The sequence below is a fragment of the Esox lucius genome, chromosome 15, assembly GCF_011004845.1.
Source record: "Esox lucius isolate fEsoLuc1 chromosome 15, fEsoLuc1.pri, whole genome shotgun sequence".
Lineage (NCBI taxonomy): Eukaryota > Metazoa > Chordata > Actinopteri > Esociformes > Esocidae > Esox > Esox lucius.
In genome coordinates this window covers 2,529,390-2,673,568 of record NC_047583.1, presented here as the reverse complement: position 1 = coordinate 2,673,568, position 144,179 = coordinate 2,529,390, and the positions used below count along the sequence as shown (strand labels likewise).

The 144,179-nt window shown below is 42.4% G+C and overlaps 5 protein-coding genes and 3 long non-coding RNA genes across 29 annotated transcripts; 3 read left to right on the top strand and 5 right to left on the bottom strand.

Moving 5' to 3' along the window:
* Nucleotides 1–7,288: 7,288 nt before the first annotated feature.
* Nucleotides 7,289–11,710, bottom strand: LOC114840928. Its single transcript, XR_003782925.2, has 3 exons — nt 10,410–11,710; nt 7,632–7,735; nt 7,289–7,473 (listed from the first exon to the last, which is right to left on the bottom strand). It is a non-coding gene; the product is annotated as an uncharacterized LOC114840928 (long non-coding RNA).
* An 11,354-nt stretch (nt 11,711–23,064) lies between these two features.
* LOC114840927 lies at nt 23,065–31,484 on the top strand. Of its 4 annotated transcripts, none has more exons than XM_029125390.2 (6): nt 23,066–23,440; nt 28,823–29,077; nt 29,544–29,834; nt 29,970–30,194; nt 30,748–30,775; nt 30,923–31,484. In XM_029125390.2, the coding sequence occupies exons 1-6, from the start codon at nt 23,377–23,379 to the stop codon at nt 31,011–31,013; spliced, it is 954 nt and encodes a 317-aa protein (XP_028981223.2). In that variant the 5' UTR covers nt 23,066–23,376; the 3' UTR covers nt 31,014–31,484. The 4 variants fall into 4 exon arrangements, with proteins under 4 accessions (XP_028981227.2, XP_028981223.2, XP_028981224.2 ...); XM_029125391.2 differs by having other exon boundaries at nt 29,970–30,101; nt 30,923–31,483; XM_029125392.2 differs by having other exon boundaries at nt 23,375–23,440; nt 28,834–29,077; nt 30,923–31,483.
* Nucleotides 31,485–31,605: 121 nt separating this feature from the next.
* Nucleotides 31,606–52,318, bottom strand: ptafr (platelet-activating factor receptor). Of its 7 annotated transcripts, none has more exons than XM_034297374.1 (3): nt 52,306–52,315; nt 49,247–49,284; nt 31,606–32,966 (listed from the first exon to the last, which is right to left on the bottom strand). In XM_034297374.1, exon 3 carries the CDS (start codon nt 32,947–32,949, stop codon nt 31,873–31,875), a length of 1,077 nt encoding a protein of 358 aa, XP_034153265.1. In that variant the 5' UTR covers nt 32,950–32,966; nt 49,247–49,284; nt 52,306–52,315; the 3' UTR covers nt 31,606–31,872. The 7 variants fall into 7 exon arrangements, with proteins under 7 accessions (XP_034153265.1, XP_034153264.1, XP_034153266.1 ...); XM_034297373.1 differs by lacking the exon at nt 52,306–52,315 and adding an exon at nt 49,454–49,471 and having other exon boundaries at nt 49,218–49,284; XM_034297375.1 differs by lacking the exon at nt 52,306–52,315 and adding an exon at nt 49,454–49,466.
* Nucleotides 52,319–67,355: 15,037 nt separating this feature from the next.
* LOC114840965 lies at nt 67,356–73,488 on the bottom strand. The gene is made up of 3 exons (XR_003782955.2): nt 73,312–73,488; nt 68,451–68,558; nt 67,356–67,888 (listed from the first exon to the last, which is right to left on the bottom strand). It is a non-coding gene; the product is annotated as an uncharacterized LOC114840965 (long non-coding RNA).
* A 2,289-nt stretch (nt 73,489–75,777) lies between these two features.
* On the bottom strand, nt 75,778–116,449 carry LOC105010010 (platelet-activating factor receptor). Of its 6 annotated transcripts, none has more exons than XM_034297368.1 (3): nt 116,425–116,449; nt 105,915–107,008; nt 75,778–76,095 (listed from the first exon to the last, which is right to left on the bottom strand). In XM_034297368.1, coding segments are annotated over exons 1-3 (1,101 nt in total). In that variant the 5' UTR covers nt 116,426–116,449; the 3' UTR covers nt 75,778–76,089. The 6 variants fall into 6 exon arrangements, with proteins under 6 accessions (XP_034153259.1, XP_034153260.1, XP_034153261.1 ...); XM_034297369.1 differs by lacking the exons at nt 75,778–76,095; nt 116,425–116,449 and adding exons at nt 115,877–115,943; nt 116,112–116,146 and having other exon boundaries at nt 105,234–107,008; XM_034297370.1 differs by lacking the exons at nt 75,778–76,095; nt 116,425–116,449 and adding exons at nt 115,691–115,876; nt 116,112–116,136 and having other exon boundaries at nt 105,234–107,008.
* LOC114840956 (platelet-activating factor receptor-like) lies at nt 76,103–100,139 on the bottom strand. Of its 6 annotated transcripts, none has more exons than XM_029125587.2 (3): nt 83,199–83,225; nt 82,964–83,030; nt 76,103–77,208 (listed from the first exon to the last, which is right to left on the bottom strand). In XM_029125587.2, exon 3 carries the CDS (start codon nt 77,189–77,191, stop codon nt 76,115–76,117), a length of 1,077 nt encoding a protein of 358 aa, XP_028981420.2. In that variant the 5' UTR covers nt 77,192–77,208; nt 82,964–83,030; nt 83,199–83,225; the 3' UTR covers nt 76,103–76,114. The 6 variants fall into 6 exon arrangements, with proteins under 6 accessions (XP_028981420.2, XP_034153269.1, XP_028981421.2 ...); XM_034297378.1 differs by having other exon boundaries at nt 82,993–83,030; nt 83,199–83,215; XM_029125588.2 differs by lacking the exons at nt 82,964–83,030; nt 83,199–83,225 and adding an exon at nt 99,244–100,139.
* Nucleotides 95,989–105,083, top strand: LOC105010011. 3 transcript variants are annotated; one of them, XM_034297381.1, is made up of 6 exons: nt 95,989–96,223; nt 102,483–102,737; nt 103,184–103,474; nt 103,610–103,741; nt 104,366–104,393; nt 104,541–105,083. In XM_034297381.1, the coding sequence occupies exons 1-6, from the start codon at nt 96,160–96,162 to the stop codon at nt 104,629–104,631; spliced, it is 861 nt and encodes a 286-aa protein (XP_034153272.1). In that variant the 5' UTR covers nt 95,989–96,159; the 3' UTR covers nt 104,632–105,083. The 3 variants fall into 3 exon arrangements, with proteins under 3 accessions (XP_034153272.1, XP_012993054.3, XP_012993056.3); XM_013137600.4 differs by having other exon boundaries at nt 95,990–96,223; nt 103,610–103,834; XM_013137602.4 differs by lacking the exon at nt 102,483–102,737 and having other exon boundaries at nt 95,990–96,223; nt 103,610–103,834.
* Nucleotides 116,450–122,211: 5,762 nt separating the features above from the next.
* On the top strand, nt 122,212–123,432 carry LOC109616667. Its single transcript, XR_002197905.3, has 3 exons — nt 122,212–122,650; nt 122,950–123,013; nt 123,160–123,432. It is a non-coding gene; the product is annotated as an uncharacterized LOC109616667 (long non-coding RNA).
* The last annotated feature ends 20,747 nt before the right edge of the window (nt 123,433–144,179 follow it).

Here is a 144,179-nt window from a genome sequence, read left to right as displayed (position 1 = left end):
CTAATCCCTAAACCCTGATTGGACGTTTCACACAAAACCAAACCTTTTAAGACAGAACATTTTGTTTCCTCAAGTGGGGACATCCCCACATGGTACATTTCTCATGTTTTACTTTTCTTTCTGCGGACTAGGACAGTATCTGTACAGAAAACCGGGTGGTCAGAAAAGTAGTAAGATTAGTTTACAACAAATAACCTATTTTCATTTCTGAAAGTCCGGACACCTGATTTAACAGTGAAACGTTTCAGGTCTGCCTGACTCAGTTGCCATTTGCCTTCCTTGTAATATAATGCACAACAACATGTTCAGATACAGTCCACGAATCTCATTAAAGATCACTGATCTTCCTCTTCCATCTACTCTTATTATAATTCTTCCTCTCTCTGATGTCGTCCAAATGTTCCAAAATACAGGTGAACTCACCTGTGGGGCCTTTGGTCCATGCAACATCCTGACTGCTTATGGAATAATGATTCTTGTTAACATTTACAGCTTGACAACTTATGTTATTGAATGCGCAGTTTTTCACATGTTTAAAGATGTGTTTTACAAAGAGCGTTTGAGTGTACAGTTTTGCTGAGAAGTGTGAATGGCACATGTTGATTTCAGTGAAAATACCAACCTGGTCTCAGAATGATGACGTAGACTATTTTACGTACATTTTAGGCAGGGGATTTTGTAAGATATATTACGTGCAGTAAAATCACTTTAGAGTCGGAATGAAGAAAAAAAAGCAGCAACTATGGTTCAAACTGGCGGCCTTCCGCATCCTAGACAGGGGCACTACCCACTGCTCCAGTGAGGAACCTGTAACCAGTCTTGGCGAGTGGTATTGTCACAACATAAATATGTTTGAAGCGATTTTTCTTTGTAATCCTAACCCAAACCATAACCCTAACCTTAACCCCAGTGCTGTGATACCTAACCTTAACCCAAACCCTAACCTGAACCCCAAAGCTGTGAGATGTAACCCTAACCAAACCTTAACCTAACCTTTTTTGTTTCTTAACTGTAGCCCAAACCCCCAGTGCTCTGAGATCTAACCTTAACCCTAACCCCAGTGCTGTGAGGCCTAACGTTAACGTAATATTAACGATAAAATGCTTTCATAACATATTCTAGCGACTTTGCTGTTGCTGCCTTTCATCCAAATGTCGCTGGTTTGAAACACAGGTCAAACATTTCGTTAAATAATTGTCTTTCATAGCATTTGTAAATATCTGGTGTTTGTGTCTTATTTTACGTTTTAATAGCGCTCATAACATTTGAAACGTTGTAATAGCGTTCGTAAGATATGTTACATTTTAATAATTTCGTTATGTATAATACGTTTTGGTGGCACATTGTAATGTAACCTAACGCAACGTCACATATCATATGAAATCGGGTGCCATGGATTTTCGTAAAATAGTCTACGTAGGTTCCTGAGCCCAGGTTGCAACATACAGGTTAACAGTGCTTATGTTTTGGGGTAGATGGTCTGTCTTCAGGAATTCAGCAAACTGGTTTTGTATATGTTGTTCACAATTATATTGTGTGAAACTACAGCACGAGGGGCCTCTAGTGAAGCGAATATATGCAAATAGAATGATTTGCATTCCATTGATCTTGACTAGCATATGAGGTGGTGACAACGCTTAAGGTAAAATTGCCATGTTAGACACACTTGTCATGACGACACGCAGAGCAACGGGAGAACGTTTGTCTCTTTCGCAAATGCAACCTGGTAGATGTGGAAGGCTTGATTTGAACACGTGCCCCCCCCCCACTTGTTTTGTGTCACCTAGCTGCTAACTGTTGATCTGTGTGCTTTCAGAGAGCGGCCCATGTCATATCTTGGTTTAATATTAGGGGATTTTCTTTCTCAATTATTAATGACGGTTTAATGAAACAACCAACAACGACACTTCAGTCTGAATGAAGGAAAAATGTAACACATGCAGAAGGATCAGGCAATAACTGTGTGTGACCTTCTTGTGTTGAATTATATATTCATCATCAATGACTTTCTCCCGCCAGTCTGATTTACTTCCTGTTCCTGTCCACTCTGTTCTGAAGGGTTCAGAGGGGGTCCCCTTAAACCACCCACTCCTCTCTCTCTCTTTTTTTCCCTCTCACACTCTCTCTCTCCTGCAGCCCTACCCCACTCTCTCCCCTCTATTCTTTCTCTCTTACTTCATCTGTCCCTCAAACTCTGTTCCTCACACCCACCACCCACGCCACTGGCCAATGAGGGACTGATTGTCAAGGACTCCCAGGCTCTACTGGGTGCTCTTTCCATATCGGGAGAAGCCTAATTAAGATGCATCTGCTCCCGGTACCGTTCCCGCTTGGACGCAGACACAAACAAAGACACGTACAACACTGTAGCATTCAGTGGACGTTGATCTTCAGATACCTACATGAACCTGTTCTTGCCTTCCTCTGAACGCCTGCAGTCGCCCCGGCCCAGCTGGCCCAGGTGATGTTCCTCGCTCTGCCCATCCGGTGTCATCTGCTGGTGGGTAAATGAGGTGTGTGTAGGCGCCAGGAACACTGGAACTCATTTCGGGATGAGGATTTAAGTGGCGGGGAGTATTTTAAAACAGTTCTTCAACGGGAATCAATGCTAGTGTCTTCTTGAAATGTTGGCGATCTAACGGCACGAGAGCTCTTCCAAAACAATTTCCAATGAAATAACCAACTGTACACACAAATTTGCAAACAAGCTACATGAACTGGTGTTTTTGGTGATTGGCCCTCAGGGTAACATGTACCCCAGTCTGTTTGCATCCAGCTGTTCTGGTCACAAAATTGGATATCTTCACAGGTTTAACAACAGCTATGTAGCAACAGCTATGTATCAGGAAGTGGGGAACCTCAGAACTTTAGGCAGTGGCTGAGATGGTCAAATTCTCTAAAGTGTTATGTATTTCTAGAGCGAGAGCAATCAACTCTTATCCCAGGAGTTTACTGTTTTTCTGTTCTACCTGATCATTAATAGCACCCACCTGGTGTCCAGAGTAAACGGGAACAGTAAAAAAAAAAAGTGGAATTTTGTTTGAGATGCAAGCTTAAATATGCATGTTCATAGTTCATAATGAAGTAAGAGATTGGAACGCCAAGGTCCAGAGTTGGGGACAATTCCATTTAAATTTCATTTCCAGTCAATTCAGGGAATAAACCAAATTCCAGTTCCTCTACGAAAAGTATTAAGAAGAACTGGAATTTCTAAGTACTTCCTGAACTCGGTGGAATTAAAATGGAAGTGACCCCAAGCCTTGTAGCGGGAGCACGGCGTCAGCAGACTCACGTCGCAAAAGGAATAAATTGAGTTATATTCTATTCTAAGCGTATTGAAAGTGCGCGCGAGAGAGACAGAACGCGTGTTAGTATTTTCTGATGCTAGTAATGAGGAGTTGTGCAGGCACGGCACATCCAGAGAATACCGGGCCATGAAATGAAAGCATAATTACACCAGAGAGCTTCTTTTTTGTCTCTTCATTTTCTCTCCACTCCGCTCCGCTGTGCTCCATCACATTCAGGTCTTTGAATACCAGGTCTGGCTACGCGAGACTAATCCCTCTAAGCTGGCACCGCCTAGCTACACACGGAGTGATGAAGACTAATCACGGAGACACGTACCGACAAGCACGCGCGTTCGCACACGCTCCTAGATAGACAGCATGCATGGAGTACAGTCCCTGACAAAGATGATCACGTAAGGTGCATACACTAAACAATGCCCCCGCTGAGTTGCTACTGCATGAGTGAGAGGGACTGCGCGGATAACGTGCGCCATTTTGTTTTTATACTAATACCATTTCTCAGAGAAGGATGTTTTCTAAATATAACTGGGATGATTGGCATCCTGAGAGGACGATGACATTGCAGAGCGTTTTTCTAACATCTTCTGGGTGAACACGTTGAGATGGCGCTTAGAGCATTTCGTCATACAGACTTTTTTCAGACTCACACTCTGTCAGTGCTTTTGGATTACCATCTTAAATGTAACCCTTGTGATTTCAATTGGGTTCAGGTGCAAAGACAAAGACATTGTGATAATTTAAACTTTGTGCTCTGGGTCCCTGTTCAGCCTGTAATTTTCGTGGAACACATAAAGCTGCACACCTGAATATAATATACATAAAGCTGCACACCTGAATATAATATACAATTAGGTGTCTCAAGGCCACCATTCTTCTAAAAATCTTCCTCATTGGGTGTTTTGTTGATGGTGGTGGAGGCTGCTGCCTAACACTTTGGTCCAAACTCCCATGGGACCTCAACTGGGTTGCAAATTACCCACATCCTCTTCATACCCATCAGACCATTCAGGGACCCCATGTGCCTTGTGGATGGGAGCCCAATAAGAACCCTCTTTCAAAGTCTCTTAGGTCCTTTCCTCTCGCCTTCTTTATAGAAAATCGAGGTCAAGTGGGGCTGCTCGGCCTTTTCTTCCATGCCACAGGGCATGATGGGATGTTAATTGTTTAATTGTATTATGCAGTTCACCTGTATGGAAGCATCTGTATTAGTTATGTTCCTCCATTCATTTATTCAGGTTTTTCCTTTAATTTGGCGTCTGTTTCTGTAGCTTGCTACTACAACACATCTCTAGCATGCTACTACAACATACTTCTATCATGCTACTACAACATATCTCTAGTATGCTACTACAACACATATCTAGTATGCTACTACAACATATCTCTAGTATGCTACTACAACATATTTCTATCATGCTACTACAACATATCTCTAGTATGCTACTACAACATATCTCTAGCATTCTGCTACAGGTGTTTTGCAGGGCCACAGATCTATACAAGCTGACAATGAGGAAAAGTGAACAAAAGTAACCTACATCAAGACCTGGTTAAAAGATACCTTTCTACAGCATGAATGAGCGTTAAGCAAGGCGGAGGACTTTGTTAAATCAACCTTAAGTGTTATACAAAGGACACAAAGAAATAAAAAAAAAGAGGTCAGAGGCACGGAGAAGAGATATGACAAAGACACTTGGTTGGGTTTGAGGCGCTTCATCATTGTCTGCTGCGTTTAATGAGCAGGAATTAAACACTGACAGCAGATAATAACATGAAAAAACTGACACCTGAAAGCTGTGATTTTACACCTCCACACAATTTTGCTAGGGGACCCTATCCTACATACACAATCACAAATAAACGTGTGCACACACACACACATAGGTGGACAAAACACTAACATGCACACACACACACAACCACAGTAATCCTCTGTGTGATGTTCCTCTCACACTGTCAGAATTCAGCGAGTCACTCACTTTTTTCTTTCCACCAGCTGATTCCAGTTAAATGGTACGGTAAAATAGTGTTGCGATGCAGTGGCATGATCACAAGGAAAGGAAATCAAAGCACATTAAGAAAACACTGTATCGGGAGGTTAATATTTCATTTTCTGCCTAATTTATTGTGCATCAGGCTGAGAGACAGAAGCAAAGAGAGAGAGGGAGAGAGAGAGAGAGAGGGAAAGAGGGAGAGAGGATGAGGAGATAGAAAACCAGAAAGGGAAATCGAGCAAGAGAGACAGTGAAAGAGATAAAGATCAAAAAGGAGAAATGGAAAGAGATGGAGAGGGATATGGCTCAAAATGTTGTTCTGCATCGCCTCTTCCATGTTCCAGGAAATTTCATTTGCTGTCTGTATGGGTGGGTGGGGGGGGGCTGTGTGTTCAGACCATTTGGCCTCTCATCTAGTCTTCCTCTAAGAGGGACAGTCAAAGGGATTGGGAACCGTCAGTGTTGTCTGGTCTGTTGATCTTGTCGACAATCATTTGATTTGATTTGATTATTTGATTTGCAAGGCTGATTTGATCAGGCGAGAGGTTCAGGGGAACAACTGCTGATCGTTGATCGGTTTTGTAAAGCATGTTGAATCCGATTAAACGGACGAATGGACCGCGAGTAAAACCTCAGACTACAAAACACTTAGTGAATCTCATACCTGCCTCCATTTTCTTTTCAGTCTTTGACACATTCTTGAAACATTTCATAGCATCTTTCCCCCTGCACCCCTCAAATGTTTCATTGTGTTGTGCCCCATTTGAAGCTTCTGTAACAGTGACAGAACCAGGACTCTTTGTAAATGTGAGGAGAGGGAGGGAGGGAGGAGGGGGAGGAGGTGGAGGGGGAGGAAGTGAGAAAGGAAGAGGGAGGGAAAGAGAGAGAGAGAGAGGAAGGGATAGAGGTAGGAAGACAGGGAGGTAAGTGACAGGAGAGACAAGGAGGGAGGTGAGAGACAGGAGACAGGGAAGCAGAGGGAGGGGGGAGACAGGAGAGACAAGGAGGGAGGTGAGAGACAGGGAGGGTGCTGAGAGACAGGAGAGACATGGAGGGAGGTGAGCGCCAGAAAAAACAGGGAGGGAGGTGAGAAACAGGGAGGGAGAGGGAGGTGAGAGACAGGAGAGACAGGGAGGGAGGTGAGACAGGAGAGACATGGAGGGAGGTGAGACAGGAGAGACATGGAGGGAGGTAAGACAGGAGAGACAGGGAGGGAGGTGAGAGACAGGGAAGTTGCTGGGTTAATCTGCCATGTGTATAAATCTCTAGCTGGTCTGTTCTTGACACACAGCACCCTCTAGAGGATAATCCTGGTATGTGTGTGTGTCCCCCATGTGTGTGTATGTTTGTGTGCGTGTGTGTGTGTGGAGCTAAGCGGTCTGGTAATCTGGATTAAATCCCTCAGAGACAGCATTAAACACCGCCAGCTGAGTATCAGTGAGAGTATGGTGTGTGTGTGTGTGTGTGTCTGTGTTTGTGTGTCTGTGTATTTCTTTGAGTGCACATACTTCCCCTGCGGACCTGTGTGTATGCAGGAGTGTGTGTGCCTGCGTTGACTTTAAAGTGTGTGTCAGTGTGAGTGACAACAGAGGGGCGGGGCAGCTTCGCTGGCAGCTGTGTCGCTGGGTGGGCCGTGGCCACGCCAGGGGTATTATAGGTTTGATTGGATTGCGGCTGGGGATTTGTGTATTTAAACTGAGATTACCAATGCGATCCTGCGTTTGAAAGGCAAATACACAGTAGGGAGGAGGAAAGCAAGTTCTGTCACTGCCCTGACCCCGCAACGTCAGTGATAGCATTAGCCCCCATCCATCTACTGGCGCTCGGGCTGCAGAGCTGGCGTCGCTTTAGCGCTCAGTCTGCCCCATTAAAAACCTCACCGGTCTAATCTGCCAGACCTTCGACTGAAAGCTTTAAAACATGTCAGTCTCAATAGCAGCAAGTACGTTGCTTCTGCTGCAGTATTAACAAGGGGGGGGGGGGGGGGGCACGAAACACAATGACATTGGATCAGAGAGAAGTGGGAGGATGGGGACCATGTGGACCCCCATGGAGGTGGACGGATTTGCGGTCATCTTCAGGCGGGTTGCTGGAGAAGGAATCAAAGGGCGGTTCCGTCCCGCTGGCAGAGGCTGTTCTGTTCGGCAGCAGACTGTGGTTCCGGAAGGAACCTAGGAGTAAAAACGTACACTGTGATGCTGTTGCCTTCAATATCCGTAATATTTCAAAAGACGTTGTGATAGAAATGTGTCTTTAACATTGTGTAGTTTGGAAACGCGAAGAGGCGTGAACCTGAGCTTCATCGTATTCCCAATGTCAATGCACACACCTAGCCACTGCTTCAACGTATTCCTGTGGGTTTTGGATGTATATGTGCTCTTCTCCTGTTCACTTCTTGGCAGTTGGATAAACTGTGAATTGGACACTAAGAAACTGGAAGGGAAAAAAATTAAATCTGTACTTTTACCAGACACTAGTCACATTGGATTTATCAAGACAGCCCAGTTTTCAGCTCTGAAAAACATGTGATGTCCTGGTGGAGAGAGATCAAATTAGCATAGCTCAAAACTCCCTCCTCCCCTGGCCTGTACCTTCACAAAACTCCCTCCTCCCCTGGCCTGTAACCCCACAACACTCCCTCCTCCCCTGGCCTGTTAACCCTCAACCATCCCTCCTCCCCTGGCCTGTTAACCCTCAACCATCCCTCCTCCCCTGGCCTGTTAACCCTCAACCATCCCTCCTCCCCTGGCCTGTTAACCCTCAACCATCCCTCCTCCCCTGGCCTGTTAACCCCTTTAACCATCCCTCCTCCCCTGGCCTGTAACCCCACAAAACTCCCTCCTCCCCTGGCCTGTAACCCCTCAACACTCCCTCCTCCCCTGGCCTGTAACCCCTCAACACTCCCTCCTCCCCTGGCCTGTAACCCGTGGGCTGTCCCCATCCTCATGTCCTCCATCCTGGACCCAGACCATTCCTGTCCGCCCTGCCTCTCCATAGGCAGCAACTGGTCCCTGCAGGTTCAGCCACTGATTAGCCATCAGGGGGGCCATACTGACCGGAGGCAGACAGACGCCATGCTGCCGAGCTGCTCGGCGTACGCATCCAGAGCAGCTTCTCGGCCGGGCTAGGGAGGCTACAGCAGCAGCTGCAGGTGTATAAGGATGGAGGAAGTCGCTTCGATTCACTGGAACACAGCACATCGCCTCTGAACAGCCAAAACAGTGTCCTTGATTCACTGGAATACAGCACATCGCCTCTGAACAGCCAAAACAGTGTCCTCCATTCACTGGAACACAGCACATCGCCTCTGAACAGCCAAAACAGTTCCTCGATTCACTGGAATACAGCACATCGCCTCTGAACAGCCAAAACAGTGTCCTCCATTCACTGGAATACAGCACATTGCCTCTGAACAGCCAAAACAGTGTCCTCCATTCACTGGAATACAGCACATCGCCTCTGAACAGCCAAAACAGTTCCTCGATTCACTGGAATACAGCACATCGCCTCTGAACAGCCAAAACAGTGTCCTCCATTCACTGGAATACAGCACATCGCCTCTGAACAGCCAAACGTGTCCTCCATTCACTGGAATACAGCACATCGCCTCTGAACAGACAAAAGTGTCCTTGATTCACTGGAATACAGCACATCGCCTCTGAACGGCCAAAACAGTGTCCTCCATTCACTGGAATACAGCACATCGCCTCTGAACAGCCAAAACAGTGTCCTCCATTCACTGGAATACAGCACATCGCCTCTGAACAGCCAAAACAGTTCCTCGATTCACTGGAATACAGCACATCGTCTCTGAACAGCCAAAACAGTGTCCTCCATTCACTGGAATACAGCACATCGCCTCTGAACAGCCAAACGTGTCCTCCATTCACTGGAATACAGCACATCGCCTCTGAACAGCCAAAACAGTGTCCTCCATTCACTGGAATACAGCACATCGCCTCTGAACAGCCAAAACAGTTCCTCGATTCACTGGAATACAGCACATCGTCTCTGAACAGCCAAAACAGTGTCCTCCATTCACTGGAATACAGCACATCGCCTCTGAACGGCCAAAACAGTGTCCTCGATTCACTGGAATACAGCACATCGCCTCTGAACGGCCAAAACAGTGTCCTTTGGAAATGTCATCCACAATGTGTAGATACACCTTAGAATATGTAGCGCTGACACCGCTCTACCCCCACCCCCTCTCACTCATTCTCCCACCTCATTTCTTCCCCTGTAGTCTCTCCCTGATTGGCTCCCCCTCCCTGGTCATCCAGTCATCTGCCTTGTCGTACTGACAGACATCAGTTCCGTGGGTTTGGACCAAACTGAGCGTGGAATCTGCACATCCCCCTACACCACTCATCTTTCCTCCCCCTATCGCATAACTGCTCTCACTCAACCCCACTTGCCTTTGCCTTTCTCTTGGACATAGACAAACACACACACACGCACACACACAAACACACGCACACACACAAACACACCCACAAACACACACCCATAAACACACACAGTCTCTCTCGCTTTCCCTGACATGGGGGAGGGCATTTGATCGATCCCATTTCAGCGGTACTGAAAAGAGGACGGCTCTTATCTGCTCAGGGCTGCAGATTACCTCCCCTGGCTTTCCGCTCAAACACATTTCCCTCCAAATCCTTCCTTTCACAGCCCACTCCTTACACACCGACACACACTGAGCCCAGACCCCTTCACTCTCTTTTCCCCCTCTTTTGCACCCACTTACAACAAAGGCCGTCAGCATTTTGGAGGTGACTCACCAAGGAGGTGCTCTGTCACAGAGGTGACTCACCAAGGAGGTGCTCTGTGACGGAGGTGACTCACCAAGGAGGTGCTCTGTGACAGAGGTGACTCACCAGGGAGGTGCTCTGTGACAGAGGTGACTCACCAAGGAGGTGCTCTGTGACAGAGGTGACTCACCAGGGAGGTGCTCTGTGACAGAGGTGACTCACCAGGGAGGTGCTCTGTGACAGAGGTGACTCACCAGGGAGGTGCTCTGTGACAGAGGTGACTCACCAGGGAGGTGCTCTGTGACGGAGGTGACTCACCAAGGAGGTGCTCTGTGACGGAGGTGACTCACCAGGGAGGTGCTCTGTGACGGAGGTGACTGTCAGTCCCGTCCTGGACCTCCATACCGTCACACAGAGAAAACGTCGGAGCTGGCATGGTTCTGATGAAGATCAGTTCGGACTGAAACGCCGTCAACCAATAAACGCGCGCGTCAGATCGCGGGAGCGTATGTCTGTTCTGCTCAGCAGAGAGGACAGGCCGATGAGCGCGAGAGAAAGACGGAGAGACGCCCAGAAGGTGCCAGCATGTCAGCGGGGGAGGCTGTGCCTCCCCCCGGGCCCGGGTCTAGTAGTGGAGGAGTAAAAATAGACCCTGGTGACTGGCTGTCAGCTGTGTCATAGTGGCAGCCTGAGAGAGGGCAATAGAACTGGGTTGGTGACTAAATGTTGCATGACAGCTGGTCCAGGGATGGAGACAGAAAAGAGAGGCCGTCACCTCCAAGGCAGCCAGCAATGTCGATCAAAAATAGGAAATAAGAATCTTAACAATGCGTGTTTTCTTGTTTTGCTAGTCTCTTTGTTTGCGGGTGGATCAGGGTTTTTTGTGTGCATTCGTATGGCTTCTGGATTTGTCATCCGAAACAGAGAGATCACTCACTGAAGCCGGAGTTTCTCTGGATTAGTGAACCAAAACTTATTCAGAGAATAATTATTGAAGCTACAGTGCTTGTGTACATAGGAATGTGTGGATTTGTGTTCTTGTGTGTTTAATATGCTCCAATATTCAACTTCAAATAAAAAACATACCCTCTAAATATTATCTTGCTTCCCATTAACCCCTGAACTGGAACTGACAATGTTCACTGCCAAGATGTTTCCTAACACGCTGTAGTCTGACCTCTGGGTTAGGGTTGTAGTCTGACCTCTGGGTTAGGGTTGTAGTCTGACCTCTGGGTTAGGGTTGTAGTCTGACCTCTGGGTTAGGGTTGTAGTCTGACCTCTGGGTTAGGGTTGTAGTCTGACCTCTGGGTTAGGGTTGTAGTCTGACCTCTGGGTTAGGGTTGTAGTCTGACCTCTGGGTTAGGGTTGTAGTCTGACCTCTGGGTTAGGGTTGTAGTCTGACCTCTGGGTTAGGGTTGTAGTCTGACCTCTGGGTTAGGGTTGTAGTCTGACCTCTGGGTTAGGGTTGTAGTCTGACCTCTGGGTTAGGGTTGACCTGTTCCAGCCACTTTTACCTCTAATTAACAAGTCTCTCTTTAGCCTAAAGCCAAAACTTCTACTGGACTAAAAACCCTTTCTGGGTCAGACCTTTGTCAGCTTGTCATGGTACGGTGAGCAGCAGCGCCACCGTTCCATACACCTTTAGTTCCCAACTCACATGAATGCATCCTGGACTTGTTGTGTCACATGTCTTCAATCATCATGCACACCAGGTCCCTATATACTCAACAGTATGTGTTTAAATGTTTCCCTTCTGCTCCCCACAGTATGGATCATTGTTGTTGTGTTTGGATGGCTTGTGTGTTGCCGTTTTATGCAAGTACCGTATATTGTTGCTTGCTTTCGTTTTGCTGCTGAAGTCAGCCTTTTCTTTCGTTGTTTTGTGCTCCGTGTTACTTCTGTTTAATTTAAAAGATCTACACCGACTACCTCTGCCTGCAACCTGGTTCCTTGCTCCCGCAACTCTGCACCATTCATTACACAGCTTGACAAACCCAAGTCTTCACAATGGAGAGAGAGATGGAGTGGAGTAAAGAGAGGGACAGAGAGAAACAGGAAGAATATTAGCAAAACACACAGTCCAAGAAAGAGATTAAAAGAGAGAGAAAGAGAGTAAGGGAAGAGAAAAGACCAGCCATTACCACGACGATGACATCTGGAGGATACATGAGTTATTTATGAGCATATTTGAGTCATTTTCAGGGTTAGAGATGCGACCATGTGTCACTAATCGCTGAGGGGAAAGTGGTGAATGACTTACAGTGATGTCCCCCCTTCTCTCTCCATCCCCTTTCTACTTGTCCAAAACTGAAAAACAGAGCCATATGTGTAGGCTAAGACAAATGACTTACTCTTTGATTTTCCTCCCGAAGCACTGAAGCACATAGCTGGACAGTTGGCGTTGGCAGCAGACACTGTCACGACAAGATGGCCGCTGGTTTCAAATGGTCCGGTGTAACGGAACTTCCTGGTCCGGTGGTATCTGATTCCATCTTACCGGCTGGACCTACTGGTGCCCAAAAAGAACAGCAGACCCACAGAAAGGGGACCAGAACAGTGGCTGATGTGCCATGTTGTTGCTCGGTCCTAAGCGGCCCTGGTTAGTCAGGAACGTGACAGACGAAATCTTCAGCTTGAGGAATCACTCAGGGCTCCTGGCGGGGTCGTCTTCAGGTCAAGTAGGTAGTTTACCTCCCTGTGACCTTCAGCTCGGGAACAGCTTTATTTGTCACTGTGAGTGGTGGCGTCTGGGGGAGGGTCGTGTGTGAGTCCTCCGTGGGGTAACTCTCCTCCCTCTCCCTCAGTTTTGCTTTGAATGTATTTGCACAGAAGGTGCGAAGTTATTATCAGACATGAGCTCACCCACGTGCAACAGAAGTCAAATATCTCCAGGGTGGCGGGGTTATATAAAGAAATCGAATCACTCCAATTTGTTTAATGTGCTGAGGTAATCTTTTTTTCCGGTTTTAAATACGAACATAAAATTTAAATTCAGCGAACAACCCCCACCTTCGGTCGTGGTTAAAACCATTTTATTTCTCTGTGGCTGGCTGTCGTCGACTGCTTGAATGCCGCGATGCGAGTCTGATTGGAGTGATAACGCTCGAGAACTACAGCAGAAGCCCTGAACAACCATTCTCCAGTTGTTGAGGCTATGCTGCTTGTATAAGCTTATGTTTTGGTTGTATGAATCTTTGTCCATCGATAACATTCAGTAATCAATTAATTGTTAATTTTCCTTCTCCCAGCTGACTTCTGGGCAGTCCGTGGTCAGAGAATGCTTGCAACGCCAAACGCCAGCGGGACTGCCAGAGTCGGTATTAATCCCGCTGAAGAATTAATTGCGGCCAGCAGGTCAAAGAAAAAAATAAAATGAAGTTGCTCTCGGTTCAGTGAAAATAGTTTTTCTAAAATAATGAATCTCAGGGTATATGCACATTGACCCGTGTTCTCTGTGCACCTGTCCAGATGTGCATGGAGACAATTTCTTGGTTATTTGTTTGACAACCAGTTGAAATCATTATGCTTGACTGTGTTCATGCCACATTAAAATACAATTTGTTTTTACCATTAACATCATTACCATCAGACCAAAAAAAAGGTATGTATATCGCAGGCAAAGAGAGACAGTGTGTATTCTCATCCTGCATTATGGCCTCTCTATAGTCCACTGCCTTCTCCGCTCCTCCATTTGCTCCAGACACACTGTGCAAACACGTAGGGTGTGAGGACTATATACTTAACACCTAACAGCTTGCAATGCGTGTGCGTGCGTGCGTGTGTGTGTGTGGAGGAGGTTGTGTGAAAGGTGACGAGTGAAATGTGACATGAGTGACTGGATAATTACTTGCTGCTAGGGGCACCTGCCACCTCCCCCAACTCTCTCCTCGGCCACCATCGGCACTAACAGGAGGCAGGAGGGGTTAGATGGAGGCAGGAGGAGGTGCAGATTGAGGCAGGAGGAGGTGCAGATGGAGGCAGGAGGGGGTGCAGATTGAGGCAGGAGGAGCAGTGTGCTGAGAACACTCTCTCATGGACAATAACTCCACTGAGGAATGGTTGCAACAGACCAGGACACTCCAATCTGTTCCCACTTTCTGTCTTTTCCACTGTCTTTTTCACTCTCTTTCTCTTTTTAATTCTCTCAATATTGCTTCTAGACTCTTCCCAATGTGACCCTACCCAAGGCCTTTTAACACTTTCTCTCTTATTATCCATTATTGATTGAATTCAATATATAACTTGTTGCAATGATTATTTCTCATCTGTCTGTGTTTTATATATCTGTATTTTTATTATTTCTCAATCAGTTAGTCACCAATGACAATGAGACCCTGGTCTCAAATACCTCTCTCAAATACCTCTCAAACTGGTCTCCGAAAAGTGAAATAAATTAAAATGAATCGTCTTCGTTTGCGTAGTGTTTCAGACAGGCATCCTAATTCCAATCAGAACTAGACTTTCTGTGTGAACACAGCCATGTTTCTCCCACTTCTCTCATTCCAAACACCTGTTTGTCTGCATATATCATCTACATTCAGCTCTCTGTAAATGCTCTCATTCTCCCCCATGCATGCAGACTGTACATGGCTATGGATGATGTGTGGTTTGGACAAAGCCTCCACCAATTGAGTGTTGTGCATCTATTCTGTCCCTCCTCCCCTGGCGATGTTCCTCTCGTCTCAACTCCCCCTTCTGCATGTGACATCAAAGCGTAGTGACGCCAAAAATGATATTTGAAAGGAACATAACATGGTGACCGTGGAGGAGATACGGAAATTCATTAGCAGACACCTAATGACAAGCAAGGAGATCAGCATTACAATGAAGGACAAATGATGGAGGGATGAAGGAGAGTGGAGGAAGAAAACGGTTCATCTTTCCTCCTATTCTCTCTCAACTCCCTCTCTGTCACACTCTTTGTCTTCCTCTCTCTCTCTCTGTCACACTCTTTGTCTTCCTCTCTCTCTCTGTCACACTCTTTGTCTCTATGGCGCTTTATCATTTTAACCTCCTCACCTCCTTCCCTCAGTCCTCCTTCCTCTCTGCCCTTCCTCTGACAAATGAAAAGCAAAATGAATACTGGAGTCGAAGAGAGGGAAGGTCCCTGACAATGAGGCAGTCATTCTCCTGCCTTCTCGACACGTGCATCATCAAGAAAATTACGCTTACAGGACTGAGTCCCAAAATAAGCACACAAAGTATAAAAAAAACCACACAAAAAAAAAGAACACAAATTCATTATATTAGACATTATCCAGAATACAAAGATGAGGAACTTTGGGTATAACTAAGTAACATTTTATGAAAATGTTGCTCAAGTCAGCCGTCTGTAGAGAGAGAGAGAAAAAGATAGAGAGAGAGAGAAAGAGAGAGAGAGAGAGAAAGAGAGAGAGAGAGCAACTAGCGATGGATCGAGTCTAACTTCTCCTGACACTAGAATCCTCGTCCTCCAGTTTTGGGGACCTGTTCACCCTCACACAGCAACACTAGAAGAGAAGAGACTGGGAGGAGAAAATCTCCTGGAGGCCCTCCGTCCCAATGAACCCTGTCCATCCCAACCTCATGCCTCTGTGTGTCGCCGCTACGCCGAAGCCAGCGGAATGGTAGCGCAGCGCGGTAACACCACACCGCGGTGATCTGTGCTGTCCATTCTCACTGTCAGATCTCGTCTGTTGCCCATCACAGACACGCCATCGCCCTCAGTCCAGCATCAAAACAGCCTCCCCCTTCACCCCCTCCGCGCTCCCCCCACAGGATTACCCCCACCCGCTTCGTCCGGAGGCCGTGATGCAGGGCCATCTGTAATCTGAAGGTTATGGTCCTCCGTGCTGCTCGCCGGCTGGAGCTCTGCGGAGGCGCCGTATCACCAGACTCTGACATCTGTTTGGCCGGGCTGCCACGGCACACCAGGCCTCGCTGCCAGCCAGCCCGGGCCGGATGAGGGGGGATGAGCACGCACTCACACGACCAGGGAGAAACGAGCCCAAAACGAGCTCACAGATGTTCACAGGGGAAACGCTCGAACGAGATCACAGTCGCACGTGTCGTGTTGTGAACATGCGCGGTGGCGCGGCAGAGATGAAAGAGGAACACCTAACAGCGATTTCCTGTCCGCGCGTCCGGCTGCACTCCCGTCTGCCTGCACATTTGTACACCTGCACGTTTGTCTGCCTGACTCTGTGCGGCTCTGAATGAAGAGGTGTTTGCATTTGCATGTGTGTGACTGCGTAAGTGGGAATCAACCTGGATTTCACTCAAAGGAACACTCCACCAGGGAATACAAAGGCCCCTGGCGATGCAGACTGGGGGAGGAGACATTAGGAAAACTGAAAGCCCTTTATGGCATCCCCTGTGGTTCTACACAGCCAGAGAAGGAGCAAAAGGAGGCGATGAAGTCAGAGAATGACAGTGCAAAACCCTAATGTATCCACTACTCCCCCGATGATGTCTGCTCCCCCACATAAAAGGGGTCGCTCCCTCTTTTCAAACAGTAAGGGAAAGCTTCAGTCCTCTTCCTCTTCCTCTTTTTGTTGTCGACACTGAAGAGTCTTTCTTGAAGTGGAAGTTTGGAGGGAGGTTAGGGGAGGAAGATGGATCCTGGCAGTCCGTCCCCACTTCTGTCGCCTCCCACGGCCCGACAGAGAAGCAGAAGGTAGCCACTTGTCATCGCTCACGATGCCTGACGCGTGACGCCGGAGAGAGGAAATGGAATCCATCAAAGAGTGACACAGAAAGTGTTTTGTTCCTGTTTTAGACTCCCAATAGAAGTATTTAAAGGGGCAATCTGGCATTCAAAGCATTTGAACAAAGCTCATATGGCCTTTAGCAGATAGATTCTTCAAAAATCACTGGCTACTCAGTGGCAATTTAGTTACACGTTTAAAGAACCAACCCAGGATTGCTCCTTAAAGTTCTGTCTCTTACCCAGAAAATCACCATACACCATATTACCTATAATAACTGAATAACCATTGTATTGACGATCAACATTTACAAAAGTGAATGTGTGAGAACTGAACAGCCAGATAGAACAGCAACTGACCTCCAGGTTCTGCGTCTACAGACATAACAGTTACTGACCTAAAGGTTCTGCATCTACAGACAGATAGAACAGCCACTGATGTCCAGGTACTACATCTAGAGACGGATAGAACAGCAACTGACCTCCAGGTACTGCATCTACAGACAGATAGAACAGCAACTGACCTCCAGGTACTGCATCTACAGACAGATAGAACAGCAACTGACCTCTAGGTTCTGCATCTACAGACAGATAGAACAGCCACTGATGTCCAGGTACTGCATCTACAGACAGACAGAACAGCAACTGACCTCCAGGTACTGCATCTACATACAAACTGGCCACAGACGGTGGTGTTTGGATACACACAGAGATGATTATTTATTCATTCTATGGAGATGAAGTCAGTCACCTCAAGTTACTTTACAGAATTGTACTCGTCCCTGACCTGGGAAAGAGACACTAGTGTTAAACAACTGACCCTGACCTGGGAAAGAGACGCTAGTGTTAAACAACTGACCCTGACCTGGGAAAGAGACGCTAGTGTTAAACAACTGACCCTGACCTGGGAAAGAGACGCTAGTGTTAAACAACTGACCCTGACCTGGGAAAGAGACGCTAGTGTTAAACAACTGACCCTGACCTAGGAAAAAGACGCTAGTGTTAAACAACTGACCCTGACCTGGGAAAGAGACGCTAGTGTTAAACAACTGACCCTGACCTGGGAAATGTTTTCTTTGTCACCCAGTGTGCCCCCATCCCCACAGACACACACACACACACACCCTCTTTGTTAACCTTTGCAGCGTCTCCCTGGATGTGAATAAACTCATTTGACAGGTAGGAATCGTTCTCCATCAATCTCTGAAAGGGAGAATGGCTAAACACATGGGGATTGGGTGCCCCCCTGTGGCCAAATCCACACACTGAAATCTGGAGTGAAGGTGGGCAACCGAACCCCTGCGCTACAAACGAAGGGGGCGGGGTTATGTTGGAGGGAAGAGATCATCATGTTGTCAGTCCCTCCTACTACTTTTATCTCTAATAGAACTTGAGAATAACAATCTTAATCATAAAAAAATTCACAACTAAATAAAGAAAGGACGTGTGTTTTGGTGATGGGTTAAGGTTAGGATTAGGGTTAAGGTTAGGATTAGGATGAAGTTATATATGTTTAGAGTTAGGGCTAGGTTATGAGGATATCTTTCAAGGATAAAGCACTAGTAAAGCTCTTAGTAAGACTGCAGGAACAAAATAATAATCATAATAAAGGAGAAGAGGAGAATCTGCGGAATCAGAAATCCCATCCCAAAATAAATGTCAGGATGAGATTTTCATCAAAGGGAAAAGGCAAAATCAGTGGAAACAGAACCAAATTCCCAAAGTAAATAGCTAAGCAGAGAAGTCCAGGTAAATAAATGGGTGATACAATCACTGAAGACCCCATTGGACAAACCAACATGTATTTAAATATGCTAATTATGTGCATAAGTAAAGTGCTTTTCAAGTGCTATTTAAAGTGCAAGTTGATGTGCTGGAACAGGATTCTGAAAATAAATCACCCAGAATATTTTCCTATAAACATGCATCAATCACAAGGATCCCAAACCAACCACAGCTCCCTGGCAAAACTATTCTACATTTAAAGCTGGATTAGGTAACATTCTGAAAATAATTCAAATCTGAGATTTAGCACCTTGAATTATTCCCTCTACATCCTTTTTCCCTCCAGCCTGAGTGATTGACAGCTGGGTTTCTCTTTCCTAATCACATGAAAGCGCATGTAGGCGACCTGATGAAATTTTTTAGACACAGCAAACCGAAAATGTATCAACATAGAACCAGCTAAATGCAATGGCAACAACATGAGTAAGAAACATTGGCTATCTAGTATTATATGTGTTTCTTTAGATTTTATGTAAATTGGGTTAAGTTAGACTAGCCAGTTTCATAACTGCATATCACATTATACATATTATTTTTACATGCCAGCTAGATACAGAATGTGTATAATACTGTTAAAAATCAATTCATCCTTTTCAATTCCCTAACGAATTCCCTAGCTGCATCCACTGGGAGCACAACTTTATGTTAAACAACCTGTGTAAAAATGCTCAAAATCTTTTGCCTGTCCAGAAAGAAAGCGCTAACACCATATTGAACTTTTTAGAGGTTTTTACTCCTAAAAGGAAGGTTAAGGAACACTGGGACTTAAGGAGACACCGCTTCATCTACCATGAGGAAAATGGATTTTCAGTTTAGATGAGAGGTTCAAGAATTTTAATAAGAATAACTTGCTAAGTCGCCAGAAGGATAGTGACTAGTAAAATGTGTGTTTGTTTATAATTCAGTGATTCGTTGCAGAAGGAGCGGAGACATTACTATCAGCATTATGCACATCTGAATTAGAGAAACAATTTCCAGTAAACTGTTTTCAGCATATGAAAAAAAGGTTTATTTCTCACCATTCCAAGCCGTGATAAGAACTGTGTATTACAAACAATGTCAACAGAACTATTTAGAGTCTACAGAGGGACCGAATTTGTAGAGGCTGGTTGTGGTGCCCATGGTGACCACCAGGACTTTGGCGGCTAGCTGGTCAGGAGGAAAAAGGCAGTACAACAAGGTTTTTCTATTACAGTTTTTTACAGTTGCTAGGACACATTTCCCATTCAAAACTCTTCACACAGTTCTCCAAACCAACTTTCAGCTCAGCACAGCAGTTCATTTCACTTTCCAAATGCACTAAAACTACCAAATCACTTCATACATCTCAAATCAACTAATTCTTCCAGAACACTAGCAAAGGTTGACAGACAACAAACACACTTTGTCACCCACAAAACAATGACCTAAAAAACACTAACAACAGGTAGCATTTTACAATGTTTTCTTGTGTAAAACAAGGACACATTATTTATAATTCACTGCAATATATGTTACTGGAATGAATCAGACATGATGCAGAAAGCCACAATATGTTTTATGTCTTATATACATTTGTATTATTATTATTTTTTTGTATTTGAGTAATTCCAAAATACAAGAATTTGTATACACACCATCCACTGATACAGATACAATAGTAATGCTAATCTACTCGGTCTTCTCCATTTGGCCACAGGATCTCATCCACATCACATCTTATGTCATCTAGGGCAATACACCTAGGAAAGAATCTTCTGGCATGCCTGATCCATCCCTGACATACTTCTGCTGATATGTCCAGGCATCCAGCATTCATTGCGTCCAGGTGGGATATTTGATCATGTGGATGGTGGTCATAAACCTTCCACCTCTTTGAGGAAAATAATTCCTCTATGGGATTGAGGAATGGAGAGTAAGATGGGAGGAAAAGTGACACCATTCTGGGATGGGCTGCAAACCACTCTGTGACTGCACGGGAGTGGTGAAATGCCACATTGTCCCATACAATTATAAATGTTGGCTGATTTCTTCTCTCCATCCCTTTCCTCACCTAGCACAACCCTTCCATAGAGGTCATGCAGGAACGCAAGGAGACGTTCAGTGTTGTATGGCCCAATTACAGTTTTTTACAATCGCTATGACAGTTTTTTCAATACATTTAACAAGTTTGCTAAACTCTTAACGCACCAACACACCTAAAACACACAATTGGCAAAACGGTTATTTTCATGCTCAAAATCACACATTGTAAACTAAACTCCAAAACTAATTTACAAAATACAATAATACACTAACACAATACACTATGTCTAACAAAACACTGCAAACATGTTTCAAAATCAAATAATTATTCAAAACACTAACACATGTTCTCTTCCAACAGGAACATTTAGTCAATCATAACACAATGACAAAAAAAACACTGTCATCAGCTGAAATTACAGAAACTGCATTATTTTAGATTGTGTTTGCACTGCAGTTTCTTTTGATGCCTCTCTACATTTTTGTTTTGTTGGGTTTAGTAAATGCATGCATTTTGTTTCTTTTGCTGCAGAAATTCAATACAAAAAATGAATGACCATCTTAGAGTAGCTTTATAGAATGTACAGTTTATGAAAAAAAAAAAAAGACAGAGACAGAATTGCTGCAGTAAAGACTTTATTTGTTAAAGGACATTGCTGCAAGATATACAAACAGAAAAAGCACTGGAAAAATAATAACAAAAACAAAGTAATCTTCTAATCTGCCCGGTCTTCTGCATTTGGCCACATGTTCTCATCCTCTACACTCCTCTCCCTTGTCCTTGCCCCACTCCTCTCCCTTGTCCTTGCCCCACTCCTCTCCCTTGTCCTTGTCCCACTCCTCTCCCTTGTCCTTGTCCTTGTCCCACTCCTCTCCCTTGTCCTTGTCCTTGTCCCACTCCTCTCCCTTGTCCTTGTCCTTGTCCCACTCCTCTCCCTTGTCCTTGTCCCACTCCTCTCCCTTGTCCTTGTCCCACTCCTCTCCCTTGTCCTTGTCCTTGTCCTTGTCCCACTCCTCTCCCTTGTCCTTGTCCTTGTCCCACTCCTCTCCCTTGTTCTTGTCCCACTCCTCTCCCTTGTCCTGGTACTCGTATTCCTCTCCGTCGTGCAGGCATTTTTTTCTTTCTTTCTTTCTTTCTTTCTTTCTTTGTGTTGCTCCAAATTGTTCCTTTTCCACACAATATCAGCCCAAAGAGTACTCTTTTAGAACATATGATCATGCGATTGAAAGAACCTCAACACTTGAGTGTGCTTCCTAGATGGGAATCAGCTGTGATTTATATATTTGCATAACTTCAATAAGCTGTTTCTCATTAGCAATGGAATAAGATACAGGGAATATATTTGTGTTTCAATTCACAATATAAACAGCTGTTTACCTTGACTTTAGCCTGTAAGGTTAGGTTTAGAACATGGTGTTATCTGTTCTGACATACAGTGTGAAAGCATTTGTAAATTTGACTGTAAAATTACATTGTTTTGGTCTTGGTTGAGCTTGTGTGTAAAAGTGGTTCAAGCATTTTAAATTTGTGTTTACTGTATGCATTTTGTGTCAAAGCAACAAGAAATGTGTTAATTGTATAGCCTACAAAGATGGATGTTGTGCTAGCCGTGTTAAGAGTTTAGGAAACTTGTTAAATGTATTGAAAAAACTGTCATAGCGATTGTAAAAAACTGTAAGATGAGATGAAATAGCAGCAACATCGATTCGTTTTCCCGGCTGGGTCGGGTGACGGGTGTAACCATTCTTTAGATTTTTATATATTAATTGCCTCCAAATAGGGTGGCAACCTGGTCTGGCAAGGCCTTTTTCATAGGTGGCAGCTGCCACCACTTGCCACCCCTTGGAGCCACGCTTGGTGCATAGAGACTGTTCAACAACTCCTTCAAGCAATTTCTGAACAATTTCTGAATATTAGATATTTGTCGTTAAATGCCTTTAAGGGGATGTGGTCATTAGTATCACCGTTTAGGAACAAGGAGCAGTTATGGACCCATCATGACCAGGACAGCTTGCTCTCATACACTCAACCCTCTTGGTTTACATTTTGATACATTTATCAGTAACTTTTCTCATTCTTCATTAAACAGGTAATTTGGGGAAATATTACAGGGAGGGGGGTTGCTGAAAGAGCATTGAGCTGGATTCAAAGGTTAGTTTCCAAACACTGCAATGTTCTGACCATGAACGCAGAGTGAAGAGTGGTCGACAGACAGACCAGTAACAGGGGTTGTGTCAAACTGCCGTTCCAGCCACAACATCACCTATCATAGCCTGCAGAAAGTTTTGGTTCCAGATGGCACGCTATTCCCAATACGGTGCCCCTAACCCCATTTCTGACCAGGTCCCTATGGTCCTTTTGTCTAAAGTAGTGCACTATGGAGAATAGGGAACCATTTTGGATGTGACTTGGATGTAACCTCCTGCCCAGAATGGGGAAGATAAAAAAAATGTCAATAAGTGTTGCAATGTTATTTTGTTAGATACGTTCTAAATATCATGGTGGAACTATGGTGAGTCACAATATTTTGCGAGGGGAATGAAATGCTGACTTTTGTGGTGAAATCAAGGTCCTTGAGAAATGGAAATGAGTTGAGCTTCCAAGTGAGATATTAAGTGAGAAACCTACATTGAACTAGCTACATGTGAGCAATGGGATGGTGTCAAATCAAGGTAATTGGACGTCTAAACCTGAAGACTAAACCATCAAAGATAATTTGTTTACAGATGAACTATCAGAGGGAAGTTGATGGTTCCCATTTTTGTGGTTTTGCTTCCTCCACCATGACTTTTTAAACTGACTAAATGACATTCGTCGCGTGTCATCGCAGAACGGTAGAACCATGAGCAGACAAACAGTGAACATACAATTTTGTTTTCTACTGGTCTGTTTGTTCCTTAAAACAGGTAAGAGCTCTCATGTTTAACTGTAGGTTAGTCATTTTTAAATACATATTGTTATATGGTTAATATATCTGTATTATTTGTAGTTATTATAAAATGTTGTTTTATTCAAATCCAGGAACCCGAAAAAGCCTTTGTGTCTCCAAATGATCTGTATTTGTGATACTTTTGTATAGTTTGGACATGATCCACTAAAATGCTAATCTCAATCCCTTGACTGGTCAGATGCGTGTCACAAATATTTGATCATTAGGGTGTCAGGAAAATTAAACCAATGCATGGATTGTTGTCATTTGTTTTTCATTACCCTTTTACTGAGAAAGTTACATACACTGCTAAGGTAGCACCTAAATCACACATCGGGTCTCGATGAACGATGCTCAGTGTGAAGCTGCGCTCATCTGTGAAGAGAACAGGGCGCCAATGGCGGACCTGCAAATTCTGGTGTTCTCTGACGAATGCCAATTGAGCTGAATGGTGCTGGGCTGTAAGCACTGGTCCCACTAGAGGACATCAGGCCCTCATGCCACCCTCATGGAGTCTGTTTCTGACAGTTTGATCAGAAACATGCACACTAGTACACAAAACTAGAGAGGAATCAGTCATGAAGGATTAGATTCAACTTTGTCATTGAACATTTCAAGTACAATACAACAAAAGGCAGCGGATCAGGAGAGAGCGATTGTCTGATGTCACCACCTGCAACACCTTTCCCTTTCTGGGGGTTGTCTTGCTGTTGCCTCTCCAGTGCACCTGTTGTCATTTTAATTTGCACCAAAACAGGTGATATTGATTCACAGTCCTCACTTATGCTTCCTGACTGGACAGATTGATATCCCTGAAGTTTAATTGACTTGGTGTTATATACTGTGATGGTTATGTGTTCCCTTAATATTTTTGAGTGATGTATTTACCAGCAGAACACTTTATCTGTTGTCAAAAACCGTTGTGTCACACTTGCTCTAAGAGAACAACAGTTTGGAGAACATATAAAATAACATTTGAAAAGCGTTCACTCACTCCTCCATTTTACCGTAATTCATAATGCTTCATCTCCATAATTCACTGAACCTGGCTACTTTTGCCAAGCACAATTTTAAGGAAGAAGCCAGATATACACAAAGAAAAGTTTAAATTCCGGTGGCTGCATATCAGTTTTAATATGTGTGGTTGGTGCAGCTAGTGTTACATGAAAAATATGTTTATTCCGCGAGTTAGCTGACTAGCTATTCATTATTTGTGGGTTGCTCTATTAACCAGCTGGCTGGCAATTATTTCTCAGTTATCTAGAACATTACATTAGCGAGGCAGTTAGACAAGCCGAAATGAACACCAAATGCAGTCAGGGTTGTCAGATTTTAGTGACAGTATACTTCCCTATCACCAACGGAGTCCACATAAAACCAGCCATACGGCTATTTCTTTCTATACAACCTTATCTGTAAATCAACCTGACCAAGCCCATTTTGCTGGTTACCGTAGTAGAGGCTACCTTTGCTACTAGCAACTGTGATCTCTGGGTCATGAAACTTTGGTAATCTAGCTGAAATTAACTCTAGCTAACTACCCCCCATGTTACATATGAATGAGGTAGATAATTAGCTAATCTATCAACTATTGTTTGTTTTTAACCGGCAACCATGTTGGGTGTGGTTAGACTGATGTGATAGTTGCAAAATACGTATTAGCTTGCTAGCAGTGAATTGCAAGTTTCACTAAAGAAAAATCTGGTTCCCTAAAAGGAAAAGACTGGAGAGAGAAAAAAGTAGATGGGTAGGTGGTCTGTGATTGGTGGAAATTAACTTAAGCTTAGTCCACAGTGAAAATGGCTACTTTTGCTCTGCTATGATTTTTCACTTACGAAATACAGAACTTGTCCACGTTGTGAACGTCAAAAATCCGAAAGCGCACAAAGAATTATCCGCCCGTGCATTTTTGCCCCACAGCAGGAAACGTATCGCAATAAATGCTCTTATTATGAATCTGAAAATGAAATATGCTTACTGTTCGAGTTGAAATTAAATATTTGGTTACAGATTTGCGAGTTTTTAAAATGTGTTCAAACTTCATTGTACAAGCTTGTCCAATATCTAAATGTACAAACTTGTGTCTACAAACGTGCAAGTACGTATCTAATTGTACAAGTTTGCAAAATGTAATTACAGATTTAAGCACCAGAGTTCTGATCACGGCCCTCAATATAAGTAGCGGCGCCCCCAGACATTTTCCATTGGGGTGACACACCAAAAAACCAAAAGCCATAACAACATTTCAGGAATTCTATTACACTGTTGTAGTATATAGGCTAGTTGAAAACAATAACAGTATGAGAGTTAAGGAATTGCATACTGATATACTTTTCAAGATATTTATTTTATAAAGTTAATTATTTTACAGTTAAAGTTACTAATTATCTGATGTGCATAGAATCATATGGGACAGTTAACATTTTGAGTTTCACAAAAATCCTTTATTTTAATTTGTTATGTATCTGTATGTACATGTGTTAGGCAATTTATTATCATAATCAATAATGTATATATTTTTTATAATTGTTCATGTGAAATGAATATATACATAGCCAGGCTGGACAGATTGCCAAACATAAGATGAGACAAAGTAAGGCCAGCCTATGCATTTTGTTATTTTCTTTCACATGAACTATTATGAAAAATATACATTATTGATTTAAAGCTATCTAGTTGTGTGTTTCCTTAGACATATTTATCTTTCATGTAAATTGGGTAATGTTAGACAAACCAGTAACATAACTGTAGCTTAGTCAAAACTAGCTTAGTGATTCTGGATGCTGCAACTGGCTAGAGTTAACACGATATCAAGCTAAACAACCGGAATAATAATGCACAAATCTTTTTGTCTGTAGAAAGAAAGTGCTAACTCCACGTCCAACTTCTTGTTTTTCATTGGGTAACTAGCCAAGCTAGCGTTAGCTTAGCAGCACTGGGAGCTACCCAGTACAAAGCTAAACAATCTGAATATACTGTAATAATGTGAATAAATCAATTTACCTGTCCGTAAGAAAAAGTTAATAATCAGAGTCGAACTCCATCCATTTCATGTCATTAGTTCTTCCACCTTGGTAATGTTGCTTATCGCAGGCATGTTCACAAACGGAGCCAAGTCCCGCCTCGCCAAATGTGATTGCCACAAGATTGGCTGGAACAGGTTTGGGTGCGTTGTCGCTACCCGCCACAAATCCTACATAATGCACTTTTAAATTAATAGTACCTAATGTAAAATATCAGATAAAAGTACATTATGCATACTCAGAAGCATATTATGCATATGCGACCCGAGAGGAGGGGCCAGTGGGGGGGCCAGCGATAGTATCAGGGTGGTCGTGGGCCCCCCTGGCCGCCCCTTGGCAGCGCCAGTGAATATAAGATCACAAATTTTGTGAAGCAAGTGTGGAGGTTTGACATATGAAGAGGTGTGTGTGAGCGATATGTCATGGAACATGAACAACCCACAGCATTTGCAAATCATCTGATTATCAGTGTGCACAGTTCTGACTAAGCCAATCACCATACAAATGTACGTTCCTCCCTGTGGACTTCACCTGATCTGTCGTCTGCATGGCTGCTTGTTCTAAGGTTGTTCTCTTACTCCCCACAGTTCTCAAACAATTGGCCAAGAAAAACTGACAAGATGGACATTACTGTCCAGAATAGAAATGGGGAGAAACATTTGAGAAAATATAGAGAGAAGAGAATATTTTTTTGAGAAATTGAATGTAGTGATGGCCAAACCAGGCTTCATTAGCAGTATTATAGCAGCAGGATATTATGCTGGCAGCACTCACATTTTTTTTATCACAATAAAAGCCGTCATTGAAATGTATACGGTAATTTAGTTAACAATCTATTTAGTAAAAAAGAACAAACACAAACAATATTGGTAAGAACATAAAGATAAAATGTACAGACTAGATTGTTGACTATATTGCCTCATATTTCAATGATGGCTTTTATTTAGAAAACAAAAATGTGAGTTAGCGCTGCTAGGATAATATCCTGCTGCTAGAAGAACGGTAGTGAAGCCTCATATGGCCAACACTAATTGAAAGACAGAAAAATAGAAAATAGTCAGACAGAGATTTGTGATAGTGTGTGTGTCTGTGTGCGTGCGTGTGTGTGCATGTGTGTGACAAAGCAAAGCAATGAGAGACAGAAACAGTTAGCACAGAGAAAATTCATGACAAAAATAGACAGATGGCAAGGAGAGAGCAAGGAAGAGAGATAAGGAGGTGAGAGAAAGATGAGAAAAAGACAGAAGAAATGGAAAAGAAATTAAGAAACTGAGAGAAAGACACGGAACAGAGAAAAGTGCTGGAATAGTTACTCGGAAAAGGGGGAAAGGAGAGACATGGTAATAAAGATGGACAGGACAGAAGGAGGTGGTATGAGGTTGTGCAGTCAACACAAGGTTGCAAGCAGTGAGGTTTCTGGATTAACTAAACTGGTGGAATAAATTCTGTGTGGAGGGCCAATGAGAGGCTTCCCCCTGACTGGATAGAGGCTCCCCCTCCCCTGACTGAACAGAGGCTCCCCCTCCCCTGACTGAACAGAGGCTCCCCCTCCCCTGACTGGATAGAGGCTCCCCCTCCCCTGACTGGATAGAGGCTCCCCCTCCCCTGTCTGGATAGAGGCTCCCCCTCCCCTGACTGAACAGAGGCTCCTCCTCCCCTGACTGAACAGAGGCTCCCCCTCCCCTGTCTGGATAGAGGCTCCTCCTCCCCTGACTGGTTTCTGACTTGTAACACATAGCACCGTCAAAGTTTGGGGTCAAATCTAAGATGTTGTCCCTGCATGAGTCCAACATCAACAGTCTATTTTGGAAAACGGGATGCACACAGGATCGGGCACACAATGAAATAATATGCAACTCATTTAAAACGCTAAGAAATTAAATTCCCTGCCCTAGATAAGAAAGCATAACCCTTCCCTATTTTCCTCCAGGTATCAATTACCTCAATTGCGACCCGTCCTTGAATGACAAATAGGTAAATGTATAAGCCTGGTAAACTGAGCTTAACTGTGGCAGCCAAGTAAAAGCTAGCTAGCTAACTGTAGTGTTCTGATGGCAGGCTGGGGCTGTATGCACATTGTGTTTTCTCCAGTTTTTCTGTTGACGTCAGAGTGGGTCCTACCAGTAGATCTGGTTGTCATGAAGGAAAATGGTAAAGCACTTTAATATTTTACACCTAAAGGAGGGCAGAGCAAGGCATTTCTGATTCTTAGCCTTTTTGTTAAATCGGAATCCCTTGATATCATGGCGTTAAGGCTTTACATGTCCACATAATCTGGTTGTGTTCTAATTACAAGCAGATTACTTAATTGACCCGCTGGCCTCTGTTTTTGGCAGCATTTCTCCAGGTCACATGTGAACTGAAGTTCCAGATTGTAAAGCCAGTCTCACTGGTTGGTGAGGAGGTCCAAATGACCTGTGACGGACCATGTTCTTCATTCAACTACACCTGGTGTCATCTGAACGAGACCAAATATACAGGCAGCATTTACATTTTACATGTCACCCTTGAGAACTCTGGAGAATACAAGTGCTCATGTTATATAAATGGAAATGTGTGCTACAGTAAAGCAGTCAATCTGACTGTTGTAGGTATGTGACTATATTTCAGTTTTGTTATAAAGTAACATTCATTATATACGAATTGTGGAAGTCATTGTTAAACATAATGGAATGATTTGTGGTTGCTAGGATAGATCCAAGTGTTTAGAGACACTTATGGCTTTTGTCAAATTCACTTATATTGGTGTTGATGGATATGGTTTGGCAATGCCAAAACACTGTTCATAAGTACGGTTAAATATACTTACACTCTAATTTGGATCAGTTTAAATAGATTGAAAATATAATATATTGAACGGATTATCAATTATCAACAAATATCAGCTGTGACTGATTTAGTTGAATTTAGGTACAACATTGAATACATGTGAATGATGCACTCTCCCAATTTAAATACATTGAAGTGTATTTGAATGTGTTTAATGTAAAAAGTTGGCATTCACACGTTAAGTGTTTCACCACCAAGTGGCCACTACATCTCATCCTCCCTCCCCAGAGAGACTCTCCAAGGTGTGGGTGTCTTCCACAGCCCTGGCCATAGTGGAGGGACAGAGTCTCACCTTGCACTGCGAAGCCGCCTCCCAGCCCTCCTCTGTGGCCTGGACATGGACGCGGCTGAACGAGAGTGGCGGGTGGAGCGCCGTGAGTGCCGAGCAAGAGCTGACCCTGACCAGGGCAGGCCAGAGTGGCCAGTACCAATGCCACGCCTACAGCAATGTCCTGGGCCTCACGCAGAGCCAGAACAGCTCCGTTCACTCAGTCTACATCATCTCCTTCCCCCTGACGGGTGAGATGAAATGGTTTTCACTCCTCACGCCATCGGTCCATGCTGTTGCGCAGAAAAACGCCTCACGACCCCTGTTTTATTGTTTTTCCTGTTGGGAGTGTGGAGCGTCAGTGTGGTGTCCTCCTCTCTCCTCAGGCAGTGTGAATGCAGGAGTGGCCGGCCTGGGCCTGGCTCTCCTTGCCCTGGTTTCTCTGCTCCTGCTGATGATGTGGCGAGGGCGGCAGCTGGCCAATGAGTCTCTGGCCGCAGGGGGCACTCTAGCCAAAGGTGAATCACACCGTCTGGAGAAGTTCATCGACACCTTGTACCAGAACCCCAGGGTGCATTTGGCTTATCCACGGGAGAAAACGGACAAAACCGGTAGGCTTCCTGGTGAAATACTAATGAGAGGTACCTCGGCGAGGCCCAGTACAGGGCGAAATGCAGCTGGTGGCACAAAAACCGAGAAGGGCTGAGAGCCACTGTGGAAGACATGGTGTTGCTCTCGGGAAACAGCGAAGTCTCTCACTCACGCAGGTTCACACTTCCATGACAGCCTCACACAGTAATCAGCCTAGGGGTTTTTTCAGACACCTGCACTCTGCTGTACTGCAGAGTACTGATTAGTGATTTATATTATTCCTCCCAGTTATTTCACCAGGCAACATGCTGTTGTTTACAGCAATGATGTGGTAGCAGTTAGGTTTGACTGCTTTGCTCGTGGACAGAATCCAGCCGAGGATTCAAACTTTTTTAGTTACTTTTTTGAGATGCTTAAAAGCCTGATTTGCTCAGACAACAGCCTATTCGGTTATTTGTCAAGTCTCCGCAAATAATTAAACTATAGATTTACAGTAGGTTTCTGAAAAGGTTTTAGTGTTCATTTAGGTGTTTGAATGTATTTTAATTTAATGATTTTTTTATGTACTTTCAGGACTTGCTGGACCTACAAAAGCACAAAAGTAAGATAATTGATAATAATATGTTTTTTTATGAAATCTTAATTGTTTGATTTTCTCTGAAAGTCTATATAGTTTACTATATCACCACAATTATATACATTGTTTGCTGGTCACTGAAGTCAATCAACTGTCTGCTCTCACCACTAGGGGGAGACAGTGCCAAGGTCAGACTGGAGATACAGGAGAAATCTACATGAACTGTGGCAGAATTACGCAGACTTGTCACCAGCTTACATAATAGGTGAAGATAACTATGCCAGCTTGTCTTGATTGTAGATTAAGGTACTTGCACAATAACTGAAACAGGGTATGCAAAACCTACCGCTAGGGAATACCAGACCAACTTGACAAACCACTGAAATGGAAGAAGGGATAATTATGTTGGGCACTGCCAAACCCTGTGGGGTAGTTTCTCAGACCAATATAAAACATCTAGCACTAAAAACAGTTCCAACTGAGATACTCTGTTGTCAGGCTTTCTTTTCCAGGACGATGTATCGTCTGCGTCTGGGTTGCTGTCTAGGGCCCGAAAAGTTAGTTTGTTTCATATTTGATGAAAAAACACTTGACTAGAAAGATGTGTGGCTTTAAAGATTTTCTTTTACTCACCTTTTCATTTTTGTTTGTCTGTGTTAATGATTTGCAAGAGGGGGGAGATTGGTATTTTCTGTAATATTTTAATAGTAGCTTTAAATAAAATAAAAAATGCAAGAAACAAGAAACAGCCATTAGGAATAAATTATTAATACTTTATAAAAGTGCATCTGCAATATATTTTTTTTAACTAAATCACATTACACTACATATAACGCATTATGGAATTAAGCAGAAAGTTTCACAATGTTTGGAAGGAAGCAATACGGTTTTGCCTCCGGTTTCCGGTTGTTTGCTTGTGTCCAAACAAACCCAAGTCTAACACAGAGGCAGCGAATTCAGCAGGGTGTGCATTGGTAAGTGTGGTTTGTGGTCAAGCTGAATATAACAACCCTAGGATGTGGCGAATCAACAACCGTCAGCAATATCTTTTGCCCTAAACCACCTCCTCCACAATAAGACAATGTTCGCCGGAGCTTTAAGCCTTGAGCGACCGCTGCTCGTTATGAAGCCCCTGGCTCGTTATGAAGCCCCTGGCTCGTCATGGAGATGTGAGTGGCAATAGTGTCAGAGTAGTGTCTGCCCTTTCCCACCCTCTTCAGGTGGTCCTTGATGTACAGACGGAACCTCCTGGTGGCAAAGCAGTACACCACTGGATCCAGGAGGCAGTTGAGCCCCATCAGCATCAGAGTGATCTGGTGGGCGTCATTCAGCCAGCACCGTGTCGTGTCGTTCCAGCCTGTACTGCCCCAGCCCTCCTGGATCTGAAGCACCGCCAGGGTCCAGGGATACTGAACCAGGTGATGGGGCAGGAAGCACACAATGAACACCACCACCACTACGCACAGCATCTGCAGAGCCTGGCGCTTCACCCCTCTGGGCTTGGCAGAAACGGAGCCTAACGCCTGTGAGGGCGATTGGATGAGCAGGGCCCGGGCAATGAGCAGGTTGCAAGCTACGACAATGAAAAAGACCAAGAAGAAGCTGGTGACGATAACCAGGTGCGTGATGGCCAAAAAGCGCTTGCTGTCTTCATTGTCTTCGTGGTAACCTTCGAAGCAACGGCTTACGTTGGCCTGGTCCTTGTTCACGCCCGGCTTCACCAGGTACTCCATGGAAAAGGACAGGGTGAGCACCCAGATAATCGTTGAGATAAGAGCCCCCCGACGCCAACAGTTGGACGAGGCGGCATCCAGTGGGCATGTGACAGCCCAGTAGCGGTTTACACTAATGGCAGTGAGGAAGAGGATGGAGCAGTAGTTGTTGATGTAGAAGAACGTGCCGATGACACGGCACAGGATGTCGCTGTACTTCCAGTCACCTCGGCGAAGGAAGTAGTCAATCCAGAAGGGGAGGGCGCAGACGAAGAGCAGGTCGGCGACGGTCAGATTGGTCATGTAGATGCGTATCTCATTCATGGTCTGCGCTTCACGCAGGCGATGCAGCACAAACAGCACATAGCTGTTGGCCGTCAGTCCAAGAATGAAGACGATACTGTAGAACACTGGGAAGAGGGTGTAGCGGAACTCAGAGTCCAGGAAGGATGTGTTGTCATTGCTCGTGTTCCCTTTGAGGACCATTTTTACGATCGGCTCCACTGGAAAAAAGAAAAGCAGCACATTTTAATTATATTACATTATAAGACTTACATTGCAATGTTTACCCAAGTGTCCTCACCTTTGATTAGTCTTGGGGCTTTTCACTTGAAATACCTAAGGCATGCCTACAGTCATTTCATGTTTAGTGTCACTCCAACCTTCGCGAGTTTCAGTCTAAAATGTTTATTCAAAAAACCCTGTTAACCTCAAACCCTAACTGTAACTTAACCTTTAATTAATAATCTGAAAATCAAATTGATGTTTATAGTTTAGATTTTTGTGGCTGTAGTGTCTGAACCCCCACACACCTGATGCAAACTGTTAACTGATTCAACTATTGAACTAATCACCAAGTCTTTCGGGGTTTCGGGATTAAAACATAACATCTGAAAAGTCTGGAGAGCGAAAGGAGGGCCTTTGGTAATCCCTGTTCTATAGAAACAAAATCCAGACCCACACATCACATCATATTTGACGATTTCCCAACTTCCAATTCCCCACAGACAACATGAAACACATCTAGTATAAAATTCCACAGCAATACACAAACAGGAAGTATTTTGTAATTCTTGGGTCAGCTTCCCTCTGTTCATGACCAAAGACCATATTTCAGTAGTTGCACCAACGTGCTTCTGCTGTGTCTTCAGCATGGGACGCCATGATTATCTGTTATCTCTTCTGGCCAGTATCATACATTTTCATGAACTTATCATTCCCCTAGATAATGAAGAGGTGTTTCAGACATAATGCAAACCAGGAGCAGTATTCTTGAAGCCAATGACAGCATCTTTTGATTGAGTCTGATCTAAAAATTTTGTTTTATAGCAATTACTGGCATAATGCCCTAATAGCAAGGAAATGATGTGCTGTGTGAGTACACATAGAATGGGGTTCAGGTGGATGTGACGACTACGACCTCTGCTGGTTCACCTCCCCCTGCAGCGGGCGGGCCCCGGCGGTCGACGTCACCGGCTTTCTGACACCACCGTCTCATCATGCATTTCACCTGTGTCTCGTTTAGTGCACCTGTTCATCATCACTGTTTCCCCCGGTATATATGTTCCCTCTGCTCCCCCTGTCTTTGTGTGTGATTGTGCTCTGCCACTGTGTTTATGTATGCGTCTATGTAAGACGCTCGTGCTGTATATTTTGTTCCAGTTCTATATAAAAACCTTCATCCGCCGCGCCTTCTCCGGTTCCTCCTTGCTTCCTCAACCTCCGCCGTGACAGAATCACACACCTATCAAGAAAAGCAGCAAGGATATGGAGCCCGAAGGAGCTACAGGCGAGGTCGGTGTTGCGGAGGCGGTCAAGGTGCATTCAACAATGCTGGCCAGCCTAGGCGCCGCGATGGACAATGTTCTGAAAGCGGTGCAGCGCCTAGAGCTGAGCCAGCAGCACCCCGCAACACCGGCCGTCTCTCCGCCGGCCCCAGCCTCGCCACCAGCCATGGGGCCGTTGCATCTCCCTTTGCCTAGGGATTACAACGGGGCGGCGGACCGCTGCCAGGGATTCCTATTGCAACTGGACATCGCGCTCCAGGCGATGCACCCTGCGCCGACCGAGGCACAGAAGATCACCTCGCTCGTCTCCTGCCTTTCCGGAAAAGCCCTGGAGTGGGCCACCGCCGTCTGGAACACCGAGCAGCCCACCCAGGGCAGCTACGCCGAGTTCACCCGCCGCTTCCGAGCCGTGTTTGACCACCCGCACGAAGGAAGAGAGGCGGGTGAACGGCTGTTCCACCTTCGGCAGGGGACGAGGTCGGCGCAGGAGTTCGCACTGGAGTTCCGGACCCTGGCAGCGGGATCGGGGTGGAACGAACGGGCTCTGATCGACCACTACCGCTGTAGCCTTCGCGAGGACGTCCGGAGGGAGCTGGCTTGTCGAGACGTGTCCCTCTCCCTCGATCAGCTGGTTGACATGTCCATCCGTCTCGACAACCTGCTGGCTGCCCGAGGACGTCCCGGAAGAGGCCCGTCCGTTCCACCCTACCAACCATACCAACCCGACACCGCCGTCCCCATGGAATTGGGAGCGGCTGCACTGCCGGGCAGACGTCGGGGAGGACAGGTGCGGAGTGCCTCCAGGAGGCAACGAGGCCGTCTTACTGCACCACACCGCACCTCCCTCCCTGAATCAAGAGGCGACAGGCAGGGCACTTCCGCATCACCCCAGGTAGCACATGCACATTCGCCACTAACCTCTTCCCTCTCTATGTGCACTGTCCCTGTTAGGTTCCCCGGATTTTCGCTGCTTGCCCGGTGTAAGGCGCTGGTAGACTCAGGCGCAGCCGGGAATTTCATGGATAGGTCCTTTGCCCTACGGTCACACATACCCCTCCAGGCCCTCGACACCCCCCTGCCCGTGAGAGCTCTAGACAGCCGGCCGCTAGGGTCAGGGCTGGTCACTAGTTGCACTGTTCCCCTCCTCCTGGTCACCGACAACCGACACAGTGAAACCATTTCATTTCACGTGATCGACTCACCCACGTTCCCCGTCGTTTTAGGTTTCCCCTGGTTGTCCCTACATGACCCTGTCATCTCTTGGTCTAGTCGACGTCTGTCGGGGTGGTCGCGGAAGTGTCAGGGTAGGTGTTTGGGTGTTTCCGTTGGCTCGACCTCGGTGGAGAGTCCAGACAGTGCGCCTGCCGTGCCCATTCCCCCCGAATACAGGGACTTGGCTACGGTTTTCTCCAAGGCCAAGGCTGCTGTGTTGCCACCACACCGGCTGGGGGATTGTGCGATAGACCTCATTGATGGAGCCGCACTCCCGAAGGGTCACGTGTATCCACTGTCCCGCACCGAAACGGAGACTATGAACGCCTACGTTGCGGAAGCGTTGGAACAGGGATACATTAGGCCCTCCAAGTCACAGGTCTCCTCGAGTTTCTTTTTTGTGAAAAAGAAGGACGGTGGTTTGCGCCCGTGCATCGATTACCGGGCGCTGAACAAGATCACCATTCCGTTCCGCTACCCTCTCCCTTTGATCTCTGCGGAGGTGGAGAGGATGCACGGGGCCCGCTTTTTCACTAAATTAGACCTCAGGAGTGCCTATAACCTGGTGCGTATCCGGGAAGGAGACGAGTGGAAAACTGCTTTTAGTACCACGTCTGGCCATTACGAGTATTTAGTGATGCCGTACGGGTTGATGAATGCTCCTTCCGTCTTCCAGTCCTTCGTAAACGACGTATTCCGGGACTTGTTGTGCGAAGGAGTGGTAGTGTATATTGATGACATCCTGATATTCACTGCCACCCGCGCTAAACATGTCTCGTTAGTGCGCAGAGTGCTGGCTCGACTGCTGGAGCATGACCTGTACGTGAAAGCCGAGAAGTGTCTGTTTTTCCAGTCGTCTGTGTCCTTCCTGGGATATCACTTTTCCAGCGCAGGTGTGGCTATGGAGGAGCCTCACATTGATGCCGTGCGTAATTGGCCGACCCCAACCACGGTTAAGGACGTGCAACGTTTCTTAGGCTTCTCTAACTATTACAGGAGGTTTATCCGGGGCTTTAGCCAGGTCGCGGCTCCGATCACCTCCCTTCTGAAGGGGGGGGCGACCCGGTTGCGGTGGACCGTGGACGCGGAGCGGGCGTTTGTGGAACTGAAACACCGTTTCACCACCGCTCCGGTCCTGGCCCATCCCGACCCGTCGCTCCAGTTCATTGTGGAGGTGGACGCGTCCGATTGTGGGCTCGGTGCCATCCTCTCCCAACGGACGGGGTGTCGTAACACGCTCCGTCCCTGTGCCTTCTTCTCCCAGAAGCTCAGTGCGGCGGAGCGGAACTACGACATAGGTGATCGTGAGCTGCTGGCCGTGGTTCGAGCTCTGTCGGCGTGGAGGCACTGGTTAGAGGGGGCTAAACACCCTTTCCTCGTCTGGACTGACCACCGGAACCTGGAGTACATGCGGGCAGCGAGGAGGCTGACCCCTCGCCAGGCAAGGTGGGCTATGTTCTTCACCCGGTTTGTGTTTACTCTCACCTACAGGCCGGGGAGTAAGAACGTCGGGGCTGACGCGCTGTCCCGCCAGCATGACACGGAGGGGAGGCCGGTGGATGATGCTCCCGTGCTCCCGGAGTCATGCATCGTGGCACCGGTGGTATGGGAACTGGACGCGGACATCGCCCGAGCGCAGCGCGACGAGCCCTCTCCGCCCACATGCCCTGAGGGCCGTACGTATGTGCCGGCGTCTGTCCGCGACCGCCTCATCTACTGGGCGCATACATCTCCCTCCTCCGGTCATCCTGGCATCGGGCCAACAGTGCGCGCCCTGGCCGGTAAGTACTGGTGGCCCACTTTAGCCAAGGACGTGAGGGTATACGTCTCTTCCTGCTCGGTGTGCGCCCAGAGTAAGGCACCCCGGCACCTACCTGTGGGCAAGTTGCACCCCTTGCCCATTCCACAACGACCATGGTCCCACCTTTCTGTTGATTTTTTGACTGATCTCCCCCCTTCCCAGGGCCATACCACCATCCTGGTCGTTGTGGATCGGTTCTCGAAGTCCTGCCGCCTCTTGCCTCTGCCCGGCCTTCCTACTGCCCTACAGACCGCGGAGGCCCTGTTTACACACGTCTTCCGGCACTATGGGGTGCCCGAGGACATCGTGTCTGACCGGGGTCCCCAATTCACGTCTAGGGTGTGGAAAGCCTTTATGCAGCACCTGGGGATCTCGGTCAGCCTGACCTCGGGCTACCATCCCCAGTCCAACGGGCAGGTGGAACGGGTAAACCAAGAAGTGGGTAGGTTCCTCCGGTCCTACTGCCAGGACCGGCCGGGGGAGTGGGCAGAGTTTCTGCCGTGGGCAGAATACGCACTGAATTCTCTGCACCACTCCTCCACGGGCGTGACACCGTTCCAGTGCGTCCTGGGCTACCAGCCGGTCCTGGCGCCGTGGACGCCGAGCCAGACCGGTACCCCTGCGGTGGACGACTGGTTCCGGCGGGCAGCGGGCACATGGGAGGCAGTACAATCCCGCCTCCGGCTCGCTGTCCGCCGTCAAAAGACCAATGCAGACCGCCACCGCGGGGAGGCCCCGGTGTATCGGCCGGGCGACCGGGTCTGGCTCTCGTCCAGGGACCTGCCCCTCCGCCTGCCCTGCCGGAAGCTGGCCCCGCGGTTTGTGGGGCCTTTTAAAGTCCTGAGGAGAGTCAACGAGGTAACATATCGGTTACGCCTTCCCCCCGACTACCGTATTAACCCCTCGTTTCATGTGTCTCTCCTCAGGCCGGTGGTGGATGGTCCCCTCCAGGGGTGTGAGGTGCGGGAGGTTCCCCCTCCCCCTCTGGACATCGAGGGGGCCCCGGCGTACTCGGTCCGCTCCATCATCGACTCGAGGCGCCGGGCGGGGGGCCTCCAATACCTCGTGGAGTGGGAGGGGTACGGCCCGGAGGAGCGGAGCTGGGTTCCGGTGAAGGACGTCCTGGCTCCCGTCCTTGTCCGCGAATTCCACCAGCGTCGGCCGGATCGCCCTGCTCCGCGCCCCCCGGGTCGGCCCCGAGGCCGGTGCCGTCGCGCGGCTGGGGCCGCGCGTCAGGGGGGGGGTACTGTGACGACTACGACCTCTGCTGGTTCACCTCCCCCTGCAGCGGGCGGGCCCCGGCGGTCGACGTCACCGGCTTTCTGACACCACCGTCTCATCATGCATTTCACCTGTGTCTCGTTTAGTGCACCTGTTCATCATCACTGTTTCCCCCGGTATATATGTTCCCTCTGCTCCCCCTGTCTTTGTGTGTGATTGTGCTCTGCCACTGTGTTTATGTATGCGTCTATGTAAGACGCTCGTGCTGTATATTTTGTTCCAGTTCTATATAAAAACCTTCATCCGCCGCGCCTTCTCCGGTTCCTCCTTGCTTCCTCAACCTCCGCCGTGACAGTGGAGGCCACCGAACATTAGATTTCCTGAAAGTTTAATACCAGTGTCAGATGTTTTTATTGCTTGCCTATATGCGTTTTTTCACTGTGTCTTTCTATGTCCATAAAGAGAATCAGAAAAAACGTTGTTGAGAAGCAACTAAAAACATTGAATGCCTTCCAGGTCAGGGGTCTGGCCAAAGCACTTAGCTCAGGTGTTGTGCTGTACAATGCAGTGAGAAAAATCTCTGCTAGGTGTGAAAATGTATTCACAAATTATGTTAATGTTGTCACCGGTTCTGTTCGTAATTTTTATGGACAGAATTTCTAGGCGCAGCCAGGGGCCGGAGGGTGTCAGGTTTGGGGACCACACGATTTCGTCTCTGCTCTTTGCGGATGATGTTGTCGTGTTGGCCCCTTCAAGCCAGGACCTTCAGCATGCGCTGGGACGGTTTGCAGCCGAGTGTGAAGCAGTGGGGACGAGAATCAGTACCTCCAAATCCGAGGCCATGGTCCTCAGTCGGAAAAGGGTGGCTTGCCCACTTCAGGTTGGTGGAGAGTGCCTGCCTCAAGTGGAGGAGTTTAAGTATCTAGGGGTCCTGTTCACGAGTGAGGGAAGGATGGAACGGGAGATTGACAGACGGATCGGTGCAGCTTCTGCAGTAATGCGGTCGATGTATCGGTCTGTCGTGGATTTACCGGTCAATCTACGTTCCTACTCTCACCTATGGTCATGAGCTTTGGGTCATGACCGAAAGGACAAGATCCCGGATACAGGCGGCCGAAATGAGCTTTCTCCGCAGGGTGGCTGGGCGATCCCTTAGAGATAGGGTGAGAAGCTCGGTCACCCGGGAGGAGCTCAGAGTAGAGCCGCTGCTCCTCCACATCGAGAGGGGTCAGCTGAGGTGGCTTGGGCATCTGTTTCGGATGCCTCCGGAACGCCTTCCTGGGAAGGTGTTCCGGTCCCGTCCCACCGGGAGGAGACCCCGGGGAAGACCTAGGACACGCTGGAGGGACTATGTCTCCCGGCTGGCCTGGGAACGCCTCGGTGTCCCCCCGGAAGAGCTGGAGGAAGTGTCTGGGGAGAGGGAAGTCTGGGCATCCCTGCTTAGACTGCTGCCCCCACGACCCGGTCTCTATGTAGTCTCTATGTAGGATATAACCATTCATACAGAACCATTTTGACTAAACAATGACAGTAGGGCTATGTCTGAACCAATTCTCCTTGTTTCATTTCAGCCCAATATGGACTAAGGCTGTCAAAGTTATTACTTTACATGTGCGATGAATTTAAAATACTTAAGGCCATCCATATTTTTCTGACAGTGTGAACATTATTTATTTTTTTGAGCCTCAGAGTATTCTACAGTTAGAGGCTGACTTTAGCGAGAGCTGTGAGAATCACACACACTTACTTTTTACTTTATTGGCATTTTTTGTACATTTACATTTTTGTCATTTAGTGGACGCTCTTAGACCAGAGCGACTTACAATAAGTGCATTCCTCTTAGTGTCGTGGAAAAACAAAATGTGACAGTCTTAATAAGTACACTTGCCTTCATCGAAGTCAGTTCCGGAGAAATCAAAGTTAAGTGCTTTTTTTAGGTGATGGGGGTGGGGGGGACACAAGTTAATTAAGATACTCATCAAAGAGATTGATTTTTAGCCTCTTTTGAAAGATTGGCAGGGTCTCTGCTGTCCTGGCTTCAAGGGGAATGTGGTTCCACCAATGACGTCCCAAGACAGAGACGATTCTTGTCTTGGCAGAGCGGGAGTGCACACCCATGAGGTTTGGATGGCCAAAAGACATGAAGTGGCAGATCGGAGTGCACACGTGGGGTTCTAGGGGTTAAGCATAGCCTGCAGGTAGGGTGGTGCAATTCTCTGTGCTGCACCAGAGGCAAGTAACTTGGTCTGGTAGTGGATGCATGCTTCTGCCCAGAAGCCTATGAGGCTTGCGGAGGGGAGGGGTGACATGAGTGAATTTGGGATTTTTTCCAATATATCACTGGAGAGTACAGGCATTCATGTCCCGAATTGTGTTTACTCTGCACTAGTTTAACAACAACAGCCTAAAACATGTTAGTAGGCTGCACATCTGTTAGTACAATGGATGTGAGGAAATGGGAATCTCTCTCCTTGCATCCCGCACCCCAGTCTCACTCCAAATGAGAATGCTATTTGGGTCTCCCCTAACTCTGGCATGAATCCACCAGCTAACACTCTGCTTGTAGCATGGTAAGTTGTCATTATTTAATGTATTTTCTAATCTTAGCTAAGCATTTGTGTTTTCACAAAAGCATATTATAATACATGAGTGGACTTAACAAATGACACCTGTGTTTTATATGAGTAATAGAAAAACAATTATTTGGTTGTGGCAAACTTTCAGGAAATCTAATGTTCGGTGGCCCCCACCTGAACCCCATTCTAACCACATTTCAGCCTGAACATCATAGGACAATACTGTGTATCTATTTAAGTTTAATATTTACGTTCCTTATTCTACTTGCTTAAATATTTAACTAAAACGGCCATGGCAAGCAGCAAGTGTCATATATACCAGTACAGCAGCTAACTAGTTACACACAATGTTGCCATGTGGCATGGGCTTCATTGCAGCTATATATCCAAACGTTACATTAGGTAACGGATATATTTGTACTTTTCAGTTCGTTGTTTAACGAAGGCAGTGGTCTGGTTTGCATGACCAGGAAGTGTCTGGTATGTGTTATTGTGGCTGAACAGACAGCTATTGAAGTTGTTGACTAGCTATTGAATATTTTTGGCCAGCTGTCTAGTAGTTAGCTGCTTGAGGTTAGCTAGCTAAATATTCATTTTTGTAATGTTGCATTTGTAGCTAGCCATTGTGGCAAGGTTACATGGTTAGCTTGTGAATACATATTTTTGCACTTCTAACAAGCTATTTAACAATGCTTCTTGTTTAGTAGCTACTCGGTCAACAAAGCACAGGATGTTGGTGTCAGTCATGGCCATGACACATGCTTTTGTAGAGGTATTTATGGCTTTAATTTTTTCTGTCGTAATTATGTTGACTTGTCGCCTGTGTGAGTTTCAATGTGTCCGTTTCCACTAATGTGAAGAATTGCAGGTCCTACAGACACATCAATTATGTGCATTTTCCATACGGTTACCATGATTGAGGTAGGTTTTCTTATGAATCTTTCAATGTTCAAATGTTCAGACGTCACCATGGAAAAAGAGTGCATAAAGCTTTCAATTGCAATATACCTGTTCATTCTTGGCAAGAAGATTTTGTTAAGATACTAATTCTGGTTAAGCCATGTTATTGCGATGTCAGATGAGTAAGAATGTCGGGTTAATCATGATGTTTAGCTATTTTCTTGACTAAATAACTTTACGAGCAGAGCAGATGGTGCTACCAACCGCAGCTTACAGATATTACATATCTCAGCGTCTCTAAAAACAGCTATTAGAAAAGAGAACTGGATGTATCTATACTGAACCACTACAGACCTGTATCACATCTCCCTTTTATAGCCAAGATCATGGAGAAGCTTGTCTTCAATCAACTCAGCAATTTTGTGAACTCAAGCGGTCTCTTAGACAAATTTCAGTCAGGCTTCCGACCTCACCACAGTACTGAAACGGCCCTGATAAATGTTTCAAATGATATAAGGCTGAATACTGATTCTGATAAAATAACAGTTCTGGTTCTATTAGATCTCAGTGCAGCATTTGACACTGTAGACCATAGAACACTTATAGATAGGCTGGAAAATTGGGTAGGACCCTCTGGGACAGTCCTTGATTGGTTCAGATCTTATCCAGATGGCCGAAGTTACTTTGTCACCATTGGTAATCATGAATCTGATAGAGTGGCTATGACATGCAGAGTTCCCCAGGGATCAGTTCTCGGACCGCTTCTGTTCAATCTCTATATGCTACCTCTGGGCCAAATTCTACAGAACAACAACATTAACTACCACAGCTATACTCAACTATGAATGAGCTTTCGAACCGTATGACAACAGCTCAATTGAATCTGTGTCATTGTATAGAGCACAAAAATACCTGGATGAACCAAAACTGTCTACAATTAAAAAAAGATAAAACAGAGATTATTGTGTTTGGCAACGAAAATAAAAAGAACTAGTATCAGTAAAGAGCTGGATTCACTCAGAGCTGGATAGACTCAGATCTCAGGTTCAACTGTCATATCATCTTAAAGATATAGCCAGAATCAAGGGCTTGGTGTCCCAAAAATACCTAGAGAAGCTCATCCATGCTTTTAACTCTAGTAGGGTTGATTAATGTAATGGCCTCTTAACTGGAGTTCCCGAGCACATCACTCTGGTTCTTAAATCTTTTCACTGGCTTCCAGTCACTTACAGAATAGATTTTAAAGTGGTGCTTTTAGTGTATAAACAAATTAATGGTTTAGGCCCCGAATACATTTCTGATATGTTTGAAGAATATACAGAGCAGGGCTCTTAGATCCATGAGCTCAGGTCAGCTAATAGAGCCCAGAGTCCAAACTAAACATGGTCAAGCGGCATTTAGCAGTTATGCTGCACACAACTGGAATAAACTACCAGAAGATCTTAGACATGACCCAAATGTACCCATTTTTAAATCCAAGTAAAAACACTTCTCTTTTCATGACTGAGCACTTAAACTTAAGGGGACTGTACATTAACATAAATATGGACTTTCTGTAAAATAACAGGGAAGCCCAATGTAATGAAACTGCCAGTAGTTTTAATGTTTTTATACAGAAATTCTGCTTAAAATGGTGAAAACAACACTTTTTACGAAAATGGTTGCACATTATCTGTTAAAATGAATATGGACTTTCTGTTAAATAGCAGGCAAACCCCATGTAAGTGCCACACATTACGTAACCACGACCAACCGTGACGTTATGGATTGGTAATATCATGACATTACCTTCTCACAGCGCTGTGGCAACGTTATCCGAAGTTAAATGCATGACCACATATTTGGTAATCTTCCTTACCTCCTCAGCATGTCACATTACAGGATATACGGACAAGGTAACTACTTAAGTACCTGTTTGGTAATGATCCTACCGTTATCGGAAGGAAATTAATGACCACATAATTGGTCATCTTTCTTACCTACTCAGGATATAGCAGAAACGTAATTACACGATGTACAGACAATGTAACCACTTTCGTACCCGTTTGGTAACAATCTTACGTAACTACAACCAGGAAATATTAACTACTATTTCCGTTGCTACAACGTACTTTGCTTACAATGTCATTACTTGCCACCACATCAAATATTTCAAGGTTCACCTGAAGAGCTTTAGAATTCCCTAATCCCCGCAATTCAGCGCACTTCAAATAATTCTATATAATCTCCCACAACACAGACGGAATGCGAGCACAAACAGCTTGAGCGTCCCGCCATTTCTTGTTCATTATAGTTTGTACTCCTAAATAGTCGTTCGACCTTTATAGTGTCTAAGCAGACTTTTATTTTACTCCAGTTTAAGATCATTCTGATTTATTTTCTCATTTAGTGGTGTCTGTGAGTTTTCACCAGTACTCTTCTGCTACTGTGGTTAGCCAACAATACAAGTTATTGCTATTTAGAAATATTGAAATCATTCATGATACATTTTCCAATTTAGTTTTTTTGTAATTTAGTCGTGTAGCCTAAATTATAGTACACCTAGCTAACTACTGCAGGTAGCGCAAGTTTTCTTTTAAGGTATACCTGGCTAACTAGCTACTGCAGCTAGCCAATGGTACTGTACGACTACGTTAACAAACATCAGCTTAGTTCGACAAGCCGACATCGTTTCTGGAGCACCGTCATCATTTCTGGACAAGCAATCTCAGGTATGCTTATTTAACTTATTTACAAAGCAGACAGATAACTATCTGTCATATAGCTAAAATCCCTTTAGTAGTTCCAATCGAATTACATTATGTCTAGCAAGCCAAAAAACGTTAGCTCAAGCTACAGTACAGTAAAGTAAGTCAACTACTAGCTAGCTTGGCTGGCAAGTTTTTCCCCCAGCCCCACCCCTACTTCCTGCTGCTATGCTAGTAAATGTTTGCTTAAGTTGTTGTTTGTTGGCCACTGGGGAATAAGAAAGATAAACACCTCAGTACATGACCTTGGAATGATGATCTCTGAGAAGGGAGTTGAGTGTTTGTCCAACATAGATGAACATTGAGTCACCGGACAAGTACTTCATGTAAATCATTTTACTATGAGTTCCACAAGTAATAATTCAACAAGACATTTGACAAAATTGTAAAAGTGATATGAATAAATTATGAACGAATTGAATCGAATGGCTAACACTCTGTTTTATACTGGTTTTAAACTAGTTTTCATTGTCCATGTCCAGGTGCAGCAACGGGTCCAACGGCAGAGGAAGGTGCAGATAGAACTGAAGACCACTCAGACTCTTACAACAAGGAAGAGTAAAGCGCCTGTCTTTGCTTGTGTGATTGTATTTTGTCGTTGGATAATATTACATACATACATACATCTTCTTCCGCTTCATCCGGGGCAGAGATGCCAAGACTTCCCTCTCCCCAGACACTTCCTCCAACTCTTCCGGGGGGACACCGAGGCGTTCCCAGGCCCCAGGCCAGCCGGGAGACATAGTCCCTCCAGCGTGTCCTAGGTCTTCCCCGGGGTCTCCTCCCGGTGGGACGGGACCGGAACACCTTCCCAGGAAGGCTCCGGAGGCATCCGAAACAGATGCCCAAGCCACCTCAGCTGACCCCTCTCGATGTGGAGGAGCAGCGGCTCTACTCTGAGCTCCTCCCGGGTGACCGAGCTTCTCACCCTATCTCTAAGGGATCACCCAGCCACCCTGCGGAGAAAGCTCATTTTGGCCGCCTGTATCCGGGATCTTGTCCTTTCGGTCATGACCCAAAGCTCATGACCATAGGTGAGAGTAGGAACGTAGATTGACCGGTAAATGCGGTAAATTTCTTCACCACGACAGACCGATACATCGACCGCATTACTGTAGAAGCTGCACCGATCCGTCTGTCAATCTCCTGTTCCATCCTTCCCTCACTCGTGAACAAGACCCCTAGATACTTAAACTCCTCCACTTGAGGCAGGCCCTCTCTACCAACCTGAAGTGGGCAAGCCACCCTTTTCCGACTGAGGACCATGGCCTCGGATTTGGAGGTACTGATTCTCATCCCCACCGCTTCACACTCGGCTGCAAACCGTCCCAGTGCATGCTGAAGGTCCTGGTTTGAAGGGGCCAACACGACAACATCATCCGCAAAGAGCAGAGACGAAACCCTGGCATAGACTTTTGTGTGGTCTCCAAACTCTCCAGAACCCTGGCATAGACTTTCCTGGGGAGGCTGAGAAGTGTGATCCCCCTATAGTTGGAACACACCCTCCGGTCCCCCTTCTTAAAAAGAGGGACCACCACCCAGGTCTGCCATCCCAAAGGCACTGTCCCCGACCGCCATGCGATGTTGCACAGGCGTGTCAACCAAGACAGCCCCACAACATCCAGAGACTTGAGGTACTCAGGGCGGATCTCATCCACCCCCGGTGCGGTGCCACCAAGGAGTTTCTTGACCACCTCAGTGACGTCAGCCCGGGTGATGGACGAGTCCACCTCTGAGCCCTCATCCTCTGAGTCCTATCAAGCCAACCAGGCCTGATAGGACTCCTTCAGCTTGACGGCATCCCTTACTTCCGGTGTCCACCACCGGGTTCGGGGATTGCCGCCTCGACAGGCACCGGAGACCTTACGGCCACAGCTCCGAGCGGCCGCTTCGACAATGGCGGTGGAGGACATGGTCCACTCGGACTCAATATCTCCAACCTCCCTCAGGATCCAGTCGAAGCTCTGCCAGAGGTGGGAGTTAAAGATCTCTCTGACAGGAGACTCGGCCAGACGTTCCCAGCAGACCCTTACAGTACGCTTGGGCCTGCCGAGTCTGTCCAGCTTCCTCCCCCGCCATCGCATTGGATAATATTGTTTATTTCAATTCATAGTTCATGTTTTCTTATCTGCATGATTTCACAATTATTCACCAACTGAGAACAAAATAACCAAATGAAGAGTAAAGCATTCCTATTGGTTTGTGTTCCTATGTTTTCATTATTTGTAAAATGGCCAGTTTGATAATATTTCTAAATTTGATAATTTGATAGCTGGAACAAAAATGTCAATGATTGAAAAAGGATAGAACTCAACTAGTGGAAAAAACAACTGTTTATCATGGCTATTGCCATTCAAGACCTACAATTTCATTGGAGTTAAAGATGAGATTTGCTACTTTATCCTTCCTGATGGTTATGAAGTCCCACACAGTTCTGATTTCTGTGCTGTTCTTTTTTGAATTATCTAAATGTTCTTGTTTGTAAATGTATATAATTTTTTGCTACATACACCTTTTTTGCTACATATGGGGCTCTTGTATATTACAGGATATGTCATGTACTTTGCTAGGAGAATATGTCTGGACTGATGGTCTAACTGTTAGACTCTAACAGCAGTGCCATTATTATATGTGGGAAGGGGTGGATTAATAAATGTGTAATTATACTTAATACCTCACTGTAAAACTAAACATCAGTGTAGATCCCTGTTTAAATGTGTTGTGCACATTTAAGAGTTCATGGAACAGTTGGAGCAGGTAAACACAAGGTTGGAGAAAACTGTCAAGGTGTTGACTGGACAGAAATGAACTTAGCTGTAGACAGTAGACATAATGGAGTTCAAAAAGTACTTTAAAAAAGAAAAGTCATAAAGGTGTAGTATTAAAATAAAACGAACTAACAATGATAATGTGGTACAAGAAAACGAATGTGGAGACATCATTTTTGTAAGTGAAGATTCATTTTGGAATCTGAAAAGACATCTCTCGAAAACACGAAAGTGTGCTTTGTGAACACGCTGGGAAGACAGCAAAAGGTTAGCTAATTGAATACTTAACTTGTAACAAAGTTTAAATATAGTGTAATATTCAAACAAATTCGTTTAGTTATTCAAGTAGGCCTAACGGTTCGTTTTATTTAATTTGTGTCGTCCGTGAATTTGTATTTAATAGAACGAGAGGAGGAGCAGCAGAAACAAAAAAAAAAACGATTGAGGAATTCAAAAGTTTCTTCACTGTGCGCAAAGGCCCAACAATAACAAAGGAGAGAAAAAGAGAGCTGGAAGTAGCATTTTTTTAAAGGTTGTGGTCTGAGCTAAAAGTGAAATCTACATGTACATTTTTTTCCTTTTTTGGTGCGAGCGGGGGGCGATTTGAGTGGAGCGCGAAGCAAATGCGTTGAGCGCTGAGCGATAATGAGCGGAGTGGCCTGATGTGGCTTTGAGCGGGGGAGCGGAGGGGTGAACAGTTCCGTGAGCGATGAGCTGAGATTCTCACCGCTCCACTCCGCTCATGTGCTCTGGATGGGACCCATCTTTATTACAGCGGACTGATAAAGATCTAATTGCGTGGTTGCTGAATGTTCTGTGCGAAAAACATGATTTTGGTTAGTGCAACACCATTATAGGCTACGTGGAATAGGCTGCTTAATAGGCATTAAAGAAATCATCATTCTAACACGTCGTCAAGCGGTGGTCAAGCGTTCCAGTTCAAATGTGTCGTTACACAATTGCCAGTCAGATGCGAATATTTGAATTCGAAAACATTGGAGAAGTATTTTTGAAATGGAAATCCGAAATTGGTCATGTTTTTTTTTTACTTTTAAATTATCACAGCCATGAATCAGACTACAGAACGACTGAAAATATAATTTAAACTGATCAGAACTGAGGATAAACAGGCTATATTTAATCTCACTGTTTACAGTTTAATTTGAAACATACCCTACTGTATAACTAACATTGTTGAAATATATGTTCGACCTCAATGGTGGTTAAACCTGGCATTGTTCCATCTATATCTATTTTTGGCCAAGAAACATAATGACTGTGTCCGCATTTGTTGATGTTAATATCCCCGATTGTCCATATTTGGCTTTTCACTTCGCTGGTTGCTGAAATTTTCTGACTGAATGTAAGATATTGCACGAACAAAATCTTACATTGAAGTTGCTAGATACAAAAAGCAAACATGGGAAAATAAGGCATTCTGATAAGAGCGAATAAATACATCTGAATGCATGCTCTTCAATCGGAGCCAAACTCAATGTGTCAGAATTAAGAGTATCTCGAAATCAACGAATAACTACACCCCCACAGTCATTCAATAGCTATCATATCACTCACATTCAGTTAAAAATGACAACCAGAATTGGTTTCGTGTTCCTTCACACTACCAAGTGTGATAATCTGCCAATCCTGGACTATGGGACATCTTAAATTTTGCTGTTCCTCAGTGCTGTCCGCTTTTGCTACCAACGTGTGTAGTTAGCTGAGGTAGAATACATCTTTACCTGAAAGGGACGTGTAAATATGTTGGTACCTGAGAATCTGGCGTCGTGTGGAAGGATCCAGTTATGACTAGTAAGAAATGCAAAAATATAATACTATTTTAAATATCAAGTAGAACAGTGCCAAAGCAACAATAGCCTGTGTAGCCAATATATATTTTTATTTTTCTATTGAAAAAGACAAAAAAGCACAATATATTGTATATTTCCTATAGAGATACTATACAAAATGGGCTTACTTGCAAACGCGTCTCCTCCCTCGCAAAATTCTGACTTCTTGACACTGTCACACAGTAAGATAACCTAAAACACCCCACACGCCACGCCCCATTACGTCCCAAGTTTGAAGTGTTTACGACCACTACATACTTACGGTTTCTTTTTGACACGGCTAGACAATTGGTATGACAATTAGGTTAATTATGAAATACATTAGGCTATTGTTGTAATATTTAATATATCAAGAACACTAATTGCATTGTAATTACAAACACATTTTGAATGAGTAGCGTAGGCTATGTGCGTGCACGAGTGCATGTGTGCAGTACAAACTTTCTCAGAGCCGGTGTTGTGGCGAAAATCTCCCCTACTTCGCGTGAACGTGCACTCTCTCGATTCTCATTGAAGTGAAGAGCAGTGAAGAGGTCTGCTCTTCACTCCGATATGAACAGTTTAGTCTACATTTCACTGATCTTCGTAGCAGAAAGCTTTTTTTTGTTTTAAATATGTACATCAAGGCAGCAATCGATGACCACGTTATGCTGCGTTTCATTAGATTTTTCAAGGCAGGTTGATCGCGTGGGAAGGCACTGTCTGAGGTTTTCGTTTTGTTTATTTGTTTCAAGTGTATTAATATAAACAAATATTTGGTCAAATAGGTCATATCTGCCATTTCTTATTCCCCTAGTGTTTTCTAAAGTGTAAGGATAATAATTCAGCCATAGTTGTAAAAGCACTTTGTGACATCTGCTGATGTAAAAAGGCTTTATAAATACATTTGATTGATGGTTGGTTGAGTTCTGAAATGTTTATCGGGTCCCTGCTACTGTGAAAATAGCAATGCCGACTGTTTTGAGTATGGCAAGCCGTTTTAACATTTATTCGCTATACTTGACTATCCGGAATTAACATAACAGATATCAACACCGTAATTTTGACTAGTCGTAATTACATTGTGACAAGTTAGAATTTTGATTCAAGATATCTGTAACTTCACTTTGACTAGTCAAAACTACCGTTAAATATGTCTGTAATTCAGTTTTGACTAGTCAAAAGTGAATTAGATATCAGCAATGATTTTAAATAGTTAAAATCTCTCGAAAACACGAAAGTGTGCTTCGTGAACACGCTGGGAAGACAGCAAAAGGTTAGCAAATGTAATACTTAACTTCTAACAAAGTTTAAATTAAATATAGTGTAATATTCAAACAAATTCGTTTAGTCATTCAAGTAGGCCTAACGGTTCGTTTTATTTAATTTGTGTCGTCCGTGAATTTGTATTTAATAGAGCGAGAGGAGGAGCAGCAGAAACAAATGAAAACGGTTGAGGAAATCAAAAGTTTCTTCACTGTGCGCAAAGGCCCAATAATAACAAAGGAGAGAAAAGGAGAGCTGGAAGTAGCATTTTTTTAAAGGTTGTGGTCTGAGCTAAAAGTGAAATCTACATGTACATTTTTTTCCTTTTTTGGTGCGAGCGGGGGGCGATTTGAGTGGAGCGCGAAGCAAATGCGTTGAGCGCTGAGCGATAATGAGCGGAGTGGCCTGATGTGGCTTTGAGCGGGGGAGCGGAGGGGTGAACAGTTCCGTGAGCGATGAGCTGAGATTCTCACCGCTCCACTCCGCTCATGTGCTCTGGATGGGACCCATCTTTATTAGAGCGGACTGATACAGATCTAATTGCGTGGTTGCTGAATGTTCTGTGCGAAAAACATGATTTTGGTTAGTGCAACACCATTATAGGCTACGTGGAATAGGCTGCTTAATAGGCATTAAATAAATCATCATTCTAACACGTCGTCAAGCGGTGGTCAAGCGTTCTTTTCTGCCTCCAGTTCAAATGTGTCCTTACACACTTGCCAGTCAGATGCGAATATTTGAATTCGAAAACATTGGAGAAGTATTTTTGAAATGGAAATCTGTAATTGATCATGTTTTTTTTTTACTTTTAAATTATCACAGCCATGAATCAGACTACAGAACGACTGAAAATATAATTTAAACTGATCAGAACTGAGGATAAACAGGCTATATTTAATCTCACTGTTTACAGTTTAATTTGAAACATACCCTACTGTATAGCTAACATTGTTGAAATATATGCTCGACCTCAATGGTGGTTAAACCTGGCATTGTTCCATCTATATCTATTTTTGGCCAAGAAACATAATGACTGTGTCCGCATTTGTTGATGTTAATATCCCTGATTGTCCATATTTGGCTTTTCACTTCGCTGGTTGCTGAAATGTTCTGACTGAATGTAAGATATTGCACGAACAAAATCTTACATTGAAGTTGCTAGATACAAAAAGCAAACATGGGAAAATAAGGCATTCTGATAAGAGCGAATAAATACATCTGAATGCATGCTCTTCAATCGGAGCCAAACTCAATGTGTCAGAATTAAGAGTATCTCGAAATCAACGAATAACTACACCCCCACAGTCATTCAATAGCTATCATATCACTCACATTCAGTTAAAAATGACAACCAGAATTGGTTTCGTGTTCCTTCACACTACCAAGTGTGATAATCTGCCAATCCTGGACTATGGGACATCTTAAATTTTGCTGTTCCTCAGTGCTGTCCGCTTTTGCTACCAACGTGTGTAGTTAGCTGAGGTAGAATACATCTTTACCTGAAAGGGACGTGTAAATATGTTGGTACCTGAGAATCTGGCGTCGTGTGGAAGGATCCAGTTATGACTAGTAAGAAATGCAAAAATATAATACTATTTTAAATATCAAGTAGAACAGTGCCAAAGCAACAATAGCCTGTGTAGCCAATATATATTTTTATTTTTCTATTGAAAAAGACAAAAAAGCACAATATATTGTATATTTCCTATAGAGATACTATACAAAATGGGCTTACTTGCAAACGCGTCTCCTCCCTCGCAAAATTCTGACTTCTTGACACTGTCACACAGTAAGATAACCTAAAACACCCCACACGCCACGCCCCATTACGTCCCAAGTTTGAAGTGTTTACGACCACTACATACTTACGGTTTCTTTTTGACACGGCTAGACAATTGGTATGACAATTAGGTTAATTATGAAATACATTAGGCTATTGTTGTAATATTTAATATATCAAGAACACTAATTGCATTGTAATTACAAACACATTTTGAATGAGTAGCGTAGGCTATGTGCGTGCACGAGTGCATGTGTGCAGTACAAACTTTCTCAGAGCCGGTGTTGTGGCGAAAATCTCCCCTACTTCGCGTGAACGTGCACTCTCTCGATTCTCATTGAAGTGAAGAGCAGTGAAGAGGTCTGCTCTTCACTCCGATATGAACAGTTTAGCCTACATTTCACTGATCTTCGTAGCAGATCATATTGGCTCAGCAACGCATTTCAGTGTAGCAGGAATGGCGGTTTCAGTTGTGGATAGAATAGTTAAACAATTTCATGATATAGAACGAGCTTATCATCTGGGATTTTGTGGCCAACAATATATATATATATATATATATATATATATATATTTTTTTTTTTTTTTTTTAATAATCGACTTTTGAAAGAAAGTAAATCTTCTGTATTTCTTGCTAAAAGCGACTGTCCTGCACTGCCGGCAGCCTTAAAAATTCAGTCAAAAATTAGAACTTCGGCTTCATGCAGGTCTGACATGGCGGTTAATGCTTGCCATATGGTGGAATAGTAACATGTGTATGAATACAAGCAAGCCACTCACTCCAGCTCCTGACTCCTACATGTATCCTACAGATATCAAGGCGGTTGTAGAGATTTGGGGGCCCTAGGCAGAGACTGGTTGAGGCCCTTAAATAATGTATTTCTTTATCTTCTGATCCATACCGACAACAATTTGAACACACTTTCTTTCTTTATGGTTGATTGGAAATTTCACTTCCTAAGATACTTGCATTGCTGCCCCTTTCTGATGAGAGTAAATCAACAAGTTGAAAAAGTATTTAATTAAGGATATATGCTGCCATATCAACAACAACTACAGTAAGTCATGTTGTTCAACTACAGTGAAGCGCCTAGTCATGTTGTTCAAGTGTAATGTTTCAAAATGTTGATCAATGCATTCATTTACCTTGCTCAATTGTAGATTTTTCTCCCTCTTTAATGTCTTTGTTCTGGTTGCGCTTATTTCTTTCTTTCTCTCTCTCTCTCTCCCTCATTAATGTCCTGGTTCTGGTTCTGTTGCTTTCTCTTTCCCCTTTACAGTTTTTTACAATCGCTATGACAGTTTTTTCAATACATTTAACAAGTTTCCTAAACTCTTAACGCACCAACACACCTAAAACACACAATTGGCAAAACGGTTAATTTCATGCTCAAAATCACACATTGTAAACTAAACTCCAAAACTAATTTACAAAATACAATAATACACTAACGCAATACACTATGTCTAACAAAACACTGCAAACATGTTTCAAAATCAAATAATTATTCAAAACACTAACACATGTTCTCTTCCAACAGGAACATTTAGTCAATCATAACACAATGACAAAAAAAACACTATCATCAGCTGAAATTACAGAAACTGCATTATTTCATGTATCAGGTCTGCCCTTATACAATAGACAGTATATTGTATTGATCATAGATTGTGTTTTGCACTGCAGTTTCTTTTGATGCCTCTCTACATTTTTGTTTTGTTGGGTTTAGTAAATGCATGCATTTTGTTTCTTTTGCTGCAGAAATTCAATACAAAAAATGAATGACCATCTTAGAGTAGCTTTATAGAATGTACAGTTTATGGAAAAAAAAAGACAGAGACAGAATTGCTGCAGTAAAGACTTTATTTGTTAAAGGACATTGCTGCAAGATATACAAACAGAAAAAGCACTGGAATAATACAGTTTTTTTCAATCGCTAACAAGCGCTTGCCCATACTTTAGATAATTTTTCTAAACTCTTAACACAGACTCACACCTACAAAACACAATTGGCCAAATTGTTCATTTTCTTCTCAAAAACACATTTTGTTAAATATATACTAACTCTTAATTTCAAAACAGAACATGTTTTTCTCTACACACACTAACTTTACCAAAACACTGGAAATCTGACTCAAAATGAAATAATTCTGTCAAAGAGTAACATTTGTTTTCACTTCACAAGGTACATGCAGTCAAACGAAGTACACCAGGTTTCAAAATTCTGGCTATTGTTAAAATTATAAAAACTGCATAGATTTTTATGTTTCAGGTAACATGCAATCCACCGTTTACACTAAATTTATTGGTTTGGAACTGTATGTGCACATGTACAGTAATGTTCACATTCAAACGCATTCCAGTAAAAAGCAAATCAGTTATTTCTTACAGTAACTGTTTACCAAAGAAGGTACAGTAGAACAGACAAGGTTTATTTTATTTTCAAGGTTTATTTACAAAATATCCATGAAACACAAGAGCATTCTGACCAAAAAAACCCAGCAAAAAGCCCAAATAAAAAGGGGGGGAACTAAAAATGGCACAAAATTAATGTATCTAATCCCTGCGATCTTCAGGGTTAGGCCACATGTTTTCGTCAACATCACATCTGATATCATCTAAGGCGATGCACCTGGGATAAAACCGCTTGGTATGTCGGATCCACCCTTGGCAATCTTGAACTGTGATATCCCTGCATCCAGCATCCATGGCTTCAAGTAGGGACATCTGGTCATGTGGCTGATGGTCATAAACCTTCCACCTCCATGCAGAAAAGAACTCCTCTATGGGGTTGAGGAAAGGTGAATAGGGTGGAAGGAAGAGACTCACCAGTACTGGGTGGACTTCAAACCATGCTGTTATTGCTTGTGAATGATGGAAAGCAACATTGTCCCAGGTAATTACAAAGGTCCTCATGTTTTCACCCTCCTGACCCTGCTCTGGTACCAGGCGCTGGTGGAGATCATTAAGAAATGCAAGGAGGCGCTCAGTATTATAAGGTCCAACCTGGCATCTGTGAAGGAGTAATCCTGTATTTGCCATTGCTGCACACATAGTAATGTTTGCCCCTCTCTGTCCTGGCACATCAACTGTGGCCCTTTTTCCAATTATATTTCGTCCACGTCGACGCCTTTTGGACAGATTGAATCCTGCTTCATCGATGTAAATGAATTCATGAGGGGCCTGGTTGGCTTCCAATTCCATAACTCTCTGAAACAAAGTTTAAGTCATGTCATTACTGTGTCTACCATACTGTACTGTAACCTATTACTGTGTAGGTAACCTACTTGCAAAGTGCAAAGGTTATATAACTGGACATTGAATTGAATATACACTATACCTGGACATATTGTCGTCGTAGCTCCTTGACTCTCTCACTGTTCCTTTCAAAGGGAACAGTGTTGAGCTGCTTCATCCGCACTCAGTGTTTGGACAATGTCCGCGTAATGGTTGTGAGGCTGATGCTTTCTATATTGGCAAATATCTCATGGTCCTCCACAATTCTAGTTTTGATTTCATGCAGTTTAATTGCATTATTTGCAACAACCATTTCTACAATGGCAAGCTCTTGATCATTATTGAGGAGCTTTCCTCTTCCCCCAGAGGGTGGAAGACGTTGCATTCTGTAGAGAAAAATAAAAATATCAACATATGCATTACTGTATGACCTTATTGACATGTCAAATGAGAATAGAAACAAACCATGTAAAATGCAATACTTACCTGTTGGAAGATGAATAATGGAGGCAACCGTTGACCGACTCAAATTGGGTTGGACTCTTTCACCAGCCTCTCTTAGTGAGAGACCGTGGTTGATTACATGGTCAATGATAGTGGCACGAATTTCATCACTGACTACTGTTCTTGCAGCCCTTGGAATGCCACCACCACGCATTCTTACACCTCTACCTTGCCCTCTCCTTGGGCCTGCACCTGCACCTCTCACTGCTCCTCTCACTGCTCCTCTCACTGCACCTCTTACTGCTCCTCTCACTGCACCTCTTACTGCTCCTCTCACTGCACCTCCACCTCTCACTGCACCTCTTACTGCTCCTCTCACTGCACCTCTTACTGCTCCTCTCACTGCACCTCTTACTGCACCTCCACCTCTCACTGCACCTCCTTCTGCATCTCTCACTGGACCTGGTCTTCTCCCTGGGCCCCTTGCTCTTCCTCTTCCTCATCCAGACATTACAATGTTTGTCTTTTTCTGTTACTGTTTTCAAAAACATCACTCCTTAAAGTCCTCCTTTTATAGTAATAGAAAAAATAAGCCCCTGCCACTGACTCTAAGCCAGACTGGAATCAGCTGTGGTTGGCCCAATTCACCAAACATAAATCAGCTGTGTCAATTATTCAATTGTTTGTTTATTATCAGCTGAGATATATTTTGATATATTTTGTTTTTGAACTGATATCATTTCAGAAGCAGAGGTTTTTATACTGTATTTAAGGTTTGGAATATTGTTTTTGCTATTGTGGGATGTTGTGTGTTAACATTTGTAAATACTACAAAAACAATCCATAATTTTGTTGGGAGGTATAGCTTGTCTGTCAAGAAAATGTAAGCATTGTGGAAATGTGTTCACTGACTGCATATTGTGTGAAAACGACATTAAATGTGTGAATGGTATGGCCACAAAAGACCGATGCTGTGCTAATTGTGTTTAGAGTTTTGAAAATGTGACTACTGTTTGGACAAACGCTTGTTAGCGACTGAAAAAAACTGTAATAACAAAAACAAAGTAATCTTCTAATCTGCCCGGTCTTCTGCATTTGGCCACATGTTCTCATCCTCTACCTTGCCCCACTCCTCTCCCTTGTCCTTGCCCCACTCCTCTCCCTTGTCCTTGCCTCACTCCTCTCCCTTGTCCTTGCCCCACTCCTCTCCCTTGTCCTTGCCCCACTCCTCTCCCTTGTCCTTGTCCTTGCCCCACTCCTCTCCCTTGTCCTTGCCCCAGTCCTCTCCCTTGTCCTTGTCCCACTCCTCTCCCTTGTCCTTGTCCCACTCCTCTCCCTTGTCCTTGTCCTTGTCCCACTCCTCTCCCTTGTCCTGGTACTCGTGTTTCAATTCACAATATACACAGCTGTTTACCTTGACTTTAGCCTGTAAGGTTAGGTTTAGAACATGGTGTTATCTGTTCTGACATACAGTGTGAAAGCATTTGTAAATTTGACTGTAAAATTACATTGTCTTGGTCTTGGTTGAGCTTGTGTGTAAAAGAAGTTCAAGCATTTTAAATTTGTGTTAACTGTATGCATTTTGTGTCAAAGCAACAAGAAATGTGTTAATTGTATAGCCTACAAAGATGGATGTTGTGCTAGCTGTGTTAAGAGTTTAGGAAACTTGTTAAATGTATTGAAAAAACTGTCATAGCGATTGTAAAAAACTGTAATGTCCTGATTCTGTTCATTTTCTCTTTCCCCCTTTAATGTCCTGGTTTTGTTTTTCTCTTTCCCTCTTCAATGTCTTTTTTCTGGTTGTTTATTTTTCTGTCTCCCTATTTAATGTCTTGTATCTGGTGGTGTCTGTGTGTGAGATGGTCCATAGTGCTTTCTTCATAACCTGTCAATGTCGAATCATGTTCAGGTATAGCTGCAGCCGCTAAGCTATTCTCATTGCCACTTGCCATGGCTGAACAAAGAATGTAAAAATCTAATGTTAGCTAGAGACCTGATATTAAAGCAATTGTTAAAATCAGGTCTAACAACAGACCGTCAAAGGTTTACCCATATGCGAAATAAGGTAACACAGAGTCTGAGACAGGCCAAAGCAAACTTTTTTTATAAAAATAATAGAGAATGCAAATGGCAATGGAAAATTAGTATGGCAAAACCTAAATAAACTGCTTGGTCGAAATCTAAATCTAAAACAATAAAGAAATGGAGGTTCAAATTAATGACTCGATTATTAAAGATCCATTTTCCATAGTCACCAATTTTAACAGTTTCTTTATAAATTCTGTGAAAAAGATTACGCAGCATTTTGATCCATCTCTGTGTTCTGACAATGTCTCTGATCCACATCAGCCTGTATTCAAAATCATTGAAATCTCTGACTATGAAGTAACAAATATTATTGTTGGCATGAAAAATTCAAAAACTCTTGATGCATTTGGCCTTAATAAACATTTTTATAAAGAGTACAAGGATCATCTAATACGTCCAATAACTCATCTTCTTAATATGTCTTTTAACCATTCTATAGTCCCTGTAGATTGGAAAGTGGCTGCAGTGACACCAATAATAAAATCAGGTGTTACAACAGACATGTCTAATTATCGACCTATCAGCATACTTCCAAAAATAGCAGAGAAGTGGGTAGTCAGACAGTTGACGGCTCATCTGGAAAATGTCCAACCTTCACTACATCCATTACAGTTTGGTTTTCGGACCCATCACTCCACCGATAGTGCCCTGTGTGTGTTAACAGAAAACATAAAAGGTTTGCTTGACAAGAGTCCTTGTGTCGGGGCTGTCTTCTTAGATTTGAAGAAAGCCTTTGACTCTGTTAACCATCAGATTTTAATATCCAGGTTGACTCAATTTAACATCTCTGATCAAGCACTTTTATGGTTTAAATCCAACCTGTCCCACAGGAAACAGTACGTGGTAGTAGATGGTGTCAAATCTCCCTGTTTAGATTCTGGACTTGGTGTCCCACAGGGGTCTGTCCTTGGTCCGGTTCTGTTCTCTCTTTTTATCAATAACCTACCAAATTCATGCCCAAATGTCTTCTCGCAGATGTATGCGGATGACGCAGTAATTTACACTCAAGCAAAAACCATCCAACAAGCAGCTGCTGATCTCACAGCGGCCCTATCCTATGTGCAGGACTGGCACAAAAATTCATGCCTCATGTTGAACACCAGAAAAACTGTGTGCATGTACTTCTCAAAACGTCGAAGTAAGCAGATCAAATGTCTTCTTGAATGGAGAGGAACTTCACCCGGTCTCAGAATTTAAATACCTTGGGGTAGTCCTTGATTCAACACTCTACTTCAAAAGTCATGTAAAAAAAGTAGCAAAGGTTGTCAAATTTAATCTTCAAAATTTTGGGCACATTCGAAATAATTTAACTATAGGTGCTGCTAAAACATATTTTTATTCAATGATTATTTCTCATTTTGATTACTGTTTGACTACCTGGTCTCTTGCCTGCCCCACAACACTTAAAACCATAGAAAGTCTATATAAAAAGGCATTAAAAACATTAGATAAAAAACCGCTATCCCACCACCACTGTCAAGTTTTAAAAAAACATAGACTATTGGATTTTCAAAATATGATTCATTTAAAAATGGCCTGTCTGATATACAAGGTCCTTCACTCCCTCGCTCCACCACCTCTGAAGGACTTTATTAAATCTAAAGAAAATTCTTTGAGGATCACGCGAGCCTCTACCAGAGGAGACTTGATAATACCTCACAGGCGCACCACCTTCGGTCAGACGGTCCTGTCTGTCCGGGGTGGGAACCTGTGGAATAGTCTTCCTCTAACACTAAGAGAATGTACCACATATAGCTTGTTTAAAGTCCAGTTGAATAAATGGCTATGGGAAAATCAAAGTTGCACACATTGGTATGTATGTTTTATCCTTTTTTAAATTATTTTATTTTGTAATGTGTATATGGATTAGTGTTTGTGAGGTTGAATGTAGTTTTGTGTGAATATTGTATATAGGATTTAGCAAATTTAGGGTTAGGGTTAGGGTTAGGGTAGATGTAAGATGTAAATTTTATTTTGCAATGTTTTTGTGAGCTGTGTGATTTTAGCCCGTGGGACTACGGATGGAAATTAGCCCTTGGCTATAATCCGGCATTTTTACATGCATGTACTCCATGTCTTGTTCATTAACATGCACTGTCCCAATCAAATAAAACTAAAAATAAAACTCACGCGTGAGTTTCAAACAAGCGTTCCGCACAAGCCCTGAAAAGTGAAGCCAAAACGTCTCGATCGCCCCCTGGTGAGTGGTCCCAGTATAGGTCATAAACCCCGCCCTCCCCATGTTATTCAATGGGACGCGAGACCAACTAAACAATTAAATTACCCTTCAAATATATTTTTTCCGAAGCTGGTTTCTGTCATTTACTGTAGTTTGTATCACGCTAATGTAAATTCAAGAGTTTGTTTTTAAAATAAGTTTGTTTTTAGTTAGTTATTTAATGCTCTAAAAACGGTGGTGTGACGTTGTGATTCACAGCTGTGATTGACAGCTATCTGAGCCGAGGAGCCACTGAATCTTCGGAGGACTGAGGAGATTGGAACTTTACATTTAATCTCTAAATTTCTATAATTGATATAATTTCACACGGACATAATGGGTTGTTCTGCAGTACATTGTGCTAACTGATCTGGCATTTCCAATCGATCTTTCAATTTTTTTCGGTAAGTTAAATTTATAAGCTATTTAATTAGTAAATAAATGTAATGGGCTAGCTAACGTTAGCTAAAAGACAACAAGCCTCGTTAATAGCCATGTTAATAGCTAGCAGGTGATCGTTAGCTAGAAGTTACCAATTATTTTTGTATTAGGCCTATTCTAAATTAAGGTTAAACATGATGTAAGTTAGGCTATAACATATCATCTAGGTTTAACAAGCAAAGGTTGTACTGTACTTTGACTTGCGATTAATTACGGTATGCGCATTCTGCGAGGGTGAGTGAGGGCGGGGCACAGGGGTGGGGCTGTTGATTTCGCGGCTTTACGGCTTTACTTCCTTCTCGCTACTGCGCATAACTACTGCGCAGAACTGGTCCCAAGATCGCTATCTACGCAGACGCAAGTCCAAGATGTCAGCGCCGTATCAGGACACTGGTGGCTTCATTTTTCACCAATGGAAAAGAGCGAAAGGGCGTCGTCCATTATTTTTACAGTCTATGGTTTCAAATATGCCTTAACGGCCCCCCAGCGTGAGTTTGTTTGCGCGTGAGTTCAGCACTCACTCAGAGTTCCAGAATTTGATTAAACGTCACAATACATTTAATCTGCAGCTTCTCAAAATCACCATGCTGCTTACTAGTTATGCATCACATTTTTTATTTCAATTATATTAACAAACCTCTACCAGTAGTAACTGTTAAAAATGTATATTGAATAATTATGAACCAATCTTAAAAATGCTGTCCATTTTCTAAATATCGCGGGGAGAAAGATACTGAAACGCTTCAATTGTTGTATCAATAAAACATACGCAATCTATCAGGCAATAGGTGGTGTGTACATTTATTTACGTAATTATTCAGAAGCTCTCAAAAAATTATGAATTCCAATTCTTGCATTTAATAATGGACAAATGCGATCCGTGAAAAAGTAGATTTTTGAAGATTATGTTGAGCTTTTTTCTCAACAAAAGTAGTACTGTAATAGTTTCAGTTTGCGCCATCGGTTCGCTACTAGTTCTGCCAATTGAGCTATTGTGCATGAACCCTACCGAAACAAATTGACTGGATTAGCAACATGCATTGAGTGGCGTTCAGACGGTTGACATGAACAGTCACTTTGCCATGTAAGGAACACTACATACTGTACATTGCATTGCAAGCTTCTCTCTTTGACTCGAATTCAAAGAGCTGCAAAAGCTGGTTTATGTGTAATTGTAGCTAGCTAACAAACTTCAGCTAACCGCTAGCTAACAAAGTGTGACCTGTAATGCAGTGCAGCGAAAATGAATATCATAGTTTTCCCAGGATGGCAAATCTGTCCGAAAGACTGGCAAATGTAAATGACCGTCAGGTCTTAGAGTTGCTCACCTTTCTTTATCTTTGGTAGATAAAAAGCATAACAGCACCCTCAAAGGGTAACCTAACTTCTAGAAAGTTTTTACACAATGATTTTGACCGGTTGTCAGCTCTTTTAGTAAATGGTTAGATGCTCTATAGTAGTCGCTAATATCATTCATTTTTGCGTATTATGTTTATTGTAGAAAATATAACTGCTAGTGTTGACTGCCTGTTGGTACATAAGTAACCCTTTTTTAATGCTTGCTACCTGGTTAATATCATAGTGTGGTCTTGAAACAATTACAATCAGAAAAGAAATGTATAAACGCTGTTTGAGCTAAATGTGAGTAAATAACAGCGCGGTCTGACCAGCCATTGTTGCATTACTTTTACCTAGGTGTGCTAATGGTGCGTTCTAAACAATACGTTCTAATCACACCGGTGTGATCGTACACTTCAAAGGGTTTAGTACTAGCCGCAGCCGCTAAACTAATACTACTAATGCTAACATTGTTGGTCACATTTGGGAGGGTGGCAATAAACGTTTTGTTTTCATCCTTCTTCCGTCTTTTTGCTGCCCCGCTAACATGTAATCGTTTCATAATTTCCCAATCTTCCTATCTGTCTCTCTTACTGTAGGCTAACTGATTAAGCTACCTAACGTAGTTCGTGCTGCTGGGCTGAGAAAGTATATGGGACAAACCATTTGAGTAAGATTGGGGGGTTCAGATTCGTCTCGCACATGAATAATGTAATGGAAGGTGGGATATAATTTGTTTACATGTTTGGGAGAAACATAAATATGAAAAATAACATACTGTACTATATTTAATATTTTTGTACGTTTTATTTAGAATTTTCTCCGGGGCCCCAAGCGTTCTGGGGCCCTAGGCGGCTGCCTACTTTGCCTAATGGTAGTGCCGCCTCTGTCCACAACGTAATTTTGCCAAACTAAAACCCCAATTCAAGATATCTGTAACTACATTTTGACTAGGCAGAATGGAAGTTAAAGATATCTCCAATTTGAGATATCTCCAATAAAAATTAATTAGAAGATATCTATAACTTGATAATAGATATCTACAATTACATTATGACTGGCTGTAATTCCAGTTCAAGATCTCTATAACTGATTTATAACTATAACTTAAAACATTATTTAAGATATTGCAAAAGAACGATCTTGATATCATAAATTGAGGGGGATTTAATATATCTTGAACTGGAATCGTGACTAGTCAGTATTAAATTATTGATATCTGGAACTGTAATTACAACTAGTCATAATTCAGTTGAAGATATCAACAATAGAAATTGCGGATATCTGCAACTGATTTAAAGATATCTGTAATGAGAAACCTAATAGACATGAAGGGCAATAGTCTTTTAAAAATGACTAGTCAAAACTGAATTACAGATACCTCCAACTGTCGTTTTGACTAGTCAGAATGACGTTATAGATATCTGGAATTGGAATTTTGACTAGGCAAATTTATGTTGCAGATATCCATGAGGAATGTCCAGTCTGCCGAATAAATGTTAAAACACCTTGCCATAAGTACAAGATAGGACCCAGTATCTCTATTCCTGTGTTGATTAGAAATAGAAGGAATCGTGAGCATGCAATCTATAAAGTAAACCTATTCTGCAAATCTTATTGATGATTTTGCTGAAACACATCCACATAGATAATAGTACAGATAATAATGCCAAATAACTTTTTGCACTACTGGAAGCTTTTGATCTCACTCAACAAATTCACTATGACATTATAAACAAAGACTTGGTAGCTTCAACAATGTGTTATGCAGGGCCAGACAGCAACATTTATCGGGAATGATTAACAAGAATATCAACAATACCCACACTCTATTTGTCATGGCCGACAAGCTTACAAACCCAATAAAGCAGATACCATCAGAACTCATGTCCACTGTCAAATGTAATGAATTTGCGTGTTTCTTTAGTGATTTTATGTATTATTTAAGTTACTAACATAATAAATATATGAACGTGAAGACGCTGGATCAGTGACAGCAGCAGAGCCTAGTACAGCTGAATGAAGTCGAGGGAGATTAACGATGTGGCGTCAAGGTAAAGATTGGGGGAAAATTACTTGACAATGCTGAAACAAATACAGCTGTTTCGATTTTTATGCAAGTCTACATTAAAAAGAACATAGCATAACAAAAATAGACAACAATAATATTGACTGATTAATTATTAGGCTGTTTGGTGGTTTCATATTTCTTTTTAAATAACATGTTAATAGTTCTAGGTTATGCTAAGAATATATATATTGCGTGAATAATTTGTTGATATTAGGGAAGACATTGTAGCGTGCATTAGCTGCACAAGTGAACAAGTGAACATGGACAACAGAGAAGATTTAACACTATAAAAGTTTTCAAGCTGTGTAGCCACATTATATAAAGTATTTCACAGAGAGGTGGTAGAGTGGGGTACCAACAGTGACTGAACCAGTTAACATGACAGGCTAAGATGTAGCACACCATAGTCACATTTTATCAAATAAAACAAAATTCCACAACAACAAAATGGTGGCTTGTGAAAATGTTGAGGGACTAGTAACTTTGGAAAACCTCTAGCCTCAGTGGCTGGTGACGGTTTATTTGTCAAGCGCTGGTTAGAAGCCAAAATGCCAAGATAGTGACAGGCGGATTTGAAAACCCTGGAGCGGATCGCAGAAGCAGGAACGTACTAGGTTTAAAGTTTGGTGCAGCAAGATTAGTGCATGAACCTGGATTTAATCCAGTTTGAAAATTAAACAATGTTGGTGCAACCCGGCCTTGGAGTTGTGGTTTTAGGTGTTCCGCTTGTTGCTGTGTATAATTTTTTATGTATTTTTTAAAATACCATTTTGTTCCATCAACTATGTGCTCCTATTAAACTTTGCTAGGAGCACAGCTGAAATATTTTGGAGGTGGGGCACCTCCCATACCACCAGTGGCACTGCCCCTAGTGCTACATCTGATGATGATACAGAAGGTGAGTTTTCAACAATCCCAGATCAATATGTTTATATGGATAAACGTGCATTTTGTGAGCTCAAACAACTTTTGTTTTGACAGACAGTTGCATTGCCTTTGACATAGTTAGGGTGGATCATGCCAGAGATGGAGTACAGGCGGGGAGCTCTTATTATAGACGGGGAGCGTCTGCATCCAGTGATCCTACTGATCCTTCTGTGTCTGTTTTAACCTCAGCTGATGTGACAGGTACTTTATTAGCACAGCAGCCTTTGTATTTGCTCAGTTCACGGTAGAATATCCTGAGATTAATATTTCTAATTCTAAACCTTATTTCCTTATTGGTCCTTCTACTTCTGTGGTCATTGGGATCAATGTCATATCTACTCCCTTAGCGACCTCCAGCCTAGACGATGGATCAGCAGCTCCTCCAGTTGACCCAGCTGAGTGGTCATCTATCTTCTCCGACTCAGACAGGACTGATCTGGTAAGCAGAGGTCCGCTGCCAATAAAGGAAAATTTCACATTTCCTAAAAAAACTGATGGTCGAAGCTTCCGCTACCACTACACCTACAGACAATTGATTAATGGGTAAAAAATCTAGTGGACCTGGCTCATTTATTCAAAAGTAAATGATGCAGTCTACTGCTTCTGCTGCAAATTATTCTCCAAGAAGTCCACAAAACTTGTCATAGTGGGACAAAGGGATTGGGTTAATATAGGTGCACTATTAAACCCGCATGAAAATAGCCTTGATCGTTGCATCAACATGGTGAAATGGAAGTATTTTGCACTTCGTCTTTCAAATGGGGAAGCAGAAATTAATCGCTGGAGATAAGTTCTCACGCGCTTGATCAGTATTATTCAGTCCTTGACAGAAAGGAATCTGGCACTCAGGGGATCTGCTGATACATTACATCAGGACAACAATGGGAACTTTCTAAAAGAAGTGGAACTAATGGCTAAATTTGATTTTGTTTTGAGAGATCACGTGAGACAAATTGACCGTGGAGCACAGCATATCACATACTTGAGGAAAACTATTCAAAATGAGCTGATAAGCTGTATCAGTGATAAAATACTGGAACAAATGGTGGCAGAAATCAAAGATTCTAAATAGTATGCCATCGTTTGGGATTGCACCCCTGATGTCCGTTATGGTGTGCCCTGTAAGTCTTAGTAAAACACCAGAGATAAAGGAACACTTCTTGGGATTTCGGTAACACTTTAGAATACTGTATCTTACTTAATGCATAGTTCATAAGGAATTATTGCAGAACTAATAAGTATTTATCTATGAACACTTCAGTAACTACTATTAACTACTAAGGAACATGTGTTAACTAATCAGTATATAATATCGAGTTTTTTATTGTGTTAAGTAACAATTAACTAATCAATAACTACTGAATGTAGTCATGCCTCCCAAATAACTACTAATAAGTATTTACTAATTAAGGTTCAAGAAAAATAACTATGAAGTAACTACTACCCAGCATGCCCCCCCACACCCCGTATGGTCCACTGCTTCATGAGTGAGGTCTTTAAGAAGAAATAAACTTCAGAATGGAACCCCAAGTGCCTTGCCATTATTAACTAACTTACCTCAGGTAGGTTTACTATACAGTAGGCCTATGTGTGTCTGTATTAGGGTAAATTATATCAAAATAGGCAATGACTGAGGGGAAGTGAAAATACAGGGTACCCATGAATATTTAACAAAGAATTACTACATAGTTATGAAAGGAACTACTAAGAAATTACTGAGGGAAAGTGAAAATATAGGGAACCTATTAGTAATTAATAAAGTGTTCCATAACTCTGAGGGAATTACCTAGAACTTAGAACAGTATTCTAAAGTGAAAATATAGGGAACCCATTAGGAATTAATAAAGAATTACTACATAACTCTGAGGGAATTACCTAGAACTTAGAACAGTATTCTAAAGTGAAAATATAGGGATCCCATTAGTAATTAATGAAGAATTACTACATAACTCTGAGGGAATTACCTAGAACTTGGAACAGTATTCTAAAGTGAAAATATAGGGAACCCATTAGTAATTAATACAGAATTACTACATAACTCTGAGGGAATTACCTAGAACTTGGAACAGTATTCTAAAGTGAAAATATAGGGAACCCATTAGTAATTAATACAGAATTACTACATAACTCTGAGGGAATTACCTAGAACGTGGAACAGTATTCTAAAGTGAAAAGGGAACGGATCCATTAATGAGTGATTGTTTTTGTGTTTCAGTAAAGTTATGACTCAAGTGGCTGTTTAAAAAAATGTATTAGCTTTATGTCCTCAAATTACTTTACTGAACAATGTTTGAATAACATTATCCAATGTAATGTCTTAAATGCAGTAATACTTTCTAATATCCTTCATCAAACGCCCCAGAGGACCATATCTGTGCTCCATCCCCATCCAATGAGTCCATTCAATACAGGCCAGGTGTTCCTTCAAGAGCTTCTCGGTCTTGTTGCCTCTCAATCTCCAGATCTGACTTTTGTATGTAGACCATGCCCTTTCAAGATGTTGTGTGTGTCCTCCATGATTTGGGTTAACAAAGAACCTGCTGTGATTCACAGAGTAGTGAGAGTAGCCCATCCCTGTCAAAGCCCTGTAGTGTCTCCACTCATCACTTAACATTGTGGATCCTGGGCGAACATGTCTTCTGATAATGAGATGATTTCTTGAACGGCGTTCTACGAGTCGCAAAATCGGTCGTCGTCTTTGAGCTTTAATGGCCAGCATGCCGAACACCCACTTTTTCCTTTTCCATCTTCCACCTACTCTCCCACGTCCATACTAGAAATACAAAAATACTGTTAATAACTGCTTTTTTTGCTGATTGGCTGCATAAGCGTTGTCCTTTAAAATAATAATAATAATAATAAAAAATTCTACACTTTCAACTTTCATCCAAACCACAGTAAAATAATAACATGTTGTTTTACAAAGAAATAAAGAAGTGTGAAGTCTGCACACTGAAAATTACTGCTCCAAAAGAATTGATTAAAAGCAACGTTTCGACCCTCAGGTCTACATCAGAGTGCTGCGACAAAAGCAAATATAACAGTGATGCTGACGCTGTCTACACTGGATGTGACAACAAATTCCCGACAATATTAACTGGTAAGACTGCAACAGCAAATTTGAGAATATGCTAAATAAATTCTATAAATGAAAAAAAATACTAAAGAGACTTTCTCTTGCTCAAATACACACTCACACACACACACACACACACACACACACACACACACACACAAAGAGAGAGAGAGAACACACACAAAGAGAGAGAGAGAGATTAACTGGTAATACTGAAACAGCAGATTTTAACTTTTTTTTACAGTCTATTATTACCTACCGGTATATGAACTTCATCCAGTTTTGTAAGGTCACCTTGCTTTTCTCAAAAACTGATCCCGCCCTGCATGTCTTTTTCACTTTACTATGTGTTCGTCTTCTACATTTCCTGAAATCACCATAAACATAATTTAGATGTAATGAAATAACGTACAATATTATAATATATTGTAGCATGTTAAATTGTAGTTGTACTTATATATATATTTTTTTTTTCTACATTTACCATTGGAATCCATCGCCTGTTTGTGTCTTCTGGAATTTCATTTTTTTTTTTACACAGTCTGCATTTCATCCTTGACTTGATGAGTCTATGTTTTTGTAGCCATTCGACTAACTGCTGGTTTGCGCACAAAGTGAAACAACTTTCGTTCCAAGTGCCATTTTTTTGTTGTTCAAAAACCTGCAACCAAGCAAATATATATATAAAAAACCTACGTCCGGTTCAGTATGCGCCTTTTTTTCCTTATTTGGAGCAGTGCCCTCATTGGACAATTGGGTTGTTTGTGATTGTATTATAATAACTTAACATTTCGAAGCTTTACTGTTCTAGGCTTTTGAAATTCAAGGGAAAGTGCATGTGGTCCCAGGACGTTTACGAAATTATCTAAATCTTAAAAAACATACCTAAAAAGGTTATAAAAATGTTGGAAGATGTTAAAATAACTGGGATAAAGCCAGCCATTAATATCATTGCACTTTGGAGTAATGAACTCGACGAAGGGGAGTCACACCAAATGATTGAATTCATTAGCCGAGATGGGAGTTACACGCAAATAGGGTTGGAGAACCGTATGACATACAGTTCCAGCTCGGAAGAAAGCATGGCGATGGAGAAGAGAATTCCGCGGAAAAGGGCACGACCTCAACGTCTGATTGACGAGAATGACGAAGAAGCCGGTAATTGTGTATTTCATCATATGTTTTCTTAAAATTGTACGGTATTGTGTTGTGCCAATGTGTGTGGCCTACCAAAGTGACCGCAGCAGGCACTTTATTGAGCTAGCTAAACCAGTAATCAACATGCGGTTTTGTTAACGTGATTTAATTGTGCCCACTTCAAAATACTGAGAATATAGTAGCTACATCAATAACAGAATTGTTTAGTGTTTTAGAACGCACTGTGTAACCTATTTTACATGTTATTTGGTGTGGCCTAAGTATGGGCTGAATCAGAGCTCTGTCTGGGCTGGATTCAATTCTAATTCACTCCCTGACCGAAGATGGAGCTATGCCACCAGCGCTGGGCAAATTTCTGGTTGATTAACGTTGAGTTTTAATGAGTACAATGAAAACTGTGGTAACTATTTTATAGTTATATTTAGATTACACACATTAGATTATCAGTTTCTACATTTTATGTTTCTACATGCACCTTTGTTCTCTCCCAGTGTTTCTACCAGAGCATGTTATCCAGAGGTATAAAAAGGTCCTGCAGTACATCGATAAGGGAGTCACCAAAACCCTGGCTTACCGCAACTGTGGGATTGACAGAAAAACCATTGTTGACACTGCAGCAATAGCGGAGCTGGAGGCGTGTGACACTGAAGCCTACAAGAACTTGCGTGAAAATGTTCATAGAGGGCAAAAACTGTCACAATTTGCAGAGAAATGCAGGGAAATTTGCAAGACAGAGCCACTTCAAACTTTGATTGAAGATAAAAAGAAAAATGGCCAGCTAATTGACCTCTGTCACAGACAAAAATTACTTTTGTGTGTGTTGGCAAGGTTGAAGTTCAGGCCTTGAGAGTTGACGTTTTATAGTTTTTATAGTCAGTTTTCTTTTTTTTTTGGTCTAACAGGTTTGGACTTAAAACAATGTTTTCTTTTTTTTTTATCTCCTGTTTTATAGTTTTTTTTTTTTTTTGAAAACATGTTTTCATGTACACTTTTTGCAATAAATTTCAATGTTCTAATAATTTGTCATCTTGGATTGTGTATTTAAAGTTGATATCAGATGATTATTATATTGTTCATTAATGGATTCCCTATATTTTCACTTTAGAATACTGTTCCAAGTATATAAACTCTTGGATTTCGTTACAAATGTCTTATATTGTTTGCTTTCCCTAGGATTAAGTTCATACCATAACTAAATGAACTGTTACTAATGTAGGCTAATTAAAAACTGACCGGAGCGAGGACCGAGACACAAAGTAAACATGCCTCTCTGACCGTTACCGGGAGGGGGGGTTAGCTTGGTTAAACTGATCGGCGGATGTGCGGAATGTGTCGGGTGTGTCGGAGCCTGGCTGGCCACTCGGCGCCTTCAGACAAAGCTCAAGGTTACAGGCAAACGGCTTATTAGCTAGCCAAACACCGAGCGGCTCCATTAATCTGCTCTTATAACAAACCGAGCATCTGTGATCCGTGCAGGACTTCACTGTGAGCGGACTGTTTAGGGACCATGTTACCGGCAGGTAACGTTAAAGGTTCGCTGCTACTGTAGCGGAGACCTGCGTGAAGTTGGCTGGTGACGTCATCGTCTATAATTCAATGTCGAATATTTTAAAACCCAAAGCAGCACAAACTAAACTTTTACCGGCACAAACCGGCACAAACCAGCACAAACGATCAAGACTATTTTGGGTGAATTTGGAGAATGTGGGAGGGCTGGTTGACCTCAGATTGACCTGAAAATATTATTGTAATATCTAAAATACCGAAGCAGCACAAACGAAACTTTTTACAGCACAAACCAGCTCAAACGTAGCACAAACAAACGAGACTATTTTGGGTGAATTTGGAGCATGTGGGGGGGCTGGTTGACCTCAGATTGACCTAAAAATATTATGTTAATATCTAAAAAACGGAAGCAGCACAAACTAAACTTTTTACAGCACAAACCAGCACAAACGGAGCACAAACGAACGAGCATAGTTTGACGATGTTTTGCGTTGGTGGGGGGGCCAACTTCACGCAGGTGTAGCGTAGCTGCAGGTAAACCACCAGGGCTCTCAAGTGTCACACATTGAGCGTGACAGTCAACGTAAAAAGCAAACGGGGCTCTGTGTCTGTCAGACGGTCTGACATTTACCCTATCAGCAGAGCAATCACGTAATGCACAGCAGACTATGTTGCAGGTAGATTATTTTTATAGTTTTTTTTAGGTACTTTATTTCTCTCAAAATATCACGACTCCTCCAAATCTCAGAGAACACGGATATATTTTGAATGTGCACAAAGTTTTGAACATGAGCAGAAATCTTGCTCAAAACACATCTGAAATATTACAGTCCAGGGGTGTATTAATTCATTAAAATGAATGAATTTATCATTGAGGTGAATAATTGTCATATGCACATTAAAGGAGGTTACTTCCTCAAAAAAGGTGTCACTCTTGTCCTTAAAACTTAAGAGCCCTGAGTAAACGCTGACCTGAGCTATATGTTTTCAGTGTTAAACACAGCTGCAGGTATTCATGCACAACTGTTGTTGGTGATTTACAGAGGTGGAAGATCGTGTATTGCAGTAAAAGTAGAAAAAACAGTGTTGTAGAGTTACAAATTACTTGTCAGTTACAAGTCCTGCATTCAACATTGTCCTTAAGTAATACAAAAGTATTATCAAAATATACTGTAGGCTACTTAAAGTACCAAAAGTAAAAGTGCTCATTATCAGTTTAATATATCTTATTTTATTGGATTATATTATAATCCAATAAATTGTATTAAATGACTGATACTTTAAATATAACTGTTATATTAACTCGCCTTAAACTTGAGACATTAGTTAATGAGTGACCTGTTGATACCTTGAACCTGTTATGGATGGATAATCTCTAAGGGAAGAGCATGGCTGGTTTTCTTAGTGTGTGATGTCCTGTGGTGTTCAGGTTCAGTTGCATTTTTCAAAAAGTTAAATATGTCTCATCTGGTATCAACTTTAAGTGTTTTTCCAGGGCTTTCAATGAACGCCATCAATACTGAAGCAGTTGTCCGTGTATACTAGTTTGTATATGGAAACGTCACAGTGCTTAGTGTATGGGGTGTTGCTCTGGGACAGGCGAGTATGAGGCTGGGAGGGGAAATCACAGTATACTCACTAAAAATATAGACTACATCACTGGGTGACACACCAAAAAACCAAAAGCCATAACAACATTTCAGGAATTCTATTACACTGTTGTAGTATATAGGCTAGTTGAAAACAATAACAGTATGAGAGTTAAGGAATTGCATACTGATATACTTTTCAAGTTATTTATTTTATAAAGTTAATTATTTTACAGTTAAAGTTACTAATTATCTGATGTGCATAGAATCATATGGGACAGTTAACATTTTGAGTTCCACAAAAATCCTGTTTCAATTTGTTATGTATCTGTATGTACATGTGTTAGGCAATTTATTATCATAATCAATAATGTATATATTTTTTTATAATTGTTCATGTGAAATGAATATATGCATAGCCAGGCTGGACAGATTGCCAGACATAAGATGAGACAAAGTAAGGCCAGCCTATGCATTTTGTTATTTTCTTTCACATGAACTATTATGAAAAATATACATTATTGATTTAAAGCTATCTAGTTGTGTGTTTCCTTAGACATATTTATCTTTCATGTAAATTGGGTAATGTTAGACAAACCAGTAACATAACTGTAGCTAAGTCAAAACTAGCTTAGTGATTCTGGATGCTGCAACTGGCTAGAGTTAACACGATATCAAGCTAAACAACCGGAATAATAATGCACAAATCTTTTTGTCTGTAGAAAGAAAGTGCTAACTCCATGTCCAACTTCTTGTTTTTCATTGGGTAACTAGCCAAGCTAGCGTTAGCTTAGCAGCACTGGGAGCTACCCAGTACAAAGCTAAACAATCTGAATATACTGTAATAATGTGAATAAATCAATTTACCTGTCCGTAAGAAAAAGTTAATAATCAGAGTCGAACTCCATCCATTTTATGTCATTAGTTCTTCCACCTTGGAAATGTTGCTTATCGCAGACATGTTCACAAACGGAGCCAAGTCCCGCCTCGCCAAATGTGATTGGCTAAAGATTGGCTGGAACAGGTTTGGGTGCGTTGTCGCTACCCACCACAAAAATCCTACATAATGCACTTTTAAATTAATAGTACCTAATGTAAAATATCAGATAAAAGTACATTATGCATACTCAGAAGCATATTATGCATATGCGACCCGAGAGGAGGGGCCAGTGGGGGGGCCAGCGATAGTATCAGGGTGGTCGTGGCCCCCCCTGGCCGCCCCTTGGCAGCGCCAGTGAATATAAGATCACAAATTTTGTGAAGCAAGTGTGGAGGTTTGACATATGAAGAGGTGTGTGTGTGTGTGTGTGTGTGTGTGTGTGTGTGTGTGTGTGTGTGTGTGAGAGATATGTCATGGAACATGAACAACCCACAGCATTTGCAAATCATCTGATAATCAGTGTGCACAGTTCTGACTAAGCCAATCACCATACAAATGTACGTTCCTCCCTGTGGACTTCACCTGATCTGTCATCTGCATGGCTGCTTGTTCTAAGGTTGTTCTCTTACTCCCCACAGTTCTCAAACAATTGGCCAAGAAAAACTGACAAGATGGACATTACTGTCCAGAATAGAAATGGGGAGAAACATTTGAGAAAATATAGAGAGAAGAGAATATTTTTTTGAGAAATTGAATGTAGTGATGGCCAAACCAGGCTTCATTAGCGGTATTATAGCAGCAGGATATTATGCTGGCAGCACTCACATTTTTTTTATCACAGTAAAAGCCTTCATTGAAATGTATAAGGTAATTTAGTTAACAATCTATTCAGTAAAAAAGAACAGACACAAACAATATTGGTAAGAACATAAAAATAAAATGTACAGACTAGATTGTTGACTATATTGCCTCATATTTCAATGATGGCTTTTATTTAGAAAACAAAAATCTGAGTTAGCGCTGCTAGGATAATATCCTGCTGCTAGAAGAACGGCAGTGAAGCCTCATATGGCCAACACTAATTGAAAGACAGAAAAATAGAGAATAGTCAGACAGAAAACGGACAAACCTGGTAGGCTTCCTGGTGAAATACTAATGAGAAGTACCTTGGCGAGGCCCAGTACAGGGCGAAATGCAGCTGGTGGCACAAAAACCGAGAAGGGCTGAGAGCCACTGTGGAAGACATGGTGTTGCTCTCGGGAAACAGCGAAGTCTCTCACTCCCGCAGGTTCACGCTTCCATGACAGCCTCACACAGTAATCAGCCTAGGTGTTTTTTCAGACACCTGCACTGTGCTGTACTGCAGAGTACTGATTAGTGTTTTATATTATTCCTCCCAGTTATTTCACCAGGTAACATGCTGTTGTTTACAGCAATGATGTGGTAGCAGTTAGGTTTGACTGCTTTGCTCGTGGACAGAATCCAGTTATTTTTCGAGATGCTTAAAAGCCTGATTTGCTCAGACGACAGCCTATTCGGTTATTTGTCAAGTCTCCGCAAATAATGAAACTATGCTATAGATTTACAGTAGGTTTCTGAAAAGGTTTTAGTGTTCATTTAGGTATTGGGTGTTTGAATGTATTTTAATTTAATGATTTTTCTATGTACTTTCAGGACTTGCTGGACCTACAAAAGCAAGATAATTGATAATAATATGTTTTTTTATGAAATCTTAATTGTTTGATTTTCTCTGAAAGTCTATATAGTTTACTATATCACCACAATTATATACATTGTTTGCTGGTCACTGAAGTCAATCAACTGTCTGCTCTCACCACTAGGGGGAGACAGTGCCAAGGTCAGACTGGAGATACAGGAGAAATCTACATGAACTGTGGCAGAATTACACAGACTTGTCACCAGCTTACATAATAGGTGAAGATAACTATGCCAGCTTGTCTTGATTGTAGATTAAGGTACTTGCACAAGAACTGAAACAGGGTATGCAAAACCTACCGCTAGGGAATACCAGACCAACTTGACAAACCACTGAAATGGAAGAAGGGATAATTATGTTGGGCACTGCCAAACCCTGTGGGGTAGTTTCTCAGACCAATATAAAACATCTAGCACTAAAAACAGTTCCAACTGAGATACTCTGTTGTCAGGCTTTCTTTTCCAGGACGATGTATCGTCTGCGTCTGGGTTGCTGTCTAGGGCCCGAAAAGTTAGTTTGTTTCATATTTGATGAAAAACCACTTGACTAGAAAGATGTGTGGCTTTAAAGATTTTCTTTTACTCACCTTTTCATTTTTGTTTGTCTGTGTTAATGATTTGCAAGAGGGGGGAGATTGGTATTTTCTGTAATATTTTAATAGTAGCTTTAAATAAAATAAAAAATGCAAGAAACAAGAAACAGCCATTAGGAATAAATTATTAATACTTTATAAAAGTGCATCTGCAATATTTTTTTTTAATTAAATCACATTACACTACATATAACGCATTATGGAATTAAGCAGAAAGTTTCACAATGTTTGGAAGGAAGCAATACGGTTTTGCCTCCGGTTTCTGGTTGTTTGCTTGTGTCCAAACAAACCCAAGTCTAACACAGAGGCAGCATATTCAGCAGGGTGTGCATTGCTAAGTGTGGTTTGTGGTCAAGCTGAATATAACATCCCTAGGATGTGGTGAATCAACAACCGTCAGCAATATCTTTTGCCCTAAACCACCTCCTCCACAATAAGACAATGTTCGCCGGAGCTTTAAGCCTTGAGCGACCGCTGCTCGTTATGAAGCCCCTGGCTCGTTATGAAGCCCCTGGCTCGTCATGGAGATGTGAGTGGCAATAGTGTCAGAGAAGTGTCTGCCCTTTCCCACCCTCTTCAGGTGGTCCTTGATGTACAGACGGAACCTCCTGGTGGCAAAGCAGTACACCACTGGATCCAGGAGGCAGTTGAGCCCCATCAGCATCAGAGTGATCTGGTGGGCGTCATTCAGCCAGTGCCGTGTCGTGTAGTTCCAGCCTGTACTGCCCCAGCCCTCCTGGATCTGAAGCACCGCCAGGGTCCAGGGATACTGAACCAGGTGATGGGGCAGGAAGCACACAATGAACACCACCACCACTACGCACAGCATCTGCAGAGCCTGGCGCTCCACCCCTCTGGGCTTGGCAGAAACGGAGCCTAACGCCTGTGAGGGCGATTGGATGAGCAGGGCCCGGGCGATGAGCAGGTTGCAAGCTACGACGATGAAAAAAACCAAGAAGAAGCAGCTGACGATAACCAGGTGTGTGATGGCCACCAGGCGCTTGCTGTCGTCACTGTCTTCGTGGTAACCTTCGAAGCAACGGTTTACGTTGGCCTGGTCCTTGTTCACGGCCGGCTTCACCAGGTACACCACGGAAAAGGACAGGGTGAGCACCCAGATCATCGTTGAGATAAGAGCCCCCCGACGCCAACAGTTGGACGAGGTGGCGTCCAGTGGGCATGTGACAGCCCAGTAGCGGTATACACTAATGGCAGTGAGGAAGAGGACGGAGCAGTAGGTGTTGATGAAGAAGAACGTGCCGCTGACACGGCACAGGATATCGCTGTACTTCCAGTTACCTCGGCGAAGGAAGTAGTCAATCCAGAAGGGGAGGGCGCAGACGAAGAGCAGGTCGGCGACGGTCAGATTGGTCATGTAGATGCGTATCTCATTCATGGTCTGCGCTTCACGCAGGCGATGCAGCACAAACAGCACATAGCTGTTGGCCGTCAGTCCAAGAATGAAGACGATACTGTAGAACACTGGGAAGAGGGTGTAGCGGAACTCAGAGTCCAGGAAGGCTGTGCTGTCATTGCTCGTGTTCCCTTTGAGGACCATTTTTACGATCGGCTCTACTGGAAAAAAGAAAAGCAGCACATTTTAATTATATTACATTATAAGACTTTGCAATGTTTACCCAAGTGTCCTCATCTTTGGATTAGTCTTGGGGCTTTTTATTTGAAATACCTAAGGCATGTCTACTTTCATGCCTACAGTCATTTCATGTTTAGTGTCACTCCAACCTTCGCGAGTTTCAGCCAAAAACACAAGTCTAAAATTTTTATTCTAAAAAACCCTGTTAACCTCAAAGCCTAACCCTAACTATAACTTAACCTTTAATTAATAATCTGAAAATATAATTGATGTTTATAGTTTAGATTTTTGTGGCTGTAGTGTCTGAACCCCCACACACCTGATGCAAACTGTTAACTGATTGAACTATTGAACTAATCATCAAGTCTTTCGGGGTTTCGGGATTAAAACATAACATCTGAAAAGTCTGGAGAGCGAAAGGAGGGCCTTTGGTAATCCCTGTTCTATAGAAACAAAATCCAGACCCACACATCACATCATATTTGACGATTTCCCAACTTCCAATTCCCCACAGACAACAGGAAACACATCTAGTATAAAATTCCACAGCAATACACAAACAGGAAGTATTTTGTAATTCTTGGGTCAGCTTCCCTCTGTTCATGACCAAAGACCATATTTCAGTAGTTGCACCAACGTGCTTCTGCTGTGTCTTCAGCATGGGACGCCATGATTATCTGTTATCTCTTCTGGCCAGGATCATACATTTTCATGAACTTATCATTCCCCTAGATAATTCAGAGGTGTTTCAGACATAATGCAAACCAGGAGCAGTATTCTTGAAGCCAATGACAGCATCTTTTGATTGAGTCTGATCTAAAAATTTTGTTTTGTAGCAATTACTGGCATAATGCCCTAATAGCAAGGAAATGATGTGCTGTGTGAGTACACATAGAATGGGGTTCAGGTGGAGGCCACCGAACATTAGATTTCCTGAAAGTTTAATACCAGTGTCAGATGTTTTTATTGCTTGCCTATATGCGTTTTTTCACTGTGTCTTTCTATGTCCATAAAGAGAATCAGAAAAAACGTTGTTGAGAAGCAACTAAAAACATTGAATGCCTTCCAGGTCAGGGGTCTGGCCAAAGCACTTAGCTCAGGTGTTGTGCTGTACAATGCAGTGAGAAAAATCTCTGCTAGGTGTGAAAATGTATTCACAAATTATGTTAATATTATTTCAATTAAATTGTTGTGACAATTCTAGTCTAAATAGTCTCTATGTAGGATATAACCATTCATATAAAACCATTTTGACTAAACAATGACATGAGAGAAAGTCATTTAATTTGACCAGTAGGGCTATGTCTGAACCAATTCTCCTTGTTTCACTCTTCTGCTACTGTGGTTAGCCTACAGTACAAGTTATTGCTATTTAGAAATATTGAGATCATTCATGATACATTTTCCAATTTAGTTTTTTTGTAATTTAGTCGTGTAGCCAAAATTATAGTACACCTAGCTAACTACTGCAGGTAGCGCAAGTTTTCTTTTAAGGTATACCTGGCTAACTAGCTACTGTAGCTAGCCAACGGTACTGTACGACTACGTTAACAAACATCAGCTTAGTTCGACAAGCCGACATCGTTTCTGGAGCACCGTCATCATTTCTGGACAAGCAATCTCAGGTATGCTTATTTAACTTATTTACAAAGCAGACAGATAACTATCTGTCATATAGCTAAAATCACTTTAGTAGTTCCAATCGAATTACATTATGTCTAGCAAGCCAACAAACGTTAGCTCAAGCTACAGTACAGTAAAGTAAGTCAACTACTAGCTAGCTTGGCTGGCAAGTTTTTCCCCCAGCCCCACCCCTACTTCCTGCTGCTATGCTAGTAAATGTTTGCTTAAGTTGTTGTTTGTTGGCCACTGGGGAATAAGAAAGATAAACACCTCAGTACATGACCTTGGAATGATGATTTCTGAGAAGGGAGTTGAGTGTTTGTCCAAAATAGATGAACATCGAGTCACCTAACAAGTACTTAATGTAAATAATTTTACTATGAGTTCCACAAGTAATGATTCAACAAGACATTTGACAAAATTGTAAAAGTGATATAAATAAATTATGAACGAATTGAATCGAATGGCTGACACTTTGTTCTATACTGGTTTTAAACTAGTTTTCATTGTCCATGTCCAGGTGCAGCAACGGGTCAAACGGCAGAGGAAGGTGCAGATAGAACTGAAGACCACTCAGACTCTTACAACAAGGAAGAGTAAAGCGCCTGTCTTTGCTTGTGTGATTGTATTTTGTCGTTGGACAATATTACATACATACATACATCTTCTTCCGCTTCATCCGGGGCAGAGATGCCCAGACTTCCCTCTCCCCAGACACTTCCTCCAGCTCTTCCGACACTGAGGCGTTCCCAGGCCAGCCGGGAGACATAGTCCCTCCAGCGTGTCCTAGGTCTTCCGGTGGGACGGGACCAGAACACCTTCCCAGGAAGGCTCCGGAGGCATCCGAAACAGATGCCCAAGCCACCTCAGCTGACCCCTCTCGATGTGGAGGAGCAGCGGCTCTACTCTGAGCTCCTCCCGGGTGACCGAGCTTCTCACCCTATCTCTAAGGGATCGCCCAGCCACCCTGCGGAGAAAGCTCATTTCGGCCGCCTGTATCCGGGATCTTGTCCTTTCGGTCATGACCCAAAGCTCATGACCATAGGTGAGAGTAGGAACGTAGATTGACCGGTAAATCGAGAGCTTCGCCTTGCGGCTCAGCTCTTTCTTCACCACGACAGACCAATACATCGACTGCATTACTGCAGAAGCTGCACCAATCCGTCTGTCAATCTCCCGTTCCATCCTTCCCTCACTCGTGAACAAGACCCCTAGATACTTAAACTCCTCCACTTGAGGCAGGCACTCTCCACCAACCTGAAGTGGGCAAGCCACCCTTTTCCGACTGAGGACCATGGCCTCGGATTTGGAGGTACTGATTCTCATCCCCACCGCTTCACACTCGGCTGCAAACTGTCCCAGTGCATGCTGAAGGTCCTGGTTTGAAGGGGCCAACACGACAACATCATCCGCAAAGAGCAGAGACGAAACCCTGGCATAGACTTTCGTGTGGTCCCCAAACTCTCCAGAACCCTGGCACAGACTTTCCCGGGGAGGCTGAGAAGTGTGATCCCCCTATAGTTGGAACACACCCTCCGGTCCCCCTTCTTAAATAGAGGGACCACCACCCAGGTCTGCCATCCCAGAGGCACTGTCCCCGACCGCCACGCGATGTTGCACAGGCGTGTCAACCAAGACAGCCCCACAACATCCAGAGACTTGAGGTACTCAGGGCGGATCTCATCCACCCCCGGTGCCTTGCCACCGAGGAGTTTCTTGACCACCTCAGTGACTTCAGTCCGGGTGATGGACAAGTCCACCTCTGAGCCCTCATCCTCTGAGTCCTATCAAGCCAACCAGGCCTGATAGGACTCCTTCTTCAGCTTGACGGCATCCCATACTTCCGGTGTCCACCACCGGGTTCGGGGATTGCCGCCTCGACAGGCCCCGGAGACCTTACGGCCACAACTCCGAGCGGCCGGTTCAAATTAATTGGAGTTAAAGATGAGATTTGCTACTTTATCCTTCCTGATGGTTATGAAGTCCCACACAGTTCTGATTTCTGTGCTGTTCTTTTTTGAATTATATAAATGTTCTTGTTTGTAAATGTATATAATTTTTTGCTACATACACCTTTTTTGCTACATATGGGGCTCTTGTATATTACAGGATATGTCATGTACTTTGCTAGGAGAATATGTCTGGACTGATGGTCTAACTGTTAGACTCTAACAGCAGTGCCATTATTATATGTGGGAAGGGGTGGATTAATAAATGCATAATTATACTTCATACCTCACTGTAAAACTAAACATCAGTGTAGATCCCTGTTTAAATGTGTTGTGCACATTTAAGAGTTCATGGAACAGTTGGAGCAGGTAAACACAAGGTTGGAGAAAACTGTCAAGGTGTTGACTGGACAGAAATGAACTTAGCTGTAGACAGTAGACATAATGGAGTTCAAAAAGTACTTTAAAAAAGAAAAGTCATAAAGGTGTAGTATTAAAATAAAACGAACTAACAATGATAATGTGGTACAAGAAAACGAATGTGGAGACATCATTTTTGTAAGTGAAGATTCATTTTGGAATCTGAAAAGACATCTCTCGAAAACACGAAAGTGTGCTTCGTGAACACGCTGGGAAGACAGCATAAGGTTAGCAAATGTAATACTTAACTTGTAACAAAGTTTAAATTAAATATAGTGTAATATTCAAACAAATTCGTTTAGTCATTCAAGTAGGCCTAACGGTTCGTTTTATTTAATTTGTGTCGTCCGTTAATTTTTTATTTAATAGAGCGAGAGGAGGAGCAGCAGAAACAAAAAAAAACGGTTGAGGAATTCAAAAGTTTCTTCACTGTGCGCAAAGGCCCAACAATAACAAAGGAGAGAAAAGGAGAGCTGGAAGTAGCATTTTTTTAAAGGTTGTGGTCTGAGCTAAAAGTGAAATCTACATGTACATTTTTTTCCTTTTTTGGTGCGAGCGGGGGGCGATTTGAGTGGAGCGCGGAGGAAATGCGTTGAGCGCTGAGCGATAATGAGCGGAGTGGCCTGATGTGGCTTTGAGCGGGGGAGCGGAGGGGTGAACAGTTCCGTGAGCGATGAGCTGAGATTCTCACCGCTCCACTCCGCTCATGTGCTCTGGATGGGACCCATCTTTATTACATCGGACTGATACAGATCTAATTGCGTGGTTGCTGAATGTTCTGTGCGAAAAACATGATTTTGGTTAGTGCAACACCATTATAGGCTACGTGGAATAGGCTGCTTAATAGGCATTAAAGAAAACATCTTTCTAACACGTCGTCAAGCGGTGGTCAAGCGTTCTTTTCTGCCTCCAGTTCAAATGTGTCCTTACACACTTGCCAGTCAGATGCGAATATTTGAATTCGAAAACATTGGAGAAGTAGTTTTGAAATGGAAATCTGTAATTGATCATGTTTTTTTGTTTTTTTTTTACTTTTAAATTATCACAGCCATGAATCAGACTACAGAACGACTGAAAATATAATTTAAACTGATCAGAACTGAGGATAAACAGGCTATATTTAATCTCACTGTTTACAGTTTAATTTGAAACATACCCTACTGTATAACTAACATTGTTGAAATATATGTTCGACCTCAATGGTGGTTAAACCTGGCATTGTTCCATCTATATCTATTTTTGGCCAAGAAACACGATGACTGTGTCCGCATTTGTTGATGTTAATATCCCCGATTGTCCATATTTGGCCTTTTACTTCGCTTGTTGCTGACATTTTCTGACTGAATGTAAGATATTGCACGAACAAAATCTTACATTGAAGTTGCTAGATACAAAAAGCAAACATGGGAAAATAAGGCATTCTGATAAGAGCGAATAAATACATCTGAATGCATGCTCTTCAATCGGAGCCAAACTCAATGTGTCAGAATTAAGAGTATCTCGAAATCAACGAATAACTACACCCCCAAAGTCATTCAATAGCTATCATATCACTCACCTTCAGTCAAAAATGACAACCAGAATTGGTTTCGTGTTCCTTCACACTACCAAGTGTAGGCCTACCCTTGAAAAATTATAATCTGCCAATCCTGGACTATGGGACATCTTAAATTTTCCTGTTCCTCAGTGCTGTCCGCTTTTGCTACCAACGTGTGTAGTTAGCTGAGGTGGAATACATCTTTACCTGAAAGGGACGTGTAAATATGTTGGTACCTGAGAATCTGGCGTCGTGTGGAAGGATCCAGTTATGACTAGTAAAGAAATGCAAAAATATAATACTATTTTAAATATCAAGTAGAACAGTGCCAAAGCAACAATAGCCTGTGTAGCCTATATATATTTTTATTTTTCTATTGAAAAAGACAAAAAAGCACAATATATTGTATATTTCCTATAGATACTATACAAAATGGGCTTACTTGCAAACGCGTCTCCTCCCTCGCAAAATCCCTGTCACACAGTAAGATAACCTAAAATACCCCACACGCCACGCCCCATTACGTCCCAAGTTTGAAGTGTTTACGACCACTACATACTTACGGTTTCTTTTTGACACGGCTAGACAATTGGTATTACAATTAGGTTAATTATGAAATACATTAGGCTATTGTTGTAATATTTAATATATCAAGAACACTAATTGCATTGTAATTACAAACACATTTTGAATGAGTAGCGTAGGCTATGTGCGTGCACGAGTGCATGTGTGCAGTACAAACTTTCTCAGAGCCGGTGTTGTGGCGAAAATTTCCCCTACTTCGCGTGAACGTGCACTCTCTCGATTCTCATTGAAGTGAAGAGCAGTGAAGAGGTCTGCTCTTCACTCCGATATGAACAGTTTAGCCTACATTTCACTGATCTTTGTAGCAGAAAGCTTTTTTTTTTTTAAATATGTACATCAAGGCAGCAATCGATGACCACGTTATGCTGCGTTTCATTAGATTTTTCAAGGCAGGTTGATCGCGTGGGAAGGCACTGTCTGAGGTTTTCGTTTTGTTTATTTGTTTCAAGTGTATTACTATAAACAAAAATTTGGTCAAATAGGTCATATCTGCCATTTCTTATTCCCCTAGTATTTTCTAAAGTGTAAGGATAATAGTTCAGCCATAGTTGTAAAAGCACTTTGTGACATCTGCTGATGTAAAAAGGCTTTATAAATACATTTGATTGATGATTGGTTGAGTTCTGAAATGTTTATCGGGTCCCTGCTACTGTGAAAATAGCAATGCCGACTGTTTTGAGTATGGCAAGCCGTTTTAACATTTATTCGCTATACTTGACTATCCGGAATTAACATAACAGATATCAACACCGTAATTTTGACTAGTCGTAATTACATTGTGACAAGTTAGAATTTTGATTCAAGATATCTGTAACTTCAATTTGACTAGTCAAAACTACCGTTAAATATGTCTGTAATTCAGTTTTGACTAGTCGTGGATATAATAAAGTTAAATAGTTAAAATCTCTCGAAAACACGAAAATGTGCTTCGTGAAAAAGCTGGAAAGACAGCAAAAGGTTAGCAAATTTAATACTTAACTTGTAACAAAGTTTAAATTAAATATAGTGTAATATTCAAACAAATTCGTTTAGTCATTCAAGTAGGCCTAACGGTTCGTTTTATTTAATTTGTGTCGTCCGTGAATTTGTATTTAATAGAGCGAGAGGAGGAGCAGCAGAAACAAAAGAAAACGGTTGAGGAATTCAAAAGTTTCTTCACTGTGCGCAAAGGCCCAACAATAACAAAGGAGAGAAAAAGAGAGCTGGAAGTAGCATTTTTTTAAAGGTTGTGGTCTGAGCTAAAAGTGAAATTTACATGTACATTTTTTTCCTTTTTTGGTGCGAGCGGGGGGCGATTTGAGTGGAGCGCGGAGGAAATGCGTTGAGCGCTGAGCGATAATGAGCGGAGTGGCCTGATGTGGCTTTGAGCGGGGGAGCGGAGGGGTGAACAGTTCCGTGAGCGATGAGCTGAGATTCTCACCGCTCCACTCCGCTCATGTGCTCTGGATGGGACCCATCTTTATTACAGCGGACTGATAAAGATCTAATTGCGTGGTTGCTGAATGTTCTGTGCGAAAAACATGATTTTGGTTAGTGCAACACCATTACAGGCTACGTGGAATAGGCTGCTTAATAGGCATTAAAGAAATCATCATTCTAACACGTCGTCAAGCGGTGGTCAAGCGTTCTTTTCTGCCTCCAGTTCAAATGTGTCCTTACACACTTGCCAGTCAGATGCGAATATTTGAATTCGAAAACATTGGAGTAGTTTTGAAATGGAAATCTGTAATTGATCATGTTTTTTTGTTTTTTTTTTACTTTTAAATTATCACAGCCATGAATCAGACTACAGAACGACTGAAAATATAATTTAAACTGATCAGAACTGAGGATAAACAGGCTATATTTAATCTCACTGTTTACAGTTTAATTTGAAACATACCCTACTGTATAGCTAACATTGTTGAAATATATGTTCGACCTCAATGGTGGTTAGACCTGGCATTGTTCCATCTATATCTATTTTTGGCCAAGAAACATGATGACTGTGTCCGCATTTGTTGATGTTAATATCCCTGATTGTCCACATTTGTCCACCTGCACGTTTGTCTGCCTGACTCTGTCCGGCTCTGAACGAAGAGGTGTTTGCATTTGCATGTGTGTGACTGCGTAAGTGGGAATCAACCTGGATTTCACTCAAAGGAACACTCCACCAGGGAATACAAAGGCCCCTGGCGATGCAGACTGGGGGAGGAGACATTAGGAAAACTGAAAGCCCTTTATGGCATCCCCTGTGGTTCTACACAGCCAGAGAAGGAGCAAAAGGAGGCGATGAAGTCAGAGAATGACAGTGCAAAACCCTAATGTATCCACTACTCCCCCGATGATGTCTGCTCCCCCACATCGCTCCCTCTTTTCAAACAGTAAGGGAAAGCTTCAGTCCTCTTCCTCTTTTTGTTGTCGACACTGAAGAGTCTTTCTTGAAGTGGAAGTTTGGAGGGAGGTTAGGGGAGGAAGATGGATCCTGGCAGTCCGTCCCCACTTCTGTCGCCTCCCACGGCCCGACAGAGAAGCAGAAGGTAGCCACTTGTCATCGCTCACGATGCCTGACGCGTGACGCCGGAGAGAGGAAATGGAATCCATCAAAGAGTGACACAGAAAGTGTTTTGTTCCTGTTTTAGACTCCCAATAGAAGTATTTAAAGGGGCAATCTGGCATTCAAAGCATTTGAACAAAGCTCATATGGCCTTTAGCAGATAGATTCTTCAAAAATCACTGGCTACTCAGTGGCAATTTAGTTACACGTTTAAAGAACCAACCCAGGATTGCTCCTTAAAGTTCTGTCTCTTACCCAGAAAATCACCATACACCATATTACCTATAATAACTGAATAACCATTGTATTGACGATCAACATTTACAAAAGTGAATGTGTGAGAACTGAACAGCCAGATAGAACAGCAACTGACCTCCAGGTTCTGCGTCTACAGACATAACAGTTACTGACCTAAAGGTTCTGCATCTACAGACAGATAGAACAGCCACTGATGTCCAGGTACTACATCTAGAGACGGATAGAACAGCAACTGACCTCCAGGTACTGCATCTACAGACAGATAGAACAGCAACTGACCTCCAGGTTCTGCATCTACAGACAGATAGAACAGCCACTGATGTCCAGGTACTGCATCTACAGACAGATAGAACAGCAACTGACCTCCAGGTACTGCATCTACAGACAGATAGAACAGCAACTGACCTCCAGGTACTGCATCTACAGACAGATAGAACAGCAACTGACCTCCAGGTTCTGCGTCTACAGACATAACAGTTACTGACCTAAAGGTTCTGCATCTACAGACAGATAGAACAGCCACTGATGTCCAGGTACTACATCTAGAGACGGATAGAACAGCAACTGACCTCCAGGTACTGCATCTACAGACAGATAGAACAGCAACTGACCTCCAGGTACTGCATCTACAGACAGATAGAACAGCAACTGACCTCTAGGTTCTGCATCTACAGACAGATAGAACAGCCACTGATGTCCAGGTACTGCATCTACAGACAGACAGAACAGCAACTGACCTCCAGGTACTGCATCTACATACAAACTGGCCACAGACGGTGGTGTTTGGATACACACAGAGATGATTATTTATTCATTCTATGGAGATGAAGTCAGTCACCTCAAGTTACTTTACAGAATTGTACTCGTCCCTTACCTGGGAAAGAGACGCTAGTGTTAAACAACTGACCCTGACCTGGGAAAGAGACGCTAGTGTTAAACAACTGACCCTGACCTGGGAAAGAGACGCTAGTGTTAAACAACTGACCCTGACCTGGGAAAGAGACGCTAGTGTTAAACAACTGACCCTGACCTGGGAAAGAGACGCTAGTGTTAAACAACTGACCCTGACCTGGGAAAGAGACGCTAGTGTTAAACAACTGACCCTTACCTGGGAAAGAGACGCTAGTGTTAAACAACTGACCCTGACCTAGGAAAAAGACGCTAGTGTTAAACAACTGACCCTGACCTGGGAAAGAGACGCTAGTGTTAAACAACTGACCCTGACCTGGGAAAGAGACGCTAGTGTTAAACAACTGACCCTTACCTGGGAAAGAGAAGCTAGTGTTAAACAACTGACCCTGACCTAGGAAAAAGACGCTAGTGTTAAACAACTGACCCTGACCTGGGAAAGAGACGCTAGTGTTAAACAACTGACCCTGACCTGGGAAATGTTTTCTTTGTCACCCAGTGTGCCCCCACCCCCACACACACACACACACACACACACACACACACCCTCTTTGTTAACCTTTGCAGCGTCTCCCTGGATGTGAATAAACTCATTTGACAGGTAGGAATCGTTCTCCATCAATCTCTGAAAGGGAGAATGGCTAAACACATGGGGATTGGGTACCCCCCTGTGGCCAAATCCACACACTGAAATCTGGAGTGAAGGTGGGCAACCGAACCCCTGCGCTACAAACGAAGGGGGCGGGGTTATGTTGGAGGGAAGAGATCATCATGTTGTCAGTCCCTCCTACTACTTTTATCTCTAATAGAACTTGAGAATAACAATCTTAATCATAAAAAAATTCACAACTAAATAAAGAAAGGACATGTGTTTTGGTGATGGGTTAAGGTTAGGATTAGGGTTAGGGTTAGGATTAGGATCAGGACGAAGTTATAAGGTGGGTTTAGAGTTAGGGCTAGGTTATGAGGATATCTTTCAAGGATAAAGCACTAGTAAGGCTCTTAGTAAGACTGCAGGAACAAAATAATAATCAGGAGAAGAGGAGAATCTGCGGAATCAAAAATCCCATCCCAAAATAAAGGTCAGGATGAGATTTTCATCAAAGGGAAAAGGCAAAATCAGTGGAAACAGAACCAAATTCCCAAAGTAAATAGCTAAGCAGAGAAGTCCAGGTAAATAAATGGGTGATACAATCACTGAAGACCCCATTGGACAAACCAACATGTATTTAAATATGCTGATTATGTACATAAGTAAAGTGCTTTTCAAGTACTATTTAAAGTGCAAGTTGATGTGCTGGAACAGAATTCTGAAAATAAATCACCCAGAATATTTTCCTATAAACATGCATCAATCACACGGATCCCAAACCAAACACAGCTCCCTGGCAAAACTATTCTACATTTAAAGCTGGATTAGGTAACATTCTGAAAATAATTCAAATCTGAGATTTAGCACCTTGAATTATTCCCTCTACATCCTTTCTCCCTCCAGCCTGAGTGATTGACAGCTGGGTTTCTCTTTCCTAATCACATGAAAGCGCATGTAGGCGATCTGATGAAATTTTTTAGACACAGCAAACCGAAAATGTATCATCATAGAACAAGCTAAATGCAATGGCAACAACATGAGTAAGAAACATTGGCTATCTAGTATTATATGTGTTTCTTTAGATTTTATGTAAATTGGGTTAAGTTAGACTAGCCAGTTTCATAACTGCATATCACATTATACATATTATTTTTACATGCCAGCTAGATACAGAATGTGTATAATACTGTCTGATTTGAATCCCTTAAATATTTCTTTCTACATTTATTTATAAAGAGGTTCCACAGTACTACAAAACATCCTCTGGCCTGACATCGTAAAACAGGACTTAATATTTACATGTCTGTGTGTTGGTTAGAGGTTTTTACTCCTAAAAGGAAGGTTAAGGAACACTGGGATTTAAGGAGACACCGCTTCATCTACCATGAGGAAAATGGATTTTCAGTTTAGATGAGAGGTTCAAGAATTTTAATAAGATTAACTTGCTAAGTCGCCAGAAGGATAGTGACTAGTAAAATGTGTGTTTGTTTATAATTCAGTGATTCGTTGCAGAAGGAGCGGAGACATTACTATCAGCATTATGCACATCTGAATTAGAGAAACAATTTCCAGTAAACTGTTTTCAGCATATGAAAAAAAGGTTTATTTCTCACCATTCCAAGCCGTGATAAGAACTGTGTATTACAAACAATGTCAACAGAACTATTTAGAGTCTACAGAGGGACCGAATTTGTAGAGGCTGGTTGTGGTGCCCATGGTGACCACCAGGACTTTGGCGGCTAGCTGGTCAGGAGGAAAAAGGCTGTACAACAAGGTTTTTCTATTACAGTTTTTTACAGTTGCTAGGACACATTTCCCAATACTTAGGTCACTTTTTCAAAACTGTTCACACAGTTCTCCAAACCAACTTTCAGCTCGGCACAGCAGTTCATTTCACTTTCCAAATGCACTAAAACTACCAAATCACTTCATACATCTCAAATCAATTCATTCTTCCAGAACACTAGCAAAGGTTGACAGACAACAAACACACTTTGTCACCCACAAAACAATGACCTAAAAAACACTAACAACAGGTAGTATTTTACAATGTTTTCTTGTGTAAAACAAGGACACATCTCTATTTATAATTCACTGCAATATATGTTACTGGAATGAATCAGACATGATGCAGAAAGCCACAATATGTTTTATGTCTTATATACATTTGTATTATTATTATTTTTTTGTATTTGAGTAATTCCAAAATACAAGAATTTGTATACACACCATCCACTGATACAGATACAATAGTAATGCTAATCTACTCAGTCTTCTCCATTTGGCCACAGGATCTCATCCACATCACATCTTATGTCATCTAGGGCAATACACCTAGGAAAGAATCTTCTGGCATGCCTGATCCATCCCTGACATACTTCTGCTGATATGTCCAGGCATCCAGTATTCATCGCGTCCAGGAGGGATATTTGATCATGTGGATGGTGGACATAAACCTTCCACCTCTATGAGGAAAATAATTCCTCTATGGGATTGAGGAATGGAGAGTAAGGTGGGAGGAAAAGTGACACCATTCTGGGATGGGCTGCAAACCACTCGGTGACTGCACGGGAGTGGTGAAATGCCACATTGTCCCATACAATTACAAATGTTGGCTGATTTCTTCTCTCCATCCCTTTCCTCACCTAGCACAACCCTTCCATAGAGGTCATGCAGGAACGCAAGGAGACGTTCAGTGTTGTATGGCCCAATTAGTGGTTTGTGTAACAGCAGTCCATATTGCTGCGCACATTGTGATGTTGGCACCCCTCTGGCCCGGGACATCCACTGTGGCTCTCTTCCCAATCATGTTCAGAGTTCCTCTCAAAAGGCACAGTGTACAACTGTTTCATCCTTACCTGATGTTTTTTCAGGACTTTACAAATAGTTATGCTTACACTGTGAATATTTGCAAAAGTAACGTTGTCTGCCAAGACTCTGTCTCGAATCTCAGTGAGTTTTATGCCATTGTTTCTGATGACCACATCAACAATGGCAATTTCCTGAAAATCTGTGAACATCCTTCCTCTCCCACCTGTGTGAGGTAACCATTGAGTCCTAAGCAGATATGCAAAAGCAATTACACAAAATTACTTCTGTAATGTGCAACTCAGTCAAATACCCTTGCAGAATACAATTTACCTGTTGGTTTGCCGGAAAACTCTAACAATAGATGCCACTGTTGAGTGTTGCAGATTTGGCTGCACTCTCTGACCAGCCTCTCTCATTGAGAGACCATGATTTACTACATGATCAATTGTGGGGCTGTCTTGGTTGACACGCCTGTGCAACATCGCGTGGCGGTCGGGTACAGTGCCTCTGGGATGGCAGACCGGGGTGGTGGTCCCTCTTTTTAAGAAGGGGGACCGGAGGGTGTGTTCCAACTATAGGGGGATCACACTTCTCAGCCTCCCCGGGAAAGTCTATGCCAGGGTTCTGGAGAGGAGAATACGGCCGATAGTAGAACCTCGGATTCAGGAGGAACAGTGTGGTTTTCGTCCGGGCCGTGGAACACTGGACCAGCTCTATACCCTCTACAGGGTGTTGGAGGGTTCATGGGAGTTTGCCCAACCAATCCACATGTGTTTTGTGGATTTGGAGAAGCCATTCGACTGTGTCCCTCGCGGCATCTTGTGGAGGGTGCTTGGGGAATATGGGGTCCTGGGTCCTTTGCTAAGGGCTGTCAGGTCCCTGTACAACCGAAGCAGGAGCTTGGTCCGCATTGCCGGCAGTAAGTCAGACTTGTTCCCAGTGCATGTTGGACTCCGGCAGGGCTGCCCTTTGTCACCGGTTCTGTTCGTAATTTTTATGGACAGAATTTCTAGGCGCAGCCAGGGGCCGGAGGGTGTCAGGTTTGGGGACCACACAATTTCGTCTCTGCTCTTTGCAGATGATGTTGTCGTGTTGGCCCCTTCTAACCAGGACCTTCAGCATGCGCTGGGACGGTTTGCAGCCGAGTGTGAAGCGGTGGGGATGAAAATCAGTACCTCCAAATCCGAGGCCATGGTCCTCAGTCGGAAAAGGGTGGCTTGCCCACTTCAGGTTGGTGGAGAGTGCCTGCCTCAAGTGGAGGAGTTTAAGTATCTAGGGGTCTTGTTCACGAGTGAGGGAAGGATGGAACGGGAGATTGACAGACGGATCGGTGCAGCTTCTGCAGTAATGCAGTCGATGTATCGGTCTGTCGTGGTGAAGAAACCTCTCGATTTACCAGTCAATCTACGTTCCTACTCTCACCTATGGTCATGAGCTTTGGGTCATGACCGAAAGGACAAGATCCCGGATACAGGCGGCCGAAATGAGCTTTCTCCGCAGGGTGGCCGGGCGATCCCTTAGAGATAGGGTGAGAAGCTCGGTCACCCGGGAGGAGCTCAGAGTAGAGCTGCTGCTCCTCCACATCGAGAGGGGTCAGCCGAGGTGGCTTGGGCATCTTTTTCGGATGCCTCCGGAACGCCTTCCTGGGAAGGTGTTCCGGTCCCGTCCCACTGGGAGGAGACCCCGGGGAAGACCTAGGACACGCTGGAGGGACTATGTCTCCAGGCTGGCCTGGGAACGCCTCGGTGTCCCCCCGGAAGAGCTAGAGGAAGTGTCTGGGGAGAGGGAAGTCTGGGCATCCCTGCTTAGACTGCTGCCCCCGCGACCCGGCCCCGGATAAGCGGAAGAAGATGGTATGGTATGGTATGGTATGGTATCAATTAAAGTTGCTCTGATCTCATCTGAGACTACAGCTCTTGATCTTCCTCTTATTCTTCTTCCACCACACATATGTATTCTTCACCCCCTCCCAGCCACACTTCTTCCTCTTTCAGCCACTTGTCTATTTCTGGCTGGGTCCATTTTCTGGCTGGGTCCACATCACAATGCAAAACTACTCAGCAGTTGTCTCCTTTTGTAATGAAATTGAAAGAGTAACAACTGTGTAGATGTTCATCTACAATGAGAATCAGCTGTGGTTGGTCCAATTGTCCAATTGTTTTTGTAGCATCTAATTTTAAGATTTAAAATATATTTAATTAAAATATTACTGTAGAATTGTAGCAAATTGCTGTCTTATTCAGTTTTGTATTATGTTATTGTTTTGAACTTAAGTTTAACAGTTTTGAAAACAGTATGTAAGCATGTGCAAATTGACCTGTAAGTACACAGAGTTTTGGCGGTTGTTGTGTCGAAGTGAGAAAATAATTAATGTAATTTGAAAGATGTAGTCATTGAATGCATTTTGTGCCAAAGCAAAGATAATTGATCCTCAGTTTAGCCCACTTATACTTCTGTTGTGCTCACTGTGTGAAGAGTTTTGAAAATTGATTTGGTAGTTTTAGTGCATTTGGAAAGTGAAATGAACTGCTGTGCCGAGCTGAAAGTTGGTTTGGAGAACTGTGTGAACATTATTGAAAAAGTGACCTAAGTATTGGGAAATGTGTCCTAGCGACTGTAAAAAACTGTAATTACGGGGGAAATATTTGACATCAGGGTCCAGTGGGTGTGCAATATAACACTGTTGATGTGTTTAAATGAGAAACACCAGAAAGTGTTAAATTACCACTTTTTAAAGTGTTGCCCTTTTAATACCTTCACAGTGAAATTCCTACAGTAACATAGATCAGGGGCACTTAATGTGGCTCTCAAAAGTGTTCACCCCCTTTGGATGGTTCCACATTTTATTGTATTACAACCTGAAATTAAAATGGGTTCAAGAGGAGGTTTTGCCACTGATCAATATAAAAAGTAAAAAATAAAATAATTTTTCTAAATAATTACAAATACATATGTACCCCCATTTTAATCTGAATGTAGTAACATGGAATTAAATGACAAATATTATGTATGCCTTTGTACCAGATCCAAACAGTCTACTACAAAAACGCATTCATTGGCACCCTAGATAACTCAACCTTGGAGGAAAGTGAGTCTAACACTAATACTCAGACATGCAGACACACACACATACAAACATCTGTTTTTAGAACCTTGCGGGGACCAGAAAAGCAGACGTCCATGGTCCTGATCCCCAAACCCGCTCGCCCAAAGTGAAGGCCACCCCATAAACACTATTCACCTTTTTCACACAAATGTCTGTTTCATTCAACCTTCTTGGCAAAACTGTACACATAACTATTTTTATAAAGCCCAATTTACCTGATTACTGTGCTGACCAACCTGATTTTTGTTCTCTAAATCTGTATTGGCATATCAGCAAAAAGCAGGACATGACATGAAATGACATGAACTTGAGACTTGCATTCATATTCTATAAAATACATTGGATAAGACTTTATTTTGTGATTCCCAAAAGTCTTTCTGAAGATGCTCTTCAGATTATCTACTGACCATCAGTAACAATTAAACTAACTACTCCCCCTTACCCTAAAACTCACTCTAAACCTAACCTTAATCTTAGCAAATATTGTTAAAGAAAAGCTTTTCATTCACTACTATTCTGTCAGCTGCTCTGGATGTTGGGCAGAATGCCCAGTGTTAGGATTGCATATCTTTTGCTTGCCTATGGGGAGGGGCTGCACCAATGAGATACCAGGGATTTCATCGCATGAGTTTCATAGCAGATTTTTAATAGACCACTTCGGGGGCATAGAGATTCAAGACCAGTATATTTCTGTATTTATTCATGTAGTTCTATTTTTTAGGTAAATGCCATCAATAGCTAGGAAACAATATAGTCACTGCGATACCACAGCGGTAGGAAAGGAGAAACTGGACAGGATAAACAGGACATCTGTATCAAACAAGCTGCAGCATTCAATTACAGAGAACAAAGGGGATACAATATGCTCTTAAAAAATATACTTGTTTACTGAAATGGAAGAAAGCATGTCCATGTGACTGCACACTTTGGTGTTTATTTGCAAAACTACAGGTTTGGGCTAGACTCGTGCTACCTCAAACCCTGCTCCTCCTGAGTGAGATAGTTTGCAATTGCATCTTACTTAGCTGATTCATGAGCTAAGCTAGCAGCCAATGCGCTGTAGCTAGGCTATGAGCTAGCTATGAGCAGTCAACAAATATCCTGGTGTCATTTAATATTTCCAATTTGTTGTGACCATGAAGTTATTGACCTTATTAACGTTAGCTAGCTACTGCGTTTAGCTACATAGCATCATCCTACCAGTTACAACAGAGCAGAAAAATATCACAGATGTGGCGTGTGTAAAATTGGCAAATTATTCCGAGACGTACAGTGTGGTAGTAATTACTCTTAATGGCTTTACTATCCTTTATTTTCCACTGCTTCAGTGACAGTGACCATAATGAGGCTAGTCTAACATGACCTTGTATTTGTATGTGCTGAACCGTTCAATGTAGCTAGTACTCATTTGATAACACCTTACATGTGTACATGAGGATTAAGATGAGATGAAATAGCAGCAACATCGATTCGTTTTCCCGGCTGGGTCGGGTGGCGGGTGTAACCATTCTTTAGATTTTTATATATTAATTGCCTCCAAATAGGGTGGCAACCTGGTCTGGCAAGGCCTTTTTCGTAGGTGGCAGCTGCCACCACTTGCCACCCCTTGGAGCCACGCTTGGTGCATAGAGACTGTTCAACAACTCCTTCAAGCAATTTCTGAACAATTTCTGAATATTAGATATTTGTCGTTAAATGCCTTTAAGGGGATGTGGTCATTAGTATCACCGTTTAGGAACAAGGAGCAGTTATGGACCCATCATGACCAGGACAGCTTGTGCTCATACACTCAACCCTCTTGGTTTACATTTTGATACATTTATCAGTAACTTTTCTCATTCTTCATTAAACAGGTAATTTGGGGAAATATTACAGGGAGGGGGGTTGCTGAAAGAGCATTGAGCTGGATTCAAAGGTTAGTTTCCAAACACTGCAATGTTCTGACCATGAACGCAGAGTGAAGAGTGGTCGACAGACAGACCAGTAACAGGGGTTGTGTCAAACTGCCGTTCCAGCCACAACATCACCTATCATAGCCTGCAGAAAGTTTTGGTTCCAGATGGCACGCTATTCCCAATACGGTGCCCCTAACCCCATTTCTGACCAGGTCCCTATGGTCCTTTTGTCTAAAGTAGTGCACTATGGAGAATAGGGAACCATTTTGGATGTGACTTGGATGTAACCTCCTGCCCAGAATGGGGAAGATAAAAAAAATGTCAATAAGTGTTGCAATGTTATTTTGTTAGATACGTTCTAAATATCATGGTGGAACTATGGTGAGTCACAATATTTTGCGAGGGGAATGAAATGCTGACTTTTGTGGTGAAATCAAGGTCCTTGAGAAATGGAAATGAGTTGAGCTTCCAAGTGAGATATTAAGTGAGAAACCTACATTGAACTAGCTACATGTGAGCAATGGGATGGTGTCAAATCAAGGTAATTGGACGTCTAAACCTGAAGACTAAACCATCAAAGATAATTTGTTTACAGATGAACTATCAGAGGGAAGTTGATGGTTCCCATTTTTGTGGTTTTGCTTCCTCCACCATGACTTTTTAAACTGACTAAATGACATTCGTCGCGTGTCATCGCAGAACGGTAGAACCATGAGCAGACAAACAGTGAACATACAATTTTGTTTTCTACTGGTCTGTTTGTTCCTTAAAACAGGTAAGAGCTCTCATGTTTAACTGTAGGTTAGTCATTTTTAAATACATATTGTTATATGGTTAATATATCTGTATTATTTGTAGTTATTATAAAATGTTGTTTTATTCAAATCCAGGAACCCGAAAAAGCCTTTGTGTCTCCAAATGATCTGTATTTGTGATACTTTTGTATAGTTTGGACATGATCCACTCAATCCCTTGACTGGTCAGATGCGTGTCACAAATATTTGATCATTAGGGTGTCAGGAAAACTAAACCAATGCATGGATTGTTGTCATTTGTTTTTCATTACCCTTTTACTGAGAAAGTTACATACACTGCTAAGGTAGCACCTAAATCACACATCAGGTCTCGATGAACGATGCTCAGTGTGAAGCTGCGCTCATCTGTGAAGAGAACAGGGCGCCAATGGCGGACCTGCAAATTCTGGTGTTCTCTGACGAATGCCAATTGAGCTGAATGGTGCTGGGCTGTAAGCACTGGTCCCACTAGAGGACATCAGGCCCTCATGCCACCCTCATGGAGTCTGTTTCTGACAGTTTGATCAGAAACATGCACACTAGTACACAAAACTAGAGATGAATCAGTCATGAAGGATTAGATTCAACTTTGTCATTGAACATTTCAAGTACAATACAACAAAAGGCAGCGGATCAGGAGAGAGCGATTGTCTGATGTCACCACCTGCAACACCTTTCCCTTTCTGGGGGTTGTCTTGCTGTTGCCTCTCCAGTGCACCTGTTGTCATTTTAATTTGCACCAAAACAGGTGATATTGATTCACAGTCCTCACTTATGCTTCCTGACTGGACAGATTGATATCCCTGAAGTTTAATTGACTTGGTGTTATATACTGTGATGGTTATGTGTTCCCTTAATATTTTTGAGTGATGTATTTACCAGCAGAACACTTTATCTGTTGTCAAAAACCGTTGTGTCACACTTGCTCTAAGAGAACAACAGTTTGGAGAACATATAAAATAACATTTGAAAAGCGTTCACTCACTCCTCCATTTTACCGTAATTCATAATGCTTCATCTCCATAATTCACTGAACCTGGCTACTTTTGCCAAGCACAATTTTAAGGAAGAAGCCAGATATACACAAAGAAAAGTTTAAATTCCGGTGGCTGCATGTCAGTTTTAATATGTGTGGTTGGTGCAGCTAGTGTTACATGAAAAATATGTTTATTCCGCGAGTTAGCTGACTAGCTATTCATTATTTGTGGGTTGCTCTATTAACCAGCTGGCTGGCAATTATTTCTCAGTTATCTAGAACATTACATTAGCGAGGCAGTTAGACAAGCCGAAATGAACACCAAATGCAGTCAGGGTTGTCAGATATTAGTGACAGTATACTTCCCTATCACCAACGGAGTCCACATAAAACCAGCCATACGGCTATTTCTTTCTATACAACCTTATCTGTAAATCAACCTGACCAAGCCCATTTTGCTGGTTACCGTAGTAGAGGCTACCTTTGCTACTAGCAACTGTGATCTCTGGGTCATGAAACTTTGGTAATCTAGCTGAAATTAACTCTAGCTAACTACCCCCCATGTTACATATGAATGAGGTAGATAATTAGCTAATCTATCAACTATTGTTTGTTTTTAACCGGCAACCATGTTGGGTGTGGTTAGACTGATGTGATAGTTGCAAAATACGTATTAGCTTGCTAGCAGTGAATTGCAAGTGAATGATGTTTCACTAAAGAAAAATCTGGTTCCCTAAAAGGAAAAGACTGGAGAGAGAAAAAAGTAGATGGGTAGGTGGTCTGTGATTGGTGGAAATTAACTTAAGCTTAGTCCACAGTGAAAATGGCTACTTTTGCTCTGCTATGATTTTTCACTTACGAAATACAGAACTTGTCCACGTTGTGAACGTCAAAAATCCGAAAGCGCACAAAGAATTATCCGCCCGTGGATTTTTGCCCCACAGCAGGAAACGTATCGCAATAAATGCTCTTATTATGAATCTGAAAATGAAATATGCTTACTGTTCGAGTTGAAATTAAATATTTGGTTACAGATTTGCGAGTTTTTAAAATGTGTTCAAACTTCATTGTACAAGCTTGTCCAATATCTAAATGTACAAACTTGTGTCTACAAACGTGCAAGTACGTATCTAATTGTACAAGTTTGCAAAATGTAATTACAGATTTAAGCACCAGAGTTCTGATCACGGCCCTCAATATAAGTAGCGGCGCCCCCAGACATTTTCCATTGGGGTGACACACCAAAAAACCAAAAGCCATAACAACATTTCAGGAATTCTATTACACTGTTGTAGTATATAGGCTAGTTGAAAACAATAACAGTATGAGAGTTAAGGAATCGCATACTGATATACTTTTCAAGTTATTTATTTTATAAAGTTAATTATTTTACAGTTAGAGTTACTAATTATCTGATGTGCATAGAATCATATGGGACAGTTAACATTTTGAGTTCCACAAAAATCCTGTTTCAATTTGTTATGTATCTGTATGTACATGTGTTAGGCAATTTATTATCATAATCAATAATGTATATATTTTTTATAATTGTTCATGTGAAATGAATATATGCATAGCCAGGCTGGACAGATTGCCAGACATAAGATGAGACAAAGTAAGGCCAGCCTATGCATTTTGTTATTTTCTTTCACATGAACTATTATGAAAAATATACATTATTGATTTAAAGCTATCTAGTTGTGTGTTTCCTTAGACATATTTATCTTTCATGTAAATTGGGTAATGTTAGACAAACCAGTAACATAACTGTAGCTAAGTCAAAACTAGCTTAGTGATTCTGGATGCTGCAACTGGCTAGAGTTAACACAATATCAAGCTAAACAACCGGAATAATAATGCACAAATCTTTTTGTCTGTAGAAAGAAAGTGCTAACTCCATGTCTAACTTCTTGTTTTTCATTGGGTAACTAGCCAAGCTAGCGTTAGCTTAACAGCACTGGGAGCTACCCAGTACAAAGCTAAACAATCTGAATATACTGTAATAATGTGAATAAATCAATTTACCTGTCCGTAAGAAAAAGTTAATAATCAGAGTCGAACTCCATCCATTTCATGTCATTAGTTCTTCCACCTTGGAAATGTTGCTTATCACAGGCATGTTCACAAACGGAGCCAAGTCCCGCCTCGCCAAATGTGATTGGCTAAAGATTGGCTGGAACAGGTTTGGGTGCGTTGTCGCTACCCGCCACAAATCCTACATAATGCACTTTTAAATTAATAGTACCTAATGTAAAATTTCAGATAAAAGTACATTATGCATACTCAGAAGCATATTATGCATATGCGACCCGAGAGGAGGGGCCAGTGGGGGGGCCAGCGATAGTATCAGGGTGGTCGTGGCCCCCCTGGCCGCCCCTTGGCAGCGCCAGTGAATATAAGATCACAAATTTTGTGAAGCAAGTGTGGAGGTTTGACATATGAAGAGGTGTGTGTGTGTGTGTGTGTGTGTGTGTGAGAGTGAGAGATATGTCATGGAACATGAACAACCCACAGCATTTGCAAATCATCTGATAATCAGTGTGCACAGTTCTGACTAAGCCAATCACCATACAAATGTACGTTCCTCCCTGTGGACTTCACCTGATCTGTCGTCTGCATGGCTGCTTGTTCTAAGGTTGTTCTCTTACTCCCCACAGTTCTCAAACAATTGGCCAAGAAAAACTGACAAGATGGACATTACTGTCCAGAATAGAAATGGGGAGAAACATTTGAGAAAATATAGAGAGAAGAGAATATTTTTTTGAGGAATTGAATGTAGTGATGGCCAAACCAGGCTTCATTAGCGGTATTATAGCAGCAGGATATTATGCTGGCAGCACTCAAATTTTCTTTATCACCATAAAAGCCGTCATTGAAATGTATACAGTAATTTAGTTAACAATCTATTCAGTAAAAAAGAACAGACACAAACAATATTGGTAAGAACATAAAGATAAAATGTACAGACTAGATTGTTGACTATATTGCCTCATATTTCAATGATGGCTTTTATTTAGAAAACAAAAATGTGGGTTAGCGCTGCTAGGATAATATCCTACTGCTAGAAGAATGGTAGTGAAGCCTCATATGGCCAATACTAATTGAAAGACAGAAAAATAGAAAATAGTCAGACAGGGATTTGTGATAGTGTGTGTGTGTCTGCGTGCGTGCGTGTGTGTGCATGTGTGTGACAAGGCAAAGCAGTGAGAGACAGAGACAGTTAGCACAGAGAAAATTAATGAAATAAAATAGACAGATGGCAAGGAGAGAGCAAGGAAGAGAGATAAGGAGGTGAGAGAAAGATGAGAAACGGACAGAAGAGAAAAAAGGAGACAAAAGCAGAAAGAGATGGAAAATAAATTAAGAAACTGAGAGAAAGACACAGAACAGAGAAAAGTGCTGGAATAGTTACTCAGAAAAGGGAAAAGGAGAGACATGGTAATAAAGATGGACAGAACAGAAGGAGGTGGTATGGCAGTCAACACAAGGTTGCAAGCAGTGAGGTTTCTGGATTAACTAAACTGGTGGAATAAATTCTGTGTGGAGGGCCAATGAGAGGCTTGCCCCTGACTGGATAGAGGCCCCCCCTCCCCTGACTGAACAGAGGCTCCCCCTCCCCTGACTGGACAGAGGCTCCTCCTCCCCTGACTGAACAGAGGCTCCTCCTCCCCTGTCTGGATAGAGTCTCCCCCTCCCCTGTCTGGATAGAGGCTCGCCCTCCCCTGACTGAACAGAGGCTCCCCTTCCCCTGACTGGATAGAGACTCCTCCTCCCCTGACTGAACAGAGGCTCCTCCTTTCCTGTCTGGATAGAGGCTCCCCCTACCCTGTCTGGATAGAGGCTCCTCCTCCCCTGTCTGGATAGAAGCTCCCCCTCCCCTGGCTGGATAGAGGCTCCCCCTCTCCTGACTAAACAGAGGCTCCCCCTCTCCTGACTGGATAGAGGCTCCTCCTCCCCTGGCTGGATAGAGGCTCCTCCTCCCCTGGCTGGATAGAGGCTCCTCCTCTCCTGTCTGGATAGAGGCTCCCCCTCCCCTGTCTGGATAGAGGCTCCCCCTCCCCTGACTGAACAGAGGCTCCCCTTCCCCTGACTGGATAGAGGCTCCTCCTCCCCTGACTGAACAGAGGCTCCTCCTTCCCTGTCTGGATAGAGGCTCCCCCTACCCTGTCTAGATAGAGGCTCCTCCTCCCCTGTCTGGATAGAAGCTCCCCCTCCCCTGGCTGGATAGAGGCTCCCCCTCTCCTGACTAAACAGAGGCTCCCCCTCTCCTGACTGGATAGAGGCTCCTCCTCCCCTGGCTGGATAGAGGCTCCTCCTCCCCTGGCTGGATAGAGGCTCCTCCTCTCCTGTCTGGATAGAGGCTCCCCCTCCCCTGTCTGGATAGAGGCTCCCCCTCCCCTGACTGAACAGAGACTCCCCTTCCCCTGACTGGATAGAGGCTCCTCCTCCCCTGACTGAATAGAGGCTCCTCCTTCCCTGTCTGGATAGAGGCTCCCCCTACCCTGTCTGGATAGAGGCTCCTCCTCCCCTGTCTGGATAGAAGCTCCCCCTCCCCTGGCTGGATAGAGGCTCCTCCTCTCCTGTCTGGATAGAGGCTCCCCCTCCCCTGTCTGGATAGAGGCTCCTCCTCCCCTGACTGGTTTCTGACTTGTAACCCATAGCACCGTCAAAGTTTGGGGTCAAATCTAAGATATTGTCCCTGCATGAGTCCAACATCAACAGTCTATTTTGGAAAACGGGATGCACACAGGATCGGGCACACAATGAAATAATATGCAACTCATTTAAAACGCTAAGAAATTAAATTCCCTGCCCTAGATAAGAAAGCATAACCCTTCCCTATTTTCCTCCAGGTATCAATTACCTCAATTGCGACCGGTCCTTGAATGACAAATAGGTAAATGTATAAGCCTGGTAAACTGAGCTTAACTGTGGCAGCCAAGTAAAAGCTAGCTAGCTAACTGTAGTGTTCTGATGGCAGGCTGGGGCTGTGTTAGTATGCACATTGTGTTTTCTCCAGTTTTTCTGTTGACGTCAGAGTGGGTCCTACCAGTAGATCTGGTTGTCATGAAGGAAAATGGTAAAGCACTTTAATATTTTACACCTAAAGGAGGGCAGAGCAAGGCATTTCTGATTCTTAGCCTTTTTGTTAAATCGGAATCCTTGATATCATGGCGTTAAGGCTTTACATGTCCACATAATCTGGTTGTGTTCTAATTACAAGCAGATTACTTAATTGACCCGCTGGTCTCTGTTTTTGGCAGCATTTCTCCAGGTCACATGTGAACTGAAGTTCCAGATTGTAAAGCCAGTCTCACTGGTTGGTGAGGAGGTCCAAATGATCTGTGACGGACCATGTTCTTCATTCAACTACACCTGGTGTCATCTGAACGAGACCAAATATACAGGCATCGTTTACATTTTACATGTCACCCTTGAGAACTCTGGAGAATACAAGTGCTCATGTTATATAAATGGAAATGTGTGCTACAGTAAAGCAGTCAATCTGACTGTTGTAGGTATGTGACTATATTTCAGTTTTGTTATAAAGTAACATTCATTATATACGAATTGTGGAAGTCATTGTTAAACATAATGGAATGATTTGTGGTTGCTAGGATAGATCCAAGTGTTTAGAGACACTTATATTGGTGTTGATGGATATGGTTTGGCAATGCCAAAACACTGTTCATAAGTACGGTTAAATATACTTACACTCTCTAATTTGGATCAGTTTAAATACATTGAAAATAGAATACATTGAACGGATTATCAATTATCAACAAATATCAGCTGTGACTGATTTAGTTGAATTTAGGTACAACATTGAATACATGTGAATGATGCACTCTCCCAATTTAAATACATTGAAGTGTATTTGAATGTGTTTAATGTAAAAAGTTGGCATTCACACGTTAAGTGTTTTACCACAAAGTGGCCACTACATCTCATCCTCCCTCCCCAGAGAGACTCTCCAAGGTGTGGGTGTCTTCCACAGCCCTGGCCATAGTGGAGGGACAGAGTCTCACCTTGCACTGCGAAGCCGCCTCCCAGCCCTCCTCTGTGGCCTGGACATGGACGCGGCTGAACGAGAGTGGCGGGTGGAGCGCCGTGAGTGCCGAGCAAGAGCTGACCCTGACCAGGGCAGGCCAGAGTGGCCAGTACCAATGCCACGCCTACAGCAATGTCCTGGGCCTCACGCAGAGCCAGAACAGCTCCGTTCACTCAGTCTACATCATCTCCTTCCCCCTGACGGGTGAGATGAAATGGTTTTCACTCCTCACGCCATCGGTCCATGCTGTTGCGCAGAAAAACGCCTCACGACCCCTGTTTTATTGTTTTTCCTGTTGGGAGTGTGGAGCGTCAGTGTGGTGTCCTCCTCTCTCCTCAGGCAGTGTGAATGCAGGAGTGGCCGGCCTGGGCCTGGCTCTCCTTGCCCTGGTTTCTCTGCTCCTGCTGATGATGTGGCGAGGGCGGCAGCTGGCCAATGAGTCTCTGGCCGCAGGGGGCACTCTAGCCAAAGGTGAATCACACCGTCTGGAGAAGTCCATCGACACCTTGTACCAGAACCCCAGGGTGCATTTGGCTTATCCACGGGAGAAAACGGACAAAACCGGTAGGCTTCCTGGTGAAATACTAATGAGAGGTACCTCGGCGAGGCCCAGTACAGGGCGAAATGCAGCTGGTGGCACAAAAACCGAGAAGGGCTGAGAGCCACTGTGGGAGACACAGTGTTGCTCTCTGAAAACAGCGAAGTCTCTCACTCCCGCAGGTTCACGCTTCCATGACAGCCTCACACAGTAATCAGCCTAGGGGTTTTTTCAGACACCTACTGATTAGTGTTTTATATTATTCCTCCCAGTTATTTCACCAGGTAACATGCTGTTGTTTACAGCAATGATGTGGTAGCAGTTAGGTTTGACTGCTTTGCTCGTGGACAGAATCCAGCCGAGGATTAAAACTTTTTCAGTTACTTTTTCGAGATGCTTAAAAGCCTGATTGGCTCAGACGACAGCGTATTCGGTTATTTGTCAAGTCTCCGCAAATAATTAAACTATAGATTTACAGTAGGTTTCTGAAAAGCTTTTAGTGTTCATTTAGGTGTTTGAATGTATTTTAATTTAATGATTTTTCTATGTACTTTCAGGACTTGCTGGACCTACAAAAGCACAAAAGTAAGATAATTGATAATAATATGTTTTTTTATGAAATCTTAATTGTTTGATTTTCTCTGAAAGTCTATATAGTTTACTATATCACCACAATTATATACATTGTTTGCTGGTCACTGAAGTCAATCAACTGTCTGCTCTCACCACTAGGGGGAGACAGTGCCAAGGTCAGACTGGAGATACAGGAGAAATCTACATGAACTGTGGCAGAATTACACAGACTTGTCACCAGCTTACATAATAGGTGAAGATAACTATGCCAGCTTGTCTTGATTGTAGATTAAGGTACTTGCACAAGAACTGAAACAGGGTATGCAAAACCTACCGCTAGGGAATACCAGACCAACTTGACAAACCACTGAAATGGAAGAAGGGATAATTATGTTGGGCACTGCCAAACCCTGTGGGGTAGTTTCTCAGACCAATATAAAACATCTAGCACTAAAAACAGTTCCAACTGAGATACTCTGTTGTCAGGCTTTCTTTTCCAGGACGATGTATCGTCTGCGTCTGGGTTGCTGTCTAGGGCCCGAAAAGTTAGTTTGTTTCATATTTGATGAAAAACCACTTGACTAGAAAGATGTGTGGCTTTAAAGATTTTCTTTTACTCACCTTTTCATTTTTGTTTGTCTGTGTTAATGATTTGCAAGAGGGGGGAGATTGGTATTTTCTGTAATATTTTAATAGTAGCTTTAAATAAAAATAAAAAATGCAAGAAACAAGAAACAGCCATTAGGAATAAATTATTAATACTTTATAAAAGTGCATCTGCAATATTTGCTTTTATGCAACCTAAAAAAATTTTTTTTTAATTAAATCACATTACACTACATATAACACATTATGGAATTAAGCAGAAAGTTTCACAATGCAATTTTACAGTTTTCTACATTATGGTTTGAGCACATTACAATAGTTAGTATCACAACATGCTACTTTATATTCAGCTTCCTGAACCATGTCTATATTAGGTGTTCAAAACCACAAATATTTCAGTTCCTTGCTCAAGACCAGCAACATTGCACATGCTGCTTTTAGAGAACAATCAGCAACATAAAATATCTATTCAATGTATTCATATGTATCATACTATCATTTATAGAAACTCCGGCATAAAACTTCAGCTTTTTTCTTTGGATTGCAAATTGAAATGTAAGCTTAATGTCTTTCACAATAATGTCAGGTAAGATACAGCAAATAATCAACAGTCCAGATAAGGTTCCTTATGAAACACAGTGTCCAGTGAAAACAAAAATCCCAACGGTAAAAAAACCTTGGGAGGAACCATGCTTGGAAGGAAGCAATACGGTTTTGCCTCCGGTTTTCGGTTGTTTGCTTGTGTCCAAACAAACCCAAGTCTAACACAGAGGCAGCATATTCAGCAGGGTGTGCATTGCTAAGTGTGGTTTGTGGTCAAGCTGAATATAACAACCCTAGGATGTGGCGAATCAACAACCGTCAGCAATATCTTTTGCCCTAAACCACCTCCTCCACAATAAGACAATGTTCGCCGGAGCTTTAAGCCTTGAGCGACCGCTGCTCGTTATGAAGCCCCTGGCTCGTCATGGAGATGTGAGTGGCAATAGTGTCAGAGCAGTGTTTGCCCTTTCCCACCCTCTTCAGGTGGTCCTTGATGTACAGACGGAACCTCCTAGTGGCAAAGCAGTACACCACTGGATCCAGGAGGCAGTTGAGCCCCATCAGCATCAGAGTGATCTGGTGGGCGTCATTCAGCCAGCGCCGTGTCGTGTCGTTCCAGCGTGTACTGCCCCAGCCCTCCTGGATCTGAAGCACCGCCAGGGTCCAGGGATACTGAACCAGGTGATGGGGCAGGAAGCACACAATGAACACCACCACCACTACGCACAGCATCTGCAGAGCCTGGGGCTTCACCCCTCTGGGCTTGGCAGAAATGGAGCCTAACGCCTGTGAGGGCGATTGGATGAGCAGGGCCCGGGCGATAAGCAGGTTGCAAGCTACGACGATGAAAAAGACCAAGAAGAAGCAGCTGACGATAACCAGGTGTGTGATGGCCACCAGGCGCTTGCTGTCTTCACTGTCTTCGTGGTAACCTTCGAAGCAACGGTTTACGTTGGCCTGGTCCTTGTTCACGGCCGGCTTCACCAGGTACACCACGGAAAAGGACAGGGTGAGCACCCAGATCATCGTTGAGATAAGAGCCCCCCGACGCCAACAGTTGGACGAGGCGGCGTCCAGTGGGCATGTGACAGCCCAGTAGCGGTTTACACTAATGGCAGTGAGGAAGAGGACGGAGCAGTAGGTGTTGATGAAGAAGAACGTGCCGCTGACACGGCACAGGATGTCGCTGTACTTCCAGTCACCTCGGCGAAGGAAGTAGTCAATCCAGAAGGGGAGGGCGCAGACGAAGAGCAGGTCGGCGACGGTCAGATTGGTCATGTAGATGCGTATCTCATTCATGGTCTGCGCTTCACGCAGGCGATGCAGCACAAACAGCACATAGCTGTTGGCCGTCAGTCCAAGAATGAAGACGATACTGTAGAACACTGGGAAGAGGGTGTAGCGGAACTCAGAGTCCAGGAAGAATGTGTTGTCATTGCTCGTGTTCCCTTTGAGGACCATTTTTACGATCGGCTCCACTGGAAAAAAGAAAAGCAGCACATTTTAATTATATTACATTATAAGACTTACATTGCAATGTTTACCCAAGTGTCCTCATCTTTGGATTAGTCTTGGGGCTTTTTATTTGAAATACCTAAGGCATGTCTAGTTTCATGCCTACACATCACATCATCATATTTGACGATTTCCCAACTTCCAATTCCCCACAGACAACATAAAACACATCTAGTATAAAATTCCACAGCAATACACAAACAGGAAGTATTTTGTAATTCTTGGGTCAGCTTCCCTCTGTTCATGACAAAAGACCATATTTCAGTAGTTGCACCAACGTGCTTCTGCTGTGTCTTCAGCATGGGATGCCATGATTATCTGTTATCTCTTCTGGCCAGTATCATACATTTTCATGAACTTATCATTCCCCTAGATAATTAAGAGGTGTTTCAGACATAATGCAAACCAGGAGCAGTATTCTTGAAGCCAATGACAGCATCTTTTGATTGAGTCTGATCTAAAAAATTTGTTTTGTAGCAATTACTGGCATAATGCCCTAATAGCAAGGAAATTATGTGCTGTGTGAGTACACATAATGACGGGATATTAATTACAAGCACTCTGACAAGTCCATGAAATACACTTAGTGGCCGCAAAACAACATCTTGGACCCAAGGAAATCACGCTGCTGTTGTCGGGGTGCAGCCAGACTCGACCCACCAGAACAGCTGAAACCTACACACCCTGATTGTCACTGTCAGGATGTCACTGTCAGGAAGTATTAGGGGGCCCAAACAACAAGGTCCTTCATAACTGTTGCGGTTAACCACAAGGACAAGGTGGCTGGCAGTTGGGAAACGACGGTTAGCGGACATCGACTGCCTCTGACCTATAAGTCTGACTGATTGGAATGGATACTGTGAACGCTTTGGAGTCACATACCTGCGAACATCTCCCCAATGCTCAGGTTACAGTGGGGAGAACAAGTATTTGATACTTACAAAGCATGTAGAGGTCTGTAATTTTTTCTTTGTCAAAATATTTAGTTCCATCCAATCCAGGTAGGAAAGGTAAGTGGCACAATAATCCATGGCCACTATCCAATTAACTTTGTTAGTCCGAAAACAACTAGAAAGGCCAGAATTGCTATGAGGCTAGTTAGTATGTCTCCCTCAATCCACTGACTTTCACACTGCAATTTTGCAAACCAAGGTGTTACAGCCTTGCACTTTCATACAGCTTTGAGGTTGTCAGGGAGGTGCTTCATGCCGTCCTCATATACTGTCCACAGCTGTAGTCCCCAGAATGGCAACCATCTTGTCCTCAAAAGGCATCCAACCTAGCCTGAACAGGGTGTTTCTCTGGATTCACATCCTCCCTACTCAGAGCAGCATTTTTTCTTCTTGGTTAAGATTGGAAATTCCTGGAATAAATATTTTGTCTTTCCCAACTGCTGTGTCACTGAGATCTTTGCCTCAACTTGTTCCCACATGTTGCCCTCGTTTTATCAATGGAGTTTTTACCTTTTCTTGGCATAGTACCTCGAGTCAAGTTTTGTTTGTTCGGTTTTGTTCCTTCTCATCACTAAGAATGTTAGTCTAGTAAAACTGCTACTTTGAAAAAACACACTGGATCCTGGAGCTATAAAACAATTAACAAACAAAAAAAATAATAATTACGTTACATCCATGAGAAACTTGTTATACTGTTGTATGACTATGTGAGTAAAAATGTCAGTATGGATTCTGTGCCCAGCATTGTACAGTTACGGCAGTAATCAAGGTTGAAAACGACCTTAAAATTAACACAGATACTAAAAAGATTTCCACAATTGGATATGTGCAGCTTTTGATATTATAGATCATAATGTCCTACTTGATAGGCAAAGAAAATGTTGGCCTCTGCAGTTATTGACTTCTGACCTGGAAGGTCTATAAACTCACTGACAGTGTTGTCTACCTGGTAACTAACATGGTCTTCTCTGGTGACAGTAGGATTTCTTAGATACCAGTGTCAGATGTTTTTATTGCTTGCCTATATGCGTTTTTTCACTGTGTCTTTCTATGTCCATAAAGAGAATCAGAAAAAACGTTGTTGAGAAGCAACTAAAAACATTGAATGCCTTCCAGGTCAGGGGTCTGGCCAAAACACTTAGCTCAGGTGTTGTGCTGTACAATGCAGTGAGAGAAATCTCTGCTAGGTGTGAAAATGTATTCACAAATTATGTTAATGTTATTTCAATTAAAATGTTGTGACAATTCTAGTCTAAATAGTCTCTATGTAGGATATAACCATTCATACACAACCATTTTGACTAAACAATGACATGAGAGAAAGTCATTTAATTTGACCAGTAGGGCTATGTCTGAACCAATTCTCCTTGTTTCATTGCAGCCCAATATGGACTAAGGTTGTCAAAGTTATTACTTTACGTGTGCGATGAATTTAAAATACTTAAGGCCATTCATATTTTTCTGACAGTGTGAACATTATTACTTTTTTTGAGCCTCAGAGCCATCTACAGTTAGAGGCTGACTTTAGCGAGAGCTGTGAGAATCACACACACTTACTTTTTACTTTATTGGCATTTTTTGTACATTTACATTTTAGTCATTTAGTGGACGCTCTTAGACCAGAGCGACTTACAATAAGTGCATTCCTTAGTGTCGTGGAAAAACAAAACGTGACAGTCTTAATAAGTACACTTGCCTTCATCGAAGTCAGTTCCGGAGAAATCAAAGTTAAGTGCTTTTTTTAGGTGGTGGGGTTGGGGGGGACACAAGTTAATTAAGATACTCATCAAAGAGATTGATTTTTAGCCTCTTTTGAAAGATTGGCAGGGTCTCTGCTGTCCTGGCTTCAAGGGGAATGTGGTTCCACCAATGACGTCCCAAGACAGAGACGATTCTTGTCCTGGCAGAGCGGGAGCTGCACACCCATGAGGTTTGGATGGCCAAAAGACATGAAGTGGCAGATCGGAGTGCACACGTGGGGTTCTGGGGTTTAAGCATAGCCTACAGGTAGGGTGGTGCAATTCTCTGTGCTGCACCAGAGGCAAGTACCTTGGTCTGGTAGTGGATGCATGCTTCTGCCCAGAAGCCATGAGTGAATTTGGGATTTTTTCCAATATATCACTGGAGAGTACAGGCATTCATGTCCTGAATTGTGTTTACTCTGCACTAGTTTAACAACAACAGCCTAAAACACGTTAGTAGGCTGCACATCTGTTAGTACAATGGATGTGAGGAAATGGGAATCTCTCTCCTTGCATCCCGCACCCCAGTCTCACTCCAAATGAGAATGCTATTTGGGTCTCCCCTAACTCTGGCATGAATCCACCAGCTAACACTCTGCTTGTAGCATGGTAAGTTGTCATTATTTAATGTATTTTCTAATCTGAGCTAAGCATTCGTGTTTTCACAAAAGCATATTATAATACATGAGTGGACTTAACAAATGACACCTGTGTTTTACATGAGTAATAGAAAAACAATTATTTGGTTGTGGCAAACTTTCAGGAAATCTAATGTTGGGTGGCCCCCACCTGAACCCCATTCTAACCACATTTCAGCCTGAACATCAAAGGACAATACTGTGTATCTATTTAAGTTTAATATTTACGTTCCTTATTCTACTTGCTTAAATATTTAACTAAAACGGCCATGGCAAGCAGCAAGTGTCATATATACCAGTACAGCAGTTAACTAGTTACACACAATGTTGCCACGTGGCATGGGCTTCATTGCAGCTATATATCCAAACGTTACATTAGGTAACGGATATATTTGTACTTTTCAGTTTGTTGTTTAACGAAGGCAGTGGTCTGGTTTGCATGACCAGGAAGTGTCTGGTATGTGTTATTGTGGCTGAACAGACAGCTATTGAAGTTGTTGACTAGCTATTGAATATTTTTGGCCAGCTGTCTAGTAGTTAGCTGCTTGAGGTTAGCTAGCTAAATATTCATTTTTGTAATGTTGCATTTGTAGCTAGCCATTGTGGCAAGGTTACATGGTTAGCTTGTGAATACATATTTTTGCACTTCTAACAAGCTATTTAACAATGCTTCTTGTTTAGTAGCTACTCGGTCAACAAAGCACAGGATGTTGGTGTCAGTCATGGCCATGACACATGCTTTTGTAGAGGTATTTATGGCTTTAACCTTATCTGTCGTAATTATGTTGACTTGTCACCTGTGTGAGTTTCAATGTGTCCGTTTCCACTAATGTGAAGAATTGCAGGTCCTACAGACACGTCAATTATGTGCATTTTCCATACGGTTACCATGATTGAGGTAGGTTTTCTTATGAATCTTTCAATGTTCAAATGATCAGACGTCACCATGGAAAAAGAGTGCATAAAGCTTTCAATTGCAATATACCTGTTCATTCTTGGCAAGAAGATTTTGTTAAGATACTAATTCTGGTTAAGCCATGTTATTGCGATGTCAGATGAGTAAGAATGTCGGGTTAATCATGATGTTTAGCTATTTTCTTGACTAAATAACTTTACGAGCAGAGCAGATGGTGCTACCAACCGCAGCTTACAGATATTACATATCTCAGCGTCTCTAAAAACAGCTATTAGAAAAGAGAACTGGATGTATCTATACTGCACCACTACAGACCTGTATCACATCTCCCTTTTATAGCCAAGATCATGGAGAAGCTTGTCTTCAATCAACTCAGCAATTTTGTGAACTCAAGCGGTCTCTTAGACAAATTTCAGTCAGGCTTCCGACCTCACCACAGTACTGAAACGGCCCTGATAAATGTTTCAAATGATATAAGGCTGAATACTGATTCTGATAAAATAACAGTTCTGGTTCTATTAGATCTCAGTGCAGCATTTGACACTGTAGACCATAGAACACTTATAGATAGGCTGGAAAATTGGGTAGGACCCTCTGGGACAGTCCTTGATTGGTTCAGATCTTATCCAGATGGCCGGAGTTACTTTGTCACCATTGGTAATCATGAATCTGATAGAGTGGCTATGACATGCAGAGTTCCCCAGGGATCAGTTCTCGGACCGCTTCTGTTCAATCTCTATATGCTACCTCTAGGCCAAATTCTACAGAACAACAACATTAACTACCACAGCTATGCCGATTATACTCAACTATGAATGAGCTTTCGAACCGTATGACAACAGCTCAATTGAATCTGTGTCATTGTATAGAGCACAAAAATACCTGGATGAACCAAAACTGTCTACAATTAAACAAAGATAAAACAGAGATTATTGTGTTTGGCAACGAAAATAAAAAGAACTAGTATCAATAAAGAGCTGGATTCACTCGGAGCTGGATAGACTCAGACCTCAGGTTCAACTGTCATATCAAAGCGGTCACTAAAACAGCATTCTATCATCTTAAAGATATAGCCAGAATCAAGGGCTTGGTGTCCCAAAAATACCTAGAGAAGCTCATCCATGCTTTTATCTCTAGTAGGGTTGATTAATGTAATGGCCTCTTAACTGGAGTTCCCGAGCACAGCTCTGGTTCTTAAATCTTTTCACTGGCTTCCAGTCACTTACAGAATAGATTTTAAAGTGGTGCTTTTAGTGTATGAACAAATTAATGGTTTAGGCCCCGAATACATTTCTGATATGTTTGAAGAATATACAGAGCAGGGCTCTTAGATCCATGAACTCAGGTCAGCTAATAGAGCCCAGAGTCCAAACTAAACATGGTCAAGCGGCATTTAGCAGTTATGCTGCACACAACAGGAATAAACTACCAGAAGATCTTAGACATGACCCAAATGTACCCAATTTTAAATCCAAGTTAAAAACACTTCTCTTTTCATGACTGAGCACTTAAACTTAAGGGGACTGTACATTAACATAAATATGGACTTTCTGTAAAATAACAGGGAAGCCCAATGTAATGAAACTGCCAGTAGTTGTAATGTTTTTATACAGACATTCTGCTTAAAATGGTGAAAACAACACTTTTTACGAAAATGGTTGCAGATTTATGGACATTATCTGTTAAAATGAATATGGACTTTCTGTTAAATAGCAGGCAAACCCCATGTAAGTGCCACACATTACGTAACCACGACCAACCGTGACGTTATGGATTGGTAATATCATGACATTACCTTCTCACAGCGCTGTGGCAACGTTATCCGAAGTTAAATGCATGACCACATATTTGGTAATTTTCCTTACCTCCTCAGCATGTCGCATGAGCGTAATTACAGGATATACGGACAAGGTAACTACTTAAGTACCTGTTTGGTAACGATCCTACCGTTATCGGAAGGAAATTAATGACCACATAATTGGTCATCTTTCTTACCTACTCAGGATATAGCAGAAACGTAATTACACGATGTACAGACAATGTAACCACTTTCGTACCCGTTTGGTAACAATCTTACGTAACTACAACCAGGAAATATTAACTACTATTTCCGTTGCTACAACGTACTTTGCTTACAATGTCATTACTTGCCACCACATCAAATATTTCAAGGTTCACCTGAAGAGCTTTAGAATACCCTAATCCCCGCAATTCAGCGCACTTCAAATAATTCTATATAATCTCCCACAACACAGACGGAATGCGAGCACAAACAGCTTGAGCGTCCCGCCATTTCTTGTTCATTATAGTTTGTACTCCTAAATAGTCGTTCGACCTTTATAGTATCTAAGCAGACTTTTATTTTACTCCAGTTTAAGATCATTCTGATTTATTTTCTCATTTAGTAGTGTCTGTGAGTTTTCACCAGTACTCTTCTGCTACTGTGGTTAGCCTACAGTACAAGTTATTGCTATTTAGAAATATTGAAATCATTCATGATACATTTTCCAATTTAGTTTTTTTGTAATTTAGTCATGTAGCCTAAATTATAGTACACCTAGCTAACTACTGCAGGTAGCGCAAGTTTTCTTTTAAGGTATACCTGGCTAAATAGCTACTGCAGCTAGCCAACAGTACTGTACGACTACGTTAACAAACTACAGCTTAGTTCGACAAGCCGACATCGTTTCTGGAGCACCGTCATCATTTCTGGACAAGCAATCTCAGGTATGCTTATTTAACTTATTTACAAAGCAGACAGATAACTATCTGTCATATAGCTAAAACCACTTTAGTAGTTCCAATCGAATAACATTATGTCTAGGAAGCCAAAAAACGTTAGCTCAAGCTACAGTACAGTAAAGTAAGTCAACTACTAGCTAGCTTGGCTGGCAAGTTTTTCCCCCAGCCTCACCCCTACTTCCTGCTGCTATGCTAGTAAATGTTTGCTTAAGTTGTTGATTGTTGGCCACTGGGGAATAAGAAAGATAAACACCTCAGTACATGACCTTGGAATGATGATCTCTGAGAAGGGAGTTGAGTGTTTGTCCAACATAGATGAACATCGAGTCACCTAACAAGTACTTCATGTAAATCATTTTACTATGAGTTCCACAAGTAATGATTCAACAAGACATTTGACAAAATTGTAAAAGTGATATAAATAAATTATGAACGAATTGAATCGAATGGCTGACACTCTGTTTTATACTGGTTTTAAACTAGTCATTCAAGTAGGCCTAACGGTTCGTTTTATTTAATTTGTGTCGTCCGTGAATTTGTATTTAATAGAACGAGAGGAGGAGCAGAAACAAAAGAAAACGGTTGAGGAATTCAAAAGTTTCTTCACTGTGCGCAAAGGCCCAACAATATCAAAGGAGAGAAAAAGAGAGCTGGAAGTAGCATTTTTTAAAAGGTTGTTGAGCGCGAAGTAAATGCGTTGAGCGCTGAGCGATAATGAGCGGAGTGGCCTGATGTGGCTTTGAGCGGGGGAGCGGAGGGGTGAACAGTTCCGTGAGCGATGAGCTGAGATTCTCACCGCTCCACTCCGCTCATGTGCTCTGGATGGGACCCATCTTTATTAGAGCGGACTGATAAAGATCTAATTGCTTGGTTGCTGAATGTTCTGTGCGAAAAACATGATTTTGGTTAGTGCAACACCATTATAAGCTACGTGGAATAGGCTGCTTAATAGGCATTAAAGAAATCATCATTCTAACACGTCGTCAAGCGGTGGTCAAGCGTTCTTTTCTGCCTCCAGTTCAAATGTGTCCTTACACACTTGCCAGTCAGATGCGAATATTTGAATTCGAAAACATTGGAGAAGTATTTTTGAAATGGAAATCTGTAATTGATCATGTTTTTTTTTACTTTTAAATTATCACAGCCATGAATCAGACTACAGAACGACTGAAAATATAATTTAAACTGATCAGAACTGAGGATAAACAGGCTATATTTAATCTCACTGTTTACAGTTTAATTTGAAACATACCCTACTGTATAACTAACATTGTTGAAATATATGTTCGACCTCAATGGTGGTTAAACCTGGCATTGTTCCATCTATATCTATTTTTGGCCAAGAAACATGATGACTGTGTCCGCATTTGTTGATGTTAATATCCCTGATTGTCCATATTTGGCTTTTCACTTCGCTGGTTGCTGACATTTTCTGACTGAATGTAAGATATTGCACAATCAAAATCTTACATTGAAGTTGCTAGATACAAAAAGCAAACATGGGAAAATAAGGCATTCTGATAAGAGCGAATAAATACATCTGAATGCATGCTCTTCAATCGGAGCCAAACTCAATGTGTCAAAATTAAGAGTATCTCGAAATCAACGAATAACTACACCCCCACAGTCATTCAATAGCTATCATATCACTCACCTTCAGTCAAAAATGACAACCAGAATTGGTTTCGTGTTCCTTCACACTACCAAGTGTAGGCCTACCCTTGAAAAATTATAATCTGCCAATCCTGGACTATGGGACATCTTAAATTTTGCTGTTCCTCAGTGCTGTCCGCTTTTGCTACCAACGTGTGTAGTTAGCTGAGGTAGAATACATCTTTACCTGAAAGGGACGTGTAAATATGTTGGTACCAGAGAATCTGGCGTCGTGTGGAAGGATCCAGTTATGACTAGTAAAGAAATGCAAAAATATAATACTATTTTAAATATCAAGTAGAACAGTGCCAAAGCAACAATAGCCTGTGTAGCCTATATATATATATTTTTTCTATTGAAAAAGACAAAAAAGCACAATATATTGTATATTCCTATAGAGATACTATACAAAATGGGCTTACTTGCAAACGCGTCTCCTCCCTCGCAAAATTCTGACTTCTTGACACTGTCACACAGTAAGATAACCTAAAACACCCCACACGCCACGCCCCATTACGTCCCAAGTTTGAAGTGTTTACGACCACTACATACTTACGGTTTCTTTTTGACACGGCTAGACAATTGGTATTACAATTAGGTTAATTATGAAATACATTAGGCTATTGTTGTAATATTTAATATATCAAGAACACTAATTGCATTGTAATTACAAACACATTTTGAATGAGTAGCGTAGGCTATGTGCGTGCACGAGTGCATGTGTGCAGTACAAACTTTCTCAGAGCCGGTGTTGTGGCGAAAATCTCCCCTACTTCGCGTGAACGTGCACTCTCTCGATTCTCATTAAGTGAAGAGCAGTGAAGAGGTCTGCCCTTCACTCCGATATGAACAGTTTAGCCTACATTTCACTGATCTTCGTAGCAGATCATATTGGCTCAGCAACGCATTTCGGTGTAGCAGGAAGGGCGGTTTCAGTTGTGGATATAATAGTTAAACAATTTCATGATATAGAACGTGCTTATCATCTGGGATTTTGTGGCCAACATATATATATATTATTTTTTATTTTTAATAATCGACTTTTGAAAGAAAGTAAATCTTCTGTATTTATTGCTAAAAGCGCCTGTCGTGCACTGCCGGCAGCCTTAAAAATGCTGTCAAAAATTAGAACTTCGGCTTCACGCAGGTCTGACATGGCGGTTAATGCTTGCCATATGGTGGAATAGTAACATGTGTTTGAATACAAGCAAGCCACTCACTCCCGCTCCTGACTCCTACATGTATCCTACAGATATCAACCAGAGGCGGTTGTAGATTTGGGGGCCCTAGGCAGAGACTGGTTGAGGCCCTTAAATAATGTATTTCTTTATCTTCTGATCCATACCGACAACAATTTGAACACACTTTCTTTCTTTATGGTTGATTGGAAATTTCACTTCCTAAGATACTTGCATTGCTGCCCCTTTCTGATGAGAGTAAATCAACAAGTTGAAAAAGTATTTAATTAAGGATATATGCTGCCATATCAGCAACAACTACAGTAAGTCATGTTGTTCAACTACAGTGAAGCGCCTAGTCATGTTGTTCAAGTGTAATGTTTCAAAATGTTGATCAATGCATTCACATACCTTGCTCAATTGTAGATTTTTCTCCCTCTTTAATGTCTTTGTTCTGGTTGCGCTTATTTCTTTCTCTCTCTCTCTCTCCCTCATTAATGTCCTGGTTCTGGTTCTGTTGCTTTCTTTTTCCCCTTTAAAGTCCTGATTCTGTTCATTTTCTCTTTCCCCCTTTAATGTCCTGGTTTTGTTTTTCTCTTTCCCTCTTCAATGTCTTTTTTCTGGTTGTTTATTTTTCTGTCTCCCTATTTAATGTCTTGTATCTGGTGGTGTCCGTGTGTGAGATGGTCCATAGTGCTTTCTTCATAACCTGTCAATGTCGAATCATGTTCAGGTATAGCTGCAGCCGCTAAGCTATTCTCATTGCCACTTGCCATGGCTGAACAAAGAATGTAAAAATCTAATGTTAGCTAGAGACCTGATATTAAAGCAATTGTTAAAATCAGGTCTAACAACAGACCGTCAAAGGTTTACCCATATGCGAAATAAGGTAACACAGAGTCTGAGACAGGCCAAAGCAAACTTTTTAATAAAAATAATAGAGAATGCAAACGGCAATGGAAAATTAGTATGGCAAAACCTAAATAAACTGCTTGGTCGAAATCTAAATAAAAACAATAAAGAAATGGAGGTTCAAATTAATGACTCGATTATTAAAGATCCATTTTCCATAGTCACCAATTTTAAAAGTTTCTTTATAAATTCTGTGAAAAAGATTACGCAGCATTTTGATCCATCTCTGTGTTCTGACAATGTCTCTGATCCACATCAGCCTGTATTCAAAATCATTGAAATCTCTGACTATGAAGTAACAAATATTATTGTTGGCATGAAAAATTCAAAAACTCTTGATGCATTTGGCCTTAATAATTTTTTTTATAAAGAGTACAAGGATCATCTAATACGTCCAATAACTCATCTTCTTAATATGTCTTTTAACCATTCTATAGTCCCTGTAGATTGGAAAGTGGCTGCAGTGACACCAATACTAAAATCAGGTATTACAACAGACATGTTTAATTATAGACCTATCAGCATACTTCCCGTCATATCAAAAATAGCAGAGAAGTGGGTAGTCAGACAGTTGACGGCTCATCTGGAAAATGTCCAACCTTCACTACATCCATTACAGTTTGGTTTTTGGTTTTCGGACCCATCACTCCACCGATAGTGCCCTGTTTGTGTTAACAGAAAACATAAAAGGTTTGCTTGACGAGAGTCCTTGTGTCGGGGCTGTCTTCTTAGATTTGAAGAAAGCCTTTGACTGTTAACCATCAGATTTTAATGTCCAGGTTGACTCAATTTAACATCTCTGATCAAGCACTTTTATGGTTTAAATCCTATCTGTCCCACAGGAAACAGTACGTGGTAGTAGATGGTGTCAAATCTCCCTGTTTAGATTCTGGACTTGGTGTCCCACAGGGGTCTGTCCTTGGGCCGGTTCTGTTCTCTCTTTTTATCAATAACCTACCAATTCATGCCCAAATGTCTTCTCGCAGATGTATGCGGATGACGCAGTAATTTACACTCAAGCAAAAACCATCCAACAAGCAGCTGCTGATCTCACAGCGGCCCTATCCTATGTGCAGGACTGGCTCAAAAATTCATGCCTCATGTTGAACACCAGAAAAACTGTGTGCATGTACTTCTCAAAACGCTTTGTCGAAGTAAGCAGATCAAATGTCTTGGAGAGGAATGGAGAGGAACTTCACCTGGTCTCAGAATTTAAATACCTTGGGGTAGTCCTTGATTCAACACTCTGCTTCAAAAGTCATGTAAAAAAAGTAGCAAAGGTTGTCAAACTTAATCTTCAAAAATTTTGGCACATTCAAAATAATTTAACTATGGGTGCTGCTAAAACATATTTTTATTCAATGATTATTTCTCATTTTGATTGTTTGACTACCTGGTCTCTTGCCTGCCCCACAACACTTAAAACCATAGAAAGTCTTTATAAAAAGGCATTAGATAAAAAACCGCTATCCCACCACCACTGTCAAGTTTTAAAAAAACATAGACTATTGGATTTTCAAAATATGATTCATTTAAAAATGGCCTGTCTGATATACAAGGTCCTTCACTCCCTCGCTCCACCACCTCTGAAGGACTTTATTAAATCTGAAGAAAATTCTTTGAGGATCACGCGAGCCTCTACCAGAGGAGACTTGATAATACCTCACAGATGTACAGATGTATATGGATTAGTGTTTGTAAACGGCGATTAGAAATGTATAAACGCTGTTTGAGCTAAATGTGAGTAAATAACAGCGCGGTCTGACCAGCCATTGTTACATTACTTTTACCTAGGCGTGCTAAAGGTGCGTTCTAAACAATACGTTCTAATCACACCGGTGTGATCGTACACTTCAAAGGGTTTAGTACTAGCCGCAGCCGCTAAACTAATACTACTAATGCTAACATTGTTGGTCACATTTGGGAGGGTGGCAATAAAAGTTTTGTTTTCATCCTTCTTCCGTCTTTTTGCTGCCCCGCTAACATGTAATCGTTTCATAATTTCCCAAGTTTCCTATTTGTCTCTCTTACTGTAGGCTAACTGATTAAGCTACCTAACTAGTTCGTGCTGCTGGGCTGAGAAACAATATGGGACAAACCATTTGAGTAAGATAGGGGGGTTCGGATTCGTGAATAATGTAATGGAAGGTGGGATATAATTTGTTTACATGTTTGGGAGAAACATAAATATGAAAAATAACATACTGTACTATATTTAATATTTTTGTACATTTTATTTAGAATTTTCTCCGGGGCCCCAAGCGTTCTGGGGCCCTAGGCGGCTGCCTACTTTGCCTAATGGTAGTGCCACCTCTGTCTACAACGTAATTTTGCCAAACTAAAACCCCAATTCAAGATATCTGTAATTACATTTTGACTAGGCAGAATGCAAGTTAAAGATATCTCCAATTTGAGATATCTCCAATAAAAATTAATTAGAAGATATCCATAACTTGATAATAGATATCTACAATTACATTATGACTGGCTGTAATTCCAGTTCAAGATCTCTATAACTGATTTATAACTTAAAACGTTATTTAGTATATTGCAAAAGAACGATCTTGATATCATAAATTGAGGGGGATTTAATATATCTTGAACTGGAATCGTGACTAGTCAGTATTAAATTATTGATATCTGGAACTGTAATTACAACTAGTCATAATTCAGTTGAAGATATCAACAATAGACATTGCGGATATCTGCAACTGATTTAAAGATATCTGTAATGAGAAACCTAATAGACATGAAGGGCAATAGTCTTTTAAAAATGACTAGTCAAAACTGAATTACAGATACCTCCAACTGTCGTTTTGACTAGTCAGAATGACGTTATAGATATCTGGAATTGGAATTTTGACTAGGCAAATTTATGTTGCAGATATCCATGAGGAATGTCCAGTCTGCCGAATAAATGTTAAAACACCTTGCCATAAGTACAAGATAGAACCCAGTATCTCTATTCCTGTGTTGATTAGAAATAGAAGGAATCGTGAGCATGCAATCTATAAAGTAAACCTATTCTGCAAATCTTATTGATGATTTTGCTGAACTACTCTCTGTTATATCAGTTGATTATAATGTGTTTATTATTACAGGGGATTTTAACATCCACATAGATAATAGTACAGATAATAATGCCAAATAACTTTTTGCACTACTGGAAGCTTTTGATCTCACTCAACATGTGAAAGAGCGTACACACACTCAAGGCCTCATTCTAGATTTGGTTATCACTAAAGGTCTTGTTATTTCTTCTATCATGGTTAAAGACATGGCCCTGTCTGATCATATCTGTGTCTTTTCTGAATCACTGATCACCCCAAATGTTCCAGTAAACTCTGTTTCTGTTAAGAAAAGGTACATTAATGAGAGTACCAATGCTCAATTTATGGAAGCCATAGCTATCCCTCCAACAATAAGTGCTGGGTCAGTTGATTTACTTCTGGATAATTTAAATGCCAAAATATTGAATGTCATGGATTGTGTTGCACCGGTAAATGTAAAGAAAAATAAGAGCAAACAGAAAACACCATGGAGAACCACCATGATGGTAAGAACCCTGAAAAGAGAATGTAGGAAAGCAGAACGTAAGTGGAGGAAAACTAAACTTCAAATTCACTATGACATTATAAACAAAGACTTGGTAGCTTCAACAATGAGTTATGCAGGGCCAGACAGCAACATTTATCGGGAATGATTAACAAGAATATCAACAATACCCACACTCTATTTGTAATGGCCGACAAGCTTACAAACCCAATAAAGCAGATAGCATCAGAACTCATGTCCACTGTCAAATGTAATGAATTTGCGTGTTTCTTTAGTAATTTTATGTATTATTTAAGTTACTAACATAATAAATATATGAACGTGAAGACGCTGGATCAGTGACAGCAGCAGAGCCTAGTATAGCTGAATGAAGTCGAGGGAGATTAACGATGTGGCGTCAAGGTAAAGTTTGGGGAAAAATTACTTGACAATGCTGAAACAAATACAGCTGTTTCGATTTTTATGCAAGTCTACATTAAAAAGAACATAGCATAACAAAAATAGACAACAATAATATTGACTGATTAATTATTAGGCTGTTTGGTGGTTTCATATTTCTTTTTAAATAACATGTTAATAGTTCTAGGTTATGCTAAGAATATATATAATGCTTGAATAATTTGTTGATATTAGGGAAGACATTGTAGCGTGCATTAGCTGCACAAGTGAACAAGTGAACATGGACAACAGAGCAGATTTAACACTATAAAAGTTTTCAAGTGTGTAGCCACATTATATAAAGTATTTCACAGAGAGGTGGTAGAGTGGGGTACCAACAGTGACTGAACCAGTTAATATGACAGGCTAAGATGTAGCACACCATAGTCACATTTTATGAAATAAAACATAATTCCACAACAACAAAATGGTGGCTTGTGAAAATGTTGAGGGACTAGTAACTTTGGAAAACCACTAGCCTCAGTGGCTGGTGACGGTTTATTTGTCAAGCGCTGGATAGAAGCCAAAATGCCAAGATAGTGACAGGCGGATTTGAAAACCCTGGAGCGGATCGCAGAAGCAGGAACGTACTAGGTTTAAAGTTTGATGCAGCAGGATTAGTGCATGAACCTGGATTTAATCCAGTTTGAAAATTAAACAATGTTGGTGTAACCCGGCCTTGGAGTTGTGGTTTTAGGTGTTCCGCTTGTTGCTGTGTATCATTTTTTATGTATTTTTTAAAATACCATTTTGTTCCATCAACTATGTGCTCCTATTAAACTTTGCTAGGAGCACAGCTGAAATATTTTGGAGGTGGGGCACCTCCCATACCACCAGTGGCACTGCCCCTAGTGCTACATCTGATGATGATACAGAAGGTGAGTTTTCAACAATCCCAGATCAATATGTTTATATGGATAAACGTGCATTTTGTGAGCTCAAACAACTTTTGTTTTGACAGACAGTTGCATTGCCTTTGACATAGTTATGGTGGATCATGCCAGAGATGGAGTACAGGCTCTATCTTGCGGCCATGAACAGACACGGCCCACTTGATCAAACGAGGACTTCCAGTTCTTTATTGTCATTAACCAACCCCACTTGTTTTCTCGAATATGACACCTAACATGCCTAGCTTTAATTATTAACAATATTCCAATATAAATTATTATTATAGACGTCTGCATCCAGTGATCCTACTGTTCCTTCTGTGTCTGTTTTAACCTCAGCTGATGTGAGAGGTACGTTATTAGCACAGCAGCCTTTGTATTTGCTCAGTTCACGGTAGAATATCCTGAGATTAATATTTCTAATTCTAAACCTTATTTCCTTATTGGTCCTACTACTTCTGTGGTCATTGGGATCAATGTCATATCTACTCCCTTAGCGACCTCCAGCCTAGACGATGGATCAGCAGCTCCTCCAGTTGACCCAGCTGAGTGGTCATCTATCTTCTCCGACTCAGACAGGACTGATCTGGTAAGCAGAGGTCCACTGCCATTAAAGGAAAATTTCACATTTCCTAAAAAACCTGATGGTCGAAGCTTCCGCTACCACTACACCTACAGACAATTGATTAATGGGTAAAAAATCTAGTGGACCTGGCTCATTTATTCAAAAGTAAATGATGCAGTCTACTGCTTCATTTACTTGCAGTCCACAAAACTTGTCATAGTGGGACAAAGGGATTGGGTTAATATAGGTGCACTATTAAACCAGCATGAAAATAGCCTTGATCGTTGCATCAACATGGTGAAATGGAAGAATTTTGCACTTCGTCTTTCAAATGGGGAAGCAGAAAATAATCGCTGGAGATAAGTTCTCACGCGCTTGATCAGTATTATTCAGTCCTTGGCAGAAAGGAATCTGGCGCTCAGGGGATCTGCTGATACATTACATCAGGACAACAATGGGAACTTTCTAAAAGAAGTGGAACTAATGGCTAAATTTGATTCTGTTTTGAGAGATCAAGTGAGACAAATTGACCGTGGAGCACAGCATATCACATACTTGAGGAAAACTATTCAAAATGAGCTGATAAGCTGTATCAGTGATAAAATACTGGAACGACTGGTGGCAGAAATCAAAGATTCTAAATATTATGCCATCGTTTGGGATTGCACCCCTGATGTCCGTTGTGGTGTGCCCTGTAAGTCTTAGTAAAACACCAGAGATAAAGGAACACTTCTTGGGATTTCTCATAGCTCCTGAATATACTGGTCAAGGCTTGTCCATACTAATACGTAACAGGCTTTAAGAATTGAACATCCCTTTCCAGGACTGTAATGGACAATGGTATGATAATGGTGCAAACATGAAGGGCAAAAATAAAGGCGTGCAAGCTAGGCTGTTAGCAAAGAATCCTCATGCTTTTTATGTGCAAATACTTTAAATACTTTTTTCAGATTCTCCTCTAAGGTGGGCCATTGTGCAGAAGTATGTAGATGTCACACTCAAGTCCTTGAGTGAAACGCGATGGGAGAGCTTGGTTAACAGTATTGAACCTTTACGCTACCAAGCAGGCAAGGTGAGAGAAGCTTTATTAGAAGTCAGAGAACAGGCTAATGACCCCACAGTGAAAGCTGAGGCACACTCTCTTGCTGAAGAAAGGTTTATTTCGATTTCAAATTTACTGTGTGGTCTGGTATGACATTCTCTCCAGAATTAACACCACAAGCAAGCTGCTTCAATCAACCAACATGCAACTCAATGTTTCAGTTGGCCTCATTAGGAAAAATAAGGAAAATATAGTCAGTTTCAGGACAACTGGTTTTAAGGATGCCCAGATCTCAGCAAAAGAGATTTGTGAACAAATGGACACCAAGGCAGTGCTGAAGAAGAGGGTGAGGTCCACAAAAAGGCACTTTGCCTATGAGTCACCCGATGAGCCACAACATAATGCAATTAAGAGTGTAATTTTGTATGCTGTGGTAGACTTTAGCATCCATTCATTTGAGGACTGCTTTCAGCCTCTAGGGGAAATTAGAGACAACTTCGGAGTGCTTCTCAGCTTTAAACAACTTGATGCACAAACCAGGAGGGACCAGTGTATGGTTCTTGCAGACAAACTAACCTGTGGAGAAGAAGCTGATGTTGACGAGAATGTACTTGCTTTAGAGATAGGGAACCTTCCAGAACTCCCTCAAGAAAAGATGACCACATTTGAGCTTCTCACTTACCTTTCTCAAAATGAAATCTTTGGGTAGCTCTCTGAATAACTTACACTCTCCCTGTGACTGTCGCGTATACAGAGCATAGCTTTTCTAAACTCAAGCTGATCAAAAACTACTTGAGATCTTCCTTTGCTCAGGAAAGACTGAGTGGTCTTGCACTAATTAGTATTAATAGCAGAATTACATACATACATACATACATACATCTTCATCCGGGGCCGGGTCGCGGGGGCAGCAGTCTAAGCAGAGATGCCCAGACTTCCCTCTCCCCAGACACTTCCTCCAGCTCTTCTGGGGGGACACCGAGGCGTTCCCAGGCCAGCCGGGAGACATAGTCCCTCCAGCGTGTCCTAGGTCTTCCCCGGGGTCTCCTCCCAGAATTGCGCATCATAAATGGCTTTGCCTCCAGAAAAGCCAAGAAACACATTCTAAGGATAAAGTGAAATAAATCTGTACATAGTTGTATTCTTGAACCATTATTGTTATCTTGTGGCAGGTCCATCTGTTCATTCTTTGACATTATTTTAATTTATTTTAATATTTTCCATTTTGTATATTTTAATGTATTTATGTAAAGTGGTTAACTTGTTTACAGTAAATACATTGTCTGCTATTTTATTTTGTACACCACATTAAAGTATGCAACTAATTACGGTTAGATCTTGAATATTTAAAGTGCAAATCAACAGGTAAACCAATCTCGTGTGCTTGCTACTGTTAAAACTAAAAACTGTAGAAGGGTAAAAAGATGCCATGTACACATTTGTATGATGTAAGCAACACAGCTAATAAAATTGCTAATTGATGTGTTAGATTTATAGTGTACAAATAATCAACCATTGACAATAGTCCTATTGGCACCGAGGGGCCCCCAAATCAATTCTGCTTAGGGCCCCATAAGGGCTTGGGCCAGCCCTGCCAGCAACAACCTTTCAACCAGTATAGAGGAAACATCTGTCTTTGCAAATAGTAATCCGTTTTTTGTATTTTTGTGACTCTACTACTAAAAATGTATTACGACAATGCCAAAACAATGATTTGTCAATGTTCAGATAACAATGTACTTCGTTTTAAGTTATGCATGTATCTGAAAACTCACATCCATACTTTTTTTAGAATTATATATCTGCATGAATCCAAAGAAGCGTCATAAATAATGGAGAAACCGGACACCGCAATTATAAGTTACTCTCTCATCAATTTATTTTAGCTAGTGATAGATTTTTTAGCTAGTGAGTAGAAAAGAAATGAGACTTCAAGATGCAGAGAACATCTGCCCTGTCATTGGTAGTCGCTGAACTGCCCGCTCACTGGAAATTAGCATAAAATTGAACATATCTCAACTATCAACTGTCGCTGTCGCTGGGAGATTTTGTCTCTGAGAGTAGCTCTGCCCGCTGTCGCTGTGATTCGCTGGCTCTCATTCAAAATGTATTTGCAGCTCTAGCGAGCAGACTGTGCACGGACCATATGTTCAACATTATTCTCTTTTCTACTCGCTAGAGTGGGAACTATAGATGCCAGTGTTGGAGAAAATGAATGACCCTGTCCCTGAAGCTCAACTCGTTCCAAGATGTGTGGTTGATCATCCAGATTTTGCCCCCCTCATAACTCCTACGACAACGGCATTACACGTTTCAGCCGTCGCTAGTCTCCATTGAGGATTGTTATAAACTGACTAACGTTTCTTATTAAGTTCACCTCCACCATAGCGTCTATGAACTGTATTGCTTTTGCCACTGGCCGTTTTAACAGCTTATTAGCCAGTAATAGGCTTACTAGTATCAACTAACTTCCTTGGAATAATCATAACCATTGAGCAATTGCTAGCGAGACTGAAGATAAACTTCGCAATATAACCGTATACAGTTTCAGTTAAGGCTTACTATAACGTAACTACTGTATGTTGTAGCCATCAAATGTGTTTGTCTATCCTGACCCAAAACGCATGCACGGATCCACCAGAAACAGTCGCACTATAACCGTAAACTGTTTCATTTCAGGCTTACTATAATGTAGATATTAATGGTTTTAGCCAGCAAAGTTTTCGTCTATACGAAATAATTCAGAATGTGCACTTTGCTTTGCCTGCGAGGAGATACGAACTCAAGACCTATAGTTCACAAGTCTGCTTCTCTAACCACTACGCTTTTTAACAAGGGGTAGTGAGTTAGTTACTCACTCACTCAGTAAGAGACATTCGCTCTTCTTGGTCGTCTCCGCTTACGCGATCCAGCAAAAACTACATTTAGCATAAAAGTGTGTGTCCAAGTTAGCAAGACAAACACCTAGTTATTAGCTAACCCAATTCATTTGCTCGTGATGTTTTAGAATGTCTCATGTCAACTGTAGGTTTTTTTATATTGTCAAATCCATGTCCAGTGCCTTGTGATCAGATGATCTGTTTAAAGTCAAAAGGGCTCCCTTTCTGCTTTGACTCAAGCAGCAAGCTAAGTTGCTATTTTGCTGGACATAGCCAATCAGGCAGGCAATTATCTGAAATGTATTTTTGGCAACTATGATTCTAAGTTTCATAACATGATTGTACATCCTAACTGCACTGTTTAAGAATGTTGTACATCATCAGACTACAGATCATGCTTTTACGTCATCCTTAGTAAAATTAGCAACAATGCAAAAACGGTCTCATTTCTAGCCATTCAATAATGTGTACAGTATCTGAACTGAGCTAATCTGCTAAGCCCCTTGGATGTGAAACTACAGTCTGGTCCGTTGTTTTTTGTGCACAAATGTTGACTATCTACTTCCTTTCTGCCCATGTCTCCACCTCTTCTGGCTGAAGAACCTCAGAACCAGAGGTTAGACTGGATCGCCTGGATGTGCCACTCAAACTCAAGAGCTCAAAGCTGAAATCCAGGGGATAAACTGGTGCAGAACTGGAACTAGTATCGTCCATCACAGAAGCTGTGACCTTTGACCCTTTGTCTGTCCTGCATGTCTTGATGCTTTGCTGATGGTGTTGATTGCAGAACTCATTCTGATTGAGCTCCTCCATCCTGTTTATATAAAAACAGAGTAGTACATAAAAAATGTTTTTGTCACAAACACCTTATATCCTAATGTCCCAAAATCTTTCAAATTTCAATAGCATTTCATGTTCATGTAAATAACTTGTCAAACTGAAATTGTATGACAAATCATATGAATTACTATTGGACAGTAATGTTTCATGGAGTTTAGATTCTCCAAAAAGTAAAAATAAATAAATATTGTTTAGGTCCTCATTTTGCCGCCAAAACAGTCGAGGCATGGACTCCACTAGACCTCTGATGGTGTGCTGTGGTATCTGGCACCAAGACGTTAGCAGCAGATCCTTTAAGTCCTGTAATTTGCGAGGTGGGGCCTCCATGGATCGAACCTGTTTGTCCAGCACATCCCACAGATGATCGATTGGATTGAGATCTGGAGAATTTGGAGGCCAAATCAACACCTTGAACTCATTGTTGTGTTTCTCAAACCATTCCTGAACCATTTTTGCTTTGTGGCAGGACACACTATCCTGCTGAAAGAGGTCAATGCCATCAGGGAATACCATTGCCATGAAAGGATGCACATGGCAGGACACAAAGTTTCCCAGCAGAACATTGCCCTAAGCATCACACTGCCTCCGCCGGCTTGCCTTTTTCCCATATTGCATCCTGGCGCCATGTGTTCTCCAGGAAAGTGATGCACACGCACCTGGTCATCCAAGTGATGTAAAAGAAAACATGATTCATCTGACCAGGCCACCTTCTTCCATTGCTCCATGATACAGTTCTGATGCTCACGTGCCCGTTGTTGGTGCTTTCGGCAGTGGACAGGGGTCAGCATGGGCACCCTGACTGGTCTGCGGCAACGCAAACTGCAATGCACTGAGTGTTCTGACACCTTTCTCTCAGTACCAGCTTTAACTTTTTCAGAAGTTTGAGCTACAGTAGCTACAGTAGTTGGATCGGTCCACGCGGGCCAGCCTTTGCTCCTCACATGCATCAATGAGCCTTGGCCACCCATGACATCAAGTCATCAAGCCATCACAATTTGGCCCTTGTCAAAGTCGCTCAGATCCCTATGCTTGCCCATTTTTCCAGCTTCTAACACATCAACTCTGAGGACAGAAGGTTCACTTGCTGCCTAATATACAGTGGAGAGAACAAGTATTTGATAACCTGCAAAATCGGCAGTGTTTCCCACCTTCAAAGCATGTAGAAGTCTGTCATTTTTATCATAGGTACTCTTCAACTGTGACGGAATCTAAAACAAAAATCCAGAAAATCACATTGTATGATTTTTAAGTAATTAATTTGCATTTTATTGCATGACATAAGTGTTTGATACATCAGAAAAGCAGAACTTAATATTTGGTACAGAAACCTTTGTTTGCAATTACAGAGATCATACGCTTCCTGTAGTTCTTGACCAGGTTTGCACACACTGCAGCAGGGATTTTGGCCCACTCCTCCATACAGACCTTCTCCAGATCCTTCAGGTTTCGGGGCTGTCGCTGGGCAATACAGACTTTCAGCTCCCTCCAAAGATTTTCTATTGGGTTCAGGTCTGGAGACTGGCTAGGCCTCTCCAGTACCTTGAGATGCTTCTTATGGAGCCACTCCTTTGTTGCCCTGGCTGTGTGTTTCGGGTTGCAGCCATGACCCATCTTCAAGGCTCTTACTGAGGGAAGGAGGTTGTTGGCCAAGATCCCCTCAATACGGTGCAGTCGTCCTGTCCCCTTTGCAGAAAAGCATCCCCAAATAATGATGTTTCCACCTCCATGCTTCACGGTTGGGATGGTGTTCTTGGGGTTGTACTCATCCTTCTTCTTCCTCCAAACACGGCGAGTGGAGTTTAGACCAAAAAGATAAAAAATGTTCTCATTAGACCACATGACCTTCTCCCATTCCTCCTCTGGATCATCCAGATGGTCATTGGTAAACTTCAGATGGCCTGGACATGCGCTGGCTTGATCAGGGGGACCTTGTGTGCGCTGCAGGATTTTAATCCATGACGGCGTAGTGTGTTACTAATGGTTTTCTTTGAGACTGTGGTCCCAGCTCTCTTCAGGTCATTGACCAGGTCCTGCCATGTAGTTCTGGGCTGATCCCTCACCTTCTTCATGATCATTGATCCCCCACGAGGTGAGATCTTGCATGGAGCCTCAGACTGAGGGAGATTGACCGTCATCTTGAACTTCTTCAATTTTCTAATAATTGCGCCAACAGTTGTTGCCTTCTCACCAAGCTGCTTGCCTATTGTCCTGTAGCCCATCTCAGCCTTGTGCAGGTCTACAATTATATCCCTGATGTCCTTACACAGCTCTCTGGTCTTTGCCATTGTGGAGAGGTTGGAGTCTGTTTGATTGAGTGTGTGGGCAGAGGTGTCTTTTATACAGGTAACAAGTTCAAACAGGTGCAGTTAATACAGGTAATGAGTGGAGAACAGGAGGACTTCTTAAAGACAAACTAACAGGTCTGTGAGAGCCGTAATTCTTACTGGTTGGTAGGTGATCAAATACTTATGTCATGCAATTAAATGCATTTGCATTAAATGCAAATTAATTATTTCTAAATCATAAAATGAGATTTTCTGGATTTTTGTTTTAGATTCCGTCTCTCACAGTTGAACTGTACCTATGATAGAAATGACAGACCTCTACATGCTTTGTATGTAGGAAAACCTGCAAAATCGGCAGTGTATCAAATACTTGTTCTCCCCACTGTATCTCACCCACTGACAGGTGCCATGATAACCAAATTATCAGTGTCATTCATTTCACCTCTCAGTGGTCACAATGTTATGGCTGATCAGTGTTTGTTTGTACTTCAGCAAAATTATAGGGAGATAATACATACCTCATTTGTGTCTGCATCTGTTGGGATTGACACTTTTAATCCCAGATGTTCAATTTCCTGCGAAAGGTATGTTTTATGTTTAGCCTTCAAAAATGTGCATGACATCTTCTCAATTTCCCATCTAACCCACCAACCCTGGGCCATATCTCCTAACCCTAACCCTAACCTTCATTCATATCCACAAGATGGAATAAAACCCAGTCTTGCAATGGTGCAGCAGAGTAGTGACTTTACCGAGGCACCACTATGAGGCTCCGGTATGACAAAGGTTTTTAGCAGGGTTACGGGCAATTTTAGACAATTCCAGACAATTGGATTGTTTGAAAAAATTACTATGTGCCTTCAGAAACAACCCAGGGTAAGTGGACTTTTACCCAAATATACATTTTGGTCTAACTATCCCATTAGAGTCACCAAGAACTGCGAGTAACCTATACTTGAAGATATGGTATGTTAAATTTACTAGCAGTTTTTACGTGGAAATTGTTACCTAGGTCACCTTACTCCAAAATATTTTCAGTGTAGATTTATATCAATTACAGGACCGGTATGAATAAAGCTTAAATATATAAACTATAAGCATGTTTTCTGTCAATTTATGGTATCATTTTCAGTGCTGACCCCAAATCATTCTGGGATTTGTCCATCTGATAGTTTAGAGCTGAAATGACTGATAGCACCATTATCTGTTATTTCCTCACATTAAGATTATGCATGATTTCCTGTCATCGAATTTCTGCCATACTGTTAACAAGGGAGTTTAGAAATTATTGTTCAGTTGCAGACGCGTAACAAATCTCAAATCACCGTGTCTTGACAACGCCCTGTGCAAATGGATAGCTATTGGTCTGTCTGTTGGTCAGACCTCAGCGAATGAGGACTGGCAAAAACACCTCCTCATTGAGTCATAAGACTGGGGTTCCCAAGGCAGTCGGCCCTCTGCTTGACCCCCCGTTAACCCACTACCGCAGGGCTGTGAGCGACATCAACGCCACCATCAAGGTTGCCGACATTGCGGTCTGACCCATGTTTTCAGGGCTGACCTGTGCTCATCTCAAGTACTTTGTTAATGAAGCAGGTGTGGTCAAAACTGACATGCGACAGCCCATGAAAATAATTTAAGTAGGTTAGTGTTGTGACTGTATTCTGTGGTTATTTTTGTGATTTATTCTTTAACTTCCAAATGGTTTTACAATTTCTTACTCATTTCTATTTATTCTTCTGTCAGTAAAAAGGAAAGCGACAAGTAAGTACATGAAACTACCATGGCTGACTTTTATCGTTGCGATCTTGGCTTGCAAGATAGCAACCTCTGAGTGCAAGGAAGGCCGAGCATCACCAAGTTGAGTGAGGCTGTTGAGTGAGGCTGTTCATGGTGGGTTCTGTTGAGGAACAGGCTTTTGAGTGAGGCTGTTCATGGTGGGTTCTGTTGAGGAACAGGCTGTTGAGTGTGGCTGTTCATGGTGGGTTCTGTTGAGGAACAGGCTGTTGAGTGAGGCTGTTCATGGTGGGTTCTGTTGAGGAACAGGCTGTTGAGTGAGGCTGTTCATGGTGGGTTCTGTTGAGGAACAGGCTGTTGAGTGAGGCTGTTCATGGTGGGTTCTGTTGAGGAACAGGCTGTTGAGTGAGGCTGTTCATGATGGGTTTGGTTGAGGAACAAGCTGTTGAGTGGAGTTGTTCTTCTGCATGTTTACCAGGAAACCACAGCTTCCTCTTACATTTCTGATGGTGTAATCAGCTAATCAGAAAAAAATTATCTCTCTTTTTTTTTATTCATCTGTTCCAGGATGAGGCGTGTCTTCAATACCACCAAACTGAGTTTTCTACTGAACCACTTAGCTTCCATAACAAAAAGGCACAGTGAGATAAACAGATAGAACCAGCCGTACATGGAGATGATTCACAACCCTGCTGACACAAAAATATCTACTTAGATGCAAGACGTTTCCTAGTACCACTGTTGCTTCCAACCTCGTGAGACCAAGTTCACACAATTCCAGTGTTTCATAAATTGCAATATGTACCAGAACAAAAATAAAAGATATGCAGACCTTATTTATTACCAACCAAAACATTGTTAATCCCCAAGTTTGGACTGGCTCATCAAAGAGGAATGTCAAGCTAGACCCAAAATGTTATAGGTCAATTTTCATCCTGTCTCAACTAGCTGAGGTTTTTTGTAAACCAACAGTTAAACTACAATTCTGAGTGAGACCGTGTTCTCACCGTGTTCAGTCAGGCTTCAGAGGTGGACATGGGGGTACTTTGTTACCAATTAATGTCCTTAATTACCTCATACCTGCTTTAGACAACAAGCAGTACTGTGTGGCTTTTTTTAATTGACTTCTTATAAAACATTAAAAATGCATTCCCTGATCTCCAACTACTTATTTCCTGTAAATCAAATGTCATTATCATCAATAAGAAACCTTCTACTTGTCTGATCCACATTACCTTAGATTAGGGGTGTCCAAACTATTCCACGGAGCGCCGTGTGTCTGCAGGATTTTGCTCTCTCCTTGTACTTGATTGACTGATTAGGTTACTAATCGGTTAGTTTATAAGAAAAAACTAAAACCTGCAGACACATGGCCCTCTGTGGAATGGTTTGGACACCCCTGCCTTAGATGGGTCTGAGTCTAAGTAGGTCAGTAGTAAATATCTTGGGGTTTTGTTTAGATTGTTCATGTCTGAACAGCAGTCAGCTCCGGTATAAAACGGAACAGAGAATAGGTTTCCTGTTTCACTGAATATATTTCTATTTCAACATGTTTTGTCACCAGTGCCCTTTAAACCATTCATCACCATGAAATGTGCCCCCTGGGAAACTGGCATCTTTCTACACACGCAATGCCTGACTCACTGGCTTATTTACAAATCCCTCTCAGTCACCCCCCACCTTGTATGTCAACTCGCTCCTCAACATCTCTCCAGCCTAGTTGAAAGCTGAACTAGTTGACACCACACACTGGTCCGTCCTAAAGACAACACTTTCTTCTCTGCTGCTAATGACTGGAACAAACTGCAACAGACTGAGCTCACACTTGACCACAGCACCGGCTAAGCACCTTGTTCATCTGTATGTATGCATCAGCTTGTATGGTGAGCACTTGGGAACCTTCAAAAGTACTGTACATATGTATCACTTGGTGTTACTGATTTATCTATAGCCAATGTCACAAGTATTTTAATTGCATTTATGTGTAAATGAGTGTTGTCTTGCAACCTTAATGCCATTGGCCAGTTCTGATAAAGGGGTGAAATAAGGCGTAAATAAACAGGAAACACACATTGCTGTTGCTCTTCCTCTGAAATACGCACATCCCGTATTGAAACCACAGGGTGGCGCAAGAAACTCAAAAGAACATGCTGCGGTTGTGGTTTTCTTTCCCCGGCTGGGCGGACTTGTGTTCGTTTGGGTTATGTAGTCCATTAGAATTCCCATGAGCGAATACACACACCACAGTTTGAGTTCCTAGGGCCCTGATAACATGTCAAACACATGCAAAGTAGGCCTACAGAGCAGTTATAGACAAAACAACACGCTATAACATACACAGAAACAAATCTATTGATCAATTTGCGAGACACAAAGAAATACTTCATGTATTCACTCACACGTTTTCATATTCTTTCAGTAGAGTGAAATGAAAGCTTTAGGGGAGGCGTGGTAATACAATACATTTTCTAAATCTTCTCATTTCTAAGTTATCGTGGAACAGTTATGATGGACCAAGTCGATCTTTTCCAGTTACATCTGACATTTCTCCAAACTCGTTTTTACTCCCTAATCAACTTTCACTCTTTTACCTTGTGACTGATAGGAGAACGTTAGTGCTAACGTATTACGTTATGGAGTAAATTAAACAAACCATGCATCCTTTTCCATATGCCATTCCTTTGCACATCCTTGCCTTGTCATGTGTTTGTAATGTCAAAATTCTCAGCTGGGCTCTATAGTCGCTGGGCAATATCTCCATATATAATATCTCCATATTTCCATGGATGCATCTTTATAGTCGCTGGGCAATATCTCCATATATAATATCTCCATATTTCCATGGATGCATCTTTATACGTTACCAAACAAACAAAAACATCCATGACCACGTGAAACTGAACTGCTGACCTTACAACCGATATCCCAAAACCCTCTATAACTTAGTTTTTAATTGGGTCAATGTATAAATAAATGGATAATTGTAACGTCATTTTAGCTCCTCGACGCTTTCTAAAGGGTCCTAATGGGGGCATTGAAGACGCAGAGAGTTTTACACATATTTCAGTGTATTCAATCAGTTTACCACCTTGCGTAGGTGCTCTTGTCTTTCACCGAAAGACGTGAGCCATGGGAGAGGGATGTAACTGTTGCCCTCAGAACATTCACCCATCCCAAATCTCACTAAGGGTTGGGGCGAAGGCTTCTTTGGGTATAGGAGACTCCTTTAAAAGGCACCGAACCAAATGTGCTGGTGACACTGTGCCAGACACAATGACATGCAGTCTTTTATATTGGTATTTAACCATGCTGAGAACTCAATCTTACTTTCAGCAACGAACTGGGAGCAGTTAGGGGCCAACTGTCTTGCTCAAGGACAGAACATCTGAATTATTCACATCGCCAGCTAAGGGATAAAACCAGTAATAGAGAATTGCTGGCCTGACACGCTTGAACACAAGGATCCTTGCCATCCCTTCCCCTCTGTCTGAAGTCTTTGTTTTATGGCACTAAAGACTGCCTGGGTTTCTCCATTGTTAATTACAGTGACTTTGCCCTGCCTTCCTCTGGTGTATTATTAGTCAGTCTATAAGCATCTGGGCCCATGCCAACATATACCGTTAACATAGCACCCACCTGGGAAACGCTTTGTTTATTCCTGGATTAAGTTTACCCATCAGCTTCTGATTATAGGTTAAGGTTGTCAGAGAACAGCGTGACACGTCGGGGTTATACATTCACACGCTAGATGGTGTTAAAGGGAAGTTTTTACAGCGTCAAGAGAGAACATTCGCATTGGAGGCTTTTTTAAAGGGGTTTTGACACGGTGTTTGAAGGGGTTTGGGTGACATTCAACTACATCGGGGGCGAGCATCTTTTCCTATTTATTTTTTGACCAAATACTGGACAGGTGAGATTGTGATTCTCGCTGGCGTGTAGCAGCAGGATCTCTAGTCATGTACCTTAGTACATACACTAGAGGGAGATGTTGCTGGCAAGTGCTTCATACTAACAATGTACCGGTCTATATTAATGCTCTGTGTTATGTCATGTCACAAGGTCTGTTTGCACTCCAGGAAGAGTAGCTGCCGACTTTAGCCGTAGCTATCGCGGTCGCTAACAGTTATCTTAAACCCTGCCATTGGCAAAACATTGCTTGAGTATGGGTGAAGGGGCACGCGTTTGAAAGAGATGCCACAGGTGTGATGAAAACCACTGGTCATAGTGCAGCAGTAGACTACATGAACCATTTTGATTAATACACTTGGTACGTGTGTAGGACGGCACCCTAACCCTAACCCTAACCCAACCTCCTACATGTCCACTGCATATTCAACCTCCTGCATGTCCAGTGCATATTCAACCTCCTGCATGTCCAGCTCATATTCAACCTCCTGCATGTTCAGTGCATATTCAACCTCCTACATGTCCAGTGCATATTCAACCTCCTGCATGTCCAGTGCATATTCAACCTCCTGCATGTCCACTGCATATTCAACCTCCTGCATGTCCAGTGCATATTCAACCTCTTACATGTCCACTGCATATTCAACCTCCTGCATGTCCAGCTCATATTCAACCTCCTACATGTCCACTGCATATTCAACCTCCTACATGTCCACTGCATATTCAACCTCCTGCATGTCCAGTGCATATTCAACCTCCTACATGTCCAGTGCATATTCAACCTCCTGCATGTCCAGTGCATATTCAACCTCCTGCATGTCCACTGCATATTCAACCTCCTGCATGTCCAGTGCATATTCAACCTCCTGCATGTCCAGCTCATATTCAACCTCCTGCATGTTCAGTGCATATTCAACCTCCTACATGTCCAGTGCATATTCAACCTCCTGCATGTCCAGTGCATATTCAACCTCCTGCATGTCCACTGCATATTCAACCTCCTGCATGTCCACTGCATATTCAACCTCCTGCATGTCCAGTGCATATTCAACCTCCTACATGTCCACTGCATATTCAACCTCCTGCATGTCCAGCTCATATTCAACCTCCTACATGTCCACTGCATATTCAACCTCCTACATGTCCACTGCATATTCAACCTCCTGCATGTCCACTGCATATTCAACCTCCTACATGTCCAGTGCATATTCAACCTCCTGCATGTCCAGTGCATATTCAACCTCCTGCATGTCCACTGCATATTCAACCTCCTGCATGTCCAGTGCATATTCAACCTCCTGCATGTCCAGCTCATATTCAACCTCCTGCATGTTCAGTGCATATTCAACCTCCTACATGTCCAGTGCATATTCAACCTCCTGCATGTCCAGTGCATATTCAACCTCCTGCATGTCCAGTGCATATTCAACCTCCTGCATGTCCAGCGCATATTCAACCTCCTGCATGTCCAGCTCATATTCAACCTCCTGCATGTTCAGTGCATATTCAACCTCCTACATGTCCAGTGCATATTCAACCTCCTGCATGTCCAGTGCATATTCAACCTCCTGCATGTCCACTGCATATTCAACCTCCTGCATGTCCAGTGCATATTAATCCTCCTACATGTCCACTGCATATTCAACCTCCTGCATGTCCAGCTCATATTCAACCTCCTACATGTCCACTGCATATTCAACCTCCTACATGTCCACTGCATATTCAACCTCCTGCATGTCCAGTGCATATTCAACCTCCTGCATGTCCAGCTCATATTCAACCTCCTGCATGTTCAGTGCATATTCAACCTCCTACATGTCCAGTGCATATTCAACCTCCTGCATGTCCACTGCATATTCAACCTCCTGCATGTCCACTGCATATTCAACCTCCTGCATGTCCAGTGCATATTCAACCTCCTACATGTCCAGTGCATATTCAACCTCCTGCATGTCCAGCTCATATTCAACCTCCTACATGTCCACTGCATATTCAACCTCCTACATGTCCACTGCATATTCAACCTCCTGCATGTCCACTGCATATTCAACCTCCTGCATGTCCACTGCATATTCAACCTCCTGCATGTCCAGCTCATATTCAACCTCCTGCATGTTCAGTGCATATTCAACCTCCTACATGTCCAGTGCATATTCAACCTCCTGCATGTCCACTGCATATTCAACCTCCTGCATGTCCACTGCATATTCAACCTCCTGCATGTCCACTGCATATTCAACCTCCTGCATGTCCAGTGCATATTCAACCTCCTACATGTCCACTGCATATTCAACCTCCTGCATGTCCAGCTCATATTCAACCTCCTACATGTCCACTGCATATTCAACCTCCTACATGTCCACTGCATATTCAACCTCCTGCATGTCCACTGCATATTCAACCTCCTCCATGTCCAGTGCATATTCAACCTCCTGCATGTCCAGTGCATATTCAACCTCCTGCATGTCCACTGCATATTCAACCTCCTGCATGTCCAGTGCATATTCAACCTCCTGCATGTCCAGCTCATATTCAACCTCCTGCATGTTCAGTGCATATTCAACCTCCTACATGTCCAGTGCATATTCAACCTCCTGCATGTCCAGTGCATATTCAACCTCCTGCATGTCCAGTGCATATTCAACCTCCTGCATGTCCAGTGCATATTCAACCTCCTGCATGTCCAGCTCATATTCAACCTCCTGCATGTTCAGTGCATATTCAACCTCCTACATGTCCAGTGCATATTCAACCTCCTGCATGTCCAGTGCATATTCAACCTCCTGCATGTCCACTGCATATTCAACCTCCTGCATGTCCAGTGCATATTCAACCTCCTACATGTCCACTGCATATTCAACCTCCTGCATGTCCAGCTCATATTCAACCTCCTACATGTCCACTGCATATTCAACCTCCTACATGTCCACTGCATATTCAACCTCCTGCATGTCCACTGCATATTCAACCTCCTACATGTCCAGTGCATATTCAACCTCCTGCATGTCCAGTGCATATTCAACCTCCTGCATGTCCACTGCATATTCAACCTCCTGCATGTCCAGTGCATATTCAACCTCCTGCATGTCCAGCTCATATTCAACCTCCTGCATGTTCAGTGCATATTCAACCTCCTACATGTCCAGTGCATATTCAACCTCCTGCATGTCCAGTGCATATTCAACCTCCTGCATGTCCACTGCATATTCAACCTCCTGCATGTCCAGTGCATATTCAACCTCCTGCATGTCCAGTGCATATTCAACCTCCTACATGTCCAGTGCATATTCAACCTCCTGCATGTCCAGTGCATATTCAACCTCCTACATGTCCACTGCATATTCAACCTCCTGCATGTCCAGTGCATATTCAACCTCCTGCATGTCCAGCTCATATTCAACCTCCTGCATGTTCAGTGCATATTCAACCTCCTACATGTCCAGTGCATATTCAACCTCCTGCATGTCCACTGCATATTCAACCTCCTGCATGTCCACTGCATATTCAACCTCCTGCATGTCCAGTGCATATTCAACCTCCTACATGTCCACTGCATATTCAACCTCCTGCATGTCCAGCTCATATTCAACCTCCTACATGTCCACTGCATATTCAACCTCCTACATGTCCACTGCATATTCAACCTCCTGCATGTCCAGCTCATATTCAACCTCCTACATGTCCACTGCATATTCAACCTCCTACATGTCCACTGCATATTCAACCTCCTGCATGTCCAGTGCATATTCAACCTCCTACATGTCCAGTGCATATTCAACCTCCTGCATGTCCAGTGCATATTCAACCTTCTGCATGTCCAGTGCATATTCAACCTCCTACATGTCCAGTGCATATTCAACCTCCTGCATGTCCAGTGCATATTCAACCTCCTACATGTCCAGTGCATATTCAACCTCCTGCATGTCCAGTGCATATTCAACCTCCTGCATGTCCAGTGCATATTCAACCTCCTACATGTCCAGTGCATATTCAACCTCCTGCATGTCCAGTGCATATTCAACCTCCTACATGTCCAGTGCATATTCAACCTCCTGCATGTCCAGTGCATATTCAACCTCCTGCATGTCCAGTGCATATTCAACCTCCTGCATGTCCAGTGCATATTCAACCTCCTGCATGTCCAGTGCATATTCAACCTCCTGCATGTCCAGTGCATATTCAACCTCCTGCATGTCCAGTGCATATTCAACCTCCTACATGTCCAGTGCATATTCAACCTCCTACATGTCCAGTGCATATTCAACCTCCTGCATGTCCAGTGCATATTCAACCTCCTACATGTCCAGTGCATATTCAACCTCCTGCATGTCCAGTGCATATTCAACCTCCTGTATGTCCAGTGCATATTCAACCTCCTGCATGTCCAGTGCATATTCAACCTCCTACATGTCCAGTGCATATTCAACCTCCTGCATGTCCAGTGCATATTCAACCTCCTGCATGTCCACTGCATATTCAACCTCCTGCATGTCCAGTGCATATTCAACCTCCTACATGTCCACTGCATATTCAACCTCCTGCATGTCCAGCTCATATTCAACCTCCTACATGTCCAGTGCATATTCAACCTCCTACATGTCCAGTGCATATTCAACCTCCTGCATGTCCAGTGCATATTCAACCTCCTACATGTCCAGTGCATATTCAACCTCCTGCATGTCCAGTGCATATTCAACCTCCTACATGTCCAGTGCATATTCAACCTCCTGCATGTCCAGTGCATATTCAACCTCCTACATGTCCAGTGCATATTCAACCTCCTGCATGTCCAGTGCATATTCAACCTCCTGCATGTCCAGTGCATATTCAACCTCCTGCATGTCCAGTGCATATTCAACCTCCTGCATGTCCAGTGCATATTCAACCTCCTACATGTCCACTGCATATTCAACCTCCTGCATGTCCAGCTCATATTCAACCTCCTACATGTCCACTGCATATTCAACCTCCTACATGTCCACTGCATATTCAACCTCCTGCATGTCCAGTGCATATTCAACCTCCTACATGTCCACTGCATATTCAACCTCCTGCATGTCCACTGCATATTCAACCTCCTGCATGTCCAGTGCATATTCAACCTCCTGCATGTCCAGTGCATATTCAACCTCCTACATGTCCACTTCATATTCAACCTCCTACATGTCCAGCGCATATTCAACCTCCTACATGTCCAGTGCATATTCAACCTCCTGCATGTCCAGTGCATATTCAACCTCCTGCATGTCCAGTGCATATTCAACCTCCTACATGTCCAGTGCATATTCAACCTCCTGCATGTCCAGTGCATATTCAACCTCCTACATGTCCACTGCATATTCAACCTCCTGCATGTCCAGTGCATATTCAACCTCCTGCATGTCCAGCTCATATTCAACCTCCTGCATGTCCAGTGCATATTCAACCTCCTGCATGTCTAATGCATATTCAACCTCCTGCATGTCCAGTGCATATTCAACCTCCTGCATGTCCAGTGCATATTCAACCTCCTGCATGTATTCCAGTGTCTTTATTCCACACTCTCAGTTTCCATGACCTCTAATGAAAAAAGCGGTTCTAACAAATGTTTCTTTGAGACCAGAAAAATAGAGGTTTTTCCAAAAACCTACAGAAGGGTTCTCAGAAGGGAGGGTTTTCCTTGGTCCCCACATGTAGAGAAAATGAGCCTGAACGGTCTTGCCCTTGAAGTGGGCCTGTGCTCACGGCACCAAGGCGGGGAGAAGGGGGTGGTTGGAGATAAATTGGTAGTACTTTAGTTTGTCTGGCAGTTAAGTTGCTTGCTGGGCCTGTGATGAAATGCTGTTGGCAGGCAGTAAACAGTACACCGTAGTTGTCAAGCCAGAGTTGCATTGGAATGTGCATTTACAGTGATGGGGCATGCAAAGATAAACTGTCTGACTGATGTATGGTCAACTCCCGACAGGAGCTGAGGTTTACTGTACGTACCTCTGGAGGGGGCAGGCTACGCTTTTAATATCCACATGACCCCTGACCTCAGAGACCAGAGGTTGATCCTGTACTCTGACCTTTTCACAGTTTCTCGCACATGCTTATCTGGAACTTTGATTTCCAACCTGTCCAAATAAAGCTTCCAAATATGTGATGGAGAGCTGAGTTCCAATCTTCCTTAAGCAAAAAATATTATAAATCAACATTCCTTCAAAATTTAATTCAACTCACAGCCCATGTAAAAGGGTTAAAGCTTTGAAGTATGGATAGGATTTGACATGACTGCTGTCTTACAAAGCCTGTTGGGCAGATGTTACATTTCATAGCAGAAATGGGTGGTTTACCATTTTTTACTTTAAATATATGAGCGCATTTAAATGCTGAATATTAAAACTGCAAAGCACATTTTAATCGCTTTGATCCTCGATGATCATAGGCGGGCAGAAAGCAGAGCAGATGAACAGAACATAATCTTCTACCCAACACATGAGACTGGTTACGAGACAGGCATTGACTTATTTCTGGGAAATATCTCTGTGAGAGCCCTCAGATGACTTTATGTCCAGCATCACTGGAACCCCCCTATTTATGTGTGGCGCGGTTTAGTAAGGACATTTTGATAACACTTTGTCTGCGGGCATATTGCAGGACATCATTCATTTTTCATTATTTTGCAAGGAAAGACATGAATGTGTTTGACTGGTGTATAGTATATTGGCATGAGAAAGTCTTCACACCTTTGCTGTCTCCAGATCTATTAAGGGATTGCATTTAGAGGATTTCCTACATGTCTACACATCCTTAAACTACAGAACAATGTTTCTAATTCACAGAGAATTCCAAATTAGAATTGGTTGTGTGTTTTATCATCCCAGAATAGATTAAATACTTGGTGGGAAGAAACATTGAGGGCGGCATTGAATACTGTTTCAAACAGTATTCAAACTAATTTCAAACAACTTCCAGTGCAACATACTAGGTATTCATGACGTGTCTAATAGCAGTACATTTGAATGGGAATCCTTGATATTCATTGAAGAATTTCTAAACCATTTTGTGTTTTTTTAAGCAGATTTAACTCAGGAAGATTGATGTTTTTTCAGAATTAAAATGTGTTCAAATGTCCTGTGGAAAAGAATGATCATATCCAAGGGTTAGACAGAGGCAGGTTTTCCTGTATGATTTTATTTGGGTTTATTTTGGGTTTGGCCTACCTGCCATTAAGTAGCGGAACATGATCCAAACAATACAGTACGAGGATTCTGCAGTCATTCCACATTACTGGCCAGTATAACACAATGAAAACAAAGATGCCTGTGTTTTTAAATATACAATCAATCATTCATTCTGCTTGCAACATGCCCATAACACTGCAAGATCACTTGGTAAAGACATTCACTTCTTGGCCTGTACAGGTTTGGGTCCATTGCACACTGAATGAATCCTTCATCATTGTCAAGCATCTAGTCTGGAGATGCTTGTCTTTAGCAGACGACGGGGAGGTTATTATGTTCAAAATAGTAAATATGAAAGGAGCAAATCCCTATTAAACAGGAAACCCCAGGATGTTTTATCATTTAGAAAAACAATTGCTTACATTTCTATAACAAAGAATGGTTTGTGTTGAATGTGTTGAATGTTCCTGACAGGCTGAAATGCAACTAGTGAGCTTTCTCTCCCCCTCTCTCTCACCCTCTCCTTCAACCCTATCTCTCACCCTCTCTCACCTTTAACCCTCCCTCACCCCCTCTCTCTCACCCCCTCTCTCTCACCCTCTCCTTTAACCCTCTCTCTCACCCTCTCACCTTTAACCCTCTCTCACCCCCTCTCTCACCTTTGACCCTCTCTCTCACCCTCTCCTTTAACCCTCTCTCTCACCCTCTCTCACCTTTAACCCTCTCTCACCCCCTCTCTCTCACCTTTGACCCTCTCTCTCACCCTCTCCTTTAACCCTCTCTCTCACCCTCTCTCACCTTTAACCCTCTCTCACCCCCTCTCTCACCTTTAACCCTCTCTCTCACCCTCTCTTAAAGGGAGTGTTTCTAATCTCATGTTTGTTACCAGTATAAAAGACACCTGTCCACAGAAGCAACCAATCAATCAGATTCCAAACTCTCCACCATGGCCAAGACCAAAGAGCTGTCCAAGGATGTCAGGGACAAGATTGTAGACCTACACAAGGCTGGAATGGGCTACAAGACCATCGCCAAGCATCTTGGTGAGAAGGTGACAACAGTTGGTGTGATTACTTGCAAATGGAAGAAACACATAAATAAATGTCAATCTCCCTCGG

What these genes read in the sequence shown, in the direction of transcription:
- LOC114840927 (XM_029125390.2), top strand. Translation starts at nt 23,377, where the DNA reads ATGAGCAGACAAACAGTGAACATACAATTTTGTTTTCTACTGGTCTGT. An exon ending in CTGTTTGTTCCTTAAAACAG is followed by an intron (nt 23,441 to 28,822) that starts GTAAGAGCTCTC and finishes TGTTTTTGGCAG; the next exon opens with CATTTCTCCAGGTCACATGT. An exon ending in GGAGAAAACGGACAAAACCG is followed by an intron (nt 30,195 to 30,747) that starts GTAGGCTTCCTG and finishes ATGTACTTTCAG; the next exon opens with GACTTGCTGGACCTACAAAA.
- LOC114840956 (XM_029125588.2), bottom strand. Translation starts at nt 77,191, where the DNA reads ATGGTCCTCAAAGGGAACACGAGCAATGACAGCACAGCCTTCCTGGAC.
- LOC105010011 (XM_013137600.4), top strand. Translation starts at nt 96,160, where the DNA reads ATGAGCAGACAAACAGTGAACATACAATTTTGTTTTCTACTGGTCTGT. An exon ending in CTGTTTGTTCCTTAAAACAG is followed by an intron (nt 96,224 to 102,482) that starts GTAAGAGCTCTC and finishes TGTTTTTGGCAG; the next exon opens with CATTTCTCCAGGTCACATGT. An exon ending in GGACCTACAAAAGCACAAAA is followed by an intron (nt 104,394 to 104,540) that starts GTAAGATAATTG and finishes TCTCACCACTAG; the next exon opens with GGGGAGACAGTGCCAAGGTC.